We start from the raw sequence: 144,179 nt of genomic DNA on the forward strand, positions 1-144,179 counted from the left end.
GGCCATCATACACAAATGTTTTTGTCGCCAATAATGTTTAAAAAAAAGAAGAAGATGAAACTCGTTAAAAGCATGTAGGTCCATGATAGGTGGGATGTCTAGAATCATGCCTCTGAGGTGTGTTCATTTACAGTTGATTCCCCTTCCAACTGTGCACGATAAATCACCCTTTTAACTGCCTTTCGAAAACGTTTATTGAACGCACCAAAGATCACTGCGTTCATCCAGCTGTTCGACATCAGCAAAAGACTGGATATAAACCTTGCCATAGGTGTTGCTATGGATGCCTTCTGACTGAACTGCGACGCAGAGACAATGCTCCAGGGAAAGATAGCCAGAAAGAATGTGATTGTGGCTACTATAAGAACGCGGAGACCTTTGAGGCTCCCTCTACGTGCTTGGGTAGAGTCTCTCTGGACAGTATCACTCTCGTTGGTGATATCGCTAGGAGCCACGTTTGCAGAACGTTTTGACTGACCGGAAGCGACCAACATAACCTTGATGTTTGAGATAGACGTCAAGAGCAGAGTGATGGAGAAGATCAAGAGACTTGTCACGAGGCTTGGTCGGAAGGCGAGTCGCTCGGACGAGAAATCGGAAAGGCACAGGTTACTCTTGGCAACAGTCCTGCCTCGAAGTAAACTCAAGGCTCCATTAGAGGCGGCCATTATGCAGACGATCAAGAGGGCGATTCTGGCGCGTTTCATCGTGACCAAACTGAAGTAACGGAGAGGAAAGATGACGGCGACAAAACGATCAAAACAAGCGCAGGAAATTAGTAGAGCCGAGAGGTTGGTTAACCCAGTACAGGCTGCTCCTCGAATCGCGCACATGGCTGATGAGAACGTTTGACCTGGGCCAATGATGATTGAAAGCATCGAAAGACCGCAACAGAAAATACCCGTGAGGAAGTCCGTCACTGCTAGAGCCTGGAATACAAACTGTTGCATTTCTTCAAAACAGTTCTTGACTTTGTACAGAATTGTGAGGATGAAGGTGTTGCTAATCACTGTCAACAATAAACAAATCGCAAGAAGAGTAGCTTGTGTAATACTGAGAGCAGAAACATTGATCCCACCTCCTCCCCCTCCACCTCCACCGTCCGATATAGTCACATTAATGTAGCTCTCAGTAGTAGCCATAAGGACACACACTAACAATAAGTTCCTGAAGAATACCTGCTTGGTCCTCGGGTATTTAGTCGATAGGTCTGTAAATGCTGTTCCAGAAGATTTACCTTCTTCAGTTCTTTGTTTTCAGGTATTTCAGTTTTTCAGGTCAGTAAGTGTTGTTCTAGAAGATTTTCCTTCCTGGTTTCCAAGTGCAAGAATTGAGTCTACAGTTTAGTGATCGCTATTCTGAGAGAATTTCCTTTATCTCGATTTCTCAGGTACTTAGCCGATGGGTTGGTGAATATTGTTCCAGGAGCTTTGCCTTCCCGGTCCTCAGATATATGTTTTTTTTCGACAAGTCGATGAGTGTTGTTCCAGAAGAATTTCTATCCCAGTTTGCTGGTATTTCTTTGTTGGTCGGCTGTTCAGTTGTTTCGGAATGGTTGCCTTTCTGGTCTTTAAGGATAGTCAGTAGGTTTTGGGTGTTGTACCAGAGAACCTTTCTTCTTAGTTTTTCAGGTATTTAGTAGACAGGTTGTTTAACTTTTTCCAGAAGAGTTCCTTTCTGAACTTCGGGTATTTTGGTTGGTAGGATGGAGAGTATTGTTTTATCAAGAGGGATTAATAGCTCCAATCGCTAAATTTTGTCTTTTTTGTGAAACCAATCTGTTAATTTTCCATTCACCCTATAGTTCGGGAAATAAAATCTCAGACACTCAAGAATGCTAGATTATTGTTAATCTGATATCCAAAAGACTCAAACAAACAATGACCAAAGAGCTTCCAAAGTGCACTCAAGGTAAAATGACGAGCATTGATGGTGACAAAAAAGTGAAAATAATGGCTCCCGCTAAAAAGAGTATAGCAATTTCAGTCCGTATATAATATTTCTGAGCTAAACCTTGAAGACAAAGTTTGTAACTACATTCTATTTCAAGAAAGAAAAAATATTCGAAGAAGAGAGATGATACACGAATCACTTTTTCAAACTTTATTCATTGATGAGCAACTGTTGGATTAAACTTTAACCTCCACTTGAAAATGCTGAGAAAGTGAAATTTTCTATTTAGCCCCTTCCGTGACTCCCTCGACTTATGATGAAATCAGATGAAGATATGAACTTATCAATGCCAGTGGTGATAAAAGGCACACAAGCGAGTGCGATGATTCCACGCCTACTATACTTTAAATCACGAAAGTGATAATGCACTGCTATTTCATTGACAGCACAAAATTGATCGCTCTCTGCAAGATAACTGGTGGTATATTTACGGATTTCCTTTGTTGTTATTGTTGTTCACGTCTTCCCGCCCTTTAGAAAAAAAGCAAGTCCCTGGATTACGCTACAGAAGCTTCTGTCATAGATTTTCTGCAAAATATCAATAATCTAAATACCATGACTCCAGTCGTTTTTATAACATTTATCGCAATGAAACGATCATAACAAATATCATGACAGAAGTGCTATCCCCGACCCCCCCCCCCCACAATAAAGAGGAAATAAAATGAAAAATTATTTATGTTCATGATGGACACAGGGGCCGCAGAACGGTTTTGAATTCGGACAGAATCAGTCGGAATTTATTGTGGAGAAATCGGTTTTAGTGTAGCTTAAAAGAGGATACATCCTGCGTATTGTTTGTTAACGAAACGGGGTCCATTAGTGCACAGCATGGGAGTTATTGGCTCCTGTTCATGATAAAGGAACAACCGGAAGTTTGTTACCTTTTATTCGGCCCGGTTTCTTTATTCTTAAAAGAATCTGTATCTAATTACTGTCTCTTTTTGCAGCATATTGGTAATGGATGTCCTGTGTGTGCTCAATAAAGAAAGGATAAAATATAATGCAGCGAAAAATATTGTCTGTATTTGATTCACATCAAATAATGAACAATACAGTTGATATTTCAACATTTCTTTCATCTGTTTGCCTTTTTTTGTTTCATTTCTGACATTGAAGCTCCCTTGGGAGTCAAATAATGGAGAAAACAAAATTACGAAAGAAAGTGGAGCGGGATTTTTAAAATATGTAACGTCAGCATGGCTAACTACATGCAGTCTGTAACAGGTATTCCATCAATTCATTTCTGCTCGCGCTTCGCGTTTGAAGTAATTAGTTAGTTACATACACATCTTTTTTCAGGAAAACAATCATTGCAGGGAATGTTCAAATTTAAGGAAAAAATACACAAGATTTCCCAGAAAAAATTTGCTCGTGCTTCGCGCTCGCATTATATAAATAAGGATTAAAATATTATATTTATGTTGATTTATAAGAATAAAGCTCAGAAGTAACTATTTGGACTACCCTTCACAGAAACCAAAAATCATCTTCGAGCAGCCGATCGGGTAAAATATGGCTGGAAAAAAACCCGCCCCCACCCCTATTGGCGAAGGGTGGATCCGCCCTTGTATATATATATATATATATATATACAGTGGCGTAACTACGGGGGGGCACGTGCCCCCCCCCCCCCCATCGGCTGGCCCAAAAAAAGAAAAAAAGGGGGAAAAGGAGAAAAAAGAGGGAGAAAGGAAGAGAAACGTAGTGGGGAAAGAAGAAATTATTGTTCATTATAATATGTTATATTACATTATGTTATGTTATATCACAAAAAAAAGCATTTTTCATCACTTTATGAAACATTATTTGCTCAGGGCCTATGTCTTCACTGTTCGTGGTGCTCGCATAGACTGTTTAACGAGATCTATAACCCTGTTGTACTAAAACTTCCCGTTTTCATATCAATATACTGTATGCCAAATATAAATCCTCGCTATTCGAGTTATTGTTTTATGTAGTGACATTTGCTTCTTTTCATGACCACTTAAAGTGATTGCCCTATTTTAAGGTCTTAATATAAAACATGTCCTGTCCTTGCTAATGTTCACATTGATTGGTGAGATGTCTGCTCTTCATAAATTCCTAAAGTCAGTCCTAAAAATGTCAAATTTTCTGATCTCAATATTAAAAATTTTCAGCTCGCGCTTCGCGCTCGCATCATTTGGTAAGTGAAATACGTACGGTCTTAGTGAATCCCTGCAAACAATCCTTTTCAGGTCTAAATTTCCTAAATTTTCAGCTCGCGCTTCGCGCTCGCAGTATTTTATTAGTGAGATGCGTATGACTATGACAACAAAATGTGCTTTATGTGTTTAAATGTAATTCTAACAAAATCAGCAAAGGATGGCATTATAGCATTAGATGACTTTGAAATAAAGTCCTTAAAATGTCCCTGTTTGGGGTCAATATATACAAAAATTTCAGCTCGCGCTCGCATTGTTTGTTTAGCGAGAGGTACGTATCATGATTACAAAAAATTGCTTATAATGTCCCTTTTTAGGTCTGAATATCAAAAATTTTCAGCTCGCGCTTCGCGCTCGCATTATTTAATCAGTGAGATACATGTCCGTTTAATGGCACTGCATGTCCTTAAAATGTCTCTATTAGGTCAGTATACCTGGCAACTGAGCGCGCTTCGCGCGCTCCCTAAGTGACTCAAAATTTTTGCTGGTGCCCCCCAATGCCGGGACCCACGGTACGCCACTGTATATATATATATATATACATATATATATATATATATATATATATATATATATATATATATATATATACATATATATGTATATATATATATATACATATATATATATATATATATATATATGTATATATATATTTAAATAAAAAGGAGTTGCCAAAAACTGTTGTACATGTATAACTTTACACATTCGTATTTCTTCTCCCATACATGTACTGTATCGAAGCAATAGCTTTGATCCAGCTGAGGCATGGCGGCTTGTCATTGTTCTAAACCCACCTTCACCCGACAAAGGAAATTATAATTGGTATAGTGTCGAAAATCTGTCTATCTGACGGTCAATCGGATTGGGTTCGCCCTAGCCATTAACCCGTCTCTGTGGTCTAGTGGTTAAGGCACCGGCGTTCAAAGCTGGGGGCCCGGGTTCGATTCCCGGCAGAGACATTTTTTCGGCATCACCAATTTTTCCAAAGGGTAGATAGCTCTGGGGAACCTTGATTTAAGCTACGCCTACCATTTTTCTCTTCATCCATTTCTTTACAATATTTAAATAAAAAGGAGTTGCCAAAAGCTGTTGTACATGTATAACTTTACACTATTTTGTTTTTGTTTTGAATAATGTTTTTATTCTGATTTCATGAACATAACATTTCAATATAACATTTCAAATCATATATAATACTTTATACTTCATATTTTCACTTTTTTTTCCACTAACTTCACAAAATCATGAGTCATATATATCTTTAAAAAAACAACAATGAAATCAGTTATTATAAAAATGCTTAAAGACCAAACTTCCCCCTCCCCCCCACAAACACACCCAAACGCACACACACACACACCCAACACACCACTGCCCAGAAGATCTGCTCACACTCATTATAAATAAATCATGTTTAAAAGTACAAAACAATTCGATGAAAAATTTTGAATATAACAAGCTCACGGGAGAAGCATTACATATATTGAAAGTAAATAAAGACTTACAACTTAACCTTGTCACAATTTTACTGTTTCCCATTTTTGCAAGTGCCGCCCTAATTTCCCCATTTTAATAGCTATTTTCTTTTCTTGATCCTTATATTCTAAAATAAGTTTATGTATATCGTCAATGGTTGGTAAAACCCCCTCCTTTCTAAATATAAATAATATATATTTTACCATAAAGATAATAGTATTACAACTTTTTATTCTATTTGTATTGCCTGACAAACCAACAAATATATCCCGCCAATTCAAGTCCTTTATTTCATCTAATTCAAATCGCTGTATCAAAGTTTCCCATATCAGTTTGACCTTTAAGCAAGACAAAAATATATGTGAATATGTTTCCGTTTCCAGTTTACAGTACGAACAGAGATTATCTTCAACAAATCCAAATCTAAACAAATTAACTTTAGTGTAAATTGCCCCATGCAGAAGCTTAAATTGAAATTCCCTCTGTCTTCCATGTTATTCTTGGTCTAAAAAAACATTCACTAATTTCTTTCTCTGTATAATTATAATTATTTTTTTTATTTATTTATTTATTTATTAAAACATCTTTATACAGGATAACATGTTCAGATAAAATACACTGTTTTTCAACACGGTCCTGTTACATAAAAATATCAAACAACAATAAAAATGCATACAAACTTAATTGAGTTAAAATACTGGGTATACTTAATTTACAATAAAAGTTGCACCAAAAAAAAAAAATAGAGCAGGAAAATAGAGAGAGGTAAGACAGAGATAGTGTGGTTAAGTAAATGGCAGAAGTAGAGAGAGAGAGAGAAAGCGAGAGTGAGGGGGAAAGAAAGGAGTGCAACAACATAATACAGAATTAACTATACAATCAACTATACAATAAAATATCGATAAAAAATCAGTCTACTGTCAGTTTAAAAATACTTGTTTTTGTACGATCTCTTGAAATGTAGGAGGTTAGAAATATTCTGGAGTTCATTTGGCAAGGAGTTCCATGTCTTTATTGCACTAAATTTAAAGGATTGCTTGAAACTTTCAATATTTGGCTTAGGTAATACAGCATTCAGTGAATCAGCGTTACGTGTATACATTCCATGTCTATCAATAAATAGTTCAATATCATTACATAGTCTAATAGGGGCAAGTCCATATATACATTGGTAAGCTAAAATACATAAAAAATAATCCCTCCTTGTATCAAAAGATTGCCATTTTAGTTTCTTCATTAAATCTGTACAACTAATAGAAAAATCATATTCTTTCATTACAATACGTGCCGCTCGCCTTTGCAGTCTTATAATAAGTTCCCTATTTTTCAATGAACAATTTCCCCAAACAGAACAAGCATAATCTATACATGGCTGAATAGTTGTTTTATATAACGTATTCAGTAAATCTGGTTTAAGAGTTGAACTTAAATGTCTTAAAGCATGTAACTTAAATGATATTGATCTACAAAGATGTTTGACATGAACATTCCATATGAGATTACTATCAACTTCAACACCTAAATATCTTACAGAATTAACTTGTTTAAGTTGCTCACCATTTAGCTTTATATCCAATTTTCCTTTGTTTTTTGAATAACGAGTTGAAATAAGCATAATATTTGTTTTAGTAATATTGATCTTTAAGCAATTGTCATTATACCACTTATCAATTTCATGTAAACATACCTGTAAATCACGTTGAATATTACTTAATTTAGAATCGGAAATATACACAATAACATCATCAGCAAAAATATTACAAACAGCAGTCGAAATGCATTGTACAATATCATTTATAAATATCAACAAGTGGAATGCCTCTGGCCGTCTCACCTGCATCACGCGGTTCAATATAGCAGCAGTGCTGACTTTGAATACTACTCTAAGTTAGTCTAACTCACACAAGATGTTCAGTGATACATGGTTACTCTTATGTCAACTTTTTATGAACGAGACCAATAAACTTACAGAGATATGATGGTTATTCAACAAAAAACCCCAACATAGCCAAAGTTCATTGACCTTACATGACCTTTGACCTTGATCATGTGACCTGAAACTCGCACAGGATGTTCAGTGATACTTGATTACTCTTATGTACAAGTTTCATGAATCAGATCCATAAACTTTCAAAGTTATGATGGTAATGCAACAGATACACCCAATTCGGCCAAAGTTCATTGACCTTTGACCTTGGTCATGTGACCTGAAACACGCACAGGATGTTCAGTGATATTTGATTACTCATATGTCCAAGTTTAATGAACTAGACTAATAAACATTCAAAGTTATGATGGTAATTCAACAGATACCCCCGATTCGGCCAAAGTTCATTGACCCTAAATGACCTTTGACCTTAATCATGAGACCTGAAACTTGCACAAAATATTCAGTGATACTTGATTACTATTATGTCCAAGTTTTATGAATCAGATCCATAAACTTTCAAAGTTATGATGGGAATTCAACAGATATCCCCAATTCGGCCAAAGTTCATTGACCCTAAATGACCTTTGACCTTGATCATGTGACGTGAAACTCATGCAGGATGTTCAGTGATACTTGATTAACCTTATGTCCAAGTTTCATGAAATAGGTCTATATATTTTCTAAGTTATGATGACATTTCAAAAACTTAACCTGAGGTTAAGATTTCGATGTTGATTCCTCCAACATGGTCTAAGTTCATTGACCCTAAATGACCTTTGACCTTGGTCATGTGACATGAAACTCTAATAGGATGTTCAGTAATACTTGATTAACCTTATGGCCAAGTTTCATGAACTAGGTCCATATACTTTCTAAGTTATGATGTCATTTCAAAAACTTAACCTCAGGTTAAGATTTGATGTTGACGCCGCCGCCGCCGCCGCCGTCGCCGCCGCCGTCGGAAAAGCGGCGCCTATAGTCTCACTTGCTTCGCAGGTGAGACAAAAATGAATCCGGGCCTAATACTCCCCCCTGTGGAATTCCAACTGTTAAATCAATAGGGTTTGACTGTTTACCATGACATCTTACTGATTGCTTCCGGTTTGTTAAGTAACTTTTGAACCACATAAGTTCTGTACCTGATACTCCATACTTTTCTAATTTAAATAACAACATTTCATGATTAATTGTGTCAAAACATTTAGATATATCTAAAAAACAAGCGCCTACCATTTCGTGATTATTAAGTGAATCATACCAGTCATCTATAACACGATGGAGACAAGTTACTGTAGAGTGGTGTTTTAAAAAAGCAGACTGATCAGAAGTTATCAAATCATTGTCAATTAAATAAGAATGAAGACATTTCTGAACTAATTTCTCCATGATTTTGGCAAGATGGCATACAACTGAAATCGGTCTGTAATTTGAACATGAATCCTTTGACCCCTTTCCTTTATAAATAGGTGTTACTCTTGAATACTTCCAGTCATCAAATACGATTCCATTTTTTAAAGAGTAATTGAAAATACAAGTCAACGACGAAAGTATGAGAGATGATGATATATTAAGAAGTTTACTATCAAAATCTAAAACGTCTAAGTTGCTATTGCAACTGAGATTAGATAAAAGCCTCAAAACCTCACTCTCTGATATAATTTTCATATCAAAAGTATGAATACACTTTGGGTTTTTCCAATTCGGTAGTTTGCAATTATTAAAAGAATTAGTAATATTTCGCCCAACATTAGCAAAGTGTTCGTTCAGGTTTTCAGGACTAAGGTCATTATGAACAGAGTTTGAATATTTCATATTACCAGTAGCCATATTAAGTTCTTTCCAAAGCTTTTTAGAGTCATTTTTAAACTTAGATGAAATTTCAGTAAAGTATTTCTTTTTTGCTTCACGAATAGACGAGAGAACTTAATTTCTTACTTTACGATATTCATCTTTAAAGTCATCATTATCGTCTGACTTGTCTTTAAGGTAATCACGTTGATATATAAGTTCGAGAATATCATTAGTCATCCAAGGATTATATCTATTCTTTACCCGTACTTCTTTAATAGGAGCATGTTGATTACATATAGATAAAAATGCATCCTTCCATCTGAACCATATCTGATCATTAATAATTGAACTGTCATAATCATTACCATTAAAATTACATAAAACATCACATTTACTAATATCATTAAGAAAAGAAGATTCATCAAATTGTTTAAAATCTCTAAACCTGACTGTTTTATGTTGCAATTCATGAACATCAAAATTAATGCAAGTAAAGATTAAATAATGGTCGCTCAACCCAATTTTAGCAACATCACATAAAACATGTAGGTCAGGTATTGTTGTAAAAATTAGATCAATACATTTAGAAGACCGAGATGTAGTACGTGTTGGTTTGGTTACTATTTGTGTAAGAGAATATAAACATTCAATAGTATATAATGGATTGTCAAAAAGTGCATCACCAAATTGATAATCAATATTGAAATCCCCTAAAATTATCATTTCTTTGTCTTCCATAGTCATATTTGAAAGAAAGTCTGAAAAGTGAGTGTAAAAATTAACATCAGCGTCGGGAGGGCGGTATATACAGCATATAAATGACTTATGTTTCTTTATAGTTAATTCAAGTAAAACAGTTTCTAGTTCAGCATTAGTAACGATATCTTTTCTTTCAATAACATGTACAGAGTCTTTAACAAAAATACATACGCCACCCCCACGTCTAGCTTCTCGATCACACCTAAAAACTGTATACCCTTGAATAAGGATTTCATTATCTGCAATGTTTGTGTTTAACCAAGATTCAGATATACAAAGAACATCCAAGTTTAATTTTGATACTAGGAATCGTATTTCTTCAATTTTAGGAAATAGACTCCTGCATTTTGTCCATCTCTTATCTGTAAATCATATGACTTTTGCAATTCTTTAATAAAATATTCATATATTTTTCTTGATAATACCTCCTTAAAGCTAATTTCCCTCCCCAACAGAAGCAAGTTTATATTATAATTAATTAAGTCTATCTCACAAAATTGTATCGAACCTAAATCATTTCTCCAATCACTTGGAATTGCATGATATATTTCACCTATTATAAACAAAAGATCACTTCCCATACCAAGGTTAAAAAAATATGCGACTGGTTTAACATGTCCATTGTCAATGATATGTTCAACCTTAATTAACCCTCGTTCTAATAAATCTTTATCAAATATCATTTTATTTTCTATACAAATATTCTTATTATTGAAAATGATTGGATTTTTAGAACCATTGAAATGTCTTAAATTATCAATCTTTTGCCAAGCATCTAGCATTTCCAAATAACACACACACACCCACCCTCACACACACACATATATATATATATATATATATATATATATATATATATATATATATGATGGTGCACAACATTTGTAAAGCGCCATTATATCTGTCAAAGACATTCAAAGGCGCATTGGAGGAGCCAGGCTATCTGGGTCGCCTACAAGGGCGCGCACACAGAACTGCAGGTCTCTCCACCCGATAACTGGTTGGGGGAATGCAGGTGGACCACGACACCGGTCATCGGGGTTTCCCCTACTCTTATTCGAATAGTGCAGTGGGTCCTTAAAGGTCAAGTCCACCTCAGAAAAATGTTGATTTGAATCAATAAAGAAAAATCAGACAAGCACAATGCTGAAGATTTCATCAAAATCGGATGTAAAATAAAAAAGTTATGACATTTCAAAGTTTCGCTTATTTTTAACAAAATAGTTATATGAACGAGCCAGTTACATCCAAATGAGAGAGTCGATGATGTCACTCACTCATTATTTCTTTTGTTTATTTATTGTTTGAAGTATACAATATTTCAATTTTTACGAATTTGATGATTAGGACCTCCTTGCCTGAAGCACAAAATGTTAAAATAATGGAATTCCACGTGTTCAGGGAGGAATGAAACTTCATTTCACATGACAATGACGAGAAAATCAAAATATTTCATATTTCAAACAATAAAAAACAAAAGAAATAGTGAGTGACACCATCAACTCTCTCATTTGGATGTAACTGGCTCGTTCATATAACTGATTTTGTGAAATGAAGCGAAACTTGACCTGCTTTAAAATGTCATAACTTCTTATTTTACATCTGATTTTGAAGAAATTTTCAGTGTTATGATTGTTGAATTTTTCTCTTTTTATTCAAATCAAGTTTTTGTTGGGGTGGACTTGTCCTTTAACTTGCAAAGGTGGTGATTCTCCTCTACACGGGGCCTCCATTGACGTCCTATCCGAGGGATCGAGTGCTTATCTGTTAAAAAATAAACTTGAGGTGATCATTTCAACATAACACGACGATCACGACCAATGCTTAATCTGAGGGGCGCCCATCATGGGCGGGGGAGGGGCAGAGCGACTACCCACTGTAATTCTTCAAGTAAAAAAGAAGGAATAAAAGGAGACATGAGGAAGGAAGGGGGGGGAGAAGAAAGGAGAACAAAAAAGAGAGTACATGTCTTTCCAATCTATATCATTTAGCTCTAATACAAAATAATGCTCTTGACAATGAGGGGTTCTAAATCTGCTTCTTGTTTAATTTCAGATGCAAAGTGGGCTAGAATGTAAGTGTATACCGTCCTTGGTAGAGTAGGAATGACGATCTTGACCCCATTTTTGTCAAAAGAATGACGCAAGTCCATCAATATACTAGTACCAGAGCGGGTTATAGTTGAAAGAGCAATGCAGATTACATAATGTTCGATCTTAAAACGTCGTTGAATATGTCGAAGAGCCTTATAGCAATTGTCTACAGCATCTCATAGAAACCATTAACGACACACCATCAGAGCAATTTCAAATAAAGAGATAATAGGAGATAATCTCTTATATTCGAGTATTTTTTCCGAAAATAGGCATACTCATTGTACTTCCAAATAATAGGAGATAAGCTCTAATTCTAGTATTTTCTTCCGAAAATAGGCACACTCATTGTACTTTCAAGAGTAATAAAAAATCTGTGACTAAAAAGTTACAGTGCAATGAGAGGTTTACCTGCATCAATTTTAATATAAGTCTGTTCGCACGGATCACAATGTTAAGCTCGTGAAGTTTTTCAGAAGATAAAATATGCAACAATTCCGCAAGTTTATGTTGGCTAAAAGAGGACACAAATTACCACCACTAAGCTTTCTTGCCTCTTTACTTCTCTTTTATCTGGTTTCTTATTTTTCCTCAAAAAGTTATCTATTTCGACACAAATATACAAAAAAAGTACAAGCAGTTCTGAATATTCGATTAACGTGTTTTATGAGAGCATTTTATTTTTCATTTTACTTCTATTATTCTTTGAAACAAACCAAACAATATGAACGACACACGTTCGTTTACACGAAATCTAATAAATCTTACTTTTCACACATAAATATTTGATAACTTAAACGAGGCTTTGTATGTTTTCCCAAGTGTATGCTAATCGATGCAAATCAGAGCCACGTATTACTTTAATGTTTCCATTCATTTAATTCAATTTAAACAATACATTTATAATATTCAATGAGTTGAATCTTCCACGATTGTTTTTTTTTCAAGAAATCTGCTCCTGCAAATTGTGAATGTTATAATACATCGTTTTGTTTTGAATTATATTTTTAGTACACTATCTCTCATGCCAAAAACATGATAATGTTAGTTATACAACGAAAAGTGTTAAACGAATGATATGAATGCAGAAGAAAACAATAAATCAAACTGTATTAAATATTTTTTTGTCTTCTTTAATATTCCGTGCTTTAAATAAAAATGACATTATATCAGCTCGGCCTTTCCTTGTTTCTCGATGGTTATAGGTGATTTGATGGTGATCGTCGCATCGACGGACGAACACCTATAATGTTATCCAACAGAAAACCTCGTATGAATAGGACAACAAAGGATTATGCAATGTTCATCGACTTGGAACCCTCCACAACAAAAAGCTCAAATTAGTTCCCACAAGACTTGTTAAAAAGTACGGTCAAGTGGATTTTTTCCCTTGACTTATCCCTCACTCTTCGCGCGACCGTCAGCAACAAAATACAATTCAAAACCATAATGCACGCCACTATCAACCAGAAAACCATGAAGTCAGTCCTCTTTCAAAAGTTGGATATCTTGATGGAAATCATCATTTAGTCTTACTTTCGAATTTACATATACCTTCACTTTATTATTCATAAAAGGTGAGGTTGATACTATATATATTCGATCGTTTCGGAGCATTAAATCATATGTGAGCAGATCAGTGAGGAACGTTTAGTTTTACTCTGATTTTCTTTTTTTCACTGGGAGGTGACTTAGAAAGTTAAGTGCATCTCCTCCTTGTATGCAGCAAAATAAAGATTATTCAACGAATTTGGCTCGCAAAATGTTGAATCGTTCAATCTAGCTGAATTGGTGGATTGATTTTGACTTGAACATTGGAATAGTTTGGAACTGATTATTTAAGTCTGGACTTAAACATTTCAGGGATTGTGTTCATTGTGCAATATGGGACATGCTACACAAGCAGCACGAGAAGTATTCAGACAAAAATAATTAACTACACTGTGACTTGATTTTGTATTCATTTTATCGCTCATCGACCCAGCTTATCAATCTCGAATACTCTACGAGATCTGAGATTATCAACAGATACTAATGCGATCGCTGCCCTTTAGGAGAGCCTCCAGAAACTACATTTGCAGAGTCGACAGTGTTGAGATGGTTGATGGTATGACCCAAAACGAAAGCTCCTCAAATGAAGCTTTGGAATGGCCCCTGGTCCAAGACGATGACAGCGTGTTCTTGTCAACCTTAGATATATTTGAGGTTACAATCCTTGGGGTCTGCTTGCTGTTAATTGTCACCACTAGCACGTTCATTATAATCATTCTTCACAAGGTTAAGGACTGCTTTGAAAATGTGCAACAGTTGATGTTCAAGTCACTGGCCTTCACTGACCTACTCACAGGTCTCTTCTGTTGCGGGTTGACAATGACGGGGATGATCTTCAGGATGGAGAGGACGTTGTCGCATGTGATGTGCGCCGTGGGATGGGCTGCCTGTACGGGATTGACCGGACTTTCCGCTCTCCTCATCACATGCGCGTGCATTGACCGGTTCATCGCTGTCGTCTATCCTCTGCGATACTGTTCTTTGGTCACCATGAAGCGCATCAGGATCACACTCGCTATTACAAGCCTCATCGTCATTGCGAACGCTGCACTGAGCACCCTCCGCGGTGGTTTTGCTGGCACCAATCTCTGCCTCTCAGACTTTTCCTCAGAAAAACTCGCCTTTAGACCCTGCCTTGTCCCTAGTCTTCTCATAACCAGTACGTCTCTCATCGTGGCCACCGTTACCAATATCAAGGTTATGTGTGTTTCTTCGGGTCAAGCCAGCCGTATGACTGTCACCACTCCCAGTTGTACCAAAAACGACGTGGAAAATAAAATCAATGTTATCAGACAACGCCAAGACCACAGGAAAGGTCTCCTTGTACTTGTTGCAACCACCGTTACGTTTTTCATCTCATTGTCACCGTGTTTCATTATCTCTGCCTCACATTTCAACAGGAGAACGGCCGTTACGAAGCCTCTGGCAAGGTACGTGTCGACCATCTTGATGTTCTCCAATAGCTGGATGAACGCCTTTATTTTCAGCATATTTAACAAGAGGTTTCGTGATGCAGCGAAGAAGGTGGTGTGTCGTCGCCTTTTGAAACGGTACTCATGGAGATACCAGTCCCGTATCACCTTCGTACCTCCACAATAACGCATTCTTCTTGTTGGCCTACGTTCAATTTTGCCATGACAAACGAGAGAGGCACCCTAAACCTTAGGTTTATTTTTGCATTTTGATTGAACGATATAAAATGTATAGGGCCTATGTGAAATGTGATTTTTAAATAACTGTGCAATAAATATAAGAAATAATTGAGTTCCTGTCCGCTGTTTGTATAAAGAGCTTCACAACGCATACATCGATACTCGTTTTTATAAAGTTCTGTAGGCATTATTTTCTGCTATTCTTATCATGAAATTTAATGTTCTTTTTCTTCATGTTTTCAACTTAATTTTTAAGTCATATCCTCCATTTGATAAGATTGTGCACAACAGTCTGTCATGTATATTGTTGTTGAACTCCTGGCGAACAGATCGTGGCGGGGGGGTAGGTGACCCCAAACATGCAGAGGCGTCGATCTTGGGGGGGGGGGGGGGCGGGGGCGATCGCCCCACCAAAGAAAATATTGGGGCAAACATATCGTTTTGCCCCCCCCCCAAAAAAAAAAAAAAAATTCCGCTGATGTGTAAAAAAAAATAAGATTGTAATGTTACACAGAAATCAGCAAGCGCGATTGAGATACGAACTCGTTCTTTATTTAAAATTGTGCTCAAAATGTCCGCTTTTTAGATTGGAATATATAAATTTTCAGCTCGCGCTACGCGCTCGCATCATTTATGTAGCAAAAACCCTTAGTTTTCATGATTAAATAAGTGAATAGAATGTCCCGTTTACAGTTCTAAAACCTCAACAGAACTCCCTCTTCGATTTGCAATAATCTTTTTTTGGATATATATATCTTGTTCTTTATAAAAAAAAGTCCATTAAAAACTGTCTTTTTTTTAGATTGAAAAATCAAAATTTTCAGCTCACTCTTCGCGCTCGCATCTATTGTTCTTTTAGATTTTTATTTATTTATTTATTTTCCACTCGTGGGCTGGATGACCCTCTTCAGCCACAGGCTGTTCTTCTGAGGGATCCAGTGTATACGTTTAAAAAATACAAACATACAATATACAAACAAATACATATATAAAAGAAAACATAAATCAATCCTATACAAAATAACTTACGACTACAAATTACAACTTATACAATTTAAAAAGAAAAAGGAGAAGAAAAAAAAATGGGACGGGGATGGTGGGGGGGGGGGGGTAGCATGCAGTATTAAAGGGGGAATTATAATAAGTGTTGAGCTAATTTGGTCCGAAGCTTTTTCTTAAATGTAGTAAGAGAAGTTTCAGGAGGGATGTACGATATTAATTAACTTGTTCCATAGCTTTCCACCTTGAAACAAGAAACGTCTTATGCCATATTCAGTTTTGGGGCAGTTTAAGGCCAGTTGGTCATTTCCAGACCGTGTTTTGTACGTAGATTTACGGGAAATAAATATATCGCTAAGATATGGTGGGCCAAGACAATGTACGGATTTAAACATGACAACAGGCAAGTGTTTGGCCCAACGAATTTTTAGATTATCCATATAAAGCGAAGAACAAAGGAGTTTCGATGGATATAGATGGTCAACCTGTAATACAATTTTCAATGCTCTATTTTGTAATGTTTGCCATTTCTTATAATTGGTTTGGGAAGTTTTTCCTTATACAGTGGAACAGTAATCAAATTGTGACTGCATAACAGATTTGTAGAAAATCATAGCAGTTGATTGACTAATAATTGGTCTTATTCTTTTTAGTAAATAGAGACTTTTGACAACTCTTGATTTAACATGGTCTGTTTGTTTGTTCCAATTAAGGTTTTCATCAATGTAAATCCCGAGATATTTACAAACGTTTACTCTGTTGATGACAACTCCATCAATTGTCATATTTAATTTTTTAGTAATATCAGTCCACTTCTTCAGCCTTTGTTTACTACCAATTACCATTGCTTCTGACATTCTTATGTTAAGAGCTAGTTTGTTCTGCTTCAACCATTCAGAAATAATGGCCAAATCTTCATTCAGCTTATCATAGATATTCAGTGGGTTTGTGTCTATATAAAAAAGGCAGGTGTCATCAGCGTAAAGTGCCAAATGACTATTTTTTTATTGGGTAGGTCATTTGAATATATTGAAAACAGAGTAGGGCCTAACAATGAGCCTTGCGGTATTCCGCAAAGGACATTCCTAATACCAGAGGTTATACCATTTACTTGAGTATACTGTTGTCTATCAACACATAGATAATTCTCAAACCACTTAATTGCTTTCTCATCAAAACCGTATAAATCTAGTTTCTTCAGTAATATAGAATGATCTACACTATCGAAAGCTTTTTTGAGGTCAATCATTACAACACCAACTAGGTTGCCCTGATTAATTGCTGACATCCATTTGTCAGTTACATTAAGTAGTGCTCCTTGAGTAGAGTATTTTGGTCTAAAACCTGAGTGACAGGATGAAAGTAAGTTGTATTGCTCCAAATATTTGTATACCTAGTCATGTACCATTTTTTCCATTATCTTAGCCAATACAGAAAGAACCGAAATCGGTCTATAGTTGTTCAAATTATTTTTGTCCCCACCTTTAAAAATGGGTGTTACCCTGACAAGCTTCTACTGGCGTGGAATTTTACCCGTATTCAGTGAAATGTTCAAAATATATGTTAAAGGGGCTGCAATATCTTGAGCAATACATGAAATACATTTTACTGGTATTGTGTCAGGGCCAGTCGCCTTATCACCTGATACCCATCTTAATCATTGGTACCAAAATAGCTTAGAATGTCAAGCTTTTTAGGTCAGAATATAAAGAAATTTCAGCTCGCTCTCGGCACACGCATTATCTGTGTAGTGAGATACATGTATCTATCCTCTTCATTAGTTACTACAAACAGTACATTTTTCCTGTTTTCATGTCAGTATACTAAAAAAATGTCAGCTCGCGCTTCGCGCTCGCATTAACTTGTTGGTGAGATATGTGTCTTTCTCATTAGTCATATATATATACATATATATACCTATGTGTGTGCATGTGCGGGTGAGTTTAACCGTTTGACCGTTTTATGTGATCGAGTGCCTTTGGAACGTTGATTCATGATTTTGCCCCCCCCCCATCTGAAAAATGGATCGACGCCCCTGCAAACATGTCAAAGTTTCACTACCAGGAAAACAAATAAAGAAAGAAAGAATATGAAAAATTGTAAAATATGATACATTGAAAAATGTCCCAATTTTCGTTCGCTCGTTGTTACTTAGAATTTTTTTTGCTCCAAACAATTTCATGCCTGGCTTCTCAACTGGTTTGCCTCATCACGTCACTGTATGCACCCATAATGCAATATATATGTATATGCATTCAACAATTTTCTATATTTTAAGTTTAACATTAATTTGCATTAAAAAAAATCTATCTAATTTGTGTATTCGAACGGATACGTGGAAGATTCTGAAAATAACTTGTGACTTTTGGAAGGTGACAATTTTAATCACATCATAATTTGTGTTCAATCATTCATGCATGACTTAACGCATTTTAGGTAATAAATGTGGAAACACTAGTATGAAATTATTTTGAGAGTTTTTTTCGATGAAATGTTACGTCGTTACGTTACGTTATGGGTGAATGTATACTCAACGTATCTAATGTAAATGTCTTGGAGTTAGAGGGAAAAACGCAGATCGGATGATGTTTGTCAGTATGCAGCTGAACCCTGGATTTATCATTAAACCTTTAAAATAATTTGAAATGAAATAATTTGAGATTAAAAAAATATCTTGATGATCATCGCCAGTAACCACATTCGTTCTATGTTTATTTCAAGTTAACCGATTGAGCCTCGACAGCTCTTCATTGGCATTTACACCTTTTTCATATTTAGCCATCATAGGCTTAATATAAGCTGTAATTGGAGAAGATGGAAAAGAGAGAAGAAAAATGAGGAGGCAATAGTAGAAAGAAAAAAGAAATTACGTTCATCAAACCTTGGCATGTAAACAGTACATCCTGTCATCATTTAAATACCATGAGATTTTAAAACAGAAAAAAAAATATCCGGCCACCTTTACCCTTAGTCTTTTATCTTTTGATATGAATAAAACAATATATTCTTCACTCTAAAAAATATTGGGTAAATTGCTCCATGTGGGTTAACTATGTGTCTAAGCAGCATTGGGCATTTCTTTGGGCATTTTTATTAATCCAGTGTGATGAAAAATTTTGCCCATTCTAAAGTTATTGCTGCCTATTTTTTTTCTGTTAACCTTACACCCAATATGCTTCCTGCATTGGTTAAAATACTGCCCCGAATTGGTTTGACACATGATGACCCTCGTGGTGGTAAAATTTTTACCCAATATTTTTTTTTTACAGTGTCGATCATTTTACTGTTCTACCATAACCGAAATATACTTTTTCAAAAGATAGATATGCCTTCTTGAATAATGTAAAAGGGTTTTTAGGGGTCAACACTAAAGATAGTGACATTTCTTTCAAGTGGTTTCTTAATTCCGACCAGTGAACTGCCCTATGCGAGGTCCACGCCACAGAACTAAAAAGTATTTAAAAAAAAAGGAACCCCCAAATTAATTTTTTTTATCTTATACCTGGGCCCCATCTAGATTCAATATTTAAAGAAAGGAACCCCCCAAAATGAAACATTTTGTTTTGCTGTTTTTCCCTATACTTGGGCCCCGTCTAAATTCAATATAAAAAAGAACCCTCAAAACGAAGCTTTTTGTTGTTTCTTATTATACCTGGGTCCCGGCTAAATTCAATATTGAAAAAAAGAACCCCCAAAATGAAACATTTTGTTGTTTTTTCTTATACCTGGGCCCCACCTGAATAAAAAAAGAACCCCCAAATTGAACATTTTTGTTGTTTTTTCTTATACCTGGGCCCTGTCTAAATTCAATTTTAAAAAAAAAAGGAACCCCCAAATTCAAGCTTTTTGTTGTTTTTTCTTATACCTGGGCCTCGTCTAAATTCAATATATAAAAAAGCCCCCCCCCCCCAAAAAAAATGAAGCTTTTTGTTGGTTTTTATTAGACCTGGGCCCCGTCTAAATTCAATATTAAACAAGGAAAACCCCAAATGAAGCTTTTTGTTATTCCATCTTATACCTGGGCCCCGTCTTACAAAGAGCTTCGATTGATCTTATCAATTGTAATCCATCGGTGTCATATTTTTTCTGTCGTTTGTAAACAAAGGCGAACACACCAATTTGTCAAGAAAACAATGAATTTATGTAATATACAATCATATCTATAGAAAACATTTTGAAAAAAAAGTATTCTATATGTGGGCGTTGCTGGCTTCAGGGGCGGATCCAGCTTTCGCCAGTAGGGGGGGGGGGGGATATTTTAATCATCATTTTTTTCGATTGGCCGCTATAATATGATTTTTTGGTTGGTTTTTCAGGGGGTAGTCCTAACTAAAGTCTGAAGTTTTAAGTATATGTTAGTTATTATTATAAACAAGATAAGGTATCTCATGTGGTCTAAATATATAATACCAGTGCGAAGCGCAAGCTCAAATTCTTTGATATTTCATGTCCTTAGACCTGAAGGTTCTGAGGAGATTTCATAAGCATGAAAAAAGATAAATATCCAACTAAACAATGCGAGCGCGAAGCGCGAGCCGAAATTTAATTATAGTAACGTGAAAAGGGACTCAATTAGGACTGTTTTTTTAGTGATTAATGAAGAGGATAGGATACAAGTATCACCAATTAAATAATGAGAGTGCGAAGCGCGAACTCAAAATTTTTGGTATTCCGACCTGAAAACTGGACAGTCTAAGCGCGTTTTTATTTGAATAAAGAACAAGCTGCGCGAAGCACGAGCTTAATGTTTTGATATACTGACATGATAAAGGAGCATTTTGACAAATTTTGGTAAGAATTTCCAAAGAGGATAGGTAACTCACAAATCAAACAATATGAGCGCGCAGCGCGAGTTGAAAATTTTGATATACATGTATATAAACAATTTGTGTTTTGTAAATCAAACAGAATAATGAAAGCTTAAGGTGCGAGCTAAAATATTGTGTGCAAATTGATTTCAGAACTGGATACATAAGTGCCTTTTAATCCTCTTGAATGGGATTTATTACACAGGCAATGGGAGCGCGAAGCGTGAGCGAAAATTTTCATATAAAGTCTATTTTCCAATTCTTCCCCTCACCTTTTTCTTGTTTCCTTCCGTGGTCGGGCCGGTAGTTACGAGGCTGTAAATTACACATCATGTGAATGATACCTCTTTCTTACTTTTCTTTCTGTTTTTAAGTTTCTATCAAGTTAAAGAGTACACTTTTTTTCTGCAGATTGTCAAAAAATAGGGGGGGGGGGCGGGGCCGGCTCGGCCCCCTCCTGGATCCGCGCCTGGGCTTTCCATATAGTTTAGATTGATCAGGATCAATCGCACCCAATCGCAGCTCTTTATTTCCGCGCTCAAATCTATGGAGATATAAATCTCAATCATACTATAAGTACATGACTGCAATTTCACTGTTCTCATGTCAATGATGATGCCAGTTGAGGGCGCTATAATAAAATTAAGGATAATAATGATTAATTCTCACAAACTGCAATGGATGGAGAACTGAGTTCCATTTACAAATCTTGTAGGTTGTAATGAGCTAGCATCGAGGGCCAGTCCACATTTGGAGCAACTGTCACCGGAGCAAAGTAAAAGGGAATCCAACCCAAATTGACAGTGTTTTTTTAGAGAGAAGAGAAAAATCAGTCAAGAATATGTTACGTGAAAGCGAAGTGAAAGTTTGAACAATTTCGGGCAAACATTAAGAAAGTATTCATTATATACCCATGGAGACTTGAAATTATCCGCATGTGATTTAAGGCTCCAATCCCGGGGGGGGGGGGCACTTACATTGACGAGTGGATACCATGCGCGACCAAAAAAAAAACACGTAAAAAGGATGTCTTTTTCACGATAAGGCACGTTTACGTACGTAACGTGATAAGGGTGTCAAAAACACAAAAATAATGAAAAAAGGGTATCCATTCGCTAGGAAAATTACGTGTTTAGGGTCCCATTTGCGGGGATGAAAAAACAGAATTAAAATGTTTTACAAAGGATGTCCTTTTTGCCCCAACACTTAGTGTTTAGAGTCTGATTTGCGCGAGGTGTTGAAGGTGGGGTCGTACTAAGCCAAATAAGGTAAAGCCGACGACCGAAGGACCCGTAACAATAAAACATTCCTGTACTTGTTAGGGTTCATTTCAGGGAATATTTGCCAAGAGTATCGTTTTGTTTCCAGTACTTGTCAAGGGTAGGGTTTCACACGCCAATACTTGTTAAAGGGTGCATTTTCAGAATATGGAAATTACGTGTTTAGGGTGCTTTTCGAGATCCCATGGTCGCGCATATCCACTCGTCAATGGAAGTGCCCCCCGGGGCTCCAATACATAAAATGGATAAAATACCCTTTTTTCTTCAAAAGTTTTATTTCAAATTATCTTTCTTTCGTGAGGACATGCTGCTTTTATTTTGATCAATGGCAGGGATACCACGAATCATGATAATTAAGTTGTCTTTATTTGTCATGATTTACTTTGCCAAGTTGAAATAGATAGTCTTAATCAGTGATCTTAATTTTAAAACGGCTATAACTTTCTTACTACTTGCATGTCCGACTTCTCGCAAACTTTCGCCATTTTTTTCTCTCACACAATATGAATTTATGACCAAGGTGGAACCAGAAATTAGTTTATAAGATCTGGGGATGAAAGGAGTTGATTTATCCGACAAGTTCTGTTTTATCCGACAGTTATCAAAGGAGCAGTACTTCTCAGTCAACCAATATCAAGGAAAAATATCAGATTTGACAACTTATCGGACGAAATTTTTGATGAAACGCTCCCCGAGTGAAGGCTGTTCACATGGGCGGAAATCCCAGGGGAGTGGACGTGTCCCTCTAAAATAGTAGGGGGACACAATATTCAATGTCCCCCTATATTTGTGGTGTTTTATGATGGTAAGAAATACATCATTCAAAATCGAAATAAAACATGTATTTTAGGACGAGATGACCTTACTTTTGGGATGATAACCTTTTTTTTTGCTTGTCAAATTTCCCAGCCCCTTGCCCCCCCCGACCTATTGGGCGAGATTTTCGCTCCTGGCTGTTCATAATATTTAACACGACTTATATAAAGTCAATCTCCTTGATATAATCATATAGCACAAGCAGTCGTGAGTGAAGCCATTCATAACTTACAAACAGCATTATATAGGAAACAAAAAATGTGAGATTGTGATTTTCAGTTGATTGTTTATTATAGCGATCTTGATAATATAGTGGTCAGTAGGGGAAGGCGGGGTAAGTTGAGCATAGGGGCAAGTCGAGCCACCACCCCCAGGCCAATAATGAATGAGTCAGACATTGTGGTGGTGTCATGTATTGATTACCTATTACATAACCCTTAACCCCACCACATTTTTGTAAACTTTGAAACAAAAAGTAATTTTTTAGAGGGAAAAATACAAATTTCAGCAAAAAGGTAGAAAAGGGTGTGAAATAGATAAGTGCTTTTTAGCCACACATGTCTTTGAATATAATAAAGAAATAAAAAACAATATTGTTAATAGTCCAGGTATGGATTCTCATTCTTGTCATAATTATAGTCTTTTAGATGATGGATGCATGAGAAATGTGTGGATGTGAAAATATCGCATTAAGTTCGGACTGGGGTACTTTGAGCCAGCCAACATGGGGCAAGATGAGCCATAGTAATAGTAATGACATGATGGCTCTTCCTGCATACATTTTCTATATAGTTTTTGTGGCTGAACATACCCCAGAAGGTGGCACGATAATTATTTACACCATAGATGGGGCAAGTTGAGCCATTTGATATCGTTTTTTCAAAGGTCACAATGACTTTCAGTGTGGGGGTAGAAAGTTATATATAGGTGAAAAATATTTCCCAAGAATCAAATCTAAACGTTATAGGTACTTATTTCTACAATATTATTAGTCATATCAATTCTAACATACAAAATGCAAAAAGTGTCACAACTTACCCCGCCTTCCCCTACAGTGAACGGATTTACTTGACAATTCCGGGGACAGTTTATTTTGGTTAGGGTCAATCACGGGGACGGGATGCCAACTACAAATTAAATCAATTATTATTTTCTTTTGGTATGAAACAGTTTCTTATGAGCATGTTTAACATGATACTATTTCCATTGATAAAAATGTAAAACGATGCTTGACAGGAAGCAGCCAGAAAGCGAAAAGACCCTTATAAACGGCCGACCTTATACCATGTTATGGTGATAAAACAAAAGAAATGAGAAGAATACGAAAATTGAAAAAGTGGAAGAAGATCTTTGAGATTTCTACAGGTATACTGGCTTGCATACATTATGCGAATGTATGTCAATCTATTTTATAGGCTTCTGAAATGACTCACCCGCATATAGGCTTATGTGCACATTGTTGAAAAGTATTACTATATATCCACAGTTATTAAACAGTGAGAATTAAGGGAAGCCAAAAAATAGAAAAGGGGGAAGAAGAGATCGATGCACATACCTGAAATATAGAATGAGCTTCGCTGGAAAGTTTAGCCAAACGTTATTACTAATGAAAATCGGACTATAAGAAATAGACAAAGTAAGCTAAGCCTTGGGAAAATATTAAAAAGGCTATAGGCCTAACATTGGGCCATTTTTGAAGATTTCAAACTCATTTGATAATAATAAAAAATATGATGTGCGATTTAACGTTATAGGGCAAAATAAGAAAAAGATGAAAATCCGCGGGAAAATCCCAAATGAAAGTTGGAAGAACCTATTTCTACGGCCCCCATCCACCAGTCCATAGTTTTTCGGGCTTTTGTTCCCTAACACAATAGCCAGTTTGCACTAATTTCAGAGCTATTGCCGAGGAATATATACGAGCATGGGTCCATGATACGAGGAAGTTTTGCAAGAAATCATTGCAAGGAAGTGCAGTCAGTTCCCCTGTACTTCATGCAAAACCCGGAAGTTCGCGAAGTTTATTTCACCAATGATGTGCACAAACTTTTTCAGCGCTCAGCAGTGTATAGCAGTGCGCTAGCAGACAAGTTATGCCTCCGGATTTTAAATGGAAATACACTCAAAATGTTGCTCTCTCGGTAATGTGTTGTGTGATCAACAATAATTCTTCATATCGGTAAGGAGAGATAAACAGTGACTATCATTTCTTCAGGTGTTTTCTTCAGTTCATGTCTATTCTGCCTGTTGAAGTTTATAGTTGCCAGTACCAGTGGATCGAGCTGGAGGAGCGCAGTGCGGTGTCGTGCCTGTTGAATGGTGTACGGTACGTATGAGCGAGACATGATCGCCGGTAGCCCTGCGGTGAAATGTGCAACTCTTGTCCTTGCTACTGTACTTCTAACAGGGGGTAGTGGTGGTGGTAGTGGTGGTGGGGGGGGGGGGGGGTGAGTGGGTGGGAGGATGATATTTATGCACATGATCATGAATTATAAATGATGATCTTCATTAATTAGTATTGGCCTTGATTATAGTACAATGATTATGGTGATGATTGACGTTTATTGTCATTTCTTCTTTATCATCATCATCATCATAACCATTATACAATATCATTGTGATGAATTCCCTTTTTATCATCATCATCGTCATCATCAACACCATTATCATCATCATCATCATCATCAATATATCTATCTTTATCATCATCATATTCATAATCATCACCATTATCATCATTATCATAAGTTAACCATCAACATTAGCATCATCATTATCATGATCATGATGATCATCATCAACACCATTTTCATCATCATCATCATCAACATCATCATTACAAACGATCATCATCATAACCATGATAATAATCATAATATTGGTCATTATCATGGTCATTGTTATCATAACGATATAACCATTATTTTATCAAAATTATCATTATCATCAGCATCATCATCATCATCAGCAGCAGCAGCATCATCATCATCACCATGCCCATCACTGTCATTATCAATCATCATCTTCATTTCCACCACCACCATCATTTACATGATCATCATGTTAATTATGATCCTCATCATCATCAACATCTTGATAATCATGATCATCAACATTATCGTGATGATCATCATGTTTATCATGATCATTGCGATCATCAACATTATCGTGACAATCATGATCATCAACATTATCATGATGATCATCATGTTTATCATGATCATTGCGATCATCAACATTATCGTGATAATCATGATCATCAACATTATCATGATGATCACCATGTTTATCATGATCATCGTCATTATCAACAATAAAAGGCTGGTCCGGGCTGAAAGTATTCATAGCTTAATAAATAGAGTTGAATTCACTGAGCAAAACGCTGAATATTTCATCACAATCAAATGACAAATAACAAAGGTATTGAATTTTAAAGTTTAGCAATATTTTGTGAAAACAGTTGTCATGAATATTCATTAGGTGGGCTGATGATGTCACATCCCCACTTGTTCTTTTGTATTTTATTATATGAAATTAGGTTTATTCAAATTTTTTGCTCAAGAACTTTAAAAATTGGATTGACAACTGATTTAGTGCATTGGATATTTATTGCTGCAACTGATGTCATTATGAGGGAGACATGTTATTTACACAAGTATGAAATAATGAAAAAAAATATGATTTTTATGTAATAACCTAAGAAAATGGAAAGTGGGGATGTGACATCATCAGCCCACCTAATGAATGTTCATGACGTCTGTTTTCAGCATTTTGCTCAGTGAATTCTACTCTATGTATTAAGATACAAATATTTTCAGCCTGGATCATCCCATTAACGTGATCATCATGATCATCACCATCATCATCAATATTTATTGAGACCCCTGGGCCGTGTACAGGGCAGAAATTCATCTTAGTATCAACATGGACCTAATAGGTCCATTGGCTCAATAAATGGTATGGTAGGCAAGTCTATTCAATACGATTTAATTTCAATGGTGTAATGCTAATTCATCCAATTACCAACTCATCCACTATCATAAATTGGTCTACCATTAGTTTGTTCACTATCCTCAGGGTCTAATTGCGATTTTTTTTCACTCACTTTTTGGTTCAATAAGTCCCTATAAAATTCCATTTGGTCTAATTGGATTATTAGTGTTGATTGGACGAAATGAATGAAAAGAAAATGGGCATTTGGCCAACAGGTTAAGAGACGAAATGGTCAGAGACGAACTGGCTGTACAAAGTGATTAGCCTACATGTATCTGGCCGATTGGTTCTAGACAAAATGTTGATGGATGGAATGGCATCAGAAAAATGAAGGAAGACCATGTGATGAGTGGACGATTTGGCAATAGACGAAATGGTAATTTGCCTTCAGTACTCCAGTGATTACTAATTTCTGAGTAAATGAGCAATGAATTGAAAAGTACATGTGTAGTAGTGGTCATAAGGCAGAAAATAATTTGTCTCAGTCTCAATAAATGATACATAATACTGTATGCATTGGGCAAGTATTATTTATTAATTTATTTATTTATTTATTCATTCATTTATGTTTTTATGTATTTATGTATTTACTTTAATTTATTTTCATTATATTCATTTATTTGTTTTCATTATTTTATACTGCAGGGTAGGCCAAATGGCCAATTCAGTTATGCAAAACTATTTTCCAAAAGCACCCCGCAGTTTAACCGATACACCAACATCATACGGATAAACAGAATATATTATATACATAAAGAGTGAATCAACAATTATCATGGAATTATTACATCTACATCAACATATTCAGTGTAATTACATGTTGTATGACAGAATTTTAATGATTTACAGTGATTACAGATTTCTCCTTTATGAGCAAGGAATTTGAGGAGAAACTCTGAAACTTACGTTCAGAAATGAGGACCCTTAATCTGATCTGGGGGTTGACTTGGGATGGTGATCTCGAGATTAATCCAGCGAACTAGCGCAATAATTGCGTCTCCATTACAAATAATCTTGAGATTGTGAAGATCGGGATAATTTGCCGGATTAGAAATAGTGCGCTAATTTGAAAACTCGGGCTGGTGCAGACAGCTCTTCTGTTTCCAGCTCAATACACAGATTGCCTCTTCATGTTTTGGCAAAGATACATACATGTATGTGACACTTATTTTAATACAATAAGAAGAGGAAACCAGGAGAGGGTCAGTGATGTATATCTAAATGCATGACCCATTTTGTCAAAAGTAGAAAAAGCATTCCACTTTGTTTCGACCTCAACAGTATGTAAAAACAAACTATTTTCAAGATTGCTTGCTCACTTTATTGATTTGAAGTAGTTATTGTTCTGAATTGTACATGGTTCCAACTTATGAGCTCTTATCAGATCACAAGACTTTCTTGATTCCTTGCTGGTGCTGCAGTCATACCAACAGAACCAAATCCTAATGTATATCATATATTTTGTCGGCTTAGATTTGATTTGCCAGTATGATTGTGCCATCACTTTTGTACAGAAGGGTGAGGGGGGGGGCATGGACCCACCCCAATTTTTGATTTGCCAGTATGATTGTATGATGAAAAAAAAGAGATGTAATGGAAAGAGAAAAATTTGAAATATGACAAATGTTATTTTCTGAATATTATGTCAAAATCTGTAACATCTGTGGAGTTTTGTAGTAAAAATGTTAAATTTTTTGCTTGCTCGCTTGCAACGTTTGACAAATTTTGCCCATTACACCATATCGACTTTCCCCCTCATAATTTTTGGTACATTATGCCACTGTGTACAATTTTTGAATAGCCAAATTAGGGAAACTTGTATCAAAGGCAGCCATTGGTGTACCAGGTTGTGTCTCTTAATTGTACACTGTATGTAGTTCATTTCCCCTTTTAATAATAGTGTAATCTTACGGATCTTCGAGTAGAAAGAGGCAGATATACTAGGAAATTTAGTTACAGCTGTGCAGAATTATTATTTGATACACTAAAAGTGTGCTTTTTAGGTTGTTTTATTAGTAGTTTTTCTTTGATTCGCAGCACAATAACAAATGTCATGCACTCTAATGCACCTGTGCTTATTGGTAATTTTGTCACTTTGAGAATTTTTTAACTTTCAATTTCTGTCTTTATCTCAGGAATCAACTCTTGCCTTCAGATGAGTGCTACAGTATCATGAAACATGGTAATAGACCCCAAATGCCGCTTTCACTTACTCATGATTTGTTGGTTCGCACCAGGCCTGCACTAAAATATTCTGCACCACACAACGAAAATTGTGTTCATTAAGCCATGGACCAATTACGAATCAGAGCCGCGCTTCTTTTATGATCAGTGATCACCCAAAAATTCTGGCACATATTAAGGGATTACTGTCATGATATCTGAACACGCCATAATTTTTATACAGAGCGGAAGTGCTCCGTATTGTAATTTTGGCCGGGGCCTGGTGCTGCTACATGTATCATTCATAAACTCTTTGGTTGGCACCTGGTGCAGGCCTGGTGCTGTCCAGTGAGTTACTGAAAGGGGTAAACGTTTCCCAGACCATTCTGAATTTGGATAAAGGAATCTGATTTTTGACCATTCAAACTTTATACTCATTTTCATTGATATTTTACCACATCTATGACTATTTAGACTCGTGCATCCTAGTTTTTTAGCTAAATTATTTTCGAAGAAAAGATTTAGAAGATTGTACATAAACTAAAAGACAAGTTTGTAATTAAATGACCTAATTTACACCAAGGAGCAAGTGTTATAACTGATCATATCCACAGTTCTTCATGCCAATTATTCCTTGATGGTGTCACATTATTTGCTACATTTTGAATAATAACATACCTTCGAGGTTTATTTCGAGCACATTTCTTTGGTTAAATGTCATAAGACAATATAATATCATATTGTCATGCATTTTGTCTGAAGATGATAGATCAGTTCTAACTCTCAAGGTAACATGATGTGGCTACCTTTCAGCAAGGATTACAGATTGGTGTATTAAAATTAATACTTTCTGCAAATTTGAGCTTGTGTATACAGTATTCAGTGTAGCTGAAAAATGTTTCTTATTATTGTCACTTTCTTTATGTCTCCCTTTCAGTCTGAAAATTCTGTGAAGGATATTCTCGCAAAGTTCAGCCAAGGAAATGGTCCACAATTTGGTGGGCCGCCCCTGGCCCAGAAGCCCTCGGTCCAGAGCAAACCGCCCAAGGTCATCAAACCTAATAACTTGCCCGTCAGTAGTCAGTCGTCAAATGGAGTTAAGTCATCCCCTAATGGTGTAAAGTCACCCGTGTCAAGGGTTGGGTTCCCACCAGGAGGAGGTGTGAACATTGAGGACATCACTAAGGTGAAGCTAAAGAAGCCACCCTTGCCCAAACCTCCTCCAGAAGCCAGACAGACCGAGAACCAAGTCCCAAGTTTTAAATTGCAACCCAAACCCAAGCCCAAGCCAGCGGCACCTCCAAGGCAAGAACCGTCCTCACCGTTCGGCGCCGCCAATCTTCAACCCAAGTCTCTACCTTCCGAGAGCAGTAGCCCTTTTCGGAACGAGTCCTCCCTTCATGCCAACTCCAAACCTGCAGCTCTTGCTAAGAAACCAAAGCCTCCGGCACCGGCCAGGAAAGACAGTTTAACAAATATATGTAGTGTACCCCGTAAACCGAGCCCACCATCAGTTTCCCCTGAAGAGGAAGACAAAGAGAATACATGTAATTGGAAGAATGGGATCGGGGCGGATGAACCTGCTCCACCAATTTCAGACTCAGAAAATTCCTCAGCATCTTCGATAACGGAGACTCCTTTGAGGAGAACGTCATTCCTTCACACTGTCAGCAAGAACTTGAAACAGGGAAACCGAAAGCCAGTTCTTGAACCCCTCCCACCCCTCTCAGTCATCGGGAATGCCCCTCGGAAGCCAGCCAAACCACCCAATGTGTCTTTAGCAAAATATTTATCTTCTTCGTCAGGTAAGGACTGCTGTATTTTTAATCAATTGTTATTTCAGGAAGTCTTCATGGAGGGAATTACTTTACTTGTGCCATTTCGACATTTACTCCACAATTTTTAAATTATGCCACACAAAAATTCTTTTAAGGATCAAATGTTTTTACCAAGGACATTACAGAACATTGTTGAGAGTTTTTCTATCATGTACAAAACTGAAACTGTTAATCAAATTTATATAAATGTAGCTATGTCTAGTTAAACATATTTCCTCTGAAGAATCAATCTGCCTTCTGTAAAACTACAAGTTGCTTCTCATTATGGCTTGCTACCACTCCTGCCTGTTTGGCTGATTAGGATTTTGTGGTCAATATAAAGATTAATCTCATGCTTTAGTTGTGTTCGTTATACATAGGATATCTATGACAAATTATTAATAAAGACAATAAGACAGGAACATATAAAGTGAAGTATATGGTTCCCTAGTTATTCCTAAATCCGTTAAGACATGGGGGGCTCGGGCTTTTGCGCATGCTGGCCCTGTTCTATGGAATGGTCTTCCCCTGACAATCCGTGAATGCACGTCCATTGATACTTTTAAACGTTGCCTTAAGACTCGTCTATTCAATGCCTCTTACTCTTACATGTAATTGTTCCTGGATCTATTACTATTATATTTGTACCTGTTCTCTTTCGTTCTTTCTTTCTTCTCTCACTGCGCCTTGGGCATTCTGCCGAGTGGATTTGGCGCATTACAAATCACATATATTATTATTATTATATCAAAATTTAAAATAAATTCACTAGTAATGTGTTATTATGATCAGAAGTGAAATTATTCCGTTTATTCTACTGTTGATGCTGTTTAACTTGTCATTCTTTATCTAGACTCCCCTCCCCCTCCCGTCAGACCACCGAAGCCTGGATCTACCCCGTCCACCCCTCCCTCTCTACCTGCCAGGCCCGGAGGTGGGCTATCGAAGACCAGGCCCCCACCCCCACAGCCAGTACCAGAGGAACAGATACCAGAAGATGCTGGGGATATCTATGACGATGTTGAGGGTGAACCCTCTTCTGGTGTTCCACGCAACAATAGGCCGTTCTCTCTCATGTAAGTACATTTTAACCTCTGTTTCTCTTCTATTAAAGAGGGATTATTTTCAGATTATGGTTTTTACCTATTATCTATCACCACATTTTTCAAAAAAGTCCCTACTTGAGGTGTCAAGTCATGGACACAGCATGTATTTAAAAATTTATGTGGGATTGTTTATGTCACGTGGTGCCAATACAGGAAGGCAGCTCGGTCAACTGCTCTATATTGCATTGTTTAGTTTTTAGGGAGTTTCCCTGATATAGTTCTTATCCTTGTAGGCATTGTCCCTCTGCTTGGGCAGTGACAAAGAAAAGGGAAGAGAATTTCCCTGAACTGATTTTGACCCATTCATGAGAAGAAAGACTGTAAGATTAGTCGTCTGAATCAAATACATGTACATGAGAGTGAAGGAATTGTAGTTTGTTTTTAAATGCACACAATGATGATGTTTTGCTCACATATCAAGCCAAGGACTGTGCTTCAAGAACATGATTTGTGATGTGACTTGCCAAGTTGTTAATCTATGATTGACACCACACTGCAAAAACTCTGGTGTTGATTTAACACCAGCCCAGAGTCTATATTTGTCCACACCAGAGAAGTGTTAAACAAAACCAGTTTCGTTTTGGTCTAACACCAGAAAGGTGTTTATGTAACACCAATTAGTATTGAAACAGCTTCAGTTTGATTCCAAACTGGTGTTGTTCAATACTTCTCTAGTGTGGACATACAATATAGATAGATTCAGGGATAATGTTAATTCAACACCGGCGTTTTTTCAGTGCAATATCAAATGCGTTTTTCATTCTGTGTGACACAAAATATAAATCATTACTAATGACATTAGATTGCGATAAACTTAAACTGCATGAGCTTCAAAGCAAATGCTTAGCAATTGTCATTTTTGTGCTTTTTAAAGTGATGTATCCAATACAACTTAGATCAATTCATTAATTTTATGTACCCCTCCAGATATACATGTATGTAGCTCATATGTTGGATACATGGCTGTTCATTCATAAAGCGAAAGCAATAGTCCATGCCTGATGTTTTTGGCTATGTCTTTGATGTCATAATAGAATGCAGATGTAGGCCTCCTTGTGTGATTAATAGAAAGTTTCCATGGCTTTTCAATCCTTTCCATACAGCATACTCACAGTGCCGACTGTTATATAAAACAAATAATGCACATGATTCTGCGTTTTGTGACATTTGGGTATTGGTAATGTTAAGCAAATACTTACAATCGGTAATTATATACATACATACATACATGTACATGTACTGGTGCTCAAAAGTTTGTGAACCCCACCGCAAAATGCATTCCTTCAACTTTGTGTTGATTGTAGACAACACTACAATGTTTGGCAAGCCCAGAGAAAAAAAAAAACTGTATTGAATGTAATATTAATATCACCTGACTTCACAATTAAAACATGGCAGAAATTGAACTATGCTCATTTCCTAGTGGAGTTCACTAAAACTCATAAGCACCACTGTAAATACAAACCAAAGTGGGATCTAGAAGTAATACTGGTCGATGTTTAGCACGTTTGCGTACTGTATGAATGGACAACGCGTTGACAAGTCCTAAAAGCAACTTATCACCTTGGCAACGGTGAGATTGAACACACCTATTGTCAGTCGGTCCATAATCTAATGTCTTTGACAACCAGAGTGGGGAAGCAACAAATTAGTCTTGATATTAGTCAGCAGTCAGACATATGGGCATCTGTCATTACAGAGCTAACCATATGTGTCTCTACATGCCAGGCTATTCACTGCCGACAGTGCAGAGTTCACACAGGATCATAGAGTTTCACTAGATATCTTTTTAATCATGGATGAGAAACTAATATCAAGCCAATGAGGTAGTGTTTACTTTAAACCTCCTTTAAACATCATTTTCAAGTTTTATCATAATTTGTAGTCTTTTACTTCCAAATGTGATTTTGTGTACAGACTGTGAGTTTGATACTGTTTTTCTTTTGTTATTTTAGCCTTTTTTGTTTTATTTTCTCAAAAAGCATCATATTCCTGCGTGGTAGATATATAAACAATTAAGTTTTAAACAAACTTATCTGAATCAATTTTACTGTTGGATTTTAGTTTGAATTTGGCTCAGTAAAAAACAAACAAACTTTATTTCAAAATTTCTTAATCTTGTGAACTTCTCGTGTGAACATTGCTCGCAGCTTTGCATAGCAACTTGTGTAGTATGACTGATCCTATGCGTACAGACGTGATGAAATCAAATTAAGACTTGATCCAACATTGGCCCATTGGATTGTGGTTCAGTTATTGTTGCATAATTTAAGTTCCGTGGCAAAGTAATAGAGTTTAATTTCTTTCCGGAAGTCTTTTCTCTGCTTACGTGTGTATAGATTTGTATACGTGTATGTGAATTGAATGTATTTCAACGGGCATGCTTGTTATTAATTTTTTTCTTCTTTAGAATGTTAGTTTATTGTTGGAAATTTTAAAAATTCTCTTATTCCAGAAAAGGGGAAAACTGTGCATTTAATCGAAACCACAGATCAATAAAATGTGTACATTTATTTACATACAGTACATATACTGAAATGGATAAATGAATATGAATAAGTAAATAAATAAGTAAAATTATAATGATAATTACACAGACTTCTCTATATAGCGCTCATTATCTGAAAAAAAGGAAAGATGAAACATCACCCAGTAATTTACTTCCCCTTTAAATTAAAAAAATACTTATTCAGTACTTCAAATCTAATTACATTAATTACAGTAAGTACTACGGGAAGGAAAGAACTTCTTTCGTACTTTATTCAGTATTCGAAGAGTTGCAAAAGGGATTAGTTCCACTTTTTACCATTTCCAGAAAAAACATTTTTTAACTCTCACCTACTGCAATATTCTTATGAGAAACTAAATTGTCATGGTGTACTATCCTATCATGTGAACCAAAAGTTGGGTATAAAAGAAATCTGACCTGTCTTCATTTTTTTTTATATATGCTTTTAAAAATTATAATTGTGGACCTAACCCCTTTTGCAAGTAAACTGAAATGAATCCAGTCTATTTTGATTAAAAAGTTATTTTTCTTTGCCACTTTTATTTACGTTTTCATGTGAATTTCAAATTGTCTTTGTTTTCATCAGAATGACTGAACATTTAGAGGTTTAGAGACAGAAAACAATAAATCTATGTATATGTACAATGGACCTAACCCCTTTTGACAAATGAGCTCTTCAGAATAGTTTGTTTGCAAAAAGGGTTAGGTCCATTCCAAGAAAATCATTTTTTTATTTTCCCATATGATATTGCAATATTGTTATGCGAAAATAAGTTTTCATGATACCCTACTATGAGAACATAAAAATTGGGTATAAAAGAAATCTACCTGTCTTATTTTTAAAAAATATTCTTTTCCAAAACAAATCTGTGTGGACCTAACCCCTTTTGCAACAAAACTAAAATGGACCTAACCCCTTTTGAAAAAAGTGTTTTTTTTCTTTGCCATTTCAGATCACTTTTTAATGGGAGTATCAACTTTTCTTTGATATCATCTAAAAGAGCTACTAAAAATCTATACAAAAAAATTCAAATTTGATGAAAAATTGACCTAATCCCTTTTCAAGTGAGCTCTTCATATACATTTTGATGACAGTCCACATTCACAAAATTGCACAAAAAATCGACCTTAGTGTCATGTATCTCTCTTTCTTGAGATTACACATATATGCTTTTCACATTGCATTTCCTTAACCCCATACTGTCCTTAACCCCAGACTATCCTTAACCCCATACTATCTTTTTTTTTATTCACACTGTCTTTCTTATACCCCATACTATCTGCTCAACCGTGGTTAATGCCTTAAACCCGGACTATCCCTCAGCTCATGAATATTGATGGTTTCACCAAACAGAGCGTGATGAACATGCAATTCGACTTCTGTGATTGGCTAATTCTTAGCCCCACTTTCCTTAGCCCTGTTTCGTTTTCACACTGCAGTAGCACCGCAATTGTGGTAGCACTAGCACCACAATAAGCCGGCTAACCCTGCTTTTTTGCAGGGCCAGATAGTACCGTACTATTTACCGTGCTAGCCCACTTTGCTAAAACGTAGTGTGAAAACGAAGTGGGCTAAGCTTAACCCCGGGAAATTGGTGGGGCTAAGACCCCCCCTTAGCCCACCAATTTAGGACAAAAAGTGCAGTGTGAAAAGAATAATAGTTTCATAGTGTAACACTATATCCTGGGTTATTGTCAGGCAGATTATAACTTCAGATATTTTTCACAAATATCCTGCTATTCTATTCATTGTCAATCATTAGGAGCCTATGCTTGAATTTTGGCTCATATTCATTGTCGTACACCTCAATTGCAATTTTACATGCAATTATCTGAACAAATTTGTAAGCCTTGAATTGATTAAATAGTGGTTCCACTTCCTTTGTATAATTTCAGTTTTGTTATATTAATACAATTTACCATACAACTGAATACACTACAGTAAACTTACGATTTTCAATGATCTTTTATTTGCTTATTGGCCAGGCTCCAATATTTAATTTTGATGGCTTTTTAATTGCAAGAACTACATTGAGGTGAATATCTAAAGTGAATGATGCTCATATGGATCACCAAAAAATCTATGGAAATAATGTGTTGTGAAAGAAGGAAATAGGCTTGTTTAGAAATGGAAAAAAAAGTATGATAACGTTAAACCTATTGTCTGTTTAGGCTTATATGAAGGCCCACATATAGGTTAGATCATTATACAATGTATGTATTCCAGAAAAAATGGAAACCAGGATTTCCATGTCACATTTCGAAGGCAAATCAAATGTGATATTTCATTTGCATCATCATACAGTTCAATTATTCTATATTTGATACCAATTTGAGACAATCTCTTCACACATTAATGAGCAAAAAGAGTTTAAAATTTTAACGTGAAAATCTGGTTGCGCAGAAATTTTGGACAAGATTGGTTTTGGATACGATGACTGCTTATTCCATGATTGCCTCATTAGCATTTCCTAGTCACCGATCCCTGAAATGGGAGTGGATTCAGATTCACACGTTGGTTTCTGCGTAAATCGTTTCTGATATGCCCCAATATTTATATTGTTTGTAATCTGCCATGCATGAACAATTTGGTAATAAAGCTTTCAGTCTCAAATTATGAACGAGATTCTACTCTTACCATGAATTTCAAATTTATAGGAAAAACATGATTTGTAATTGTGAAATCTGTCTCCGAAATTAGGTTTCCTTTTTGTGGGATGCACTGTATAAACAGTATGACAGGAGGGAATTCCACAAAAACTTGTGACTTTCAAACATGTTCAAGGTTATATAGGCAATCAAATCACACATCTGTTTTTAGGGAATATGTTATCGCTAAACTGCTACAAAGGGGAAATTATGTTCAGAAAATTAAATTTTCCTGGTTAAAGAGCCAGTAACAACATTTAGTTTGGCAAGGAGCAAGCAGTAATGAGGGACCTGTCTGAAACGAGGCTATTAAAGATCAAAGGCAGCTCAGATATCCTTTTTGAAAATTAAATACAGCTCTGTGATCCTACCTTGATTACAAATTTCAACATAAACCAGCATTGTTAACTATTTTACCCACAGAAAGCCCAAATTGTACAAATTATTTATCTGAAAGAAAACGTTGTAAACCAACCGGGCTGAATGAGACTGAAAATTGAACCCTATTGCATTGTGAAATTACAACAATGATAAAAATGCATAGGAAATACTGTTTCTAATATGGATGTTAGTGCATGTCTCGAAGAAGAGAAAGAAAACGGAGGAGGAGAAGGAGAAGGAGAGGAAGGAAAAGGAGATGGAGAAGGGGAAGGAGGAGAAGTAGTTAGAGGAAAAGAAGAAGGAGAAGGAGAAGGAGGAGGAGGAGGAAAAGGAGATGGAGAAGGAAAAGGAGATGGAGAAGGGGAAGGAGGAGGAGAAGCTTTAGAAGAGAAGAAGGAAAAGAAGGAGGAGGAGGAGGAGGAGGAAAAGGAAACGAAGAAAGAATAATGGGGAGGAGAAGGTTTGGAGAGAAAATTAGACAAAATTGTTGAAAGATAAAGAGGGGGTGGAGAAGAAGAAAAGAGTAAGATAAAACTATTATGAAAAAAGCACAGAAGATTGTTGAATGACATATAAAGTCAAGGGTCATCTCTAATTTCTTGAAGTTCAACTCAAACCCTCTTCCCATACATCAACAAATCAGAGGAGGGGGGGGGGGGAGGGGAAGAGTAGATACAAAATACGTTTTGGAAGTGCAGAAAGATGATTGTTGATAACGATGATATAGTACATGTACAATCATCACTAATTTCAAGAAGTTCAAGTGTAGGAAATGCCCATCTCCTGATCAACAAGTTGAAGTGCCCTTGAAGAGATCCCATTATAATCACTGTAATCCTATGCCATACCTGTATAACCCTCCATTCACACAAAGTGATGAATGTTACGTATAGCGATACAGCGAATACTTACAAACAGCAGTTCACACATAATTGATGTAAATGTAATCTTTAATATGCATACGTGCAAGTCTATAACACCCTGTTCAGACAAATCAAAGAATATAATGTATACAGTCAAAACTAAGAAACAGCAGTTCACACATAATTCGTAACCATATTTCATACCTGTTAATGTGGAATGCCCTGTTCAGACAAAGTAAAAAAAAATTGATTGTCTAACAATTCAGCACGTACATTTAACTGCCGTTCACACATAATCATCCAAAACTTAATACTCCATACCATGACAACTCAACCAAACTATTGAATCATATTTATGTAAATATGAAAAAAATTTCTAAGAAACATGTTTCGGCTATCCTAACTACCTTGTTATGCCCCATTCGCAGCAAAATTGTGCGTATGAGACTGATATTTTGGGGTACAAGTGATGATATGAAGATGATAAAAGTCTGAAATGCCTTCACTTTGACCCAATTCTAAAGTGTGCCAATTTTATCCTTTTGATTCCTCATGCCCGGGGGGGGGGCCACTTCCATTCACGAGTGGATACCATGCGCGACCACGGGGTCTCGAAAAGCACCCTAAACACGTAATTTCCATATTCTGAAAATGCATCCCTAAACAAGTATTGGCGTGTGAAACCCTACCCTTAGCAAGTATTGGAAACAAAACGATACTCTTGACAAAATGACAAATGAACCCCTAAACAAGTAGGAATGTTTTATTGTTACGGGTCCTTCGGTCGTCGGCTTTACCTTATTTGGTTAAGTACGACCCCACCTTCTACACCTCGCGCAAATCGGACTCTAAACACGAAGTGTTGGGGCAAAAAGGACATCCTTAATAAATCATTTTAAATTTTGTTTTAACATCCCCGCAAATTCGACCCTGAACACGTAATTTTCCTAGCGAAATAGATACCCTTTTTTCATTATTTTTGTGTTTTTGACACCCTTATCACGTTACGTACGTAACGTGCCCTATCGTGAAAAGGACATCCTTTTTACGTGTTTTTTGGTCGCGCATGGTATCCACTCGTCAATGTAAGTGGCCCCCCCCGGTCCTCATGAGGACTTTCTGAGAAGATATTGAAGCTCTGCTGCTGTTTTCACATTATTGGGCCTATCCAATGATTCATTAGTTTTCTACAAATTAAATTTGATTTTACTATACACTGTACATGTAGTAGTGCAATTTAGAGATTTCTGTACAAAAATAAGCCTTCATGAGATTTTTTTTACAGGATCTTTCACAGTTTGATGATGAACCTGTGAATTATCTTGAGCCTCTGCCTTTTCTTTAACAATATTTTAGCATTTCTGTTGTTTCATACCACTTTGTCATGAATATTAGAAACTAGAGATCTTTGTACGAACTAGCTTAGGCCTTCCTTCATATTTCTCTCTGCAGTCAGAGCGATTTCAAGGTTTGTGGAGTAGCTCATAAGTCAAATGGCTTTCTTATTTTTTATGAACAGAACAGGATTTCCTGACTGCATTGAAAGGTCAAAGTGTGAAATTTGGGGATTTTCCAGGGATTTCGCTGCAGATGTGTGCACTGGGCAAAAGTTCCTGTTGATGAATATAAAACTGTTTTTGTTTCCTTTTCGTGTTCCTCTCGCCTTTCATAGTTTCAACTTTCATATTTCTTAGAGCAAATGCTGACATTTGTCCCATGTTCTCTCTGCATCCTACACCATAGAATATATGTTCATAATATGGATTTGAAATAGCTCCTGATGGACAGTGAATAGATACAGTCAAATTTTAAATTCAAACTGAATCTTTATCTCAAAGGATTTGAATTCATAAAACCTTAAAGCTTTAAAATAAAATCTTTACAGATTCAATCTAAATACAGTGTTCGGCTGGTCACTATTCAAAGCCGATCGGGATTGTTTTAAAATCCATGAAATATTGGAGTATTTTTTTCTCCTTTTTTGTTGTGTACTTACCTTCCTCTACCCTACTCTAGTTAGTTGTTCTTTTTTATGTTATTACTGTATATATATGTATATATACTTTTTTTTTCTTGCTTCTTATCTGCTTTTTTTTTCAATGCAGACGTTTAATTATATTGTATCATACGTATTTTGTTGTTGCATCAAAGGTGATCTGTGCTTAACAAGCGTTGCTTCTATACAGACCACCTCTTTCCCATATTTTCGATATCTTTTTAGCTCATTGTCCATAAGCTTTTATTCCTGTTGTGTTGTTTCTTTTAACCTTATTGATATCGTACATGTATGCATTGTATTTTGGTTGTGGAAAGAAATAAATGAACTTGAACTTGAACATTTTGCTCTTCTCAAACATGTAAATTTCCAACTCTCACACAGCATAAAGGAACACTCGTACACACAGGCCCCATTGCATGGCAAAGTTACCATGATGGTAACTTGCATGGAATCCTTGATTCTGATTGGCTGTTCATCATCGTTACCTGCATGGTAGTTACCATTGGATGGCAAAGTTACTGTAACTTTTATGCAAAGGGCACTGTAGGATTTAGCTATGGTATGCCACATAGTATGGCAAGCCAATAATTAAAGAATGCCTGATGTGTATTTTCTATTTTTTTTCAAAGATGATCAGATGATCATACAGTCTGATATGGTCACTGATTGTGTGAAGTAAGCCTAAATCAACATGGATTTTGGGTAGACTTAGGGTGGACTTGACTATTAATTCCCCCATAAATTTAGAAGAATATTTATTCTTACATGTATGTTGTTTACTGCACATCCTCACTCCTCAGAATGATCATATTCCGTTACAGTATCAATTTTCTGCAAGATATAATTACAATAAGTCCCCCCAAGATCTATTTCACTCGTTTTCCCTAAGTTGGAAAGGTATCGCTTACAGTCACAAAGCAACCTCAACTTTTGTTGAAGAGATGGATACAAATATCAGTACATTTGAAATATAGTTTCCCCAGTCATTGTTTCTTATCTATTGAGAAACAACTAGAACAATGATAAAGTGGTTGTTTCTCAATGATCCCATAATATTTTAGGACCACCAAGACCTGCACCCCAACGGGGCCAACCCCCCTGAAACTTACAGTGCTTCCTGACCGAGTAGCAAAACTGTTTTTTTGTTTTTCTTCAATCCAGGATGTGTTTAACAATGGTATTTAGGTGATTGTAGAGTTTGAACTACCTTCCTGCAATCATAGATAAGGATGAAATATGTACATCAAACCATAGTAGGTCCTTGATCAAACAAACATACCTTTAGTAGGCAGTTTGCACTTTATTCAGACAGAGAAATTCATGGGGGGGGGGGCAGTTAAAGGTAAATGCTAGTTTTGGTGACGATATCAAAATGAGTTCGTACAGAATCCAATGAAATGACCACTAAAGTGTCTGTTTGTATAAATAAAACGCATGTGCCAAAGGATTCTGGAAGAAATTGTGTAATTGCTGAGAAATCAGCAAATAAGCACGGGATTCGGGTAGGGCGTCGGGCCCGACGCCCTGAGCAATAATTATACATTGTCCCACGTGCGCTTATCTGTGTTGGGGATTTTCGGTGTGAACATTTTTCAGCGTAGATTTCAAGATTTCACAAAGTCCAGTTAATGTAACTGTACCAGATCTAGATCCTCGATGATATACTTGCAATTAAGCCTTGTTTTACAGACTTTCTCATGAAATCAGTGTTAACTGCAACTACTGGAATTTCTCTTTAAATGTATTGCTGTACACACGTGTGGCCAAATTATTTTCAAACACCTCCTAAACAAGTTTTTCGCGGGCTTTATTTACGCATTTTGGCCCCTAAACAATTTGTCGCCAGAATATGACCCCAGGGGAAAAAAAACATACCCTAAACACGTAAAAAATACCCTAAAAACATTTGAACCTGCGATTGACCCTTGACTAGTCTTTCAAAACTACCCCTTTTTGTTTTAAATTGGCGTTAAACACCACTTAAATGCATTTTTTGGGGGTCATACATGTGTACAGCAATATATTTGACTCCCCACCCCCCCCCCCCCCCCGAGACAGTCCGGGAGAAAATCTCTTAATGGGCCAACCCCACTAGATTTTCAAACAATCACACAATTGCAGTTTGGCTTCCATTCAGACAAGAGGAAATTTGTCTAATCATTTCTATTAGAATGTAATTGTTTTAGTAGTCACCTCATACCCCTTTCCTAATTGAATGCGACCTAAATGTAATTTTACAGCATTCTGTTTGCAGTTTTCGTATACAAGAATGGGTCAATTTATTTTTGTTTTATTTTTACAAGATAAAATCACTTTTTAAAAAGAAGTCATTTGAGGTCTAGTCATGTATCATTGCATGTTGATGATTCAACCAAGATATTTTTTTCACAGAATATACAGGTCTGATATTTATCACATGACACTCAACTCAGCCTGAATTTTGCTTTTGGATGATTGATGTTTGAAAATCAGGAAAGAAAGAATGACTTTGATTTATTAAGACTGAGGCCCATCATGTTTTATGGGTTTTTTTTTTGGTTGTTCAGTGAAAAGTAAAATTTAGTACATGTAGTTTAAATGAGAATAGATGATGTGTTTTTGTATCGAAGGTTTTTTTTTGCAAGGAGAGTGTTACAAGGGCAAGTCTACTCCAGTAAAAAAGTTGATTTGAATAAAAAAAATCTTCAGAATTGGATGTTTAAAAAAAAAAAAAACACAACAACTTATATTGCCATTTAAGTGTTGTTCCATTTCACAAAACATATGCACTCTTGCTTTGTATGCAGATGAGACAACCAATGTCTCATTTTTTCCCTCATAATGTGAATTATTTCAAATCTGCAAATTTAACATACTTTCTATGTTTTTGAGAATAAAATGCAAAGAAAAAGTGAGTTTATACTAGTATACGTCATTGACTCTCTCATATGTATATCACTGTGTTGTGCATACTTCGTGACCAAAAGTATGTGAAATGCTATAATATGAATATCATATTTTCACTTTCTATTTTTATTCAAATCCACTTTTTATTTTGTTGTTTGAAGGGCCTACTTATAATTTTTGCTATTTAAGTTGAAATAAACACAGGTCCCCCGTCCAAGTCAGATTCACAAATATTGAGCCTATTTTGCTCATGAATGCATGCACATTATGTAAATTGCACATCACAAGGGGAGGTTTTAAGTCACTTGTATTATCTCAAACTTCACAAAGTTTTGGACCTAAAGTTCATGACTATTAGCGAAATCCCATGGGGGTTTACGAGGAAGGTAGTATTTTCAAAGTTGGAAAGGATAATTGGTCTTCTTGATCATGTGCTTCTGCAACACATCCTCCTTAGGTGGTAATATACACACCAATTGGAAAATATTTTTGATGGCATATCCAGAAATTGTAAGGGGGGATGGGGCTTGCATGATATCTGATATTTTTGCAGTTTGTAAATTGAATTGTAGTAGGTCCGATGGTGTAGAGCTCTACTGTATCTCACATACAAGATGGTGTACATAATGAGTGTAGCATGTCATGGCAAAGGTATTTAAAATAGTCAGGCTTTCCCCTTTTTTGAGGGGGGTCTAGTGAACCAATAAATGTGCAAAGTGTTCTGTAGGGGGCTGGGGGTTCTTACAGGAAATTGGTATAACATTTGTAGGAAAAAAACACTTGTACAAAATAGTAATCAAATGACCACAATTTGAATAATGAAGGAAGTTGCATGAAAAATAGTAGACTTTCTTGTCATTAATAGCATGGGAAAGGTGACAATGCAGAAAGCACCAGCACTCCCCCACACTCTTCCAAAAGAGAAAAAACAGGTTGATCAGGATATGCCAAGAGAACCTAGATACACATCCTAGATTAAGATTTTGAAAATATTTTTATTAAAAGGAGTTCATTCAATTGTATTGTTCTGTTTTCTATTCTTATTTGTTTGCTTTTTATTTATTCATTTATTTCTTTCGTTAATTAATTAATTAATTTGTATATTTTATTCATTAATTTATTAATTTATTTATCTATATCTTTCTATTAATTTATTGTTGTTATCATTATTGTTATTTTTTTGTGGGGGCTAACCCTATTTCTTACTATTATGATGTGTATCTCTCCCAGCCTTGCATATCTATTGACTGAGTGTATCTGTATCGGTATCTTTACAGCAGCGAGAAATGTTGAAATAAAAGATTATTTGATAAGCAAGAAAGATGGCATTTTGTCTGCAAGTAGTTTTAAGTTACTGTGGTCAGTTTTGCTTCAAATCCAATTAATCCAATATTTAAATAAATTCCCACACCCATTCCTCTTTTAAGCCTATTCATAGATGATGTCACACAGATTTGTGTCAATATGTCCAACAACTAATATGTTTTTTTAATTCTTATTCCTCAATTTGAAGCAAATTTCTCATTCAAATTCATAAAGTTAGCTCTACAATTGTTCTGAACTGTGATGGTGTATGGAGATTTCATGCATAAAATATGTTTGATTTATGATGAATGATGGTGCTGAAATAACTGAATGCTAACCATATTCTTGCTATTGATTGAAGAATTTTTTTTTTCAAATGGGCAGTCCATGTTGTCTCTAACCATAGCAGCATGTTTGAACTTAATGTCCGGTTGGAACGAGATCCCACATTATTGAACCTTTTTTCTGCACATTGATAATAAATTCATTGATCAATAGACAAAATGACATTCGCCCTTCAGTGGATTTTAGTTGTAATTGGATTAAATGAAATGAGACCAATAGGAGAATTAACTTAGACCTATAGAATAAAGTGCATACCACTATTGAAATTCATGTGTTTGCCCTAAAACAGTTATCATGTGAAGGATATATGATGTAATTGTAAAATGTCTTTTAACTGGACAAATTTACAAATTTTACATCAAACTTTATTTTGATCAGGTGTACATTATAGTCTTCTTTATATAAAACCGCTTCTCAAACATGGAATAGGCTGAAAATTTCAGGATATAAATCTCTGCCAGTAGCTTTCTAAAATTCAATGATTAAATATCTAAAATAAGTGCTTAAATTGCTATTTTTAAGTACAAATAAAAACACTGCTGGCAGTTGGCATTAGATGCAAATTTTGAATTCTAATGGATGAAAAGTCACGATTTTTTTTAAATGGCTAAAAAAACTATAATGACAACTACACTTTTGTACTATTTTATTGCAAGATGGCACTCAAGTAAAATTCACATTACTGACCCTTTGCCATATTTAGACATGATTTAATCCAGAGATGAAAATGGGATTACTCAGGTGGGAATTAGACCAACTGGTATTAGACCAATTGGCAATAACTGTGCTCCTTGCTCTGAAATAGGTCAGCTGATTTGGTTGAAATTGGGCAATTCAGTGCTTCTAAAAATACCGGTTGCACCCCAATTCTATTAATAAAGTGATTCTCTCTTGAGTGAGTTGTATTGTTGTTGATCATAGCCATCTTGGGCCTGGCATGTCCATTCAGCTAATAGTGATTTAGCCTGTAGTTTATTTTCTATGATTGATAATTGATCATTGTGTACATGTGTAATCAAATATAAGATAAAAAATGAGCGGAATGATTATTGTTAACAGGGCCTACATGTAAATGTAGAAGAAGACCTGCAGATAGAGCTACATGTACCACAATGAAATCATATCCATGTAAAGTGTCCCAACTTACAATCACTGATAGTGCACAGCAAAAACTGTGGTGTTAACCGATGTACATAGAGGACCTCACCAGTTATTTTACACCGGTGTTAAATTGGTGGTGTTAGTTTTACACCTATAGGTGTTATTATAACACCTTTTGTTGTTACATTTACACTCTTTGGTGTTATGTTTAATCTCTAGGGTGTAATTTTAACACCTCAGGGTGTGGTCCTCTAACACCAATTGGTGTCAGTTTTAACACCGCAGTTTTTACAGTGTGGTGTTAAAACTACATGTACACGGGTAAGTATTGTGAGAGGACTGGCACCAAGCAATGTACACCATTGGTCAGATCAATCGAAGAGGACTTGCACTACTGCGTATTGATCAATAAGATTGCGTGTATCATATTGTGTACGTGTCAGCTTTTAAGTGCGACTTTAGTCATATTTAAATCTTTGTGAAACACCCCCCTGGTATTTTTAACACCTGTGGTCTTTAAAGGGGAAGTTCATCCTGACAAAAAGTTTATTGTTAAAGAAAAAATATATATTGCCGAAGGTTTGAGGAAAATCCATTAAAGAAAAGAAAAGTTGTTAGAATAATCATTTGATTCGTGAAGTCATATTCGAGCAGTTTTCCTACATATCGAATGGCAAAATATCAATGAAATTTCATTTTCTCAGAAAATTGAAAATGGTATTTAGTGTACCTTCATTATATCAATAGACAAACTATTACAAACCAGTTCCTAAAGAATAAAATAAAGTCGTTGCAAACCATTAAAAAATTGAAATTTATGCATTTTATATTACATAACATATGGGACATCTGCTTGTTTATGACGTCACAAATCCAAAACTTAAAATTCTAATGATTTTCCTGATCTTTAATTTATTTCACTCAAACTATCACCAATATTTTTTTTTTATCTGCTATTTTTACACAAAAATTTTCCTCAGGGTGAACTTCCCCTTTGACATTGTAAAACCCATGTACTGCTGAAGTCAAATAGAACTTTGCATTTTTTACTGGTATTGCGGGGAATTCTAAATCTTCTTTGAGTTCTTTTAATGTACCAAGATTTGTGTGACCTCATACTATGAACTTTCAGTATGAGATTTAGCAACACTAGAGCTTGGCAAGTTGATCTTGTAAGGAATTCTAAACCTACTTCATTTGAGTTCTTCAAAGTAAGGATTTCATTTTTGAGACATCATCTAATTGTTTTGGGAATTGCAAAATTCATGGTGTTAGACTACACCACTGGTGTTCACAACATACACTTTACACCGATATTAGATTTTACTCCTGACATTTTGACTTCTTCATATTACCATACACCATTCTAATCACACCAGTTTTACAGTGGATCTGCATGCATATAATAATGATAATAATAGTAGATGCTTATATAGCGCATAATATTCTACAGAATCTCTGTGCGCTTTACAAAGGAGGTAATTAAGTCTAATACAATATACTTAGAATAAAATACATAAATACTAAATGAAAGATTAACAAAACATTGCAACATACCTTTCCTAAACCAAATAATCTAACATGAGAACAAGTACGTTTTTAATATAATTGGAGATGCGTCCCAATTGGGACTCTGTTTTGAATAGGGCTGTACCTTTTACCTTATTGCTATCATTCTTTATATATTTTTTTATTTTCAAAATTGTATTTAATCATTAATTCAAAAATTTATTATTTTTTTTTCTATCTCCTGTGGTACATATATTCAATCTAGCACAAAGTGAAAACATTTTAATGCTAATCACGTAGACAGAATTGCTAAAAATAGCTGAATCTTTTGCTCTGAGATTGGAATCAGTCATGTCATAAAGTTGAAGGCAGAGAGGAAAACTATGACTCAAGATCGTGACTTTGCGTGCGTTCTCACTTATAAAGTTATGTTTATAAAGCGAACACAGTTTCTCTGAGATTGTGGTCTTCAAATATTATAAACTTCAGTACATTAACTTTCTTCTCTTGAAAAAATGTCTGACAATAATTGCCTGATAATGGTCATAGATACTTGTGTGATTTTGAACTTGAAGATCAATAAATTTTTATCCAGTGATGATCCATCTCTTAAAATGCACTCTAGTTTCAAAGATTTGAAATAAATACAGATTGGCTGTGAATGACCGGCCTAATGTCAGATTTATTTTTCATCCTAGGGATTAACTTTTAAGTCCCAAAGATTTAAATTCAACTCTTATAGCTTAATATTTGAATCCAGAAGATTGAGTCTAAATCTACTATACAGCTGTTCACTATACATAGTTGATCTGGATTTACTTTTGATCAAAACCTTAGAATAGTAGTGTGAAATTCATTTATTTTTCTTAATTGAAGTTGCTTGATTCCATTTGCCAATCCACCAAATAGGCATTTAAATAACATGGATTTGATATCAATCCAGATGGGCTGTGGGTATTGACCAGCAAAATTCTGGATTTAATTTAGATCCAAAAGATTCATTTTTGAATCATGGACTGTAAGACTAGCACATACAAAATTTGCTGTTTGTACACAAGGCATTATAGGCTGCACATTCAGACTCTTAACTCTGTATTTTGCATATTTACCGTCAGAATCCTTACACTTGGGCGATGATGGTGGCAATTTTTATCACCCGATTGCTAAGAAAGCATGGATGCTTGTAAGCAAGCAACCAGAGGACTGACAGCTGAAGGTCCGCTCCAAGGGACCTGGAATGAGGATTAATGCCTTGTCAAAGGTCACTAGCGTACCAAGTGGGAATTGAACCCGGGTCACCGTAATCCAAAACCCTGCTCTACCACCACTGGTACTAGAAATGATAATAATTAGAGATCTTGATAATGATGACTTGTGCAGAATATAATGAAAAAGAAAAGAATTAAAGAAAGAAAGAAGAACAATGTACATGTATTTGTAGAAGAATAAAAATTTAGCGAAGGGGGGGGGTAAAAAGGAAAAATGAATATACAAGGTTGTTTCAATCATTGAGCATCACTCAATCGTGCCCTCTTGGACTCTTCAAATATCAATATATGTTTCACAGGTACATGTATGCATGACCATTTATGTCGATGCAATCAATATGCAATTAATTATATTAATTATATACATGTATTACAATACAAAGCTACCATGGAATTAATGTGGCTAACCATGGAAGGACATGGCCTTTATATTGACTTTTGTTGTGCAGTAAAACTTGGCAACGCATAGGGACATGACCAGTCAATAATTTGGAGTAATCCATTGTATGGCATATTAAGAAAATCCTGTATTAAATTAAACAATGTAAATATATGTATTTCCATACATGTACATTCCATTGTTTGTCATTATTCTTTCCATGCACAAATTCTGCATAATTTGATGATTTTTTTAACAATTATTTTAGAAACATAGAAAGATATAACTTTTTCATAAAAAAACAAAACTTTATTTTTGTTTTTGATACTAACACTGATTTAAAGGTCAAGTCCACCTCAGAAAAATGTTGATTGGAATCAATGGAGAAAAATCAGACAAGCACAATGCTGAAAATTTCATCAAAATCGGATGTAAAATAAGAAAGTTATGACATTTCAAATTTCTCTTATTTTTAACAAAATAATTATATGAACGAGCAAGTTACATCCAAGTGAGAGAGTCGATGATGTCACTCACTATTTCTTTTGTTTCTTATTGTTTGAATAATACAATATTTCAATTTTTACGAATTTGACGAATAGGACCTCCTTGCCTGAAGCACTAAATGTTAAAATACTGGAATTCCACGTGTTCAGGGAGGAATGAAACTTCATTTCACATAACAATGACGAGAAAATAAAAGTATTTCATATTTCAAATAATAAAATTCAAGAGAAATAGTGAGTGGGTGATGTCATCAGCTCCTCATTTGCATACTGACCGAGATGTGCATATAACTGTTTTGTGAAATGAAGCAAAACTTTAAAATGCCATAACTTTCTTTTTTTACATCCGATTTCGATGAAATTTTCAGTGTTATGCTTGTTGAATTTTTCTCTTTTTATTCAAAGCAAGTTTTTGTTGGGGTGGACTTGTCCTTTAAGTAAAATAAATATATCTGACTTCTTTCACAATCAAATAGAATACAAGTTTCCATATCAGTTCTTTTCCTCTATTATCTATTTGGTACCCTTTGTTTATTTCTTTCTAATACAGCTAGTAGATCTGATCCATGGCCATAATCATACTAATGAATGCCATTCACATACCCGGCAAACTGCATCAGGCCCTATTTTTTTTTCTGGGGGTGGGGAAATGATATTGCACGTTTCATTCTTACCTTTCCCCAGCTAATTAATTTAGGGTTAATTTACACCTCGTTATAGGGTGCAGCCACCTGTTGTGCTAGTGGATTATAGTTTATACTGTGAAAATGCATGTATGTTCATAATAGGAAATAATATTAACTTTAAAATGTGCATGTATGTGCCACTATCCCGGGTGCTACCCCCTCCCCACCCCCCCCCCCATGTCTGTGGATCATGTCAATGCATTTTTTATTTCAAATTGAACAAAACATATCTATTCAATTCACAAGCAATAATTTATGTGCCATTATAATTATCTACACAAAATGTAAACAGACTCTTCCTGTGCTTCCTGTGAAACTAGGTTATTCACAAACAATATATAGAACCACAAAACCATATAAACATATGACATTGAAAAAACTATTTCATATTGTAAATATTGTTAGTTTCACATTTCCTCCTTATAATTTCTGCATTATAATGAGTTTAAATTGTCCTGGGCCCACATTTCATAGAGCTTTATCATATAAGGGAAGAATTTGTGTAATTGATAATTGATTGTATTGATTATTTATTATGATCAATCAGTGAAACTCACCCCCACAATGACTCACGATGATTATTGCCACCTGCATCTGTGCCATAGGAAGATGAAAATGATATTTGGTGAAAAGGTTTATTTATTCTGTTTTATTTACCCAGGGTAGTCTCTTCAGTATAAAATTGCTTAACAAGAGAGCTCTGCACAAATAAAATATGATCATATTACAATACAATAGAATACAATATAGAAGAGGAGAATAAAATATAATACATGTATGAAGTAGAGCATGTAGAAAAAATACAATCAATTATAAAACCAGGAATTAGAAAAAAAAGAAAAATCTGGTACAGTAAAAAGAAATACTAGAAAATAAGTTTGACTTTTGATATACTGACTAGTATGGACTGCATGCATTGTGTTTCATGGAGCTTTTTTTTTCCAAAGGAAGTTGTCCTTGATATTCATTTTGTTTAACATTCATTATTGCGTGTAATTGTTCAGTAATAAGTGGCAAAGTCCAAATGAAACAATAGATTTTCTATGCTTAATGATGAATCAAATGCATTGCAACTTGTGCAAGAATGTAAGTAGAAATTAATCAATGGATACAATTTTAACATTCTATTTAGGTTATTCCAATGTATATAAATTTACAGTATTGTATCGTATGTAGGTTGTTTTGGAAAAGCTGGTGTATAATTGATGTTGCTAGTTGGTTCTCTGTGAAAATCTATAGATAGATAGATAGATAGATAGGTAGGTAGGTAGGTAGGTAGATAGGTAGATAGATAGATAGATAGATAGATAGAGATAGATAGATATATATAGATAGATAGATAGATATAGATAGATAGGTAGCTAGATAGATAGATAGATAGGTAGATAGATAGATAGGTAGATAGATAGGTAGGTAGGTAGATAGATAGATATAGATAGATAGATAGGTAGATAGATAGATATATATAGATAGATAGGTAGATAGATAGATAGATAGGTAGATAGATAGATAGATAGGTAGATAGATAGAAAGATAGATAGGTAGGTAGGTAGATAGATAGATACTTAGATAGGTAGATAGACAGATACTTAGATAGACAGATACTTAGATAGATAGGTAGATGGATGGATCTTAGAGATACATGCACTTTACATATTTTTGGGAATGACTGAATAATATATTTTTCATGTGTGATTATGAGAAAAATACATAAATTCACCCAATGTGGCAAAAAAGAGAAATGGTAAAACAAACAGCAAAACAATAACTGCAAAATAACAAGGGACCATCAAAGCACTGTTATTTAATAGTATACAAATAGCGAATAGGCATGAGTGCCATGGTGCGAGATTTTGCATGAGGTGAAAAAAAGATGCTCTATTCAACGAGGCGTTAGCCGAGTTAAATAGAGCGTTTCTTTCTTTCACCGAATGCGATATCTCGCACCATTGCACGGATAAGAATATTCGCTATTTGTGTTGTACAACGCCTCGGAATCTAGCAAAAATATGAAAAAGAAGAGTTTTTCCCTCCAGTAATCTATGAAAAAGGAGCAAAAATATTGAAAGCGAAAAGCAAAATCCCACAAGCCGGACCCACAAGCGCACATGATCTTGGACAGCATTGCGCATTTAGCCAGCGGGTTGTACGCGCATTGTCATCTTATTCAATGAAATCGCATTGTGATGTCACCTCCTAAAGCCGTGCAATGGTACATTTTGGACGGTACATTTTGGATGGTACGTCTTGTGTGCAACGGTACGAATGTGTGACATTCAGCCTCCCATTTGATCGCGTACAACAAATTATGGAGGCGTTGTACAATATGGTAATGATATGATCAAATTTTTAAACTTTTCTTGACACTTGTGACTCTATTCATTTCATGTACTGTAAAGACTTTTTTTAGGCACAGTATAGTACATTTCAATAGTGATATCATCTATCATTGACAATGTTGGGTAACATCACTCCAATAGTTGGTTTTCAAGGAGGCCATTTTTTTACAAAAATCTAAGTGGACAGTGTCTGCAGTTAGAGCACAACATGGAGAATCCTCCATACGAACAATGAAAAGAAATTGTCCAACGGGTGAGTGGAAAATCAGTAGGCCTGTCATGGAAATGAACAAAATGTGGCTCATGTATGTATGGTAAAATGCTCGTGCAAATTCATTCTGCCAGACACTCAACTCAAGTAACTTCTTCGTGGAAGTCTTAAACCCTTCTCCTCGGACTGAAAGTAAGATTTGATGCAAGCCAGACGTTGGGGGTGCCCCAAGAGCTTGAGATTGAACTTGATCTCCTACGAGCAGACGTCTTAGAACATGAGTCACTAATCAGTTAATTAAGCCTGGGATGTCTTGATAGGATACATATGTATTCCATCAGGGACTTCAACAAGCTCCATCGGCACAGTCAGCATTTTACAGAATATTTTAAAAGTTTATTTTTTAAAGGGTGTATTTAATTTGTGTTGTATATCACAACTTGTATCAGTTATTTTCAACGTTTGTTCATATTAATTTTATTTCATTTACTTCCCCATTATGTATTCATTCAATGATTTGATTATTTTGTATTTGTTTATTACGGTCTGTCTTGCCTGCATAGCAGAGAGAGCGCAGATTTTCCGATGGCGGCGACGACGGTGGCATGGTCAACATCAAATCTTAACCTAAAGTTGAGTTTTTGAAATGTCATCATAACCTCGAAAGTATATGGGCCTACTAAATGAAACTTAAATGTAAGGGTTGTCAAGTATTATTGATCATGCTGCCAGAGGTTGAGGTCACATGACCAAGGTCAAAGGTTCTTTAGGGTCAATGAACTTTGACCATGTTGGGGGACATCAACATCAAAATCTTAACTAAACGAAATGAAATGTGATCATAACTTTGAAAGTATATGGACTTACGTGTAGTTCATAAAACTTGGACATATCAAGTATTACTGAACATCCTGCATGAGTTTCAGGTCACATGAGTCACATGACCAAGGTCAAAGGTCATTTAGGGTCAATGAACTACATGTATAGCCATGTTGGGGTTTTTGTTGATTTCCAATTTTCCATCATAACTTTGAAATTTTATGGATTTGGTTCATGAAACTTGGACATAAGAGTAATCAAGTATCACTGAACATCCTTTGTAATTTTCAGGTCACATGACCGAGGTCAAAGGTCATCTAGGGGTTACGAACTTAGATTATGGTGGGGAATCAAAACTAAATCTTAACCAAGGTTAAGCTTTTGAAATGTCATAACTTAAAAAGTATATGGATCTGGTTAATGATATTTGGAAATAATAGTAATCAGGCATCAGTGAACGTCCTGCGTGAGTTTCAGGTCATATGACCAAGGTCAATGAACCTTAGCTGTGTTGGGGTATTTGTCGAATTGCCATCATAACTTTGAAAGTTTATGGATCTAGTTCATAAAATGTGGAAAGTATCAGTGATCATTTCCCACAAGTCTTTGGTCACATGATCAAGGTCAAATGTCATTTAGGGCCAATGAACATATGATTTTATTACTATATGAATGCTGTTATTTGTGATTAATTTTGTAGTCATTTTCAAAGTCAGCACTGTCACTATATTGAATCCCGTAATGCAGGTGAGACTGCCAGAGGCGCTCCACTTGTTTCAATGGATTGTTTATTTACTATGTATTCTTTTGATTTCATTATCTTATTTCATTTCATTTCATCTATAATCATATGTTAATTTTGAAAATTAGTTTCACTCTTATTCTTGTTACCTTTATAGTATTCCCATCAAACTTCAAAACCTTTAAGAATCAGTTTAATAATTAGCATGTGAACCACAAAATCGACCATTCTTGTAAAGTTTTTTTTTGATAGCCCCTTCTTGCTCTGATAAAGGTGATTAATGTCTCATTTATTGAGATAATGGGGACCAGCATGTCCTAGATAGCACCTTAACTGGCGATCAAAAGTAGCATTTTTAAAAAATATTCTCAAACACACAAACAAATAAATAAAGCAAAAAATAAGTAAAATGAATAAGTTAATAAATAAATAAATAAAGCAAGAAAGACCAAAAGAAAGAAAGAGGAGAAGGAAAGAACAAGAGAAATAACAAAAGATGAAAGAAAGAATGAAAGTAAGAATGAAGGAGAAAAAGCAATTGCAAGAACGATAAAATAAAGAACAACTGAAAGATGAAACGAATGAGAGAAAGAACAGAATAGAAAGCAAGAAAGAACGTTGGAGAGAGAGAAAGAAAGATCAAAAGAATAAAAGAAAGAAATAACGAAAGAATGGATGAAAGAACGAATGAAAGAAAGATCAAAAGAAATATATAAATAATGATTAAATAGATAAACAAATATCAACAACCAAATAAAAAACAGATAAATAATATTTATAGAATAAATGAATAATTAAATAAATGAATGAATGAATGAATAAAGGATTGAATGAATGAATAAATGAATGTAAGAAAGAATACATAAACAAACTCGTCAAATTGAATGAATCAAATGTTTTATCTGATTCTGAACAGCCAGTGAAGCCACAGGCAACTCAATATTGAAGTCAGAAGGAAGCACTTACCTATGGTATTCTTTTCCAAATTTTTGTCACTGGCGATTTTTTAAAAGTATCCAATATGTTGCATATTAATTTTCTGCATAGTAAATAATGAGTTCATATTTACCTGACTAGCATAACATGGTGAAAATACAGAATTGCAATGGAAGTATCATTTAGCAGTTTTTATGAGCCAATTATGACTAACTCCACTTCAATTATATTTAATCTTGTGTCAGTCTTCCTAACATTAAAGCTAAATGATAGTAGTTGCAGTACACTAATTTTGTGAGAAAGTATGTAAAACCAAGGTTAAGTATGACTTTATCATCATGGATCTAAATCTGGTACAGTTACATGAACTGAACTTTGTGAAATCATAAAATCTCAGCTGAAATACGATCACACTGAAGATCGCCAACACAGATAGGCACACATGGGACAGTGTATTATTATTGCTGGAATAAAGACCTGACAGAAGTGACCGAATCCGCGCTTACCGCGCTTATTTTGCTTATTCCTCAGCAATTACACACTTTCTTCCAGAATCCTTTGGCACATATTTTTTATTCATACAAACAGACACTTGTGTGGTCATATATTAGATTCTGTAAAAAGTCATTTTGAGATCGTTACCAGAACTGGAATTAATCTTTAAGACATAATGCTTAAATCATTTCCAAGCCTCTCCTTATACAGAAATAAAGTGGTTTTCAAGTTTGGTGTTGGTATTTGGGTATGGGACTAGAACTAAGATTTCATGAGCACATATAATTACAAAGGAATATGAAGATTTTGAATTTTTGAGACCAAATTCCACTCAGTTCAATTGTCATTGAAATTCCGCTTTACATCACTCTAATTTCACCCCTACAAGAGTGACTATCTGTCTTGTTTTAGAAAGTGGACTTTGTGTATCTTTTGTATTTTGAAATTGTAGGAGTGAAGATAATGATGGATTTTCCAATGGCTTAATGAGGGCGGGGATTAAAAAAGGGGAAATTGTATTTGATTTATTTTATAATGCACATTATGATTCCATTTAATTTCCTTTAAAGGCATTATTTAACTTTGTGAGCAGCCGATTTAAAAAATTCTCAAACCAAGATGAAACATGTGTACAAGTGCATGTATTAGAACTAATAAACCCTGAAAACAACCATTATTGAGAACGAAAAGCTAAAACTAAGGGGCAAACCCCGATTTTTTTAAATAGGCGTCTTATAGACACCTAAATAGTACACATAAGTGTATGGGATGAAATTAAGATGGTGTTTCCGGTCACTTTTTATTTCAATTTTTGAAGCACTAAATAATCATTTTCGAACGCAATTTTTTCTGGGCTTCATTTTTGGAACATATCACAGACACAGGTGACAAGTGTGACCTTCTAGCTCAGATTTTTTAAAAGTCAAACCAATGTTAACCAATCACTTTAATATCTGACCGATTTGAAAAAAAAAACAAACAATTGAACCCCAAATTTTTATAAAAAATGATTACTGATTAAAAAATAATTTCATTGCTCTCTTTTTTTTCTTTCGAGGAGGTCTTCCAAAATAATACATTTTAATAGGATTTTCTTTGAAGGGGAAGGGGGTTCAAAGTTTTGCTCTATTGTGCCACTGATGAACAAAAAAATAATTAAAAAATAAAAGTAACACATTCAAATTCAAGGAGGTCTAGCCTTCTATCCTGTTTTGTAAATGAAAGGGCAACATTTATTTGTTTGTGTATCCTGTCTGAAGCAGGGCAGTTTTTGCCTGCTTAGTCTGCCTGAGCTTGGGGGAGGGTCTCCCAGGTGATCAGCCCTCATCAGAAAATTCATCCAAATTTTTATTACCCCCTTGTCTCAGCCGTAGGATACGCAGGAATAACATCCTATAAACATTTGATTGAAACTAATTTTCATCCATTATCCGCCAAATTGTTGTGTTTCCGCCTTGGTGTCCTGTGGGGGTTGGTCTTTGTAAAGTCATGTGACCCCATCTGGCTCGCCTGGAGCTCAGACCTATACATAGAATAGCAGTGGGATTCTACATTTTTGCAAATGTCATGCAGTTTCATTTATTTTTCTTGATCTCTTTTGCTGTTTATTGGAGCAGTAGCACTGTCTTCAAATATGTTTTTATATGCTCCTTACACATAATCTCAGAATGAAAATATAGATTTCATGAGTTTGGTGCAAACATTTTACGCAAAACTTTCATTGTGTTTGAAATCCCCCCCCCCATGTTTCATGGTGACTTTTTGTTATAACTATATTAAATGCACAGTTTCTATATTCCTCTATGCAGCCAATTAGATTACAAGATTTCATTAGTTTTCAACTGTTATTTCAATTATTTATTGTAACAAGTTTTATGAAACAGGGCTCCTGAACTCAAGAGAGGGAAAGTGAAAGTCTTGCGCTGTAAGGTCAATGGTATTGTTGACAAACTAGGCATGCAAGCAAACAAGCGATTCAGCTTCGTTTTCACAAGTCATTCTTAGTGCTTTCACACTTCCATAGTAAGGAATAAATATTTTATTTTCAGATAGGGAAGTCTACACTGATTAACTAAGTATATTGCTAGAGTGAAAGCAAAATATGTACAATATCCCCCCCCCCCCGCTTCCCTCTCAAAATACACTGCAAATCAATGCATACTTTTGAAATCACAAATATTTGTAGACCTTTTCCCAAGTCTGGTTGGGTATACAATGTGAACTCAAGAAATGTACTATTTTTCATCTGTGAGTTGTGAAGGGTAAATGCCCTTTTCTGGACATAGGATAATAACTGTGAAACTTTATGGTTCATGTAGGTGTGAACACAATTCAAAACTCAAAATAAATCACCAGGTATTTTGAAGCATGAATAAGTTTTGACTATTCAGGGTTTTTTTCCTGATCGGGTTGGTGTGTATGTACCTTCTGAAGTTCTGATGATGTTTATCTCTTCATATATGAGTCTTACAGTGTTGAGGAGGCACTACTATATTTTTAGATGACATCTTTGAGTCCCATATTTCATATTCTTACAATATTTGAAGAGGTTGTCACACCAGCATATGCTGAATTACATATGACAAACTGTTTCCTTATTTTATGCCATTTTCTTTAATTATATCAAACATTCCATTTTTGATGATCAAGAATTATGACACAAAATATCAAGAAATCAAATTAATCATATCAAAAAGTATTTTGTGTTGTTTAAGAAATAAAATTCTTGGTGTCAAGAAATTGGATTAAATGGGCAAACAGCTTGCCATACAATATTCTATTGATTTTTAACTTGATATATCTGTAGTGTTCAATTTTTCATTCCATGTCCACTCTTTCAGAAACTGCACTTCAATGTTTCTATTCTATTGTTCTCAATTACCTTTTAAAACTAAACATATAAAGCTTTTTGTTACATAGTTTTCATTGGCTGGCGAAAGATTAATGATGATTATTTATACATTTATAGCTTTATAAGTGATTTCACATTCATGTACAGAATGACATTTTACAGACATTGGGTTTTCGTTTTTAAGTTAGTAATTATTCAAAAATTAAATAGCATACGTGTGTATTAATTTTGCAATTTATTGACTTTATTGATTTGAATTTTATTTCCTTTGTATTTCAGTTTCACTTGTTTGCTATTCCTCGTCGCTTCTCTTCTCTTGCTCTCTCTCGGTGATTTGTCTTTGTGTCTATGAGGCTGTTCTCACTACGTTCCTAAAACTAGTTTAGTGGAAACTAGTTTAACACGTAGTGAGAACGGTGGAAGCGGTCTTGGAAGTGAAACCAGTTTGGAAAACCACCTCGCGATGGAGTTTTCAAGATCGCTTTGCCTCGTTAAACTGGTTTTAACATAAGTGAGGACACAACCGTTCTTCGGGAAGCGATCTTCGCACATTTTGAGCGCGCTACTCCACACGACAGGTGGAGAATGCCTATGCTGCAGTTTCGGATTTCGTGCGAAACGTGTCATCCTACTGAGAGCGTTTCCATAGCAACAAGAGCGCTTTGCGTGAAGTGATTTAGAAAACCACTTTCGTGTTATCAAGTGGGAACGCTAGCAAAGCGATCTTCCCAACTGGTTTCCTGAATCGGCTTCCCGTAAACTAGTTTTTGAAAGTGTAATGAGAACGGCCTCTATGACTGTCTGTCTATTTCTTTGAGAGCTCTCTTTCTGTTTCTGTCTGCCTCTCTGTGCATCTTTCCATTAAATTATCCTTTTTCTCTTTGTTTGTTATTCCACTTTTCTCTCCATTTTTTCTTTCCGTTGTTTCCCTTCTCATTCCTTGGTTAGGAACCTTTGTACCCCTCTCTACCTGGAGTGAAGAAAAACATCACCAGGTGTAGTGCTCACCCGCCATTTATTCACGACCAAGAAAAAAAAAGAGAGGAAAGGAAAGAAAAGGAAAGGGATAAGGATGAAATATGATATTATTTTCTTAATGTTATGTCAAAATCTATCACAAACTTGGGATTTTTGTAATAAGAATTTCGAATATTTTGCTTGCTCGCTCACTTCCCTCGCTTGCAACTCAATGTTTTTTACACAATCTGTCAGATTGAGCCCCCTCAAAATTTTTGGGTCATAACACCACTGCCTTTCCTTTTAATCCTTCCTTCTGTCCATCCCGTAATCCTTTCTTTTTTCCTCCCTGGTCTAACAATCTTTCCTTTCCCTTTCTTTCCATGTATATATCTCCTTTTTTGTTTCTATCGCAACTTCCTCCACTCTCTCCTATCTACTTTAGCTTTTCTTTCTCCACCATTCTTTCAAACTCCCATTTTCACTCCCTCTTTCCCTTTCCCTCCTTCCCTTTATCTTCTCCCTGGCAGAAGGGCTTTAGATTGCATGTGTGCGATGATTTTCAATTCCTATGTAGCTAACATACACTGTAAAAACTGTGGTGTTAAAACTGACACCAATTGGTGTTAATGGAGGACCACACCCTGAGGTGTTAAAATAACACCCTAGAGATTGAACATAACACCAAAGAGTGTAAATGTAACAACCATAGGTGTTGTAATAACACCTATAGGTGTAAAACTAACACCACCAATTTAACACCGGTGTAAAATAACTGGTTTGGTCCTCTATGTACTCCAGTTAACGCCACAGTTTTTGCTGTGTAAGGGCACTAGCCAAAGCAAAATATACAGTGTGTGTGAGAGTTAACGCTTTCATGTCGCACAGGAATTGGAAATGGCGTATATGTTACTAGTATATGTTAATTTGAATGCCCATATGCCAGCCAGGCATCAACTTATACTAGTTAATAACAAAATTTTCATTTATATTTGAAATTGTGGTCATGCTATATTTCTAGGGCTGGACGGAAGACCAACATGCTCTCTGATGGCTTTGCCAACCGATGTGTCGGCTCAGTTTGTAGAGCGTCCGTCTCACAACTGGGAGGTCGGGGGTTCAAACCCCGGCCGCGTCAGACCAAAACACGTCAAAAGATGGGAGCTGCTGCTACCCTGTTTGGCGTTCAACAATTAAAGGGATAGAGCCTCGTCGATCTGGGGCTGCACACTGGCTGCCGGGCCCACGATCAATTGGGCAAAGCAAATTTTCGGAGTATTTCATTTCATGTCTATTTCGAACAATAAATTATGGATTCATCACTTTCGTAAAAAATAAATTAATCTGATCTTTTTCTTTCCAGTGAGACCATGGATTCTGATGAAAGCAAATTTTCGGAGTATTTCGTGTCTATTTAAATTATGGATTCATCACTTTCGTAATAAAATAAATTAATCTGATCTTTTTCTTTCCAGTGAGACCATGGATTCTGATGAAGAAGAAAACATACCCGCAGATGCTGATGACATATACGATGATGCTGAATCAGGAACAGGTAAAAAAAAAGAGATAAAGAGATATGTGGAACGTTGTGGCCCAGTGTATTAGTCTTCGGACTTTGAAACAGAGGGTCGTGGGTTCGAATCCCAGCCATGGCGTAATTTCCTTCAGCCAGAAATTGATCCACAATGTGCTGCACTCAACCCAGGTGAAGTAAATGGGTACCGGTAGGAAGTAATTCCTTAAAAAGTTGTGTGCGCTATGAACGCCTAGCTTAGCCGGGTAATATAGGAGCACCTTGAGCACCTAACAAGGTGGATATGTAAATATAATATAAATACCCTATATTATTATTATAAAAGACATTTAAATTAGCCATGGGTTTCTTAACTCTTCATGCGTTCACCTGTAAACCCCTTGTGTGTTGCATTATTTTAGGGTCTCATTCACATTCGTGCCATGAGTCACAGACTCCTAACAATAAACCTGGCCATGGTATTGTTTGTGAGGAGGGTTTTATTGATTTTATCCTCTTTTTTTCAATGAACTTCCTGGCTGTAATCAGGATGTATTGATTTTTTGGGAAAACTCAACGATTCTGTAATTTGTAAACTGCGATAATCCGTTGAACGCTAAACTAATGTCGCACGCGCGATCGATCGATCGGCACACCTTTGCGGTATACAAACACGCCAGGTTATACATTGTAGCTAGGCACGCTCCAAGGCATGCAATTGTTCGAAAAACAATGGGACAGGGGACGTCTATGGGAAATGTGTGGTTGTGCAAAAATGCGAACGAAACACGCCTACGGATGTGCAATAATGCGAACGTAACGCATGAAGAGTTAAAATGTATTGGTTACTATAATACACATTTTATGACAACTATTCTATTAGCCAATCAAATTTAAGGATATCAGTGGTGTATTCAAATTCAGATTTATAATTCAAATCATTTCCAACAGAAAGAAGTTGACTCAAAATCATTCTTGTAGAAACTACTTTTTTAGTTACACCCAGTAAGCTTTCTTAGCAAGCCTTTACTTTCCAAAATCATTATCATTCAGCTGGTATTTCAATTGCTTGTACATTATCATAGTTATCATTGATATCCAAGTCCTTTGGAAGCGCATAGCGACGTTATTTATAATGTGTTATGTGCTCTACAAGAACTGTCTATTATTATTTTCATTGATGACAAACTTTATGAAACTGGGTCTATCTTGACTTATTTCAATATTTGGGCCCGTACTCCTAAGACTGAAATAAGTAAGGTTAGTTATTACCTAATTTTATAGGCCATATAGTACAAATATCTGGTGATATTTAGGCCCTGATCTTTTGTAGAAAAAAAATGAAAATTTGATAAACAGGAAAAATGTTTTTCAGATATCCTTGTTTTGTGACGGAAACTGGAAAGTTCTGGTTCAAGGAAATAAACATCTAACTATTTGGGGGAAATCATTGTTATAGCTAGATATTAATAGATTGTACGCATCTTGCAAGAATCAATAACATTCTTTAGTTCCTTATGCATTACTAAAATAGTTAATTGTTTGTTTTTCTATATGAGGAAGTTCATTTAATATAGATTAGAGGTAACTGGGTAACTGCATGTGTCACATTTATTTTGTTGTTTCACTTCATGAACTTAAATTCCTAATCTAGTAAAAGGAGTTTTTAATTTTTATTTTTTTGAATTCTCTCAATAGCTCCGCTAACAATACCACCACCACCATCACATCCTGCCCCTATATTGACTGTGACAGGGGCGGGGTCTAATAGTGCACCACCCCTCCCCTCCATCCACAGCATTCCTGCCCTCCATGGCAGTGGCGGATCCAATGTCTCATTCCCTCCAAGGTCAGCGGAGCATAGTGGCTCCGGGTTAGAGGAGCCAGATATCTACGATGACGTAGAGGCGGTGAGTATGTTCGTCTCAAGGATTTCCTCAGTTTTGTTATTGTCTTTGAACCTTGGTTGATATTCTGACAGTTATTAAATAAGAAAAATCTTATTCTGACTGTCTTGACGATCAGAAATTACAGAAATTTTTGGCATACATGCCGACTGTTCCTTTAAGTTATGGATATTCCTATTTTTAGGGAAAATGTTAGTTTAACCCATGTATTACCATTTGTATGAACAATTTTCTGTAATTTTATATAGGAAAATAGATTTTGATATTACAGTGGGTGAATAATTATTGATAAAAGTGTTAGGAATTACTAACTGAACCTTCTCAACCTTATTTTTGTACATATGTGCATATCTCAATTTTTCACCACACAGGATGTTTGCAATAGCAAAGCTTTACTGTTGGGTATATTCGTGGTTTGTTAACTTTGTGGCCACTCAGCAATTCGTGAAATCCGTGATAATACAATAATCGCGAAAATAACAGCTTATACAGTATTTCTATTGTCTCATACCCCTTTCATAAACCCAATTACTATGAATTAGGCGGCTAATAGCAGCATAATTTGGTCGTAAAATTGGAGGAGGACAAGAGTTATCCGCATTACTCTGATGCTGCTATTATCCGCATAATAGCGGCATCGGGATAAGATTTTGAGTTTATGAACGCATTTCCAAATAATGCGGATAATTGCCATGGTGCGGTCACAAGGTCACCTTTTTCCAACACAACTGCATCGGAGGGGGCGTGTCCAGTTGTCATGGCGATTATCCGCCTTTTCAGGACGGGCGCTCATAAAAATAATGCGGCTTATTTTCGGAGTTTATGAACGCAATTTTTATTGAATTATCCGCATTACTCTTACTTAGGCGGCTAATTGGAGGATAGTTTATGGTTTATGAAAAGGGTATCAATTTATTTTTTCCCCTTGTCATTCATCTTTACTATACTTGTTCTTTATTTCATTGATGCCAGGATGGAGAGCAGGATGAATTATATGAAGCATTGGATGTAGATGAAGAAAGGTATTTATTTATGCATTCATTTATTTATTAATGTTCACAATGTCATAAATTTAAATGCAGTGTAAATAATAATAATAACCAATTTTTATAAAGCGCTTTTCCCAGAATGGCCCAAAGCGCGTTACAGCATATTATTACCCCGGTCATTGGATTCATTTCAATCCCGCACGAAAAGTGCACAATTTCCACTTCCTGGGGAGCATTCCTTGCATTCATCGCAGCCTAATTATGGCGCTGGCAAAATCAAACACACAATATCTTTCGCATCCTACCGGGTACCCGTTTAGCACCTGGGTCGAGAGTGGCAAAGTGTGGATTAACGCCTTGCCAAAGGGCGCTAGACCGCGGTGGGATTCGAACACACGACCCTCTGTTTACAAGGCGAGAGTCAGAACCACTACACCACGGCTCTGTAAATAAGTACATAATACAAAGATGCTGCTGCTACACAAGATGAAAGCTTGGTTTGTTGAAACACAATACAGTGTTGTATCACTGAGATTCATACAACAACATTGAGATCTTAAACAAGGTTAAGAAGTTTTAAAATGGTATTATAACTCAAAAGTAAATCAATCTATTGCATGGAACTTTGGCATAGATGAGTAGATAATAGCTATTTATATCTGAAACAGGTTATCCCTAAAATATTTTGTATGACATTCATTGTTATGTTTTGATATTGCTATATACTGTATGATCATTTGATCACACAATATTTTGTTTATATTTTATGTATCTTTAATCATGAATAAAACCAATCCAAGGGTAATCAAGTATCACAGACCATTTTGCACAAGTGTCAGGTCACATGATCAAGGTAAAATGTAATTTAGGGTCAATGAACTTATATGAACAGTGGATAATTATTCATCTTAATTGTAGCTGTGGATGTGACCTTTATTCTTTTATAGGAGAGAAGAGGCAGATCTTGCCCAACAGAAGGAAGAACAAAGAAAACAAGAAGAGAAGAGGAGAAAGGAGGAGGAAAGACTGAGAAAAGAACAAGAGAAACAACAGAAGAAGGAGGAAGAGAAGAGGAAAAAGAAGGAAAAGGAAGAAAAAAAGAAGAAGGAGAAAGAGGAGAGAGATTTGAGGAAAAGATTCAATGTAAGTATGAACTATTTTGTACAGATCTGAAAGGATTATGATGATTTTTTTTTTTGGGGGGGGGAGTTTTTGGTCAATAATTGATTATGATTAAATATCAGATCCAGGAATATAGTAGGACACTAATTGAATTATCAGGACAACTGATATGATATTGTGAAATGATAAATTGAGCTCTTCCTTTAATAGTAAATTGCTATTTGTGGGGCTAGTTTTTACAATTGATCATGCACAATATAATCAATGCAATCAATTGTAAGTACCAGCTTCATGATCAATGTTTAAAGGGGTGGTCCAGGCTGAAATTATGTATAGCTTATAGCTTGTGTATAGTTTTGGTAAATCCACCAAAATGCACCTATCACTATTCCAATTCATTGCTAGCTAATATGAATGGATATGCCCTATAACAGTTATGATGTGGAGGATATGAAATGAAAATGTGTTTTACAGGATAAATTTTGCGATTTTACATGGAAATTTAACTTGATCGGGTCACCCGATCAAATTAAAATATCTGTGTGTTTTTGTCTTTCAATTAAATCCTATTCCAAATCATGGAATGGGCTGAAACTTTCAAGATATGTTCTTTGTCTGTAACTTTTGGATATCTAATCACTAAATTTATAAGATAAGTGCTTGAATGCCCATTTTTTTAATTTAAAACAAGCATCGCCGAGAGAGGGCGCTATATATCCAAGATTTGAATATTTGAAATTTTCTCAGAGAAGTGCAGTTGGAAAAATATCTTAACGGTTTCTACGCTTCAGTAAGACTGTCATATTAGATGATATTCGATTATCAATCACATTATTGACCCTTTACCAAAGCTATACACAGGCTTTAATAAATAGAGTACAATTCACTGAGAAAAATGCAGAAAAATTTTGTCAAAATCGGACAACAAATAACAAAGTTATTGAATTTTAAAGTTTAGTAATATTTTGTAAAAACAGTCGTCATGAATATTCCTTAGGTGGGCTGATGATGTCACATCTCCACTTGTTCTTTTGTATTTTATTATATGAAATTAGGTTTATTCAAATTTTTTCCTCCAAGAACTAGAAAAATTGGATTGACAACTGATTTAGTGCATTAGATATTTATTGCTGCAACTTATTTCATTATAAGGGAGACACATTATTCATATATAATATAAAATAATGAAAAAATATGATTTTATGTTATAACATAAGAAAACGGAAAGTGGAGATGTGACATCATCAGCTCGCCTAATGAATATTCATGACGACTGTTTTCACAAAATATTGCTAAACTTTAAACTTCAATAACTTTATTATTTGTTATCCGATTTTGATGAAATTTTTGGCGTTTTGCTCAGTGAATTCTACTCTGTGTATTAAGATATAAATATTTTCAGCCTGGACCATCCCTTTAATGTCATGGAGCTCTGCTTTATATTTCTGTCAGAATGTTATTTAAAGGGATGCAACAAACAGATCTGCCTCATTTCTTGAAAGACAGTAGAGGACCGGGCCATTTCTCATGGAAAATAACCAAGCTTGTTTGCATATGAGGAAGTGTTTATGAAAATCAAATGACAAATCAAACTTTGCTTTGGGAAAATTCATTTTTTACTTTCTGTCGCAAGGAGCAAATAAGCCTGAAATCAGTTTCACATTCGTAATTAATTGGTATATTTTTTTTTAATACAAGCTTAGAAATGACATTTAAAGGTCAAGTACACCTTAGAAAAATGTTGATTTGAATCAATAGAGAAAAATCAGACAAGCACAATGCTGAAAATTTCATCAAAATCGGATGTAAAATAAGAAAGTTATGACATTTCAAAGTTTCGCTTATTTTTAACAAAATAGTTATATGAACGAGCCAGTTCCATCCAAATGAGAGAGTCGATGATGTCACTAACTCACTATTTCTTTTGTTTTTTATTGTTTGAATTATACAATATTTCAATTTTTACGAATTTGACAATTAGGACCTCCTTGCCTGAAGCACAAAATGTTAAAATAATGGAATTCCACGTGTTTAGGGAGGAATGAAACTTCATTTTACATGACAATGACGAGAAAATCAAAATATTTCATATTTCATATAATAAAATACAAAAGAAATAGTGAGTGGGTGATGTCATCAACTCTCTCATTTGGATGTAACTGGCTCGTTCATATAACTATTTTGTTGAAAATAAGCGAAACTTTAAAATGCCATAACTTTCTTATTTTACATCCGATTTTGATGAAATTTTCAGTGTTGTGCTTGTTGAATTTTTCTCTTTTTATTCAAATCAAGTTTTTGTTGGGGTGGACTTGTCCTTTAAAAGTGATATGAAATGAACACCCACAGGTATGTAGATATCTTCGATAAATTGAAATAAGAAACTTCTAATGCTTGTGATCCTCTTCAAGAGTACTTGATAATCAAAACAACTCGTGTTACAGAGGGAAGTTTACAAAGTGATATGTATCCGATAATCTGAAGCAATCTAGGAAGATTGGAATTTATTTCAGATGAGAGATATGGAAGCATGAAAGAGGAACAGTCCTAAAGAGAAAATATATATCATTGAGAATGTTTAGATGATATTTTATGCATTATATTATATGCCATTTGTGATAACAATCCAGAAATTAGAAATGAAAGAGGAACATTAAGAACAAATATATATTATTGGGAATGTTTAGATGATATTTTATGCATTATTGTACTTGCCAGTTATGATGACAATCTAGAAATTAATTTGAACCAAATTAAATAAAAGGACCACTGACGTATTTGTTAGTTTAAAAATGTGTATCAAATGAACCTGGTAGATACTGTGTAATTGCTGAGAAATTAGCAAATTAAGCTTGGCATTCTGTCCATTTCTTGTGGTGCAGCATATTGCAAATTTTTCAAGTAATGTGACTTTGGCAATCAACACCCTATCTATTCCTATCTCTTTCTCTCTCTTTTGTCTGTCTCTACCTCGCTCTGTCTCTCCTCTTTCTGTTTCTCTCTGTCTTTCTCTGTCTCTCTGTCTCTCCCTGTCTTTCTCTGTATCTCTTCTATCTCTGTCTCTCCCTGTCTTGCCCTGTCTCTCGTCTATCTCTGTTTCTCTCCGTCTATCTCTCTCCATCCTAGATCAAGGGTGACATCAACATCATCGATGAGGGCATCGTCCTGGAGGCCATGGATGCTGAGTATGAGAAGTATGGGCTGCAATGTCAGATCGGAGAGAAGATTGAAATCCTCAGGAAAGAGGGAAATCCCCCTGGGAAGTGGCTGGCTAGGAACCCAGGCGGACATTGTAAGTTATACAGTGCATCCCAGAAAAAAAAACGAAACCGAGACTTAGCGATGATTTATCATAACTTGATCATAAATAAAATAGACAAATGACCTACCAATGTAAAGCTTAGGATCTCCTCTTTCATCTGGTATTACTTAGATTATTCCTCATTCACGCATGAGTAAGCAAAAACAATTCGAAGAAAGGATGACAAAAACTCATTTGGCGGGGGTATCTGAATTTAAAAAAGAAAATCACATGACTAAAAAGTTCAATATCTGCTCTTTTATTTGATACCTTAATCACAGAAAATGATCAAGAAGTAAAAAAGTTATGATCCCTCGAAACAATGCTTGTATTTCCATAATTTCATTAAAGGTAAATGCTAGTTTTGGTAACGATATCAAAATGAGTTCGTACAGAATCCAATGAAATGACCACTAAAGTGTCTGTTTGTATAAATAAAACGCATGTGCCAAAGGATTCTGGAAGAAATTGTGTAATTGCTGAGAAATCAGCAAATAAGCACGGGATTCGGGTAGGGCGTCGGGCCCGACGCCCTAAGCAATAATTATACATTGTCCCATGTGCGCTTATCTGTGTAGGGTATTTTCGGTGTGAACATTTTTCAGCGTAGATTTCAAGATTTCACAAAGTCCAGTTAATGTAACTGTACCAGATCTAGATCCTCGATGATATACTGGCAATTAAGCCTTGTTCTACAGACTTTCTCATGAAATCAGTGTTAACTGCAACTACTGGAATTTCTCTTTAAATAAATGTGTTTTCACCGGTTTCCCACAGAAGCTATCGCACGGTAACAAAAGACTTAATGCATGGCTGATCGTCAACAAAACGGAGTGTCGAGTGAGTTTGAACGCTAGCCTGTAAAACCTCTTAATTTTATGAAATTCAAGCCTTATTTCAAATAAACAGAACTTTGTTATTTCTTGACCATTTTCTGTAATTGAGGTATCAAATTCAAGAGCAGATATTGAATTTTTTGAAAATGTGGTTTACTTTTTAAAACCCAGATACGGCCCGCCAAGTGACTTTTTGGTATCCCCTTTTCAAATTTTTTTTGCTCACTCATGCATGAATGGGAAATAATCTAAGTAGTTTCAGATGAAAGAGGAGATTCTAACCTTTAAAATGATAGGTCATTTGTCTATTGTATTTGTGATTAAGTTATGATAAATCATCAATAAATCTCGGTTTCGTTTTTTGTGGGACGCACTGTATATTTCTAAGAACCTTTGATTTTCTGGTGTAGTGAAACCTCATATAAAGGCCACCTAAGGGAGACCTGGGGCCCTGTCTTACAAAGAGTTGCGATTGATCCAACCAATCTCAATTATGGAAAGCCAGCAACATCAACATTATGCATGTTTTTTTCCAAATTTATTTCTAGATATGATGTACTGTATATTCATACATTCATTGTTTTCTTGAAAATGTGGTGTGTTCGCCTTTGTTTACATAGGACATTGTGCAAATTTCCTGTAGAAAAAATTATTACACTGATAGATTTCCATAGAGTTGCGATTGATTGGATCAATCGTAACTCTTTGTAAGATAGGGCCCAGAAGGTGGTTTATATATGCTGGTGGTCTATGTAGAAAGGTTCCTGTACCACATGTTTCAGTGGGGAAATTTTCCCGGGGGGGGGGGGTCCTCATGAAATAAAGCACACAGGATGTGCCACTGGAATGGGTCGCTTCTTTTGAAGAAATCCCTAAACATGTGGGTATGGTTTTATGCTGGAAAATCCCTAAGCATGGCCCTAATTTTTAGATACTGGCCTTAAACCGTTAGATACTGGCCCCATATTCTCCAAGTTTGGGTGATAACCAAACCAAATCTAAGTACCCCCAGGGAATTTTATTATAGGGAAATCACATTTGGGTTCTTTTATACAGGCGACTAGAGGGCATATACATCTATAGGCTTGACTCTACTGTAAAAAAGATTGAATTTATAGTTGATTTTATCAGAAAAACAATTTGGAGATACAGAATGATAATTTACTCTTCCACAGGTTGGTGACTGTGGATGTGAGGCAATTTGTCTCACTATTATAAGGCAATGAGGCTTAAAGTACATCTCAACTTGAGTAATCCTGTTAATCTAAAACTCCTCTGTCATTGTTTATGATTTTTATGAATTTTTTTATGTAGATGGTTACGTGGATCATCAGTTTGTGAGACTAGAAGGTTTTGATGCCGGAGAGGTCTATGATGATGTCATGGCTGGTGAGTACGAACGGGGTTGGTCCTCACTAGGGAACTGTGCTGGTGTATTAGTCTTGATGTACATACCCTTTAATGAAACAATTCAGCAATGCCATTAATTGATAATCTTTTTGGACTTTTGACACCATTCTTACTTAACTTTATGAAATGCTCAAGTCACAATAATTCAAGATCATTGCATGAGAGCATTTCTGGCAGCTGGTATGAACTTGCAATAGAGACAATACATTTCGAGAAGGTCCCATGTGGGGGTTGGATGTACATACTTTATGGAATTGCCCAATCATGAATTGGATTGAATAACAATTTTACTTTGGTCTTTATATTAAAATAAAGGAATGTTAGGAATCACCAGAAACATCAAAGCTGACTCTAAACTGATCAAAGCTATTAGAATATTCTAGATGTCCGTCTCGGTTGGCTTCGTTGGTTCGACCATGACATTATGTTGTCTCTGTAATTGAAGTAACTGAATTTCATTCACCTGCTATGTAGATACTTGCAGGAAAATTAATTTTCAATTCTACTTTTTATAAGATTCTAAGCAAATGATATAATTGCCAATTTGTCCACTTACCATTTTGTCTAATAACCAGTTGGTCCAATAGCCATTTAGTCCATATACCATTTGGTTTAATTTGATAAAGCGATAACTGTGCAAAATGATTGAAAATGAAATGGATATTAGACAAAGTGGTTATGAGACGAAGTGGTCATAGACCAAATGGTGATTAGACAAAGTGATGATTGGACCAAATGGTTGTTAGACGAAATGTTGATGGACGGAATGGCATTAGACCAAATAATAGTAGACCATCTGGTGAGTGGACATGTTTGCAGTAGACAAATTGGCAATTTACCATAATTACATGATTTATTTCCACATTGAGTCATTTATTATAATCTTAAATTTGTCTTCTCGCCCATCAGAGAATGGGGACTATATGATGGGTATCATGAAGTTTCTTACATATCTGTTTGTTTTTGGTAAAATCATATTCTCAAATTCCAGAAGAAAAAAAATCAGAAACGCCGGAAATTGTTGAACCAATTGAAACATTGGAAAGTGAGTATTTAGCTGAGTTGAAATAATCATTTCCACAGCTTTATCCTGAATTTCATTGTATTTCTGTATCATATGCAAATATCAGTCTTTTCCTGGGAAATCTATGTATCCTCACTTGATTAGCTGGTCAGACTTTTCTCCTTATATGAATAAAGTATTCCCTTTCCCTATGAATGATGTACTCTCTTGCTCTATGGTATTTCCTTCTGTTAAGGCCACCGAACACCTTACGACTTGACTGGTCTGCGACTGGCTTGTGACTGAGTGAGATGAAATGAATCGCAAGGCAGTCACAAGCCTCGACACCGCACACCTTGCGATTCGATCTGCGACTCACGCATGTGCTTTTTGCATTTTGCCATAGCAACTGAGGAAGTGCGCTTACTTCTGCGTGTGCGTGTTGTTTATCATATACGCGTCATGCAACTCTGCTGTCTGATTGGCTGGAAGTTGGAATGAGCTTGCGATCCAGTCATAAGAATTTGACATGTCAAATCCTTACGATTTTCCTTGTGAATTGTCTCTGACCGGTCTGCGACTCTGAAGCTGACAAGAGCTATGACGTCACATCTCCCCTCACTCAGTCACAAGCCAGTCACAGACCAGTCGGGCCGTAAGGTGTGCGGTGGCCTTTATATACCAATATTTAAAATATTATGTGGCACTGTATTGCACACTACAGCATACAAAGTATTATTGACTTTTTTCTTGGGTCTAATGAATTATTTTCTTTCTTTGCTTTCTATTCTTCTCCTCATTCTTCTTTCTTGACTCTTAAATGATTGGCTTGATGTTGTGAATCTCTTTTAAAAAAAAGTCATTTTGTGGTTTACTAAATAATTCTATGTGTTATGGTGTGTTTCTGAACTAAAATGTATCTTTTCAGTCTTCATTGTATATCAGCAGAAATATTGAAAAAGACATTCATGATGACCTCATCAAATATTTGCTACAAAAATGTGCTTTATCTTGTCATTTCTAGAATGCTTGCTGTTGAGTCTTCTTCTGTTCTTCGATGTCTGCAATTTTTCTCTTTTATATTTAACCTTTGTTTACCCTTTTTCTGAGCTCAAATATATTGGGGCTTACACACTGTAAATTGTGAAGGTGGATTTGGTGATGGTTATTATCCTTATGTGTATGGTTGTTATTTTTATTTTGTTATCATGAAGAATAATCAAATTGATGAAATACGTCTTTATTATCAATTTCTCTGTATTGTTATTCACGTACTGAGCTTTTCTCAGAATGTCCCAAAGTGCTTAAAACAAGGACAAGATAGTTTCGCAAAGGAATGAAATTGTAAAATCCCTAAAATCTGAATTGAGAAGTATGAATGTTTTACAGAGCTGCCAAGTAGTACTGTATTTCAGTATTTAGTACTGAAAAGTGAGAAAAATACTGAGAGTTTAATGTAAAATACTGATTTCTAAAGTTACAGCTTTATGTGTTGTCCTATGGTATTTTTTAAAAATACTGATTTCCTCATCAAAATACTGATTTTCAACTTTAGAAATACTGAAATGTTCTTTTTCAGGTTGGCAGCTCTGGTTTTAAGACCTTTTTTTCATTATGGCTTCCCTGATTCCTCTTTAAAGACTTGTCTGATTTACTTTCAGTATTTGTTTTATTGCTGACAGTATTAACCTTCTCTATTCATTTCTTTATGTATTTGGGAAATTGACCCCCCCATCTAAAAAAAATAAGAATGTCCATTGATTTTATGCAATAAGCTGTTCAAGCTTCCTCTGGACGTTTGTACAAGAATTTGTAAAAATGAATTGTCAGAAAACAAATTCAAGTAATCTGTGCTCCTAATGCCTCTAAGAAAGATAATCTCCTTAATGTCTCATACATAGCCCGGGTCATACACATTGTAATGAAGCCGGGGAGGGGGGGCACTTCCATTGAGGAGTGGATACCATGCGTGACCATGCATGGGGTCTTGAAATGCACCCTAAACACGTATTTCCCATGTTCTGAAAATGCACTCCTTAAGTTGGCGTGTGAAACTGCCATTGGTCACGCATGGTATCTACTCGTCAATGTAAGTGCCCCCCACCCCCCCCCCCCCCCCCCCCGGTAGTGGAGGCAGATTTATGATGACAAGAAAAGCCACTAGGTCTTCTTCATAACCATCTTGCTTTGCATATATTCCTAAGCATTCCTCAAGTAGTCTGCAGGCTCTTACCCTTGGTTTCTTCATGATCCAATGTAAGAGACAAGATTATACCATGACTGCTTCTACCAATTTGATTAAGACAGAAGAGTTTAGAGTCCATGTTCACCCTATAATCTGTTCAAGCGTCAAATTTGAGTCTGTGCTTGGAGACTATAATAATAATACCAACATGCTTACATAGCGCATATCACTGCCAAATATGTCCCTATGCGCTTAATTGGATATTATTAATTGGACTATTTGACTATTCCTCAAGTGGGCTAGGGTCCATTTTAAAACACATTTATTTATGGGGTTTTCCATCCTTTTGAAAAAAAAATCATGGCTTCTGTGTTTAGCATTCATGATAAAAGCAATGCAAACATTCATGAACTCATATTGAAACATACTTGTCATGTTACATTGTAAATAGCTTTCACCATAGGCAGAAGGCTTTCACACCTTTCCAATTAAAGAGAGTCTTCAGGTATTTTTGGCTCATTTCAGGCGATGTCAGCTTCCCTTATCAGGCTATTTCAAGCTTAATGTTGTACAATACATATGTGGTTTTTAACTTGTTCTAGCTTCTTTTCAAGCCCTGTAATTAAAAGTGACTGGCATCTCTTTACAGGGTATGTTACACCCAGACATATTTTATCCTGGAGAGAAAGCGTGTGAGAAAAATTGAAAATGAGAAAGAAAGTGAGGAAAAGCGGAGGGGGGGGGGTGGTATTCAAGGATATACATAGCAATGTTCTGAGATACAGAAAGTTCCTGAAAGGGGGATTGCAGCAATGGGAAAACTTTTGAACTTTCGGTTGGCTATCGTTCAAGTCATATCAGTTCACATAATGAAGGCGACTGGGAGTTCCGTCCTCACTGGGCTCAGTGATTCATCTGTTTACCAGCTTATGACAGTAAACGGAGCATGTAATACCATTTGTGGGATTTTATTACACCTTGGGTTATTTTTAGGACTTCCTTTTTCTAGATTCATTTCATAATGACGTGGAGTGCACCTCATCTGTTCTTTCTCATTTTCGTTTTAGCATATTATGTGTTTTGTACGTCTCAGTGCAGATTTTAGCACAAGTTCCAAATTCATGGAGATTGTCTGAAATCCAGAAGATTGAATCTTCTCATTTCTCTCAATACTTTACTCAAGCTGATTTAGTGGATGACGTTTTGTTTTTTGAATGGTCTCAGCCCCCTCCCCTCTTTTGATAAAGTAATGAATGAAAGAGTTCAGTCAGACATGAAATTAATCAATTCAAAGAGACCACTCAGAAAATAACAATAAAAATGATTCATAAGCTTTATAGACTTTTCATATTAATTGAATGCTCAAAGCACTTCAGAATAAATTGAAGACAAAACTCATAATCGGTTCAAAGTACAACAAAGAATGAATAAATGGATGTATGTATGTAAAAAGAGCACTCTTATACAGGTATGTCCTTAGGTAATTCGTAATGGTGGTCACTGACATCTCTGTTTTCAAACTTTGTGGAAGGGAATTCCACAGGGTCGGCCCTGAATGAGCGAAGGCCTATTCCCCCATGACGAGAAGTTTAGAGGTTGATGATCTCAAGGTTCATGAGGGTTGGAAGTTGTGTATCCAAGACTTTAATTGCAAGTAGAAATTCCAGTATCATGTTAAGACCCTCCTTAAATATGATCAGCCCTTTGATGTTGACAAACAATAATTAATATACATTTTTGTTCAAGTTCCCTCCATGTCATTCATGGTGGCATTCAGCATTTTATTTTTACTGGTGAAATGTGTGTTGGCTCATTTGGTTGAGCATCCGTCTCCAACCGAAGGTCAAGAGTTCAAGCCCTGGCCGCGTCAGGCCAAAAAGACTTTAAAAGTTGGGAGTTGCTCTAAGATGCTGCTTGGGGTTCAACAATTTAAGTGATAGAGCAACATCAATCTGCACATTGGTTCCTGGGCCCAAGTATTTCTTTTTCAGAGTTCTATTTTAAATGATAAAAGTATGGATTTTCATCATCATTTTTCCCCATCTATTTAGAAATTGTTTCCTTCCTTCTCCCTATATTCATATATCATTTGAAACTCTATATCAGTTATGAATCATGTATTATAATATGTGGACGGGGTCTGACAAGCACAAACATGATGTGCAAGTTATATTTTGCTGGATCTGTTTTGAATGATTTTTTTTTAATCCATGGTACAAAGGATTTGACAATTGGCAGATTTCAAAAGCTACTAATCAAAAGGTGAGAGTTATATGCTGTGTATTGGAATTAGTTCTTGTTCTGCTTTTTTTTTATTGGGGGGGGGGTTCTTTCATAAATTCTGGAATCATTTCATTATTCCCTGTAACTTTGAATGAAATTGTGAATTAGCCATTTTATCACTTACAAAAGAGGAAGTTTATAACAAAAAAGGCAATTCTATACAGGTCATGATACTTGAACTTTAACAACATATCTGTACTTGCCATTCAATCTCTGTGGTTGTTTACACAGGGGAAACTCATAGCATCAAGGACTTTGGAGCTTTCTAAATTGCTTTGTTATCTCACGCTTATTATTATATCAGGTTTAAAGAGAAAAGTCAGTTTTGGTAAAAAGAGAGAAAAGTAATTATCATAGCTATATTTTTAATTGGAGGAATTTGTCATATAATTTATAATGTCCCTCTTATGAATATTGATAAGTATTTCAGAAAATTGATTGGGTCAGTTTGTGATCAAGTCAGGTGCAGGATTTTAGCAGCTTATAACACTTGCCCGAGAAAATGACTTGTTATTTTTGTCATGAAATGCTCTCCTGTTCACCATGTGCTAATCATCATCTTGTAATGAGCACATCTGTAATAGGTAATTCACCTTTACCGTGTCCTGACCTGTATTCTAAGGTACAGGCATTAGTCTTTAATCAGATTGCTGGACCCCTTGGCAGAACAGTTGTGCTGTAATGGCTCAGCTGAGTACGTTGATCCATCCAACATTATTTTTTTATCAAGGTTCAAGGTTTATTCATATAAACATTTCACAGTTTCAACAAAATCAACAACTCAATACAAAGCAATTATCATAGCTATAACTAATATTATACAATACAAATTATCACAGATAAGCATAAATAAATATCATAAAATATGAAATGTATACCTAATATAACAATAGAAAAAAGTACAATAATGTATTCTTGTAATTGGTTCTAAAATAATGATAATTAAAGAAAGAAAGAAAATGAAAGATGTGGATATGAGGAGCCAAAAGTAAAAGCAGAGCTTGTTGGTTAAAGGATCCATTTCTCATCAATATCTTAATATTTTTCATTTTGGTGATTAAAGTCAGGTATTTTCTCCTTAATTGCCACGATCAGAGACATCGTTGAGACCAGAGTTTATGTTAGATATAGTATCATTAATCACACACATTTCATGCTTAAATTCAGATATTTCAGCAATAACTGAATCGAACCGATCGATAATTTGTTTGTTTATAGCAGAAAACAATCCTTTCATTTCAGTCGTGAAGCTCATAAACTCGGCTGATGTAGTAGGGTGGTTCGAGCTGTGCCTTGGGCGCCTAGTGTCTGGTGGGTTGGAGTCGGGGTCCGCATCAGTCACATTAGTGCTCGGTGCAGCAGCCATTCCCAAATTTTCAAGGTTCTCGTTTTGGGAATTACGTCGGGTATTTCTTCAAAAGTGGTATTCTGCTTTGCGCGGTATACCATGGAACGTCATTTTTTTAAGTTGACACCATTGTCTGATGAGTAGAAAGTATGAATTTATGCTTGATTAGTGGATTTACGACTGGCAGTAAAAAAAAACACCGCAGCTAGTAACAAGACGCCATATCAACTATTATGTTATATTCATATGTATTGTTTTCAAATTGGTTAATAAAATAAAGTAAAATAAAATCAGAAGTAAATAGACACAAGAGGCATCACAGCTTAGTCGGTAGAGCGATGCTTTTGAAATCTAGTGACCTGGGTTCGATTCCTATTATATTCAGGCAGTAATTGCCCTTTGGGAAGGCATTATTTATCTTCACTACCAGGTCCCTCAGAGAGGACCTTAAAAGTCATTGGTCCTTTGGTTGCTTTTTTACAAGTATTTACACATTCTTTGTGTCCAGATAAGAACATGTACCATGTGCAATTAATACATCTGCAATTTAATACTCTGTTGTTGTTTTCTTTAAAGAAAAATTACTATAACAAATGGTCTATAGCTCAGATTGTCTAAGAAGGGCAAACCAATCTCAAATATTGTATGAAAAAGGAACAAAGCTATTGCATTCTAAATTTTCTCTTATTCAATGATAGCTCTATTTACTACTTCAGGCTCAATTATAGAACCTTGCTTACAGTAACAAAGGCATTTCTTATTATGTTACGACCCCCCCCCCCCCCCGATCTCTGTTTTCCCTTACTGTTAGTCACTAATCGATTAGGAAAACACTCGTCACCCATCAAAGTAAACCGGACATCTATTTTTAATCTCAAAATTAATTAATCTCTTCCTTTTACTAATGAAGAAGGAAGGTAGGGAAGTTGGTCCGTAATTGGGGGGGGGGGGGTGGCACTACTTTGACAAGGGGATTATAAGAGCTCAATTATTAAACCTTGTATTTATAAATCAATAGAAGGGTATTTGTATATAGGCTACATCATAATGGGAAGTATTAAATGAGCTTAATTGGCAAACTTGTAATTTTAGTAAGAGTAGAGGAAAGGGGGAGATGTGTGCCCCTCCCCCAGTTTAACCAGTCATCACAGCTGGATAACAGAGAAAAATAAATCTCCTCTTCACCAAACATGAAAAGTGTTATTTGTAATGTGTGTGCCTTTGATAGATTTCATTTGTGTTTAGATTTCATAATGCATCAAATCCACTTTGCAGAGTACTCAAGTTACAATGTAAAATCGAAAAATAAGAATACAGTAAGGAAAAATACCAATAGTAAATTAAGAAATTACGCATTGAAATATTAATGTAGCTTTTCTATAGGATGTTTTTCTTTCCATGAAAATTGGAGACTAATGTTCACTCATCATCAGCCTCTAGAACCTTTAAATTGTTCATAATTATGAAGCTTGCAGAAAATGAAAGCATTGTTGTTTTGGGACTGTGAGGGCAGCATTCATCTTTGAGAGCATGTTACCTTCAATATCACATTGCATTGAAAGGGGGAAACACACTCATAATCTATTGATTACAAATACTGACTGAGAGAAAATTACAAAATCAATAATAGTAATAGAATCTGACATGTTTTCAAAATATTAATACAACATTTATATATCATATCCAAATACAAATATAATTTTGTTTGTCTTATAACTTAAAGAAAGGGGAACGTGGGCATATCCCTATCTATCCCCATGAAAAAAATTGTTTTCCAAAATGTTGCCTATGTTAGGGGGATTTCCACATTTTATACAAATCATGCAAAGGTCCCACATTTTCTGATGCCCCTGCCCAGAAATATGTATATTCCCTTAATAGAAAAATAAACTGTTCTCCCAGCGGGCCCTGCTATTATTATTACCCTGGCTTTAGCTGGGCTGCCCAGCTAAGTGCTCAAGCATTCGAGGAATTTCTTCCTACAGGGTACCCATTCACCTCACCTGGGTTGAGTGCAGCACAATGTTGATAAATTTCTTGCTGAAGAAATTTATGCCATGGCTGGGATTCGAGCCCACAACCCTCTTTTTCAAAGTCAGAAGACTAATCCACTGGGACACAACACCCTACTACAGTGACAAAACGTTTGGTCCTGCTCCGGGCATTATTGGGGTTTCAATAGTGTTTTATGCTAGGGTAGGGTAGAGTGTTCAATCCAGGGTTAAAGTTGGTCATTAAATAGTAGTGTGTGGCATTTATAGTGGAGCAATTGTCATCAGAGCAAATTTTATGGAACCATGCAGACAGGTGCCTTTTGTGCGATGTGCAGGTAGTGAAATTTTCTCCACAATATTGCTAGCTTTATCATTTCACTTGATTCTATTTAGATTAAAGTCCAAGTTTTCTTCTTTTATTCTGAAATTATTGTTGTATTTCTCTTCCTATCTCTTGAATTGAAAATCCTACAGTTGATCCCTTTTCTTATAAAAAAAACCAGCAAAGATTCATGTATGAATCCTAGGGGTGTCGTACTTTTCATTTCATTACATATTTTTAGGGCAAATCACTTACAGCCTCCACATATTTTTTTCCACATGAAATGCACCCTTTCAATGTGTGGATGTACGACACTTTCAGTTTCTGATAAAAAGGTAGTTGCAAATGTACAATAGTAACAAATGAAGACTTTTCAGTTTAAAAAATGAATTATCCAAGGGGCACACTCTTGTATCAAATTTTCAGTGAACAGTGGCATCTTCCTATATGTATAATTGCTAATTTTCAAAATTACAACCCCTATTTAAAATTCGTAACATATTCATATTTGCTGATGTGGTTTACGGTACACCATGTGGAGTGTTATAGAAACAGTGGATAGAAGAAGAGAAGAAATGGATAGGCGAGAAAGTGGAGATTTGAGAGTAGAGTATTCTTTCTTGAAAATAGTCCTGAAAAGGACTGTAAACCAGAAGGAATGTTGAGTGAGAACAGCTTGAGTAGTAGAGCTGATGAGGAGATGCTGGCTTGAGTCGGCGAGTAGAAATGATGAGTAGTAGAGAGACTCGACGTTTCGAACAGGGTGACTGTCCGACTTCAGGAGTAATATTCATATTTGTCCAGCTTTATTTGCTGCAGCCATTTGCAATGATATTTGCATACTTTAAGCATTTAAACTGTACGTCTCTTTCAGCCCATCATGCTGGTACTCTGCTTGAAACACCTTTATATTTGTCTGTCTCTTAACCCCCCCCCCCCCCCGATAGAAGTCAGTCAGTGCCATAGATCCATAGACACATAATTTCAGGTAGCACAGTTCTACCTCAGATTCACCCCAAACTGACGATTTCCTTTTTAATTGTTATGACTTTTTTCTTTCCTCTTGTTTTTCCCTACTGCAGGTGAAGATGAGGAAGAAGAAAACATCTATGATGCTGTTAATTGAGGGACCATCCAACTTCATCAAGTGAACTATCAATTGAACAAACTTTCCATGATCTGTACTTCAAAGAACAAATCGACACCCCAGTGTTTGTCTCAGCCATGATCTTTTGATGAGGAGATATTGAACTTCTTTGGTGTGTTAAGTTGATATATACATTATAAAAGCAGCTATGAAGGAATGTTTTACTTCAAGGTCCAGGAGAAATTCTTTATTTTAAGAGAATAGCGCCCTCACTGCTTTTCAGACATTCCTTTGAGATGATGAGGTAGAGAACATCTTCGGTTCCACTAATTTGCAAAAGCCAACTCTGCTGAATTGATGCAATGTACTTCCTCGCTTTGATTAGATGAGAAAATTGCAGGGAAGATATCTTTACTTAATTACATGTAGCATAGCACCCTCATGTCCTTCTTAGACGTTCCAAGGTGATGGTCTTGAGAAAGAGACCATCTTCATTTCTACCGTTCAATTTTTTAGTAAAGGCAAATCTACTTAGTTGATACAATATACTGCAAGCTTCAGGCGCAAACTGTCAATTAACATAGACTGAAAAGAAATTTTGAAATTTATTAAACAGAGGTACATGTATGATGGATCATTTCACTGAAAAAAAAGAGAAATATATAATTGTTATATGTGTATACAATCTATATAAAGTACGCAGAGACAGTTGTTCCTAAATTGGAAATGATTTGAAAGAATTTTACACTGCATTGTAAAACGTAGTTTGTGTGCAGTGTGCTATGGAATGCCAGCTTGACTAATAAAAAAGGCATCTCTGCTTTTTTATCATGAATTTTGTTTTGCTTTTTGTAAATCCTGGTCAGTAATTTTCATTGAAAGATATCACGGAAATTTGACTATAGTGTGATTTTTACTGTTGTACTATGATTAGAGAATTATACCATACATTATAGAGATTGGACAGACTTTAATAGTGCATACTCCAACTTGTAAACAAATTTTACTATAACCAGCATAGATAGGTTAAAATACAGTGCTGTGAGTAAAGTGAGCTAAGTCGCTTTTTTCTGTAATCTAGATTTTTGTCGGCAATTTTGCAACCGCTGCTTGAAAATGGGGACGGGAAAGGGGAGAAGGAGCATGATGACAGGAAGAGGAAATGAAAAGAAATAAAGAAGGTTGAAAATAAAGGAAAAGCAAGAAAAAAGAAAATGAAAAGAAAGAAAGAGACAAAATTCTTACAAAATTTTCTTTTTCAATTGACCTACATACATTTTTTCTTAGCGTTTTTCTTTTTTCGCAGACGGCGTTTGCAAATTTATGGACAAACTATAGAGAAGAAACATGAAAGTTTTTTCTCTTTGTTCTTTTATTTCTCTTTCATTTTCTGTCTTTTGATTCTATCTCCTCTTTCCTCCTTTATTTTTATTTCTCCCTTTTTTCTTAGATGTGGATTCTTTAACTTTACCTTGGAGCTCTTTTATACACACCCTATTTTACTTAGATTTGATTGACATAGTCCACTTCTTCCCTTCCCTATTTTTTTTTTTGGGGGGGGGTTGTAAATGACCTTCCAGTTTCTGCCAATTTCCAGTAATAAACAACTCATGATTGTCATTTAGATCAAAAGTAGCAAAATTTAGGCACATAAAGAAGTATATCTGACTTTACATAGAAGACTATATATATATATGTATTTATTCAAACATTTGACTCTAAAGTGCACTATTTTTGTAGTACAGCTCGATAAAGTAGTTTTTTCCATAAACTTTATTTGTTTGTACATCTCATGTATACAAAACCACATACGTCAAGTGTGTAATGTTGAATGTACTCACTCCGTATTTAGATATATAGCGTATTGGGTTTGTATGTAGTAGTATTTTATTTCATTGTGAGATCTATCAGAGACAAAAATTTGAATATATGTATGAACAGTACCAAACTTGTAATTATATCTTGTATAGCATATACCTTGGAGTATATATATATATTACAAAATGTCAGTTTATGAGTCATTTTATGTACAATATGAGTTATGTAATATTTCTTTAGAGTGACGTCTTTGTTTTTCAAATATGCTATCGTGTTGAATTTCATATGATCGCATTGGCAATTTAATCAGCTGCAATTCTTAGATTTCAAAGATTGGTTTTGCTTGTATGCAAATCTTATGATTTACTAACTTTTTATGCTTTCAAGTTATTCCATTCCAAAATACTATTATGTATCATTATGCAAAATGTGAACTATATATGATATCATTTTTTTACGAGTGCCTTAATTGTACTGTTAAATGATTATTAATTAAAATGGTTTAGTTTATGGGACATCTATGATATTGTGCCATTGATACCATAATGCTTTAGGCAGTGCCTTTTTTTTACTCATTCTTGATAAGCAGGATTTTTAGATTAATAATGAATAAAAAAAATATAAAAATGGTGCATTTTTATCAAGTGCTCATGTCCACTCTATATAGAATATACTCAAGATGCAAATATTAATTATCTAAAAAAATGTGTAATAAATTGAAAAATAACTCATTTTATACTCTTCAACTATTTGACAATGGAATCTAATATGATTCTGCCTCTACGTAAATTTTGCCCCAACAAGTTGCATCATTTTAATTTGGTTGATAGGGGTAAACCTTTATGTTCGTTATACAAACAAGATATGATTTGCTTTTATTTTGTAACTAATTTGTATTGGCTTCACTCTTGGTCACGATTGTTTTTTAATAGAAGTAGCCATAAGGCATCAATATTTCTTTAAAAATATGTAAATAGCATTTATTTTGTGAAGAATTAGTTGAGTGATATATTTTTGTACTGCTGATCAACTTCTTTTCAAGTTTGTGTAAGTTTCAAATGAGACAATGTGAATGTATATTTCAAACTTAGTATTTTGTATACGAATAAATGATCAATTATACTATGCTATAAAAGAGAGACTTTTGTGATATTTCTAATCATTCTCCCAACATCTTTACTCCTTTGTTCATGTCATATCTGGGGGGTGTTTCACAAAGATTTCGGTATGACTTAAATCGCACTGCCAACGTGTATCTGAAATGCAATGCGCAATCTAATTGATTACTACGCAGTATAGTGCGCGTCCTCTTGGCATGATCTGACCAATGTCGTAATGCGTTTTATACCGTACGCAACTAGGCATTTTAGTGTGATTCTAATGGGACGTTGCAAGAAACTTTCAATCAATTGCAAGTCTATTTTCAGTCTCTAAATCAATCATATGTCGTGCAATTAATTGCAAATTTGCAATTGATTGCAAATCTGCGCCATGAAACACGGAGTAAAATCTGATTTGCTTTAGTTAGAAGTGATCAATCAATTGTAAAATTGCAACAGAATATTTGCGATTGATTGCAAATATATTCTTGCAACACCCCCTAAGTCATTAAATCTTTGTGAAACACTCCCTGATCTCTATTTTCTCTTAACTCACTTGCTCTCCTCTCTTGTTTGTTATTCTTTTTTGACTTTCCTCTCCCCTTCTGTCTCTGCCCCTTTCTCTTTAGTTCTCTTCCTCTCTCCTCCTCTCTCCTTCAGTTAAAATTCTTTGGAGTCTAAATCATACACTTGGCCATTTTTCAAATATGTTCAAAAAGCAAATTTTTACGAATGGCCTTTCCCTTATATCAATTGGATAGATACTCAAGTATATATATTCATTTATAAAGAAACCCCTGTTTATAACCCGCAAGTGACTTGTAGGCTCTGTTAATTTAAAGTTTGAAAAAAACCCATTCATTGCACTCATGCCTTAAAGCTTTCTCACACCTGAACATCTTGATAGCAAAAGATAAGATGACGAGATCCCAGATCTCATCATGTCAACATCTTCTGGAAGAGATGATGAGATGACAAGATCCCGGATTTCATCATGTTGACATCTTTTAGAAGAGATGTTGAGATGTCAAGATCCCGGATCTCATCATGTCAACATCTTTTAGAAGAGATGTTGAGATGACAAGATCCCGAATCTCATCATGTCAACATCTTTTAGAAGAGATGATGAGATGACAAGATCCCGGATCTCGTCATGTCGTCATCTTTTAGAAGAGATGATGAGATGACAAGATCCAGGATCTCATCATGTCAACATCGTGTAGAAGAGATGATGAGATGACAAGATCCCGGATCTCGTCATGTCGTCATTTTTTAGAAGAGATGGTCAGATGACAAGATCTTCGATCCATGATCATGTCATCTAATCATCTCTTCTTAAAGATGTAGACATGACGAGATCCTAGATCTTGTCATCTCATCATCTCTTCTACAAGATGTCAACATGATGAGATCCGGGATCTTGTCATCTCATCATCTCTTCTACAAGATGTCAACATGATGAGATCCAGGATCTTGTCATCTCATCGTCTCTTCTAAAAGATGTTGACACGATGAGATCCGGGATCTTGTCATCTCATCATCTCTTCTAAAAGATGTTGACATGATGAGATCCGGGATCTTGTCATCTCATCATCTCTTCTACAATATGTCAACATGATGAGATCCGGGATTTTTTCATTTCATCATCTCTTCTACAAGATGTCAACATGATGAGATTCGGGATCTTGTCATCTCATCATCTCTTCTACAAGATGTCAACATGATGAGATCCGGGATCTTGTCATCTCATCATCTCTTCTACAAGATGTCAACATGATGAGATCCGGGATCTTGTCATCTCATCATCTCTTCTACAAGATGTCAACATGATGAGATCCGGGATCTTGTCATCTCATCATCTCTTCTACAAGATGTCAACATGATGAGATCCGGGATCTTGTCATCTCATCGTCTCTTCTAAAAGATGTCGACATGATGAGATCTGGGATCTCGTCATCTTATCTTTTGCTATCAAGATGTCGACTTCCAGAGATAATTATCTCAACATCTCGGTGGCACTTTTAAGCTTCCATAGTTTGTCACAGTATCTTCGTTTCATAAAAAAAAGCAACAACAATGCGTCCACGAACGACTGGTATTTCACGGTTGGCCCAGTACATTGTGCAACATGCTATGATATACATTCAAAGCAGGAATGTAAGGTTCGCTATTCTAGTCTATTCAATTTCTTCATCATGCTATGTAAGGCAAGCTTGCGTAATATCTTGCTTTGAAATCTGCCTTATGACCACAATGAAAGGAATGAAAGGTCATTTGACAAAAATTGTCCATGAAGTAACTTCGAATGGGTTTATTGGGATTTAATTATCAATGCCTGAAGGAAATTATGATTTTCCGTATATGGGCATTTTCACGGTAACTGACCTTACACAGCACAATTTCACGCACCTTTCATTGTGTGTATCTCTGACACAACAAATGATGGGAATTTGCTTTTGCTAGAGTTCATAAAGTGAACCTTGCTCTATACTCTGATACTAAGTTTTTCAATGTAACCACATTTGCCCGGGGGGGGGGCACTTCCATTCACGAGTGGATACCATGCGCGACCATGGGGTCTCGAAAAGAGCCCTAAACACGTAATTTCCATATTCTGAAAATGCACCCCTTAAGAAGTATTGTTTTGAAACCCTACCCTTAACAAGTATTTGAAACAAAATGATACTCTTGGCAAATATTCCCTGAAATGAACCCCTAAACAAGTACAGGAATGTTTTATTGTTACGGGTTCTTCGGTCGTCGGCTGTACCTTATTTGGTTTAGTACGACCCCACCTTCTACACCTCGCGCAAATAGGACTCTAAACACGAAGTGTTGGGGCAAAAAGGACATCCTTTATAAAACATTTTAATTTTGTTTTATCATCCCCGCAAATTCGACCCTAAACACGTAATTTTCCTAGCGAAATAGATACCCTTTTTTCATTATTTTTGTGTTTTTGACATCCTCCCCTATCGTGAAAAGGACATCCTTTTTACGTGTTTTTTTGGTCGCGCATGGTATCCACTCGTCAATGTAAGTGGCCCCCCCGGGCACATAGTTACGCATCAGCAGGCGAAAGTGTGTCGGTAACTGACATTACGCAAAAAGGACATGCAATTTCAGGGTATTCAGTAAAATTGAAATATTTCATGTCCCTGAGTAGCTAATAATTTGAATTTCATATCCCTTCATTACCTGACTAGGTTATAGATGTGTCAAAATATCAAATAATTTGTTTTTGTCTTTTGGGGGCTATGATAACTTTTCCACCACAATGCTGGTAACTGACATTACACTAAATTTGCCATAGAGATAGCACATGGAAGTCAAATGTGTGGAATCATTTCTGTGCAGGGCTTCACATGAAAGTGAGCTTGATGTGGAAGAATACCTGAGTTTCTGGGAACATTTCAATGAAAAAACTTTTTCTTTTTCTTAATTCCTTTTTTTTAAACATTTTATTATTACTTGTCAGTAACTGATATTACACATTAACATTTATCAGTGCCATATGATTTCCAGAGGCATAATTTTCTTGGAACTTATATGTAAGGCTTTTTAAAATCATAAAATTTTCATAATATTTCACATTTTAAATCATTGAAAGATGAGAAGTGTATGTTTTGCTTACTCGGGGGGGGGGGTCATAGTTATAGCAGTTATATGTATGCCTATATTCCTATAGTAATTTAATATAATTGCATTGACTGCAGGCCTACACTTGGATTTTTCTGACTATACTTACATATATTAGTTTTATGTTGACTTTTTAAACCTTTTCCTTCTCCAACCTCCTCCTCCCCTCAAAAGAGGCAAAATGAATAAGGGCCTCCTCCCCTAGGCTATACCCCTCCCCGAATCTCATATAGCCGTGCAGTTTTATTGATTTATATTCTGGTCAGTGCAAGTAATTCTTGTTCATATCTGTTGGATTCAAATTTTCTTAATAATTTGTTTAATCATTCTCTTTGCTAATTTCTTCTTAAGCTGTCAACAAAAAATAAATTCCAGCTTCTAAACTGAAACTGAACTATTTGTGAATTAGAAAAAAACCCCACAGTTTTAGTAGATCCATGCAACATTGATCAGAACTGTCCAATTTCACCATTCATCTATACTTGTAAACCAAAGAAAAATTGTATTACACATTTACACTACTAACAGGTATAAAAAAAACAGGAATTTACTTTTAGCTCGGAAATCATCTCAAAAGAATCCTAGAAACTAAAAAAGGGGCCCTGGAAACCCTCATTCATCACATAAGCTTACCAAATATTTCAGATTTAGAAAATAGGTTGGAAAAAGTACCTCCTCCTCAGAATATATATATATATTTGTCTGATACAAAATGTTGTACTTGATAAGTACATGTACATATGCAATTTCACTTATTTTTTTTGCACGATGGGAATGCAAGTTCCTTCATAATTTTACATAGTATTCCTTGTGAACTATACCTTTTAAAAATCAATAGCAAGCTCCTTCTAGTGTGATTTAACTAAGTGAAAGACTTGAATAACAAGTATACAATATTTCTTCACCATGAAATTGACCATATTTGCATTTCACTATTGGTAACAAACGTTTTATCATGGTAACTGACATTACATCTCGGTAACTGATATTACATTTTCCACTTGGTAACTGACATTACTCATATTCAATGGTACCCTATGGCCTGATTGTTAATTGATTATTTCTAATTTTGGTGTAGAAGGGAGGGATGTAAACTAAGGAGGAAATCTACCATGTTTCACATAATATATCCTCTTTTCTGGGAAATGAGAAAAAAGTTCATGTTTTTGATAACTGACTTCATCAATACTTCATCAATATTTTTTATCAGATAAATGAACTACTGGCGTTTCTTTCTATGGGATTTTATGAAGTGCTATTGCAGCAAGCTAAATCACAGGGCAAAGCATCATGATCAAACCTGTTCTTTAAAATCTTTAAAAAAATATATGTATCAATATACAATTTTCAACTCTAATTTGTATCCATATTTTGGTGGCCATTGAAATAGAAAATGGCTGTCAGAGTCAGAAAAAAAATTGTCCCAGAAACTTCAGTTCTTCTATTATTAAAAAAACATAAAGAATTTGACATGAACATTAATTTGATTTTTTGCCTCTGTGTCCATCTGTGGTCAAAATGCCCTTATCGTATATAACAATCAAAATAAATGAAGGAAAATAGTCATTTTAAAATCCTGGTTTAACAAAAGTCAATAAATGTCTGATAGTATGATATTAATTTTAATTTAGTTATTGGATTAGGATGAACTTTATGATTCGTTTACTGTTTTAAAAAAAGGTTTATTGGGTTTGTTTTTGAGGGTTTTGGTTATTTTCAAACTAATTGATTTCTATTGTTTAGATTTTAATGTATATTTTTGTGTTTGTTAGTCTTTTTAATTCTTTTGGGTTCCATATTCAATTATATCAAATTGTATTTTGTAACTTGGCAGTTGTGGAAAGCAGTTTTGAAACTGACAACCCCCCCCCTGTATAAATAAAACTACAAATAAATAATCCCCTAGCTTGAATTTTGTAATTCACTTTTTTCAAACATTTTCATTTTCTCCCCCCAAAAATGCCATTGGAGATACCGTACGTACACGCGAGCGAAAGTGATCACGAAGATTGCATGGTGCTGGAGCTGGAGCTGGAAATTTGAGACACTAATCGAAAATGATTAACACCGGGTAAGTGACTTTTAGAATATAGATTTGTGGAAATTGTTAAATAAGATATGTCTGAAATATACGATGCATGTTAGTGGTACGTTGGAGATCGACTAGATGGTGGGAAAGAACGTTATTTCAGTCTGAACAGTAAGGTCAATCGAGCCAAATCGAGGCCAGCCGCTATCATCAGCGGTGAGTGACGAATGCCATCGCATCGGAGGTTGGTTCCTCGGCACGGCTGTGCGGTTAGACCGAGGGCTAGGACCTAGTCCAAGAAACCAAAAGCTTCGGTCTCTGTTATGTTGGTCGTTCAGCTGAACTCCATAGGCTTCACTCACGAAAAACAGAGACCGAAGTTCTAGGGCGATCTGGGCGTCTGTACAGGGGACTCAATGGCCATATGTTTATGTATAAGTTTGGATAAAACTGAAGTGAAGTTGCGCGACAGCCGAGGTACATCATTCATGTACTAGGGCCAGGCCTACCGGTACATCACTGTTTTTGTTCCTTTTTTTAACTTGATATTTTCCCTGTTTTTTGGCGATTAATGCCAAGAGGGAATATTAATTTGCATTTCGTTAATTTTCAAAAGTTTGATTCATTAAAGACAAAAATTGAAGAGCCCCGGCGGGGGATTTTGCATTTTATAAGTTAAAAGGCCTAATCATGGTGGCTGCATGGTGGCCGTCGGCCGTCTGTGTACGGTACATGGTGTACGAGGAGAAATTTTAAAAAATGTAAAAAATAAAAAAACTTGAAACAGATGGCTGCCAGCTGTCTAGGTTAGACCCACTCACACAACATGCGAGGTTAGTAATACTAACCTCGCACAACGCATGTGGTTTCATAGTGGACTTTGACGTTTTCATTCATCACACGAATGTGAGGGAATGAAAAACGCCAAACGTTTCAGTATTTCTCCACTAATGATTTCTTTTTTAATGGTTTAAAACTGTTTTAAAAATGAATTGGAAATTATTTATAAAACTGTTTTTATCGCTTACCTCCAAGTCTCAACCAGGATACTCCGTTCGATCCGTCCTTAATACTGCGGTGGAAAGTACGCAAACAACAATCGAAAAGCAATTTTTCGTATCGAACATTCTCAATTCAAGTCGTCAGCGCGTAATAGGAAATTGTACCAAAAATCAACAGGTTGCATCTCATGTATATACTTATTGGTAAAGTACGCCATCTTTTGACAAGATGATGATGAAAGTGGATTGAACGAGCAAGAAAATAATGCTGATCGCCTAGAATGCAGCTAGCTTGCAACACCGTAAACAAAGGTACCATAGGTACAAAGGTACGGTAGGCACTTAAGAACCAAGTTTGAAAGGACACTCGTAAAATTATGTCACTCTCGCGATGAATATTCATTAGATCGTGGTCGTGCGTGTTCAATACAAACTCTCTGCATGCATGCACTCGGTGTGTATTGAACACGCACGATCTAATGAATATTCATCGGCGAGAGTGACATAATTTTACGAGTATCCTTTCAAACTTGGTTCTTAAGTGCCTACCGGCTTGGTGAATAATATCGCGCGCCCTCTTTAGGCAAAAGTTGATATCAACGCTGATCAAGAGGCATCTACGTGAAGATCACGAAAAATGCTCTTATTTTATTAAAAAAAACAGCAAAGAGAATTCAACAAACGATCCATATGGTTCGGTAATACCCCCATCTCACTAGATGGCGATTCCGCTGCGATCGTCAACAATCGACAAAGCGTGGTATATCGTAGCTTGAACGTGGCTTGATCTGTTCAATCTTCTCCGTCGTACCTTGATCTTTTCTGAAGCGGCAAGGATCGCCACCATCTTCCTGGTCGCCACAAAATTTTGAACATGTTCAAAACTTACGTAGTGAGATCGCGGAGGTGCTAAAGCGCATCATAATCGAGTCAAGAGCGTATTACAAACGACATATTCGTAGCTGTAACGAAGCTCCAACGCACAAAGCGTAGTAGAAGCGCATTAAAAGCGGCACCGATCGCCCGTGTTTTTCAGGCCCGTTCCCAAGACAATTCTGCTACGCTGCTTCCGTTTACGAGGCGACTGCCTTGCGCTCGACACGCTTCACACCGTTTCCACCACGACGCTTTCCCTTTGGGTGGCATGTGGCACACGTTCTCAGCCCGCTGCAGGCATTCGCGTTGCGCTTTTGCTGCGCCGCTGATGACTGGCCAGCGATTGAGCAGCGACCGTCTGCGCTGCTATGAAACAACGTGCCGATGGTAGCGGATTATCACATTTTCAACAGATTACGAGGCGACACCACGACGTTTTCAAATATACTTCCCAGAAAAAGGACCAAAATGGGAAGCTGCCCAATTTGTTATGCCGGCGGTCCAAGAGGAAGCGAACAAGAGGTTATGGTGGTGGTAGAGGAGGAGGAAGAGGAGGTATAGTAGGAGGATGAAAATCTAACTGCTGAGCCAGCTTGAAAGAGAGAAAAAAAGACGCTCGCATGTCTTGATGACGAAATGGGTTACCTCCGCAAAAATATATAAATTGAATATGTTTTAAAAATAGAATGAATTTTAACTACAGTGACAGTAAACAATATTAAAATTTTAATGATTCGATCACTGATGTATTGATTGGGAAAGCACACTTTATGGGGATTCTGGCATTGTGCCCCCCCCCACTTATGAGTGCCCTCACATCAGTAGACTACTTCTTGAAAGCAAATTTGAAAGGAATTTACCTAACAAATTTGAGTGACAAACTTTTGTGGAAAAAAATAAACAAAATATAAAACATTTTTATGCTCTTTTATGAATTTCTGGATGCATCCCTCATATTAACTATTAGGCTCATCGACATCTTTTGAGTGAAATTTTAATATATATTGTATATTATGACTTAAGTGACAGCCAGGATCGGACCCAGTATCTTTTTGGCCTCCTCCTTCTACTGTCCTCGTATCAGGTCCTCGTATTCAACTTCTAATTGAAGTTGTTGTATAATGTTAAGATGTATAAGTCCAACCAAATTTTGGACATCCATCTTGGTCGGAGGTTGGCAATCGACTGAAAAATGTATCATGTGCCGCGATCAATATGCCGATTGCTTGAAATCGTTTCAAGAGCCCATCATGAACGTAACACAATCGTTCCATTCGTAGCACCACCGTACCGAGGTCCTAATTAGCGTATGGGCCTCGTGGTACGGTCGCTTTGATCGCAGAAGCAGCGCATCACATCTGCCTCAAATCGTGGCAAGAGAGTGGCAGCGTCGTACTACCAGCGTATTACCATCGCCTTCAGCGCAGGTCCGTCGCAGTGAAGTTGTAGTGCAATCGCCTCGCAGGCTAAAAATAGAATTCGAGGACGATTCTGCTACGCTTTGCGGGATTTAGACAGATCGCCATGATCGCCATCCTAGTGAGATGGGGGCCTAAGTGTTATAGAAAAAGTAGAAATCATAGCTATGATGTAAAGTCATAGTTATTTTAGTAAAAATGGTGTGAAAGATTCGCGTGCACCAGGTGCATATGAATCCTTCACACACGAGACGATTTGAAACCATGAGTGGGTTAGACCAAAAGCTTCAGTTCAGTCCACTTGTTCACTGCTACCACCCTGCCTGTGGGGAATCTACAGGTAGGACTATGATATGCCAATGTTGTACAGAGCACACACTTTAAAAAATCATTAAAATATCACTTTTGTGACCAAAATTACTAATTTCCATACAGTTGCAATTTATTTTTCATTAGTAACTTGGGAATAATTTTTGTATTCACCAGAGCGCTCAAAAACTTGAATTTTGGGCATATTTTTTGTACGCCCTCTATTGGTGGAAAGTAATATGGCAAGAAAATTTTCATTTTTTGATCTCTATTTTTAATTAAGAAAAAATAATTTAAAGAATCAAATTTAAATAAGAGTCAAGTTGTATGAATAATAGGTGTAATGGAAACTGTCAGTGTAAAAAATCAAGCATTTGCCCCAAAGAAAAAGAGAAAATAAGCCAAACATTGCCACCCTTATTTTGCCACACATGAAGATATAAGTGAGAACAAGGTTATATCATAACCTTGTTCATTGAATGAGTGGTTCAGTCTCTGTATTTTGGTTGTTCCGTTGAACTGTGTTTGCTCCACTCAATACCGGTACATACATGTAGACTGAAGAGTTGTACGTACAGCCAATGTATTAGCAGTAAAGTTAGATCTAACTTCGGCGGGAACCTGATTTTCGGATCGTTTTTTTTTTGTACATAAAATGTCACATTATTAAAAAAGTAGGATGAATGGTTCGGGTGTCTGGACACTTCATCTTTTTGAAGCCTTTTTTTTGTTTTTGGATTACACTAAAAATATGAATTCAATATTTGTAATCATCTATTTTGTTCTTTATAATATTTCCTAACATTTTGTACTAAAAATTTATGAAAATTTGCTTGTAATTTTTTCCAAATGACTTTCTAAAATTGATCGTCCGGACACACAACCTGTCCGGACACACAACAACTGGATATACATGTACATTTTTTTTTTGTCTTGAGATTTTGTTGAGAAAAACATTATCTTTCTTATTTCAAGAAATTATCACATTTTCTTTGTGAATTTGAAGAGAAATGACCTTCAGACTGTCAGAAAAGTAACATTTTTGAAAAAAATCAAATTATTGGCTGCAATAAATCGAATCAACAATCAGATCGAAATCTGATCGGCAGTTAAGCTTCTAAAATCGAAATCGAATCGGCAGTGTTTAAAAACAAAGGAATAAATCAAAATTTTGTTTGCGGTCGCGTGCATCTTCCTGACAAAGTCACAAAGACGAATGCATTGGAATGGAAGTCGCCAACATGCGCGATCATTTGAAACATGATTTAAAAGTGTTTTGAGGTGTTATAGCTTTACAATAAAATTAGTGATTTTTATTAGAAAGATAAACGAATGACGCATACTTCCGAGCAAACGTTAATAAAATGAAAATAATTCTCATAGATCACATGTCAATAAACGATCAGCGGGACATCTTTTATAAGTATTTTTATGTGAGGTGCTAGCTATTTAGAAATATCGGAATGATCTCTTGATCTCGTAAGATGGAAGAGAGTTGCGCAGTGATGTCCGTCAATAATACGACTTTTTAAGTTCACGGCAGGGTCCGCTATCACCTCGAGGTTGAAGAGATGTCTTTCATCATAAACGATGTAAGATAGTAATGCAACGAGCTCCGTCAATAATTAAGTTCACCGCGGCGTCCGCTATCACCACAAGGTTGAAGAGAAGATGTATATCATCATAAACGGTGTAAGAGAGTAACGCAACGAACTCCGTCAATAATACAACTTTTTAACTTCATGGCGGGGTCCGCTATCACCACGAGGTTGAAAAGAAGATGTATATCATCATAAACGATGTAAGATAGTTACGCAACGACCTCCGTCAATAATACGACTTGATAAAGTTTACGGCGGGGTCCGCTATCACCACGAGGTTGAAGAGAAGATGTCTTTCATCATAAACGATGTAAGAGAGTAGCGCAGTGATCTCCGTCAATAATACAACAGTTAAAAAACCAGATCACAATGAAAAATTGCAATAAAGTGAAAAAAATTGTGCACAACAGAAATGTCATTTTCCAATAGAAAACCAATGAACCAATCAGCGGTTTCCGAATCACTGCCATGATCTCTGCGGAGCATGGCAGTTTGTGCTACACAGTCAGTGGGCAGCATTTTGATGTAGGGTAGTGGGGGGGGGGTAGAGGTACACACAAAGTCTATGGGAAGGACACATTTTAGATTTTGAACATGAATAACTGGTATACAGGGGACTAAAGACTTAATTTTGGTCTCGTTTTAAAGCTTGTACTGGGTAGTATGTTAATACAACACTCTTTTACAATGTATTCAAATGAAGTAATTTTAATGAGCATTAATTAGTTTTTGTCTCACCTGCGTAGCAGTAGTTTTCAAAGTCAGCACTGCTGCAATATTGAATCACGTGATGCAGGTAAGACTGAGAATCCACATCAAATCAATTGCTACCCATCACCCGACCCCTTTGATTTTCATTTAATGCACACAGTCTATTTACATGCCTGGCGGAAAATCCTGCCATTTTTTTGCCCATCCATTGCTAAGATACATTTCCCATCAAATTCACTGACAGACTGAAGTTAACATTGCTTTCTTGAACCGGGTATTCTTTGTACAAAACCTGTGAGAATGACAGAATTCGTTAGTCAACGACTGAACTTGGCCTATTTTTTCTACATCCAGGAAATTAGCAGGGCGCACGCTGTTCATCACTGGTGCAAGCAGAGGCATTGGGAAGGCCATTGCATTGAAAGCTGCTAGAGATGGAGCCAATGTCGTCATCGCTGCCAAGACTGCTGAACCTCATCCAAAGCTTCCAGGAACCATCTACACAGCAGCAGAAGAAGGTACGTGTAGTTTGGTTTGCAGAAAAATTGGAAAGAGTTCCTTCTGCGACAGCCACCCTTACGTTAACCCTAATGTCAAGCCTACATGTATAACCCTGATATGTGCGCCTATATTTTTTCAGTTTGGATGGCTGTCGCAAAAGAAACTCTTCCCAAAAACTTTGTTGATACACTATACTGTATACAATACAGTGTGTCCTCCAAAATATATATTGGTAATTAATGATAAACTGGTACTAACTACAGTACTCTATAACCTTTGCATAGAGATTTCTAATACTATGCTCCAACAAAAATAAATATTTCCTTAGATTTCATTTCTATTGATGTGGAAGCCTGTAGATGTGCTGGCAGTGTGTCTGAAACAAAAGAAGAGAAACCGCGTATGAATAGTTCATGATTATGTGTACCGGTAATTAAGTTCTTACAGACTTGTATTATCGTAAAAAAGCCTTATAATCGGACACACTGAAGCTTTTCGACATGCACTCATCGGAGTAAAATTACTTGAAAGACTAGAGTGCTCGAGCGAAACAACGTTAGTACTGCGACGGATGGGGTTATTCGGCCATTGCTAACCACTTGCTTAGCAACCAAGCATGCTTGGAACAATATTGTTCATTTTGGTTTAAGGTGCTCAGCCGAGCAAAGAGTTTCATACACTTCGCATGCACGAGGCAGCATATATTCAGCTAACTGAGCCCATTTCTGTGCCGCCAGAAGGAGGTCATGAGAACCCTTGTGTTCTTTTAGTTGCTTACTTCAAATTTCTGCTGGTACAAAGCCTAAATATTTTACCCTCACAGCCACTTACAGATCGCCATTTAGCATTCATTGTCTCTTTCAATTTCCAGAGCTCTAGTCATTTATGAAATTTTACTTCAATGAGTGCATGTCGAAAAGTTTCAGTATATTTCCATTTTTGTCTCACCTACATAGCAGAGTGAGACTACAGGCGCCGCTTTTCCGACGTCGGCGGTGGCATCGTCAACATCAAATCTTAACTGAAGGTTAAGTTTTTGAAATGACAGCATAACTTAGAAAGTATATGGACCTAGTTCATGAAACTTGGACATAAAGTTAATCAAGTATTACTGTACATCCTGCCTGAGTTTCATGTCACATGACCAAGGTCAAAGGTCATTTAGGGTCAATGAACTTAGACCATGTTGGGGGAATCAACATCAAAACTTAACCTAATGTTAAGTTTTTGAAATGTCATCATAACTTAGAAAATATATGGACCTAGTTCATGAAACTTGGACGTAAGGTTAATCAAGTATCACTAAACATCCTTCATGAGTTTCATGTCACATGACCAAGGCCAAAGGTCATTTAGGGTCAATGAACTTTGGCCGAATGAGGGGGTATCTGTTGAATTACCATCATTACTTTGAAAGTTTATGGATCTGATTTATGAAACTTGGACATAATAGTAATCAAGTATCACTAAACATCCTGTGCAAGTTGCAAATCACATGATTAAGGTCAAACGTCATATATTGTCAATGAATTTTGGCCATGTTGGGGGTAATTACCATCATTCATGTATTTCTAACTAAGTGTATTGGTCTAGTTCATAAAACGTGGAAATGAGAGTAACCAAGTGTCACTGAACATCTTGTGCGAGTTACAGTAGTTGTCAGAGTCAGCACTGCTGCTATATTGAATCGCATGATGCAGGTGAGACCGCCAGAAGCATTCCACTTGTTAAAGCTACATGTATTTTAAGATTTTGCAGTTCCAAACACTTATTCATTGGCTTGTCTTGATATATGTTTGAGACAGATTTTTACCGCCACCATCCGAAAGAAAAAAAAATGAATTGGTTATACTTGTCCTACTATTAACCAAATGTAATGGGGCCTACCCATTTTGTATTTTTATTTCATCCACAACTGAAACATTGTTATTGAAAGCTGTAGCCTTCAAAATGCAACAAAATGCAGCTGTTGAAACCTAATAGCAGTAATATAGGTCTCTTCAAATACCGTAAGTAACGGTGTATTAACCGCACCCCCAACTTTGGACTAAAAAAAAGAAAAAAAAAAAACTTCCCACATTTACATGCATATTTGAGGTACGAAGAAACAAAATCTAAGTTTTTAAGATTTCAAAGTATCCAAAGAGATTACCGGTATGCGGAAATCTGCTGTTCTTGATCAATTCATCTACAAATGTTAGAAAGAAAAAACGGTCCCGACAATATTGGCAACTTACACACTCACCTCACAGTCACAGTGTACACACACACAGCACTGCCATTACATTGCAAACTACGATACAGTACCAGTCATGCCAGTACATCTTATCAAATTATGATCTGTGTCTTTCCCAGCGTAGGAGGAAGAAACATTCACATTTCTTGCATCACAACCTCACAATCACTTTCAGAAATTTGATGTCTTAGCATGAATTTTGGATACGGGATTACAGGAAGGTTCAAGAAACAAAGAAATTGACATTTTTTCCAGTTGTTTTTTACGGCTTCGTGCCGTCTCTCTTGTGCGTGGTTTACATGGTATCTTATGAAAAGCAAACAGGAAGGAAAAAAAACAAGCTGGCGCGAAACGGGACTTTGAATAGCGCCAGCTTAAGTCGCACTATAACCACATTACAACGCAATCTCTAAGCTCACTCAACTCTCGCTCAGCAGTGACAAAATATTACCGAGTATGCTTGGCGTCTCTTTTAAATTAGCCAGGGAACTTCACTACTTTGAATCGAGAATAAAGTCAAAATTAGTGTCATGAAGGTGGGTGCGTTTGTTATGGACAACATTTAATTAAGATCGTAATAATCGCTTCCCATTACCCGCGGCTCATACCCTTACCATTGCCTGGGCGGCTACGCCCGGCCACTCGATGTGTTGTGAACTGGCAGACATCGTACATGTACGGGAGGGGTTACGGCGGGCTGGCTCAGACCCGTCACCGTGTATAAACCGCACCCCCGACTTTTGCTTCTATCCCGCCGAGAAAAAGGTGCGGTTAATACACCGTTACTTACGGTATTTATAATTTTATTTATTTATTTTTTTTTTCCGTGTAGGTATGTAACAGTATATATGCTGACCAACTGCCTGATCCTATTTTGAAAAACGTGCATTCATCATACAATCAAACATTTTTTGCCTTATTTCCCCTCTATCTATGTTGCCTTTAGTGGAGAAAGCTGGTGGGAAATGCCTGCCATGCATAGTTGACATCAGGGAAGAGTCGCAGGTAGCTTCAGCTGTCGAGGAAGCCGTCAAGAAATTTGGAGGCATTGATATTCTAGTCAACAATGCAAGTGCTATTAGTTTAACAGGTGAGTGTGTTCTGAAAGGCCCAGCCCTGCTACAGAATACTAATAAAAATAACAATAATTAACATTTATATAGCGCTTAATACAACAGTTTCTAAGGGCACTGGAAAGAGAAAAAAGAAGTAGCAAAATACAGTGAGAGAGAACAAGAAATGGAATTAAGAGGACTGCTTACTGAGGTAAGATTTGAGGAGTGTTTTGAAAGATTCGACAGTGGATGCATTACGGATGGAGATTTTTTAATTCCTTATATTTAGTCAGATAATGTATGCAATTTGGAGTATTTCATAATTTCATGTTCCAATGCCTGATAAATTCAGTACGATTAATAATTCCCTCTCAAACCTTTGATGCATAAAAGTTATTTGTACCAAGTTATACCTTTCTATCGATGACATCAGGGGCCTGTTTTATAAGAATTGTTGCTATATCGAATCGCATAATGCAGGTGAGACTGCGAGAGGCATTCCACTTGTTTTTTATGTGAAAAGATTTCTAGTAATTTGTCTTTGAGTAAATGATACATAAATATACCATTGTTTTAACCCTAAAAAGACTGGGGGGCTGATTCAGCCCCCCCTCGACATTTTTTGCGATAAATCCGCCGCACAAAATTTTTTTAACACGTCGCTCACGGACTTTTTACTTTCAAGTCTCGCGCAACATTTGAGACCAAAATTGTGACCCCCGGGTATGCAGTTCCGAAATTACGCAACATTTCGTAAGTGCATGCAGACCCAAAATTACTCAAAAACATGAATTTGTGTACAAATCCAATGCAAATAGTGTTTTTAGCCAAAATTCATTTATGTATCCTTTTTTTCCTTTAACTGCTTAAAATCAATTAATTATATCTTTTTTATGGTCAAAATAAAGTCCCGGACAATTTCCATTGAAAAAACAATAAAAAACAAGTCGAAAAACAAAGAAATACATGAGAAATTTAGAAAACAATAGAATACATAAGAAAATAAATGTCATGTTAAAATTTTTTAAAAATAAATTTGATCAGATGCCTATCTAGAGTATGTGAAACAACAATTAGCATTTCAGGGGCATTATTTTATTAATTAGAGCAAACTTATGATTTTACACATAAATTAGCATATGTATGAGATTTTTTGCAGAATTTGATGTTATAGTTTTGTAGATAATGCCATGGGTAATGCGTGTGCCAATTTTCGTCGCGATCGCGTTATCGACGGCCGAGATCATAAGGGGGGGGGGCTGATTCAGCCCCCCCTTATGATCTTCTTAGGCGTCGAAATAGCCCAGTCTATTTAGGGTTAAAAAACAAATCAACTACCTCCAGTATTTTGTTTATGAAAAAAGTGATTGGTGTGACACAAGTACCCAGCATGGTTAATGTTTTTATTACACGCTGTTGTATTTGGAAAAAAATGTCTAGCAAAGTTTAAGAACAATTCCCTCTGGCAAGAATGCCATAATTAAGGTAAGAGGTTATTAATATTGGGTATACAGAGAGTAAAGTTTTGTTTGGGAACATATATTTAAGTTTATTTAAAATTGTTTATTTAAAATTTAAGTGTTTCTATAGAGGACCTTGCTTTATAAGTAATGTGGGATTTCCAAGAAAGGTCACTATCACTATAAATTCCTAAAAGTTTAGTACTGCAGACTTGAGTAATTATACCATTGTTAAAGGTGAGATGTTTTGAAGTGTTGTTAACGTATTGCTGAAGATCATGAAATTTGTTTTTTCAAGATTAAAGGACAACTTATTAGCGTGAATCCATGAATGAACGAGTTAAAGTTCATTATTTACTGTATCTACTAGACAATTAGGGTCACAGTTGGTATAGAATAAACAGGTACATCTTTGACGTTATATGAAAAAGTTTTTTGTTACATTTTTTTATAATTTCTTTTAAATGAGCATTCCATTTTAGGTCTGCTTGTTGGACTATGAGGCCAAGTATCTTGACTACGTACCTTAACAGAAGGTAATGGGATGCCATTGGTATTAAAACCTTTGGTTGTAAAGGTTGCTTAGAGAAAGAAAATGACATTGAACGGCATTTCAGTCAGTTCAATTTCATACTACATGTATTTGCCAAGGTCCATGAAAGAAGATATTGTACATGTAACTGAACTTGCAACTGTGGTGTTTATGATCTTAATCTACTACCAGCATCAGATCGTCTACATATTTGAAATATGACATACTAGAATCTCTACAGGCATCGTTAATCATAAATAGAAACAGAATGGGGCCTAATATAGTCCCTTGTTGCACACCTACACCATTATGTTTCAGATCAGATAATTGGTCTTTATACTTCACAACCTGCAGACGATTATCAAGGAAATCAATTACCACAGAGATTACACATTGTCAAACATGTTAGGTTTTGTAATTTATTAACAAGCAAATTATGATTAATTCTGTCAAAAGCTCTTGAGAAATTAGTCAAAAGTATTGTACATGTGGATACAAAGAAAGACTTTTCAGTGCAGTCAGACCGCAGGTCTGTATGCTAATGAGCAAAAAGGCCAGATTCATCCAAATCTTCTTGTGGCTGAATCCTCCTCCTTGTAAAATCTTGTGATTCGTGAGATTTTCCTTCTCTAAGAATTTACCTGTTTTAACCTCAAGTTAAATGAAAGATTATTGCACCATCAGATAGAGTAAATGTTACTCTTTCATATTGGTCATTTATTCTGCATACAATATTTTGTTAAATAAGTAAATTTCTGGCCTAAAAATGGCCTCAAAAATGACTTTTCTTCCTCTGTTTTCTTTGGCAAATTGTGCAAATCTTTTTATTTTGAGCCTCAAAGATATCTACATGTATATCACCATAAAGCTGAACTTCTGTACTTTCTCACAATGCCACTCTTGATATGAGGCACCTTTTAATCAGGTCTAGATCACACTTTTCCCACCAAGGTACAAGTCGAGATTTCTGAAATTTTGTACTTGTTTGAAATCCAGAGTTCTGATTGGCTGGATAAGGTTCACAGACAACAGGCGCAGGGTATTTGAGGAGATTACCACATGGGAAGTGTGACCTTCCCATGAACCCAGGCACTGGAACCGTTGGAATTTGCCACTGTGTGGTCTCTTTGACCAATCAGAGTGCAGTATTCTTGTTTTCAAGCTGCTTTATGTACTTGGCAAATGAAAAGTGTGATCTTGACCCGATTAAACCAATTCTTATTTTAAACCTATATCATTGAGCTCAAACAAAAATAAAGTGTGAAAATAGCAGCTTTTGTCATGTGAAAAAATTATTTTGTAGCATATTTTAGATCAAAATTTTAACCTATATTACAAAATCTTTGAATAAATTCAAACACATGACCTGAAAGAATGATTCTTCTTCTTTACAATGATACCAAATTCATGAAATTCGATGCACAATTAGAGCAGCAATGACCGAATGAAAAGAGGTGTTTTGGTCCGCATCAAGCTCATTAAATATGCAAAACATCTCAAGTCATGAATATCACTTGGATGAAAGAAGCCACTTTTTTGGGACCGGCTGTCTAACTGGTGTTACTGTATAAAGCATGTAGTAATTTGATAAGATAATGACATGTAGACAAATTTCTTCTATTACCAAATTAATTTTGATCGATTTTGTCAGCAATATCCTCCCATAACCATTTGGCCTGTTTTGTTTACATGTACACGCATGGTCAAGTCAGTGCTTGTATACTGAATTTCATGTCCGTGTACACAGTCAGAAATTTGATGATGGCTTACATTGAATCAATGGAAGCAGCAAATTTTGATAAGAAGATTCAGCATAGAGTTGACTCAGAAAATAAATTGAAAACGCTTACCGAAAAGATTTTGTCAGCTTATAGAAGACAGAAAAAAAAAAATATTCACAATATAGGTTCCATTGGGACGTACCTTTTTTTTATTTCACTGCAGCTGAACTTTGGTGCCATCTACGGATATTTTTGCCGATACTTTCCTCTCTTTTCTTAGATTGAAAGCAGTCTTGGCAAGTGCACCTCTCTGCACTTTCAGGGTTGGGGGAAGGTTGGTGTGGACAGTGATATGGGAATGGGACAGGGTGGGGATACCAATGGTGTTGATTTTGCTGGTGATGGCAGTCTTCGAAGGCGGCGAGTACCCTGTCGCGGTCGTGCATATACACAAGTTTGGCGATGATTGCTCGAGGAGGAGGGGGACCAAAAGATTGAACTGAAGCATTTCCACGTCGAGGAAGGTGATGATTGTATGCAACGGCGATCAGTGCAGCATTAGCAGCATCAATACCGAGTGAGATGAATGTATTCCGTAAGGTGGTAGTAATTACCTCGTTTTCTTGCTCCTGGACTCTATAGAAGAGGAGATTTGATTTACGGCCATATATTTCCAAAAGCATCAGCTTTTCCTTGAGCTTGGAAGTTGTATCTTCCATCTTTTTCTCGATCTCTTGGAGTTTCTCCTTGTCAATCTTGGCTCTTTCATTCACATTCATTGCTCCAAATCGTTAATCTTGCTAGAAATCATCTTAAAACTTCTGAGAGAGCATCCTTTTTTTAGTTAAGCAATTGGGAGAAATTAGTCTGCATTTTTGAATATCTAGTAGCAAGGGCTGGCTCGGCTCTTTCGATGTACTTGTGACAGCGTTGGGTTGACTGCCCGACATAGCAGCGTGTGACTGCTGGCTGGTTTGCTTTGTTGTCTGTTGCATTGTGTGATTTGCCATGTTGGTTAGACACAGTTTGGTATGATGGTTTTAAATCAGGTTACGTTCTCAGTAAAACTTGCAAAATCAATATTTTCAGCATACAATATACCTGGAGATTATCAGCGATGAAAAAAAACAATTAAGTCAACAAATCGATAAACAATCCATGAAATCTCAGTTTTATATTTTCGGGCTGTGGCTGGGAAAGCAAGAGAACTAACTCAGTGCGTCCGTCTCCATCAAAGTCACTTGTGAACATTGATTTTGAAGTCAACAAGAAACATAATTGTCAGTTCATTATCATGTGCACATTGTATCATGTGTGTGATAAAAGCACTTGAAACCATTGCTATTAAATAAACTCATTAGGGCCATGTATTTTTAACTTACCCCATTTGTGTTAACCAAATAAATCGTGTGATACAGATAGTGCACCTTTTGTTATCAAACTTATGATAACTTGAAACATATTCTACTCAATCCATATAAAAGTTTACCTTTTTCTGAAAGGAAATACCTTGAGGATTAACAAAAAATAAGTTATAAATTTATGAATAGTTATAAATCTAAAAAGTTGAATTATAAAATTCATAATGTAGGGTCAAGTGTTTACATCCTACGAATTAAAATATTTCACTTTTTATGACTCAAAACATTTATTTTGAACAGCTATGTCCTTTTTTTTCTCAGCCCATGCCATGAACTACCATAAACATCAGGGTATTTGTGAACTTCATTTAAAATAAACAAAATTCTTAGATGCAAACTTTTATGAATGTTGAAAATGCAAAGCTAAAAATCACATCTTTCTTTGATACTTTCCAATTGCTGTTGGTGAAGAAATAAAAAGATGGTTTAAACATGGAAAATAAAGATTTAGTTTGTTCCATAAGATTGAGATATAAAGGGCGTTTTATATGCAAGACGGAATTTGAGTTAATTCTTGTAAAAAGAATAAGTTTACATGCATGATTTTTTGCTGCATACATAATTATGCGTTCAATTTTAGGGAGTTTTCAGTTACTACATTTATTTTTGTTTTCTTTGTAGATTGAATTTTCCATTCATTTATAAGAGTTATTTTTTCCTTCAAAATAAATGTAAGGACTCAACCTTATTTTAAATGCATCCCTTAACATAATATATGAGCCCTAATATGCATTCAGCCCTTGTAGACACAAAAGTTGTTTTTCATACATGTACATGTATTGTCTTAATCTAGATACGGAACACACACCTATGAAGAAATACGATCTCATGAATTCCATCAATGCAAGAGGAACGTATCTTTGGTAAGAAAACTCTGATCATTTGCATTTCTTTGAAGGTAATAGTGATTGAATGTGTTTGAAGCATTCCATGAACCACCCTCTCAGTTTCCATCACTGACAGAAGTTGTAGGTACCTGTGTAAAATACGAAATATAGCACAGAATTATGTAGTTGCTGGCACTGGCAGGATTTAAAGTGCTGGTCATATTTGTGGTTTATCATTCTTAGCTATATTTTTATCCTCTAATGAATTTGGTAATCTCAAGGGTATTCATTTTCGAATTCTAATTTTTTGTCAGATGAAATGAATTATTCTCATTCAGCTCACCATGGATGTACTGTTTCATGTAGCTCTTACAAGTTACAATTTACTTTGCAATATCAAGATAATTTATTCTTTTTGGTTTCAAAGTTCATTTATCTCTACCTACATGGTTATACAAACACTTATTAGTAATATGTGATTGATTATGTGCTTACTACTTGATAATCTTTTTGTGTTTTTCATTGTAAATAAAGCTCCAGAGTTTGCCTTCCACATCTCAGAAAAGGGACCAATCCTCATATCTTAAATCTCAGTCCACCTTTGAACTTTGAACCCAAATGGTTCAGAGGTCATGTAGGTAAGTGTTCAGAGTATCAAAGCCCTCTTCATAAGTAAACACCATGAATTATTGATATTAAGTTTAACTCTATGTACTTTGCCAAAGACTTAGCTTTCAATTTTACAGTTTTACAATTGGCCATTTGATTGTTCAAAGTATATTGTATATTACAGGGCCCAGGGGGCAAGAGATGCAATTTATATTTATCATAAATCATTGCAACTTTTTGTACATGGATGAAGTATTTATTAATTTTTTTTATTTCATATATTTTATTATTATTATCTTGTTTTTATTACTGTATTTATTTGATTGTAATTAATTAATTATTATTATTATTATCTTTTTTTTTTTTTTTGGGGGGGGGTGGGATGAGAGACAGTCTAAATGTTAATGTTAAACACCAATAAAAATGATAGGGGTATTAGTGTAAATGTATAGGGTTATACAGCCTTATTTTAAAAATTATTTTTGTATTCTTATATTTCTTCCTTTTTTGTCTTTCTTTCATAATCTTTATATTGTGGTAAAATCTTGGGGAGAATGGGTGACCCCCCCCTCCCCCATGTGGCACCTCCCCAATATTCTAATATTGAGTATATATATATTTTCTAATTACATATGTATGCATGGTATCGTGTTTGTTTTTGGTAATAAACTCATTCATTCAATGATAGAAGTTTAAGAAGATATATCTCAGACCCTCACTAATATTTTGTTTTGTGAACAATATTTTTTTATATTTTTATTTCAGCCTATTCAATAGCCAAGTATGGAATGTCTTTATGTGTACTGGGAATGGCAGATGAATTCAAACCTTACGGTATTGCAGTCAACGCACTCTGGCCAAGAACAGGTACCCAGTATTGTTCCTTTCAAATCCTTCTCTCATTTTGGAAAAAAAACTTATTTCCCCCCCCCCCCCTCTCTTATGTTGTCGAAAACTTGGTAGAGAAATCCTGCTGAAAGCATTCTCATATTCATTTCATCCCTTTGACCAACTTTGGAATTAGTTTTTGTTTGCAAGAAGCGCAAGATAAGGGCCAGAGCCGCCAGACTCGACAAAAGGCTGGGATTGCCTACACATCTACAAGCTCTGCATTGAAACATGCAGCACTTCTGTTGTGTATGGTTGATTCAAGGTGACAAATCAACACCAAACTTTAATCCACCCCCTGAGAATCTGCAGAACAAAAAGTGTTGCAAATGATGATTTTAAATTCAGATTCTCTGGGAAGAGTCAGCTGAAATGCAAAATTAAGCTTGTCTTCTGGATTCTTTTGTTATTTCACAGAGAACACTTTCACATCTAATCCAGCTCGTATGAGCTGAAAAAAGCATTCAGAATCAGACATGAAACTGTTCCCTGACAAGTACAGTTTATTCTTCATTTTTTAAAAGCTAAAACACAAAAAAAGTTGTAGCAAGCGATAATTTAATGAAAAAGAATTGAAATCAAGGTGTATATCATCATAGATCTAGATCTAGTGTGTGTAAACTAATAAATATTGTGAAGTAATGAAATCATTGACAAAAAGCCAGGCAAACTAAAGATCACAAACACAGAGAAGCACATGTGGGTCTGGTATTATTGTTGGTGGGAAAGCTACCCATCATCATCCTGCTGGAATGCTCTATCTACTGAAAGTGAAAATCCATATTTTATTGTTTAAAGCAGAAATCAGAAATAAAATTCCTTAAAAAATTCATTTTGCCAAATTGATGTGACCCAGATTTCTTGGTCTTAAATTAATCCAATGTCACCAAGTCCTTGGCTGTGGATGTTGCTGACTTGCCCTAACGTCCCTCAATATTGGCCTTGGAAGTTTTTTGGTGCCTTCTAATTTTTTTCCATATTTGTGCTGTACTACAGAACTGTGCCCTATAGGAAATTATCCTTGATCTAATATATTGAAATTTAAGGCCTGAAACGTTCTGTTCATTCTATGTAGCCATCTGGACTGCTGCCATGGAGATGATCGGAGGCGAGGCGGAATCCACGATGAGGAGCTGCAGAACAGCGGATATCATCAGCGATGCTGCATACGCTATCTTTCTCAAAGACAGTTCAGCCTTCACAGGGAACTACTGCATCGATGACGAGATTATGAGGTCCGAAGGCGTCACCGACTTGGGACAGTACTCGTGCGTGAAGGGTGAGTGAAAAGGAAAATTATGAAAATTGTCAGAAAATTGATCAATAATATCAATCTTATAGCCAAGTTGTAAGCACCAAATGTCAAATTCCAAACTGCAAATATCCTGTACGTGGGTTGTATATGCATGTAGCCATTTGCATATCACACTAGAACTGAAAAGGCAAGATTGATGCGGGGAGTTCATGTGTCAGGCTTTTGTCATCTTACCTGCAATTTAACTTTTATAAGGGATTCATGATTTCTGCACTTTATTTTTTTCATGTCAGTAGGGTGCCCGGTCTCCATAAATTAATGAAGGTTGACAGTTATTGAAGTAGTGTGAATTTGTGTATGTGCAGTCAGCTGTAAAAAGGCAATTGCATGAAAGCCTACCTGGAAAAGGCATCAAATAATCTGTGATGAATCTGGGTAATCTATCCTGATGTCACTATTTGTGATCGCTCGAATTCGCATTATTTGTATTCATGTCCCAAGTTATTTTTTGAAATTTCGTATTCATTTATAGCAGGTTATGATGCTTTATCTTCTTCCTTTTCTCACAGGATCTCCTCTCCTCCTTGACTTCTTTGTGGACCCCGATCCCAAAGCCAAACCAGGGGAATTCGTTGAATCTTACCCAGATGAAATATCTGGAGGAGGAGGATCAGGTGGAGCTGAAGCAGGAGCCGGTGGAGCTGCAGGTGGAGCTGTAGCAGCCATGTTTGATAAGATGGGAGGGATGCTGAGTGATAGTCATGTCCAGAAGATTGGTGCTGTTTTCCAGTTTGAGCTCTCTGGTATGAAGGAAGTAGGGTGTTGCAGTCCCATTTCATAAAGACTTGTTTTGATATCAAATGCACAAATCTTCTATAACAACTTCACTATCAGCCAGTCTTATTGTAACAAGCTTTGTGAAACAGGGCCCCTGGGCTGGTATTCAATTTGATACTAAAGCCAGAATTTGAAGTATTTTACTCAGTAATTTGCTAAAGTGAAATCAATCTTTGGTATTCAATTGTAAGCTTTGTTAAATGGGCCCTGGGCTGGTATTAAATTTGATAATAAAGCCAGAATTTGAAGTATTTTACTGAGTAATTTGCTAGAATAAAGTACTTATCCATCTTTGGGATTAAATTGTATTTTCCGGGTAAGTGTTTTGCTCAAATCTAAGTCAGCCGCCTACCAGTCTTAAGTCTGACTTGTGTGCAGCTTGTAAACAAGATGTCTGTAATCATGCATTCTGTGCACAGATGGAAACATATATTGCGATTTATTAGGCGCAAAATTTAGGACTTAACAATGGTTATTAGTATTTTGCTTATTAGGCTAGATATTATGTAAAATACTTAGATGTGATCTGAACACATGTCTCAGCAATTTGCTTATCCATGTTAAATGCTAAGTGATATACTAAAAAATGATATCAATACTTCCAATTGAATACTGGCCCTGGTCATGGTCTAAGAGAAATTTTAATAGGTGCTATATTATATATATATTTAGCTTTTGGTCTACACTACCCCATGGGAGCGTTTCATCAACATTTTTGTCAGGCAAATTGTCAGTTTTTCATTAGAAAGATAGAGGGACTTTTTAAACAGCAACTGATAAATATATTTGTATTTTCTTTTCTTCAATACTAACTGCCATCTAGGCAAAGAACCTGGAACATGGTACCTTGATCTCAAGAATGGCTCAGGGTCAGCAGGCTCCGGAGCACCTTCTAGTGACGCTGATGCTACCTTGTCATTAAACAGCGATGACTTCATCAAGATGTTTGAAGGCAAGATGAAAGCTACTGTGGCCTTCATGGGTGGTAAACTCAAGATCAAAGGAGACATGATGAAAGCTATGAAGCTGGAAAAACTCATGGAGGAGTTTAACAAGCTTGCACCGGCGGAGGCGCCCAAGGCTGAGCCTGCAGCAGCGTCAGGAAGCAGCGGAGGGCAGATCGAAGGGATGTTCACAAGGATACGAGAGCTTCTGAGCGAAGAGATGGTCGGGAAGATCGGAGCTGTCTACCAATTTGATGTTTCAGGTGAGGAAATCTGAGAGGCGCGTCTTCTGACATTTGAGTTTCATTGAAACTCTGGACTTAAGATGTGATTTAATGATTGAAAGCCAATTGTTACACAAGTTTCTTATACCCTTTTTACACAGGCTAAAATTTCCTTAACCCCGTACTATAGGTGGGGCTAAATTGCCATTTAGCCCCACCTATAGTACAGGGTTAAGGAAATTTTAGCGTGTGTAAAAAGGTACGAGTGAAGTACTTGTACTACGAATGATCAACAAAAACCACTAGTCCGGGGTTAGCGAGTTTCGTGTGTGAAAAGCAAGCATTCCTTATTCGGGGTTAGCGATAACAATTTGACATGTGTGAAAAGGAAAAAAAAATATTAGTCCGGGGCTAAGAAAATCCTATGTAAAAAGGGTATAATAGTATAGGTTCAATGTATCAGCTCATTTGACTTTCAAACCAGTCATCATTGTGTAAATGATTAATAAAACAATTTTCTTCACCGTAATAGTACAGGAAAAGAATGCAGTGATCATGAGAAACAAAGACTATGAACAAAATTTGATGTTTCTGCCTTCCCATAATTCATGCATAGAGTTACATTTAATCGTGTAGACCATGGTTCATTTTAAAATGGACTGTAGAAAATGGGCACAGTAACCTAGAATATACATGTAGACTGATTACATATTGAAATTTTTCTGTTGGAAAAGCTGTTATTTTCACATCACCTGCCATCAGTTTTTTATTGCCAATAATAGATCTTGGAAATATCTGTGTGTACATGCTAAATTGACACTACTAGGAAATAATATTTGATTTTTAATACACACCATGTAGTGTTACTTTTTATTTGTTGTGTGCTTTAAAAATTAAAACTGCAAACTGCTGTTAAAAAGATTGGTTTATAATGCCTTTTTGAAATACTGATGAAGACTATCATAGTGGCATCATTACGGTGCATCATGAAAAAAAAGGTGAATGGAAAATAAATGCCTATTGGGTTTCAGTGGCAAATTGGATTTGAAATCACTTAGACATCAGGAAGAAACTTTAGTTATTTTTTTGTCAATTTAAGTTTTAACCTATTGAGAACTCATATTTTGTGAGTACTTATATTGTAAGGGTGCAGAACAAATTTATAGGCAACCACTGAATATTGAAACAATAAATGACAATATAAACAAGGCAAAAACGATTTTGTGTCTCGCCCACTTATGAAAATAACCAGAAATATTGTGACTTGCGAGGGCACGCTACAGAATTGTTTTGAAACTTCATTGTGAAATGACTGGGATGGAATAACACTCGTCATAAGAGCCTTGCACATAAAATTTAATGTTGACCTGAAAATGACCTTTGACCTTATCATGTGACCTCCGACTGCAGCATAACATGCAGGTCGCCTAAGAACATCTACCATCCAAGTTTTGTTGAAAGGTGGCTGATGGTTGCAGAGTTAGGTGTCATAAGAGAGTCTTGCATTTAAATTGTAGCAGCCTGAAAATGACCTTTGACCTTACCATGTGAACTCCAACTGCAGCATACCATGCAGGTCCCCCAAGTCCATCGACCATTCAAGTTTGGTTGAAAAGTGACTTACAACTTACAGCTTAACTGAACATGAAATACAATGAAATATGAACTTGGCATATTAATTTGAATACTGTGTGTTGCAAATAACAGTATTCATTATGTAAGTTTACATTGTAGCTGTCACTAAATAATTGTTTGGCACCGCAAAATAGCCTTAAAAATGGACATATTGAAGCTTTTCGACATGCATTCATTGGAAATTGAAAGAGACAATGAATGCTAAATAGCGAGCCATGATTGGCTATCAAGTCAAACAGCTAGGCTTAGTACCAGCTGTAAATTGAAGTGAAGCAACTAAAATAACGCAAACGTTCTTACGAACTCCTGGCAGCACAGAATTGGGTCTGTTAGCTGGATATATACTGTCTGGTTTCTGTTCTATTATATATTGTTTTGCTCTAGCATTTTGGTCATTCATGCGATTTTTCTCCAATGAGTGCATGTCGAAAAGCTTCAGTATGTCAATTTTTAAGGCTATATTGTAGCTGTTGGTGTGTTAATTGGGAGTTTGTACATGTAAGTTGCACAGGAAATACTTGATTGAAATTTACACAAAACAGGTGTGCTAGAGAGTAGAGAAGCAGGCAGTGCATTGTGTACATTACAGGAGGAAATTAACATGAAAAATGATCTACTGAAAAATTTCTTGGTCTGATTTGTAAACAAAGAGGAATGTGTAATCTACAAGAAGGTCACCAGGGCCCTGTCTTACAATCGATCGTTACTCTATGGATATCCCTCAGTGTCATAACTTTTTCTACAGGACATTTATAAATTTCGATAGTAAACAAGAGAATCACACTGCATCTTCAAGAGAAGGATGATGTATGAATATGCATCATGTCTAAAAAATATTTTGAACAAATTTGCATTTTAAATGTTGACGTTTCTGGCCGTTCGTGGTTGTGATTTATCTGATAAATCGCAACTTTTTGCAAAAACTGGGCCCAGGAGTTCATTTTAAATGAATAAAGCCATGAAATTGTACTGACAAAAATGCCTTTATTCTATTTTATTATCTCTGTCATTTTCCTTGTTAAGCATTTGTTTATCTATTTTCCTGCATATTGAGAAAGATTGGCTTACTCTTTATTCTTACTATCTGATTTTGTTATTTTAAATTGCACTAAATTTCATTTAATTTCAATTTTGCAAGCCTGTCACATACTATGCAACCTGATTTTTTTTTACACATTGCTGTTTGCAGTTCATTCTGAAAATACTGTACAAGGTATTATTCCTTTGCCCTTGCTGATGAGTGGTACTTCTATACTAAACCATATCCTTGTAAATTTCCCCCATTTATTGTCCTTCCCCCTTGAACAGGTGACGAGGCAGGGACATGGACACTAGATCTCAAGAACGGTTCAGGATCCGCCCAGGCTGGTGCCGCCGAGAACCCAGACGTGACCATGATCATGGACACTGCCCTCTTTGTCAAAATGTTCCAGGGTAAGATGAACCCGACCATGGCCTTCATGGGCGGCAAGCTGAAGATCAAGGGAGACCTTGGGAAAGCTATGAAGCTGGAGGGTATCATGAAGAAGATGCAATCAAAGCTGTAGAAGTAATTTGAATGTATTCATATGGACTTATTTTATTGTGAGGTTTTATAAACCCACAATTATAATGCCAAGGGATGAGATGCCTAACCAGGGCAAAGTGTCATCCAAAATACAATTGAATTTACAATTTAGTGTTATAGTAATTCTATGAAAACCTTATACAGCAAGGTGATTACAATTGGTTGGAAATAAGCCTTACCAGGCCTCTGCATCATAAAAAGTACATGCAGGTGTATTATTACCTTTTTTGTGTTTGTTTTTGTTATGTGAAAACAGTGTAATAAAATATATTCCATTTTAAATTTTGTTACAGGGCTAAAATACTTCAGAAATTCTAATGCGCATTCAATCCGCTTGGCCACAATCCTCCCATGTTATTTCTTTTAGCAAAGCTATCAACATGATATTGAAATTAAAATACAGGTGAATTTGAATAGTCATGATAATAGGATTTAATTCAACCACAGATATTGTTTTGACTAAGCCAAATCAGAGTTAGGAGATGCACATAGCATTACCTTGACATTTATTTTTCGAATTTGTTCACAAATTTTCGGCATTACTCCTATTTGTTTAAGATTGCCATGTTCGATCTGTAATGAAATTTATAAGTAAGAAAAAATTGAAACCATTGGGATTCGAACCTGCCATCTACTGCTTTCCGAACAGCGACTGAATTTCCATGCCATCCTGGTTCTCAGCCTAGCCATGATAAATTGGAATTCAAATACCCTTGATCCCCTTCTTTCTGACTAGTTAGTATGCAAATGCCGTCCGCAATAGACAGTAAAAATTTGTTAACAAGTTATAATTTCCTCCTATCAAAGCCTCTTTATTAACTATTTCTTTTTCTTATTGAAGGTCGACTCTTGCAGACTTTGTTTTTATTTGAAAACTGCTACAATTCTCCATTTTTTTTCTCAATAGAAGTGTCTCGATTATGAAATAGATCAATACCATCTAGCTGCCAAATGTTTATCTGTATTATCCTGTGTCAAATTATCTTTAATTTCAGAGTTAAATCTCAGTTTTTATTGTTATATGATTTTGTAATAAAAAAATAGGGAAGTCCTGTATATTATTCTCAAGTTTTGATGTGAAATTCTCTACATTCTAAAACCCCTTTAGGGATTTTCATTACAGGGTAGATTTGAAGAGATAAAACTGACTTAAAACAATACTTCTACTTGTAATGATTGAATGTAGCATTTGTACATAGTACATGTATAAGTTACCAACATTTGAAATAAAATCAGGGGGAGCATTCCTGAACTGTCTGGTCAGTGGTTTGCACTATTGAATAAAGTCTCAACCATTTAAATCCAACCTCATCATCTTTCTGAAACTGGTTTTTCCCTTGAACCAGTTCAGGAAACTAGTTTAGAAGTTGGCTTCCTTCTAGAACTCACATCATGACAGACCTGAAGTGGTAGAGAAAAAACACTTCAGGTGAAGTTGTCTTATTGCTGTAGGCACACTCTCGGTGGAAAAGCTTGAATCCCAAAAAATTAAAACCATTACAAGCTTCTTGCATGCTCAGCATACTAAAGCATGGAAATAAGCTTACACTGAGGTATGTCCTGGCGAAGATTGCTTATGTAGACCTGTTTAACGAGGCCAAGTTGCCTTGAAATCCTCATGGTCGGTTTCTGAACACAGAAGATTTCTGACCACCGGCCACCACTAATTGGCGATAACATTGCCCACTACCCCTGAGTATATTTGTTTCAAACAAGTTTTATTGTTTGAGGAAAATATACATAGATCATTTTTCTTGTGTCTTTGTAGTAATATTCGAAGGTATATGTTTTCTAATGCTGGAAGGGCAGTATTTGTAGATCACTTTGCACATTCCTAATGTATTATACTTATGCAGGAAACCCTGTACAAGTAAAGTGTTTGATAACAAAGTCACAGTATCCAGTGAAAATTGCAGGATCTATCTTGGAGTTGGAAACATCTTTCACCTGTTGCATAAAACATTTCAATGGTAACTTGCCATCCAGTTAAACTTGAAATCCTTGATCCCAATACACCATTTCTACGGTACATACCAATTAATGGAGAAGTTTACTGTGAAAGTAACTTTTCTACAACATGGCTCTCATCTTCACCATTGCATAGTCAGGATGACGATTTCTTTGGAAAAAAAAGTAACTGCCGATCACCTTGAATTAGGTGTCGGTTGCAACTTGCAATTAATATTACAGAAGTGGCCCAGTGCAGTTATAGTTGCAATCAAACTCAACCCCTAAAGTCAATCTTGAATTGATTTCCAACCAGTCAGAAGGACATATTTTGGATTGCGATTGATTTGTTCATTTGCGTTTAAATGCGATTCATTCTGCAACTAGTCCGAAGGTACTCACCTCACATGGTCTAAGCTTTAAAGTAACCGTTTTCCATGAGTTTGTCCAACCAATAAATATTTTTGGGTCTATATCTTAAATTACATGAAGATTGATATAAAATGTTATGCCCCTCCCCTTTAACTTGCCCACCACATTTGTATTTCATTTTGATGAAAAAGGGGATAATATTGAGCACCCTACTAGGTAATGGTTGTATATGACTAATTTCATGACTGAATATATTATTTGTGTTATTATGAAAATACTATGTACATTAGGTTTAAACCATAAATGGATTCAATTATAGAATTTATTTGCAATCAAATTGTTTAGAATAGTGATTAAGAATAAAGGAACTCTATGTGTGAGATTATATTGGTTGGTTGAAATTTATGGATGATTGGTTAATTTCATGCTTGCAAGGCACAAATTTGAACTTTATTGATGTAAATGCAATAAAATGACTGATTGAAATTAATAATCTTATATTGTCTTTGCTTTTACTGTGCACTGTGCCTGCAAGCAAGTTTGTGTGTAGTCTGGGTACGAGCCCCTTTAGCACACAAAAAATGCTGAAAAACCCTTGTTAAAACCGATGTCGCAGTGAAGCATAATGTGCGTCGACGTGACATTATGTGTTGGATGATTTGGGCATGTCACAGTCAACGCATGTCGTAGCTTAAATTACTAAAGTATAATGTTGCAAGTCTGAACGCATGTCGCATTGGTATTTTATTCAGGAATCGAGTTGCAGATAAGATTAAGATATGTTTTCACTCAGTAATTTGTTCAAGCTCTGTCATCTCAACGTTTTTGTCTCACCTGCATAGCAGAGAGAGACTATAGGCGCCGCTTTTCCGACGGCCGCGGCGTCAACATCAAATCTTAACCTAGGGTTAAGTTTTTGAAATGACATCATAACTTAGAAAGTATATGGACCTAATTCATGAAACTTGGCCATAAGGCAATCAAGTATTACTAAATATCCTGCACGTGTTTCACGTCACATGACCAAGGTCAAAGGTCATTTAGGGTCAATGAACTTTGGCCGAATTGGGAGTATCTGTTGAATTGGCATCATAACTTTAAAAAGTTTGTGAATCTGATTCATGAAACTTGGACATAATAGTAATCAAGTATCACTGAACATCCTGTGCAAGTTTCAGGTCACATGATCAAGGTCAAAGCTCATGTAGGGTCAATGAACTTTGGTCAAATGGGGGTATTTGTTGAATTACCATATCTCTGTAAAGTGTATTGGTCTAGTTCATGAAACATGGAAATAAGAGTAACCAAGTATCACTAAACATCTTGTGCGAATTCTTAGTTTTCAACTTGAAAGTCAGCACTGCTGCCATATTGAATTGGGTGATGCAGGTGAGACCACCAGAGGAATTCCACTTGTTTATTATATCGCCATTCGTGACATTTTAAGAAAGAAATTATATTTTGTATTGTCACTAGGAATGTACTGTATGAAAAATAATTTTAAAGCGATAGGTCATATAGCGATTTTCCCTGCGGGAGAGGGGAGCACGTGATAAATTTATAACATGTGGGTACGTAGCCGGAGGGGGCAGAATTAATGCCCCCCCCCCCCCGAAAAAAGTGAAAACCTTCCTTTTTTGCTGAAGAGTTTCACAAATTCACTAAAATGTGCACGAAATAATCAAATATCAAAGATTGTTTGTCACATCCCCTCCTCACAGAAAAAAATATGTAAAAAAAAAAAAAATACTCTTTCTTAAAAAAAAAATAAAATAATCGGGCATTACAATGTTTTACGTGCATTGACAACCTATTTTTGTTTCTCTTCTAAATAACGAGAGCCCCTAGCAGTGGTGCTATTTTTGGAAGTGATGGATGGCAAAGCAAAAGAGGGGAGAGGGATAAAATATATTTTGAATGTTTCACAAAATGGAGTTAAGCGCAAGCTTTGTGACTAGGGCGCTGGATCCAACTTTTGTTGGAGACCTCGGGCAGAGCATGCACACATAATGTGTTTCTACTACTACAGTATATAAAGCAGAATTTCGCCAAAAGGACGTGGGGCTCAGAATGTTTTCATTCATGTTTCCCCGATCGGCCGCTAAAACCCCATTTTTGTTGTTGGTTTATAGAGGGAGCAGTCCCAACTAAGGACTAAGGTTTCAAGTACATTTATAGGCTTTATTCTTACAAACAAGATAGGCCATCTCATATTGTCTAAATAAGGAGAGCGCGAAGCGCGGGCTCAACTTTTTGGTTATTTGATGCATTTAGGCCAAAGCAATGAACTTTCTGAGCAGTTGTCGGCAGTATAAGATATGCGAGCGCGAATCGCGCGGTAATTTTTAAATGTATTGATGGCACATTCATAGTAACAATATGAAATATAATTTCTTTTTTTTTAAATGTCATGAACCACAATGAAATGTAAAGAATTTTGTATTCACTTTTCAGCGAGATGACCTTATACTCTCTCGCAAAATAAGTTAAATTGCATGTATAGCGATATGCAGTGATGAATGATGGTATGCGTATACTTGCGTTTCACTAGTCCACACATTAAAATATTTCAAAGTCCACCCCCTTCTCCCCCGGGGGGGGGGGGGGCACTTACATTGACGAGTGGATACCATGCGCGACCAAAATAAACACGTAAAAAGGATGTCTTTTTCACGATAGAGCACGTTACGTATGTAACGTGATAAGGGTGTCAAAAACACAAAAATAATGAAAAAAGGGTCTATTTCGCTAGAAAGATTACGTGTTTAGGGTCGAATTTTCTTCGATGATAAAACAAAATTAACTTTTTTTATAAAGGATGTCCTTTTTGCCCCAACACTTCGTGTTTAGAGTCCGATTTGCGCGAGGTGTAGGACGTGGGGTCGTACTAAACCAAATAAGGTAAAGCCGACGACCGAAGGACCCGGCCGTAACAATAAAACATTCCTGTACTTGTTTAGGGGTTCATTTCAGGTAATATTTGCCAAGAGTATCGTTTTGTTTCCAATACTTGTTAAGGGTAGGGTTTCACACGCCAGTACTTGTTAAGGGGTGCATTTTCAGAATATGGAAATTACGTGTTTAGGGTGCTTTTCGAGACCCCATGGTCGCGCATGGTATCCACTCGTGAATGGAAGTGCCCCCCCGGGCCCTTCTCCTGACAATGAATTCGATACGGAACCCCCCCCTTCCCCACCAGACATATTGGTTCATCTCGTTCATAGGACAGAGCTTGCACAAATTAATCAGTGAAAACATATTTCATGTCTTATATTTAACTCTAGTCCTGAAGCAAATACCGCTGCGACATTATGCGTCAAGACTTGCGAAGTTATGCGTCAGTAGAAAAGCTACGACATTATGCGTTAGACGCTCTTGGCGTATTGTCGCAATCTGCGACATTAAGCGTTGGTGTGACATGCGTTGGTGCGACATTATCGGTTGTAACAACCCCTTTCCATATTTATAGCGTTTGAAGGATATTGGATGAACTACCAAATGATAAAGGTTTGGATGGTGTCACTATTAAGACTTATTTTTGGCGATTTTTTTTATTTCAAATATCATTTTTAACGCAGCTATGCTTTGAGAAATAGTGGTGTGTGCCCTGAACAGGTAATATGCAGTAAACTGGGCTAGTTAGATGTTTTGCTGCTGGAAGGGAAACTGATTAAAAAGGAGGGGTGCAAACACTCTGAATGAATGCCTGTCATGTTTTTCTATCTTGTAAACCCAATTGGCAACTAACTCGGCACTTTATTCTTCAAAATACTCTAACAAGTATAAAAATGCCAGTTATGCCATTGACTTTATTTTGGCACTTGCCTGTATTGGGATCTTTTAAAGTGTAAGAGAAGCATGCGCTTAATAATCAGAAATACGTGTAGTTCGTAGACCCAAACATAAACAGGCAAGCATCTTTATTGTTAGTAATTCTCTTTCAACATCTTCCGAAGATAGGATTTGAGTCTGTTAAAAATGTGCTGAACGACTCATCGTACGTCGAGCTGGTTTCCTGAGCTGAGTAGCAGCAGCTCTAGCACGGCGAACAGTAGCAATCTGCCTTTCCCCTACTCCTCCTTGTGAGAAGAATGGGGAGTATTCATGTTGAATGGAATCCAGTCGACCTTGTTTCCTTGAAGATACTCTTTAATTCTCCTTATTAAGTTCCTGGACTGCCTGACGAAGCTCATTTCTTGCTCCTACGAAGGCTGTACCACGATGTACCATGTACCATGACGCACCGGGCCTCGTCGACTGAGACATCTCAAGCAATAATGAAGGAACTGCTTGATAGGCTGTTAGCTGATTCTAGGTTGATTGCCCGGGATGCCATGCAGGTGAATAATACACCATACCTCTTTACTTCACTACACCTCTCCTAGATGGTGAACGGTCCAAAATAGTCCACTGCGCAGTAGGTGACGGGTGCTGCAGGCGTCAATCTATCCTCTGGAAGCTCAGCTCTTGCTGCTGGAGACTCCCTCTCATCTTCTTGCAGAATATACACTTGGAGATGTAACGAGATACAGCAGACGATCCTCCAATTACCCAATAGCCAGACTGTCTCTGATGATTGTGTGACATGCCACGACCCATGTCATTTATTTGCTCCTGATGATGAGGTCCAGTAAGGGTCAGTGCCTCTAATAAGAGCATTGGCGAGTGTCCTTCCTATTTTATCCAATGATCGACAGGAGTATTGCCCAAGCGTAAATAGAATCTCCAGATCTATTTGTCTGCTGATTTTTATTAACTCCACGAGCAAGTACACAACTTCATTTGAGGAGCTTTTAGATAAACTATGGACCCGTTTAGACAGGAGATTATGTCCATGATCTACGACTTAACATATAGCAAATGAGGCGATGAACTTGCACTCCACTCCATATAGCATTCTAGGAATACAAAACGCTTTCCACAGATGGGAGCAGATATGTGGAAGAAGACGTTGAGAACCCTGTTTGGTTCCTGTCACTGAGAAGAAGGTGCAGTAGCCTTCAGATATCATGTCATTGGTGAGGTCAAATCGAGAGTTACATTTCATGATTCCAAGGTGAGGATGTTTTGAGCATTCCTTGATTTGAGAGTCCCCAACTTTCACTGTATAATCTCATCTTCTTCCTTCTGAATGATGACTACAATAGCACTTTTGTCTGGATTGATCTTGTAGCTCCAGGCGCAAATTCTTGATCAGGCCGTCATTGAAAACTGTATAAAGAGTTGGAGATAAGACGCTCCCTTCATGAAGTATATTGAATGGGAAGCTTTTGCATCCATTCAGCAGTACACTATTGCTGCTGTCCTTGTAAAACTCCCTTATAACAGACATTTGTGATTCATGAAGCCCTAAGTTCTTAAGATTTTTAAGAGAACGTCATGCCAGACGACGTCAAATGCCTCTGAGCATCTAACAAAGCATGGTAAGTAGTTGTGTTTCTCCACCGTGTTCATCTCAATAAGTAACTTCAAAGTTGTAGCAGTAAGCAGGCAGGATTTTCCTTTCTAGAAACCAAATTGCAGCTGGTCAGGAACATCGCTCAAATTCAGAGGACCTTGTAGCTGTGGCTTCAAAAGCATTTCCAGTACTTTCCCAATGGTCGATGATATGGTTATGCCCCTGTAATTGGCGGGGTTAGAGACATATTTTTTTCTTTCCCTTATCGATAGGAACCACCGGGCCTTGTTTCAATGCTTCTGGAATGTGAGATATGCAGACACACTGCTTGTATATTGCTAGAAGAAGTCTCCTTGCCACTGAACCGAAATAAGATAGATGCTCAGGGGAGATATGGTCTGGACCAGCTGCTTCGCTTCTTAATCTGTTTTAAAGTTTAATCGAGCTCCTTGATGGTGAAAGGTCTGACTGGCTGGTACCCTGAATCTAGGCAAAAGTTATCGAAGGAATTGTCTGGTAGTTCAGAGGGTGAGTTCTGAGTAGACAAATCTCTGAAATACGCACCCCATCCGTCAAGCAATGCTGACCCTTCGAATGTAATTCCTTTTTATGTTAGAGACTTTGGTGATTGAGTGATTTTATCTCATTTCATTAGTTTGTAGAATAGTTTGTCTTTACACCCTTTATTCTGTTCAATCTCTGAGAGGAGACGACTCCGATACTTTGCCTGTCTTACGCTATTCATGTAGAGTTGCTCAGTATATTTGTATTTTAGCCTTGCAAGATGGCTGCCACAAGGTTTGCCTCTTTCTTTTCATAACCTCCAGAAGAATAAATCTTGTTTATAGATGTCATTTACCTCTTTGCTCCACTCCTCTTTCTTTTTCTTCTTATTAGATCCCTTATAGTGCGGAAGGGAGAGTGAAATGGAGAGTAAAGCATTTATAAAAGCTTGCAACAAATAGTCAATTTCCTTTGGACTCATATTAGGAGTTTAATAGCTTTAGAATAGATCTTGGCAGACTTCATCCAGTGGAGCGGTATACAAAATTTTATTATGAAGCTGATCTGGATTGCATTTAGTCCAGTGGATCTTTGGTCGAAGGATTGGTTGACTCAAACCTTCGGTTTTAGGTTGAAGGTTCCCATTCTGAATTTTTGCGATTTAGTAACTCTCTGGGAGTTGTAGACTTTGAGAGGTTGTATGAATTAGAATTTGGCGGTGTTGGGTCATAATTACCTGGCGTGTTATACAGGGTCTTATGGTGACAGAGGAAGGGAAAGGAGATTGAACACTTTCTTCATGGCTTGGAGTATCTCCTTCATCAGGGATTTGTAATCTCTATTTGAGGCCCTTCCATGCCGAAAATCCCGTCTCTTGTTAGGCTTTGTAGGATTCTTAACCTCGGAAGAACGAGGATCTACTTTCACTGAGTGATGTCCCTCACGCATCTGGTCATTGTGTGAGGGTACAAAATCTGAATACTTAGGAGAAGTATGAGCTTTGGAATAACATCACGATTGGTTGTGTAGGGAGAAGAGATCTTCTGGCTATCCCCATGTAGGAGGGTGAGGAGCTTTGAGACATGTTGAGGTGATTTGTAGTACGAACAGAAGAATATTTTGAACGATTGAAGTTAGGTTGCTTTCGAACTGTAGGTTGAATCTAATCATCATTGTTGGTTTGGCCTTTCTTATGTGTTTTGTTTTTTTGTTAACATATGGTCCTGTCTTTTAATTGGTAGACTTCAAACTGTGTTGCCAACCTTCACTTGAGTTGCTCACAGACCTCGATTGCCAGTAGATGGCAACTTGTCCTCCTTCGCCTGCCATTCATCCACTAGAGGGGAGAATGTATTGCTGGTATGAATTCCATTCATGCTGTATACTTATCGAATCTGGTTGTCTTGTAGAGAATGGATCTGATCCCGACCAACCCGACGGCTACTCGCTCCGTTATCTGAGTGGTGTGGTTGTTCTAATGGATCTGCTTCACAGTTGAAATCGACTCCATTCTGCAGACATTGTGCATACGTGAAATCCAGTTAATCTGAAGATTGTAGAGCCCCCGTGACTCTCTTATATACATCTTTCCAATTCCGGATAAATTGGTCTTTCCCTCTTAGCATATTCTGATCCTTGAGACGAAGAACATGGAGGAGCTTTTTTTCACTTTCCGACACATCTCATTTTATGAAATAGTCATGCTAGCTAGCTTCTCTTCTCTTTCTCTTTTTGATCTTCAAGCGTTCTGACCCATTCTTGTCTATGCTCTCATCCACTGGGGTCTTGTGTTGACCTTCTTCCCTGCTAGGATGAATTGATGTTGTGTGGAAGTTATTTGTGTAGGATGGCCAATTTTATCAATGATTAGTACACAGAGGCATATTGACCTCCGGCTTTGCCTACATGCAGAATGCGGCATGATGATCATATCAGTGAGTCGCCATCTTTTGGAATTGGCTTCTCTGGAAGGCATTCGTGATGCAGCAACAGCAGTTTTGGCATTCAATAGAGTTTGCCATGGCAACGGTATCACAAGTAGGGGAAGTGATATCCGTATTTGTTTGAATCTTGGATTCCTCTAAAACTTTTCATTAACTGAACCTATTTACATTCAATAGATGGAAAATAATTTTCTGTACTATCAACAAGGGAGTCAATTAGTTTATCCCGAGATAAGGTTGTACACTCAAGATAAAGCAACTTCTTGCACGAGGTACGAAGGATAGCTTTCGAACAAGCATGGCATTCACAAACTTGGCACATTGCCAAAATAAATTATAATGCCCTTAATTTACATTTACAAACAGAACGTTATGATTGAGGCGCTTTTGGAAATCTTATCAAGGTTAGATTTGATTTCAGACAAAGTAGTTTTAACATCTAACCGTACGTGCGACATCGCGAAGATTGCATATGGAGCTAGAAATTTGAAAGACTAATTGAAAATGATTAACACCGGGTAAGTTACTTTAAGAATATAGATTTGCGGAAATTTTTGAATGAGATAATTATGTCTGAAATATACGGTGCATGTAAGAGGCACGTTGGAGATCGACAGAAGATGGAGGTAAAGAACGGTATTTGAGTCTGAACACAATTAAGCTAGTAATGATGAGCGATGCATGCCATCGGGGTTGGTTCCTCGGCCCGACTTCGCTGTGCTGCGGTGCGTCCATGCTGTGAAGGTGGCTGGCTGCTACATTATTTGCTGTATGTGATCGAGGGCCCTGTGTATGTATTGCGAATGTGATTTATATTGTCTGATTGTTAGTAATTTCTCTGCAGTGATGTTCGTCTATGTCTTATGAGATGAAAATATATAAGAAAATTTTTAAAAGGGGGAAGTCACTTTGATCGGCTTTGCCAAGCACCTTGCCCTAGGCTAAAAAGTGCCCCAAAAATGTGGCAATGTTAAGTTAAGTGAGGGAACCAGAGTACTCTATTTATGAATGTCTTTTTTCGCTCCTCAGGGAATTTGAACAGGAATTACAGTCCTGTATGTATACATTGTCAGATCTAAAATGTGCCCATGCGTTTTGAATTGGGGCGGTAAATGGATGGAAATGCGACTCGTAAATACGTTTGTAAGGATGATGACGTCATTCAAAAATTGCAATTACGATGAACCAATGAAAGGATCGAGGATGACTCTGTTTTGATCATCATTTGAAAGGAATTCGCTGTAACTGCGGCCTGTAAGGTACGAAGTTTCTTAACTGAATATGTTCTCTTGTCAATTTGGATGTAATTTCCTTTTAAAGAACCTGACTTAAAAAAAAAACCGATCCGAATCCAGGCTCTTGTATCTGAGTGGAGCCAAAGCCGTTCGGCGGAACAACCAAATAAGATTTTGGTCTAGTCAGAGATAGTTTGACACAGACTAAATTCTAACATAAATCATTTTATCACTGCTTCTGAAAGTAACCTTCAGGAGATACATGTGTTCAAATTGATAACGTGTTCAACGTATTGATCCACTTGAGACAATTAAACTTAGACACTAATGCCTTTTTAATGTTTTTGTGTGTCAAAGTCATGTTTCCAGGTCTAGATCTACGTCAAGTTTTATGGGTCACTCTTTTTAGATTTTGATTAGCTTTTCCCCACTCACGTTGTCATAATCTGTTCAAGTATTTATAATCCATTGACCATATCCCTATTAAAGTATTTGGTATGTTCTTTCTATATTTATCTTGCAGATTGTTTTTTAGGGAAATGTGGAAATGAACTTTAGAATCATTATCTGAGTCTATCCACATCAAATCAATCTCTGCCCATCACCCGACCCATCATTTGATTTTCATTGAATTCACACGGTCTATTAAGTTGTCTGACATTTATTTTGCCCATCCATTGCTAAGATACATTTCCCATCAAATTCCCTGAGGACTGCTCAAAAATAACATATTGCTTTAAACCGTTTTTCTTAGTGCAAAACCCATGGCAATGACGGAATTTGGTAGTCAACAAGTTAACTTTGCCTATTTTTTTCTACATCCAGGAAATTAGCAGGGCGCACGCTGTTCATCACTGGTGCAAGCAGAGGCATTGGGAAGGCCATTGCATTGAAAGCTGCTAGAGATGGAGCCAATGTCGTCATCGCTGCTAAGACTGCTGAACCTCATCCAAAGCTTCCAGGAACCATCTATACAGCAGCAGAACAAGGTACGTATAGTTTGGCTTGCAGAAAAATTGGAAAGAATTCCTTCTGAGACAGCCATTCTAACCTAATGGTCCGGGAGGAAAATCTCATATTTATATTAGGAGTTCGTACAACCCACACCACATAAAATGTTTAACACCATAGGGGTAGTATGGACCCTCTAGATTACTGCTATAGGTAGGTAGTAGAGGATCCATACTAATTACCTATGGTATCAAACCTTTATGTGGTGTGGATAATACCACGGTAATACGAACTCATTTTGCTCCCGGACTAGAATGCTAATGCTAGAATTGCGATGTGGTAGTTTGGCCATTGCTTACCACTTGCTGACCCGATTCTTTGCCGCCAGTATAGAGTTCATTAAAACCCTTGTGTTATTTTAGTTGCTTACTTCAATCTACGGCTGTTACTAAGCCTAAATTGTTTAACTTGACAGCCACTCACAACTTGTCGTTTAGTGTTCATTGTCTCTTTCGATTTCTATTATTGTTTCGCTCTAGAGTTCTAGTCATTAATGAGATTTCACTCCAATGAGTGCATGTCGAAAAACTTCAGTATGTCCATTTTTAAAGCTTTTTTAAGATTTTGCGGGTCATAGGCTTGTACTATAAGTTTGAGACAGACGTTTACCGCCACAAGCCGAAAGAAAAAATATATACTCAACCGACTAACCCAATCTAATGGGGCCTACCGTTTTTTTTTTCATTCACAACCAAAACATTCCAAAACAATAATTGTGTTTAAAAACTGTAGCCTACAAAAAATACTAAAAATACAGATGTTGAAGCCTTAGCAAAACTTAGAATATAGCTCTCTTCAAATACTTATAATTGTGTGTGTGTGTGTGTGTGGGTATGTAACCAAACATGTATATATCCTGCCCAATCGCCGGTTCCTATTTGGGAAATTTTGCATTCATCATACAATCAAACATTTTTTGCCTTATTTCCCCTCTATCTATGTTGCCTTTAGTGGAGAAAGCTGGTGGAAAATGCCTGCCATGCATAGTTGACATCAGGGAAGAGTCGCAGGTAGCATCAGCTGTCGAGGAAGCCGTCAAGAAGTTTGGAGGCATTGATATTCTAGTCAACAATGCGAGTGCTATTAGTTTAACAGGTTAGTGTGTTCTGAAAGGCCCATGCAGCCCAGCTAGAGTAAAAGAAGAAAAAATAAATAAAAAAAAACACAATAGTGGTAATTCCTTATATTTAGACAGATAATGTATTTGGAGTACTAGTACTGTATAATTTTATGTTCCAATGCCTGATAAATTCAATAATATTAAAACTCAAAATCAAAAGCTTGATACATGAAAGTTTTGTTATCAAATTAGACCTTTCTATCGATGGCACAAGGGGCCTATTTCAAAAAACATTTTATTTTAAATTTGCCATTTACAGTTAAAAGCTACTGAAATCATTCGATTTTACTGACTGATAGTGAACTAGTGAATTTGTTATGATTTATGAAATGGGACCTAGTACTTCTCAACCATTGATCCATGGTGCATTGGTGGATCTATAATAGCTTTTCTAGATGGGTAGCGAGGATGGGGAGCAGCCAACAATATTTGTCATGCAAAGAATTTTTGCCTCGCCTGCATACCAGAGCGAGACTATAGGCGCTGTTTTTCTGACGGCAGCGGCGTCGTCAACATTGACATCTTAAGCAGGGTTAAGTTTTTGAAATGTCATCATAACTCAGAAAATATATAGACATAGTTCATGAAACGTGGACATAAAGGTAATCTATAGTATTACCAAGAAGATTCTCTGACTGGAGTTCCAACATGCAACAGATTTATTCAAGCAGCTGTTCATTTCTAAAGAAGCACAAAAGAGAGAACGGCAATAAGGACCTTTTGATGTCCTCCTTCGAAGCCGCCAGTTTCAGTGAAGAAATCCGAGGGGTGAAATTTTACGAATATCCATTTGTATCAATTTTCCATCTTTCATATTAATAATCAAACTGAAATTTGAATGCATGACAAAACATCAATAACGAAGCACTATTACGACGATGTATTTGCCCATATTATATCAATTAACCTTTAATTAGTGAAAAAAGAAAGAATTTGACCTTTTTTTAAAAAAGGAAATACCTTGAGGATTTAAAAATGTTATAAATCAAAAATTAAATTACCGGTGTAAAATTCATAATGTAGGGTCAAGTGTTAATATCTTACAAATAAAAATATTTCACATTTTATGACTGTCAAAACATTTATTTTGAACTGCTATTTCTTTGTTTTTCTTTGCTTCATTCAACAAAATTTTTAAATGCTAACTGTTATGAATGTTGAAAATGTAAAAATGAAGTTTTTTTTTATAATATGCATGTTATTTGTTGCATACATATGCATACAATCTTAGGGAGTTTCATTTACTTGTACTTTTGTTTTAATTTTTTTTATTCATTTATAACGATTTTTTTTCTTCGAAATAACTGTAAGGACTCGACCTTAGTTTAAATGCATTGCTTAACATGATATTTAAATGAATCCTAATATGCATTTAGACCCTGTAGACACAAACGTTGTTTTTCATACATTGTCTTAATTTAGATACGGAACACACACCTATGAAGAAGTATGATCTCATAAATTCCATCAATTCAAGAGGAACATATCTTTGGTAAGAAAACTCTGATCATTTGCATTTCTTTAAAGGGAATAGTGATTGAATGTGTTCGCAGCATTCCATATACCACCCTATATCAGTGTCCATCACTGACAGTATAGTTGTAGGTACCTGTGTAAAATAGAAATCATAGCACAGAATAAGTTGTTGGCACAGGTAGGATTTGAAGTGCTGGTCATGTTTGTGGTTTATCATTCTTAGCAAAATTTATATCCTCTAATGAATTTGGATAATCTCAAGGGTATTCATTTTCAAATTCTGAGTTTTTTGTCAGATGGAATGAATTATCCTCATCCAGATCACTATGGGTGTTTCATAAATCTCTTTGTAAGTTACAAATTACTTTATAAGCAACCGGTGACCCTTTTTGAGAGAGCTAAATCAACATCAATAAAAATATTGGATACCAATTACAAAAATAAAAGATCACCAGTTGCTCGTTAAGTCATTCGTAATTTTACAGACAGCTTGGTGAAAGTCCAGTCAGGGACGGCAGCAAGTAATAAAGAACCCTTCAGACAAGTTAAATTTCCAAGAATTTGTCAGAGGTAGTAGCAAAGAACTTTACAAAGTTTGTTTACATCAAATTTGAATCAAGTCTGAGGTGAATTACATAAAAAGCACTTCATGCAAAATTGGTGTCAATGTTTTACATTAACAAAAAAATGATTGTCTATTTTACCCTGTTACAGAGAATATCATTTGTAGAGTTTCAGAGTAATAGCTTAATCGGATATTTTGAAATATTTTGAAGAATTTGAAGTTATTTCTATAGTACACTTCCATTTTTTTCAATTCAGTTCAATTCATTCATTTAATTCCAATAAACATACACATATCATACAATTACCTGAAAACTTGAGCAATGAAAGATTGAAAATATAATATTAAAATATGATATACAATATAAAAATATAATACAATATATCTATATCTATCAACAGTCCATAAATGATATCTATTTTTGTTTCTTGTGTTATAATCATGCACAGATGAATTTACAATAAGCATTGATGATAATGATTTAAGAAGTAAATTATGTTTATGTTTTAAAAGTAATATTTCACAGTGATAAGAATTCAGTTGAAATACAGTAAGATTATTGAATTAGTATGAATCTTCTCCCAGTTTGAATATTCGGGTATGGTAAGCTTATCATGCATTGTTTAGTATTTCACCATTTAATTTGCAATATCAAGATAATTAATTCTTTCAGGTTTCAAAGTACATTATGCAGAAATGTTCGTTATACAAACATACTTATTAGTAATACGTGATTGATATAATTATGTGCTTACTACTTGATAATCTTTCTGTGTTATCTTTTTGTTTTTAATTGTAAATAAAGCTCCAGAGTTTGCCTTCCACACCTCAGAAAAGGAACCAATCCTCATATCTTAAATCTCAGTCCCCCTTTGAACTTTGAACCCAAATGGTTCAGAGGTCATGTAGGTAAGTGTTAAGGGTATCAAATCCGTATAACACCATTAATTATTTACATTGATTATAACTTTATATATTTTTACCAAGGACTTACATTTCAGTTTTACAGTGTGATTGTGCAAAGTATATTGTATATGGCATGGCCAAGGGGGCAGGAGATTCAGTTTATATTTATCATTAATCAATTGCAACTTTTTGTACAGGGATGAAGTATTTGTAGTCAGGTCAACATTTGAATAAGTGGAACGTCTCTGGCAGTCTCGCCTGCATTACGCAATTCGATTTTCGATGGCTGCTATTGTTTCAAGCAGTTACTTATAGCTGGCCCTGCATTATTACCTACTTTACTATTTCACTTGCTTCATTCATGTAGTCTTCAGTCTTATACATTATTTATCTTGTCAATTGTCACGCAAAATGTACTCATTTATGTCATTGTTAGTGTTTTTTTTTTCATTTGTTATTGATTCATGAATAAAATGCAGAAAGTCCTCCTGCCAAAAAAAGATATAGTGTTATATATGAGTAAAATTGTAAGAGCAATTACATTAATTTATTTAGTTATTTTCACTTTAAGAATATTCCAGAATATCTACACCTATTTAAAGGCACATGAATTTTGTTATTTCTAAATAGAGTAAGGCACATAGATTAGATAGATTCCTTTAGTGGTGGAATGTAGACAATAGAGCCTGTCTGCAGTGGAAAATGGATAATATAGGATTAGCTATTTTGTTGACATTGTTAATTTCACTGAGGTCATTCATGAATGTTTCAGAATTTGATAGCTCCAGAAAGGAGAATGTCCTTTTTGTAGACAATACTAGAAGCTTCCAGAATAGTGAATATTTTGTATATAAGCTGACAGTTTCATCAGATCACATCATATCAGATCAGAATTAAGAGTTTCACGCTAGACTTTATGTCAAAGCTTATCTTATTTCCAACTGGAATATAACATGTATCCTCTGAGGAATTATTTGCACGCCATCAATGAACTGTTTGCAGTTACTTTGAGAGAGGAATTCTTGGTTCTCATCGAGATCATCAAGCTGTTTTATTGAACGCTTTTTAATCCATGGATTGCTGAAATTTACTGTTAATTGTCAACATCGTCTTCACGGACATTTCAACTCGTTACAGTGACTCTTGTTATTCATCGTGCTTCAACATCAGTTTCATCATCGGCATCATTGTGAACTTTAGTTTAAGGAATCATCGCAAGTCAATCAGGATACTATTATTTGGAATAATTATCAGAACTGATACTTCAGGAGATGTACATCTAAGACCAATATTTATTTTAGTTTATGATTGTTATATTTCCTGTAATAAAAAAAAGGAATCAAATTTAAAACTTAATTTTCACTGTTATTTGTTGCAGTATCGTAACAAATAAATGTGGGGGCTTGTCCGGGAAACGAAAGCCAATTTAGACAAAAAGCCAATTTGAAACTAAAACCAGTTTTCCGGGAAACGATAGCCAATTTGCACAGGAAGCCAATTCGAAACGAAAGTTATTTTTTAAATGTGAATTGAAAACATTTTGGATTTTTTGGGAAAGTTCTAGAATATACTATACTGTGTTATTACTTGATGTATTTTTGTATATTCCACCATGGCTACATTTGATGTTGAAGAATTTCTTGCAATTGTCATATGATCAGTTGAGTCACTGAAAAGGATGATTTGATAATTTATTCTTAAAAAAATCATTTTTTCTAAGCTAATTATCGGTTATCAAAAAACGTGAAATGTGCACTTTATTTCACTGTTCATTAAATTGAACTTTTATCTATATAACAAGACCAATCTGGTAAGGAATAAACAATTCTAAGAGCAAAAAACGCTGATTGGAAAGATCGTCTTCAACGGGCTGCTGTCAGCTCAGCTGCTCACTGCTCATTGTGTGATGAGGTCACTCAGCTGGAGCTCGATCGCAAGAGGACCGGTGGAAGGCAGAAATATGGCATGAAAATAAATCATTTTTGAGAGCTGATTTCTGCAAACTCTAATCACTATTTTGAAAAGTGAAGTTATATATCTTATTAGTAATACTTTCCCTTTACAATGATGACCACAAGAAGTCATTATAAAATACTTTTGATTCTTCGGGTGTGTACTTTTACGACATGCATTTTATACTCCATTTTTTGCCAACCGTCTTGGATTTTGGGGGCATGGAGGACCACATATTGTCTTTGTTACTTGTCCCAACGTATTTCCTGACCCATTTAATCATGGGTTAGACATAAACATCATATCCCCAAGGCAGATGTTAAACAAACTATGTCTGGTCTTAGGGTTTTTAGAACAACAGCTATTATAGACTCCAATCTTAAAGCCACCTTGGATATTTTGACATTATGGTCCACTGACTGCCCTTGCAACTTGTCCCAGTTTACTACTTGATCCTTGAAATCACCAATGAATAAAACCCAAGTAAAATACACTGAAACAGGTAATAGATCTGAATTGTGATTTTTTAAGGCCATGCCCGAGGGAGCCATGTGTACGCAATCTTGGATTTCCAGCCAGGGATTTTCAGGTACCCTGAAGTGCTTAGGCTATGTTCATTCCTTTTACCCATTATACAATTGAATACAAGCATGTATGCACCGAAAACATGTCTAGATCTAGAGTAGGTTAGGAGACGGTTATGTTAATTATTAGTTAACTATGGCGGCCATCTTGAAACTTACCGGATGGGGATTAGACTTTTAATATGTTATTTCAGAGATCAAATAAGACAAACAACAGCTGACAAAAGAAACTTTCGTTACAAGTTAGGGGTTCAAAATAGAGCCAAAAAGGTGAAATTGGCGGCCATATTGTTTTTGCCAATTTCGGGATTTTAGTGTTTTAAGGATTTTAACATTAAAATCAAGGTTGGCAAACAGCATATTTGGACTCAGCTCCCTCAAATAATGCTTAAACACTTCTCAATTCAGCATTTACAGGATTTGCCTAAGACAGTCTACTTTTTTCAAATCTGGACCTCACTATTATCTATTTATTTTCTTATGATAATCTTTATCATTATTACTATTTTCATTTGATTTCATTGATTGATTGATTTTTTTTTAAATTTATTTATTTTTAATATATATATATTTTTTTTCTTGGGGGGGGGGGCGATGAAAGACAGCCTAAAGGTTTATGTTATCCCACCAATCGAAATGATAGGGATATTAGTGTACTTGTATAGGGTTATACAACCTTTTGTTTTTTAAATATTATTTTTTAAATTCTTTTCTTTTTTTTTCTTTCATAATTTACATTGTGGTAAAATCTTAGGAGGGGGGGGGGATACCCCCTCCATCCTAAGATTTTAGCACTTCCCCTATATTATTATATTGACTATATATGTATTTTCAAATTACATTTATGGTATCTTGTTTTATTTCTGGTAATAAACCCATTTATTCATTCAATGATAGAAGATGTCTCTCAGACTCTCATTAATATTGTGTTTTTTTACAAATATCTTTTTTTCCCCAGCCTATTCAATAGCCAAGTATGGAATGTCTTTATGTGTATTGGGAATGGCAGATGAATTCAAACCTTATGGTATTGCAGTCAACGCACTCTGGCCAAGAACAGGTACCTAATATTGTTCCTCCCCAAATCCTTCTCTCTTTTTGGAAAAAACCTATTTCCCTCCCCCTCTCTTATGTTGTTGGAAAATTGGTATAGAAATACTGAAGATCACAAACACAGATTAGTACATGTGGGACTGGTATTATTGTTGGTGGCAAAAGTACTCATCATCTTCCTGTTGGATTGTGCTTTATATAATGAAAATCCATATTTTATTGTTTGAAACAGAAATCAGAAATAGAATTCCTAAAAAAATTCATTTTGCCAAATTGATGTGACCAAGATTCCGGTCTTAAATTCGTCCAATGTCACCAAGTCCATGGCTGTGGATGATTTGCTAAATTGCCCCTAAAGTCTCTCAATATTGGCCTTGGAAGTTTTTTGTGCCTTTTGTTTTTTTCCAAACTTGTGCTGTACGACAGAACTATGCCCTGTAGGAAATTATCCTTGACCTAATAATATGTTGAAATTTAAGGCCTGAAATGTTCTGTTCATTCTATGTAGGCATCTGGACTGTTGCCATGGATATGATCGGAGGCGAGTCGGAATCCACGATGAGGAGCTGTAGAACAGTGGATATCGTCAGCGATGCTGCATACGCTATTTTCCTCAAAGACAGTTCAACCTTCACAGGAAACTACTGCATAGATGATGAGATTATGAGGTCCGAAGGCATCACCGACTTGGAACGGTACTCCTGCGTGAAGGGTTAGTGATTAGTGAAAAGGAAAATTATGAAATGAAATTAAAAGTTATGAAAGTTTCATGCATCAAATGCCAAATCCCCGGCCGAACTGCATAATTTCCTGTGCATGTATCAGGCATGCATGTAGCAATGTTCATATTATGCTTGAAGTGAAGAGGCAAAATCAATACGGGGTTCATCTGTCTGGCTTTCCTCATCTTACCTATTTTGCTTTTTATAAGGGATTCATAATTCTGCACTTTTTTCATGTCACTATAGGGTGCGTCATCTCCACAAAGTCATGAAGGTTGACAGTTATTGAAGTGTGTGAATTTGTGTACGTGCAGTCAGCCGTGAAAAGGCAGTTGCATGATAGCCTACCCGTAAAAGGTACCAAATAATTGTGATGAATCCAGGTAATCTATCCTGATGTCGCTCTTGTATTCATGTTCAAGTTATCTGAGAATGTTTCTATTGATTAGCTGGCCAAGATGTTTTATCTTCTACTTTCTCTGACAGGGTCTCCTCTCCTCCCTGGCTTCTTTGTGGGCCCGATCCAAAGCCAAACCAGGGGAATTCATTGGATCTTTCCCAGATGAATTGACTGGAGGAGGAGCAGTAGCCGGTGGGGGTGATGCAGGAGCTGGTGGAGCCGTAGCAACCATGTTTGATAAGATGGGAGGCATGCTGAGTGATAGTCATGTCCAGAAGATTGGTTCAGTCTTCCAGTTTGAGCTCTCAGGAAACCGTTATGAAAGAAGTAGAGCGTTGCGGTGTATAATCGCTTGGAGCCATAGTTGCCAGAGTTGGCATAATTATGCTTTTTGGCATAATTTGGACCGCTTCAGCATCTGGCATTATGCTTGGCATAATTTGACAAAATTTAGCATAATTTTAGCATAATTTGGACTTCTTTGGTGAAACCAGGTGGGGACATGTGGGGGCACGTGCCCCCCCCCAATCGGCTGGCCAAAAAAAAACGGGGAAAAGGAGAAAAAGAGGGAAAAAGGAAGAGAAACGTAGTGGGGGAAAGAAGAAATTGTTTATCATAGTATTATATTATGTTATGTAACATAAGAAGCATTTTTTCACAACTTTACGTTTTTGCTTAATTGTGTCTTCATTGTTCCTGGCGCTCACATAGACTTTTTAACGAGATATATAAAACTGCTGTACTAAAGCCTCCCGTTTTAAAATCAATGTACAACAAAATAATACATTTCCTCTCAATTAGAGTTATTATTGTTGTAAGTAGTAATATATTCTTTTTTTATGACTACTGAAAGTTATTGCCCTATTTTAAGGTCTTAATATAAAACATTTCCTGTCCGTGCTAACGTTCGCATTAGTGGATTGGTGAGATTTCTGCTCTTCATGAACTCCTAAAATCAGTCCTTAAAATGTAGATTTTTCTGATCTGAATATCAAAAAATTTTAGCTCGCGCTTCGCCCTCGCAGTATTTCATTAGTGAGATGCGTATGATAATCATGATTACAATGACTTCAAAAAGTGCTCCATGTGTTTAGATATAATTCTAACAAAATCAGCAAGCGCTTGGCACTTGCATTAGATTACTATGGTGCGATATGTATACTCTGACTAAATGGATTCGTAACTATAGTCCTTAAAATATCCATGTTTGGGGTCAATATATACAAAAATTTCAGCTCGCGCTTCGCGCTCGCATCATTTGGTTAGTCAAATACGTAGGGTCTTAGAGAATTCCTACAAACAACCCTTAGAATGCCCCTCTTCAGGTCTATATTTCCTAAATTTTCAGCTCGCACTTTCGCGCTTGCAGTATTTGATTAGTAAGATACGTATGATAATCATGATTACATGACTACAAAAGGTGCTTCATGACTGTGTTTAGATGTAATTCTAACAATTTAAATCAGCAAAGGATGGCACTATAGCATTAGATGACTATGGTGAGATATTTATACTCTTAATGGATTCTAACATATAATCCTTAAAATTTCCTTGTTTAGGGTCAGTATATACAAAAATTTTAGCTCGCGCTTCGCGCTCGCATTGTTTGTTTAACGAGACAGTTAAGTATCATGATTACAAAACAATTCGCTTATAATGTCAATTTTTAGCCCTCAATATCAAAATTTTTCAGCTCACGCTCGCATTATTTAATCAGAGAGATACATATTCGTTTGATGGCACTGCATGTCCTTAAAATATCTCTATTAGGTCAGTATACCTGACAACTGAGCGCGCTTCGCGCGCTCCGGCCTAAGTGACCCGAGATTTTTGCTGGTGTCCCCCCAATGCCGTGACCCACGGTACGCCACTGGCAAGTCTAATTATCTGTTTTTAGAATTGATGTTCGAAATTTGTTTAAACTTTTTTTTTCCAGATGTCTTGTTAAACCTTAAACTTGAATGTTGTAGGTGTTTTCAGATGCCTTGATATACCTTATAAACTTGAATGGTTTAGGTACATGTGTCATCAGATGCCTTGGACCTTTGACTTGACTTATGTGTTTTCACTTTCCACATGCTATTTTATACATTAAACTTGAAACTCGTGTGTTCAGATACCTTGATATACCGGGTACATACATGAAACTTGCTGCTGTCTTTCCACTTGTCTTTTTTATACATTACACTTGAATTTTACTATGAGATGCCTTGCCATACCTCAAACTTGATGACTTGTTATACCTCAAACTTTACTTTTGTAGTTATTTTCATATGCTTTGCAAACTTTGACAACTAACAAATATACATGCCTTGTTATACCTTATTAAGTAACTGCATAGCCTTACAACCAATTCTATTCAAAACCAAAAAGGGGTACTCCCTCCCGTTAGTGTGCGAATTGCAGAATCTAGCTTATATGTCGGTCAATTCCCATGTAAAATGTATGCAGTTGGCAAGTACATGTGTACTCCTGTTTTCATGAAGTAAGACTGTTATCTGCTTCTGAATTTTGGTAGCTATGTAATTGTTATACATGTTGGTAGATGCATTGTTATGCTTGTATATAGATTTGATATTAAGTCATGAGTTTAAAGGTCAGAAGTCTGAGGTATTTCATTTTGTGCATGCACACATTATAGATTATATCAAAATACTTATGTTGACTCAGGGTCTCTGTGAAAATACCTCACAAATAAGCTGCAGATGCCAATAATTATACCAGACATCTATATGCGTCATTTTGTGTTGTTCTTTCTCTGGTTGTAATTCAGTTGTGCATAGCGCATGACAGATGTTGTTTCATGATGTAATAATCGCAGTTAAAGAACAAATGGGTTGAGAAAAAAATATACCATTTTTAAATTTTATTTTAAGCAGTCACAAAATTTGAGACAGAAATATTCAATAATGTTGTTAATCGTCTTTTATAGATTTGAAGCAATTCCTGCAGCATCATACAGAAAAAAAAGATATAACATGAATTTTACATGCTTACGACAAGAAAGTTTCCCCCTCGGTTACTATGTCAACCAAGTATTCCCATGCAGGATCTAAAAAACTTATTTTGAATATAGAACTATACCCCTTTTCAGCAAGCTTGACTATTTTGTTTATTAAAGATTAGAATAAAGACAGGCAGGGTGTGAGTGGCGATGCAAGGCAGGATGCATTTTGTTTGTGGGGGGGGGGGAGCTCAGGCCAATATTTTGTTTATGTTTTTTTTAAGTCTTCACAATCTGGACAAGATACATACAGGTTTTCATACCCCCGCCCCTTCTTTCAGGCTTCTCCCAGTGCATGAGAACCGTGCAAGTCATTGCATTTTTGCATCTACTGAGCAAATTGATTATTGTAAATAAATTGTCAATTTTTTTTATTATTTTTTTATATTTGATTTTATAATTTTCAAAAAAAAATCAAATTTTATTTTTCAATTTTTTGTTTTTTTAATAGTTTTTATTTTATTTATATAGACATATTTATTTATTTCATTTGATTTCAAAAAATTGTTAAGTTATCTCACCCATTTTTGCAAAAATTTTAGCGTAATTTAGTATTTTTTGCTGCTCCATGTTGTTATTTCATTTGGCATAATTTTAGCATAATTTTGCGGTCCTCCCTAGCATAATTTTATTTTGAGCGCTGGCCACACTGCTTGGACCCCGTTTTATAAAGGCTTGTTTTGATATCAAATGCACAAAACTTCTTTAAGGACAGAATAAATAATAGGAATAACAACATACAAAATTATAAAGCGCTTTATACGACACTTTCAAATCGCTAAGAAAGAAGGGGAAAAGAATATATAAGTTCATGATATCTCAGTAGAAGTGCAACAAAGAAACAGAAAGTGAAAACACCATTACGAAACATCAATTATTCATAGGCCTATAAATAAATAGACTATCAGCCAATGAATGATTTCAGTACCTGAAAATTGCACATTTGTTAATGAAACTGGCCCCTGTAAGTCAATATGCAATTTGATATTCATGCCTGAATTTTAAGTATTTTACTCAGTATTTTGCTTACGAAAAATACTTAACCATCTTTGGTATTTAATTGCATTTTTGTGGCTAAGTGTTTTGCTTATACAGCATCTAATTCAGCTGCCTACCAGACTTAACATGCCTAAGTCTGGCTTGCGCGCAGTTTATAAACATGATGTGCGCAATATTATACAAAATTTGAACAAACGAAAACAAAATGAACTATACTAAAAAAAAATTCTCTGAGTGAGGGGCGGGGCTAAGAGTTGTCACAAAATCTGAGAACAGTAGACGTCCTAGATCTATACTGTAAAGGGTTTAAACTTAGATGAAATTTCAATGAAGTATTGCTTTTTTGCTTCACGAACAGACGAGAGAACTTTATTTCTGACTTTACGATATTCATCTTTGAATTCATCATTATCATCAGATTTGTCTTTAGGGTAGTCACGTATACAAGTTCGAGAATATCATTAGTCATCCAAGGATTATATCTATTCTTTACCCGTACTTCTTTTGTAGGAGCATGTTGATTAAAGGGCTAAAGAACAACTAGACATAATGGGTAGTAGACAAACTGGCTGTGGACGAATTAGACATGTCGGATCAGACCAAACAAAATGTAGACAATGCATGATTGATAGTAGATCTCATTGAATCATGGGGGTTCTCATTAACACCACATGCCTCTGAAAATGTGTTGCTTTCTTATCTCTCTTGATCAGTCTTATATATGTTGCTTACTTAAAACACATTTTCTTTTTATCTATCATAGTCTTGTATAGGATCTTAGCTGCACTAGAACAGGAGACATCCCAACCATGTGGTATATGCTTGAATAAATGTACTGTTTGATCATTCCAAGCTCTGTGTTTGCTTATGATTTTTCGTGCTAACTTTACCACACATTCCTATGTGAAATGCCGTTCCTTTCCTATTTTTCTTTGGGCACAATTATCCCAGTTTTCAATTAGAAAAATGAAGGACTTTGTCAGACAGCCATTGAGATATATATGCGTTATTCTCTCCAATACTATTTACCATCTAGGCAAAGAACCTGGAACGTGGTACCTTGATCTCAAGAATGGCTTAGGGTCAGCAGGCTCCGGGGCGCCCTCTAGTGACGCTGATGCTACCTTGTCATTAGACAGCGATGACTTCATCAAGATGTTTGAAGGCAAGATGAAAGCTTCTGTGGCCTTCATGGGTGGTAAACTCAAGATCAAAGGAGACATGATAAAAGCTATGAAGCTGGAAAAACTCATGGAGGAATTCTACAAGCTTGCATCGGCGGAGGCGCCCAAGGCTGAACCTGCAGCAGCAGCATCGGGAAGCAACAGGGGACAGATGGAAGGGATGATCACAACGATACGAGAGCTTCTAAGCGAAGAGATGGTCGGGAAGATCGGAGCCGTCTACCAATTTGATGTTTCAGGTGAGGAAATCGAGAGACGTGTATTCTAACATTTTATATGAAATTGTTGTGATAAGTTGTGATTTAATTATTTAAAGCCAATTATTACTCAATTCTCTAGGTCCAATGTATCAGCTCTTTTAACACTCAAATCATCCTACTGTGTAAATGATATGTAAAATAGTTTTCTTCACCATTAAACATGTTAAAGCATGAGGAAAAAACACGGAGATATAGGAAACATACATTGTAACCCAATTTGGATGTTTCCGCGTTCCAGTCATTTTAGCGCAGAGTTAGACCTACATTTTGTCATATAGACCATGGTTCAAGTTAAAACATTAAAGGAGAGTAGGAGACATCCCAACCATGGGCTATGTGTTGGAATGAATTTACTGTTTATTCATTCCAAGCTCTGTGTTTGCTTATGATTTTTCTTGATAACTTCACCACACATTCCTATGTGAAATGCTGTTCCTTTTTTCTTTGGGAACAATTTTCTCTGTTTTCAATCAGAAAGATGAAGGACTTTGTTAAACAGCCATTGAAAAATGTATATGCATTATTCTTTCCATTGCTATTTACCATCTAGGCAAAGAACCTGGAACGTGGTACCTTGATCTCAAGAATGGCTCAGGGTCAGCAGGTTCCGGGGCGCCCTCTAGTGACGCTGATGCTACCTTATCATTAGAGAGCGATGACTTCATCAAGATGTTTGAAGGCAAGATGAAAGCTACTGTGGCCTTTATGGGTGGTAAACTCAAGATCAAAGGAGACATGATGAAAGCTATGAAGCTGGAAAAGCTCATGGAGGAATTCAAGAAGCTTGCATCGGCGAAGACGCCCAAGGCTGAGCCTGCAGTAGCATCGGGAAGCAGCGGAGGGCAGATAGAAGGGATGTTCACTAGGATACGAGAGCTTCTGAGCGAAGAGATGGTCGGGAAGATCGGAACCGTCTACCAATTTGATGTTTCAGGTGAGAAAATCGAGAGGCCTGTATTCTGACACATAAGTTTTTTTGAAACTCTGGTCTTAAGATGTGATTTAATGATTGAAAGCCACAAGTTTTTAATAGTACAGGTTCAACTCTTTGCAAGACTGGCCCCAAGAGTTCATTTCAAATGAATAAGGCCATGAAATTGTACTGACAAATATGTCTCTATTCTATTTTATTAACTGTCATTTTCCTTGTTAAGCATTTGTGTTTCTATTTTCCTGCATATTGTGAAAAATTGGCAGTCTCGATACTCCCCGATTTTGCTATTTTAGATTTCCCTAATTTCAATAAGTTTTATTTAATTTCGATTTTGCAAGCCTGTCACATACTATGCAATCAGATTTCAACCTCTTTTTTTTGCACATTACTATTTCAAATTAATTCTGAAAATACTCTATAATGTAATTCATTTTGATACTGCCGATGAGTGGTACGTCAATACTAAACCATCTCCCTGTAAACCCCCATTAATTACCCCCCCCCCTTTGGACAGGTGACGAGGCAGGGTCATGGACCCTGGATCTCAAGAACGGTTCTGGATCCGCCAAGGCCGGTGCCGCCGAGAACCCGGACGTGACCATGATCATGGACGCCGCCCTCTTTGTCAAAATGTTCCAGGGTAAGATGAACCCGACCATGGCCTATATGGGCGGCAAGCTGAAGATCAAGGGAGACCTTGGTAAAGCCATGAAGCTGGAGGGTATCATGAAGAAGATGCAATCAAAGCTGTAGAAGTAGTTTGAATGTATTCAAATGGACTTATTTTATTGTGAGGTTTTATAAACCCACAATTATAATGCCAAGGGACAAGATTTTTAAACAGGGCAAAGTGTCATAAAAAATACAATTTACAATTTATTGTCATAGTAATTCTATGAAAACCTTATACAGCAAGGTGATTACAATTTGTTGGAAATAATCCTTACCAGGCCTGTGCATCACAAAAAGTACATGCAGGTGTATTATTACTTTTTTGTGTTTGTTTTTGTTATGTGAAAAAGTTTAATAAAATATTATAATCAGCTATGTTAAATTTTGTTACAGGGTTTAAATACTTGAGAAATTCTAATGCGCAGTCAACCCGCTAGGCCACAATCCTGTTATTTCTTTTATCAACATGATATTGAATTTAAAATACAGGTGAAATTGAGTAGTAGGATTTCATGAGACCACAGATATTGTTATGATTAAGCCAAATCAGAGTTAGAATATGTACATAGCATTGCCTTTTCTTATAGAAGGTCGACTCTTGCAGACTTAAAACTGCAACAATTCTCCATTTATTACTATACAAGTGTCTCTATTATGAAATAGATTGATACCAAATGTTTATCTGTATTATCATGTGTCAAATTATCATTATTTCACAGTTAATCTCATTTTTTTTCATTTTATGATTTTTAATTGAATAAAATATCATATTTGAAGTCATGTATATCGCTCTGAACTATTGCTTTAACTTTCTCTACATTCCAAAACCCCTATAAGTAGGATTATCATTGCAGGGTACAGGGTAGATTTGAAAAGATAAAACTGACTTACTGATTAACCTAGACGTTAAGTGTTTCCTATGTAAATGGCTATAAACCAGCTTGGCGTTTACCAGCAAAACGCTGTCCTGTCGAGTTCCTACGGGAGTTACCATAAACAAAAACATCTTTGGCCCTTTGCATACCCTGATCCCGGTACACCATCCATGGTACTAACCGATTGATGGACAAGTTTACGGTGAAAGTAACTTTTCTACAACATGCCGGCTCTCCTCACCATTGCATAGTCAGGATGACGATTTCTTTGGAAAAAAAATGTGAACTACCAATTCACCTTGAATTAGGGGTCGGTTGCAATTAATATTACAGAAGTGGCCCATTGCATAATTAGTTAAAATCAAATTGTACTCCTAAAATTGATCCTAAATGGATTTCCAATCCAGCAGATTTGTTTATTTGTGTTCAAATTTGATTCATTCTGCAACTGGTCCGTATAGGTAATCTCCTCGCACGGTCTAAGCTTTAAAGTAACAGTTTTCCATGATTTTGTCCCGCATACATTCGTAATTATGAAGCTTCGTTATTCCGAAGGTTCGTTTGTCTGAAAACGAAATGAGGTTCGTAATTCCGAAGGTTAATTAATCCGAAAACGAAATGAGGTTCGTTAGTCCGAAAACCAAAAGATTAACGAACCTTATTTCATTTTCGGACTAACGAACCTTCGGATCAACCAACCTTATTTCGTTTTCGGATTAACGAACCTTCGGAACAACGAACCTTATTTCGTTTTCGGATTAACGAACCTTTTGAATAACGAACCTTCGGAATAACGCCACAAATGTTCGGATTAACGAACCCTTACGTTTTCGGATTAACGAACATCGAGGTATAGGCAATTTACGTGTATCGCAATTACGAACCTTCGGAATAAAGGACCTTCGGAATTACGAAGTGTTTCCATGAGTTTGTCCAATTAACCAATAAATATTTTGGGGTCTATATCTTAGAATTACATGTAGATTGATAGAAAATGTTATGTTCATCCCCCTTTACTTGCCATGAAGGGATGATATTGAGCACCCTAATAGGCGGTGGTTGTATGACTATCTACACAGCAAAAACTGTAGTGTTAACCGGTGTACATAGAGGACCACACCAGTTATTGGCGGTGTTAAATTGGTGGTGCTAGTTTTACACCTATTGGTGTTATGACAACACCTTTGGTTGTACATTTACACCCTTTGGTGATATGTTCAATCTCTAGGGTGTAATTTTAACACCTCAGGGTGTGGTCCTCTATTAACACCAATTGGTGTCAGTTTTAACACCACAGTTTTTACAGTGTTATTTTATGACTAAATATACTATTTGTATGATTATGAAAATACTATGTATATTGGGTTTAAAACATAAATGGATTCAATTATAGAATTATTTGCAATCAAATTGTTTAGAATAATGATTAAGAA

The 144,179-nt window shown here is 36.0% G+C and overlaps 5 protein-coding genes and 1 pseudogene across 6 annotated transcripts; 5 read left to right on the forward strand and 1 right to left on the reverse strand.

The window, feature by feature from the left end:
• Positions 1-104: 104 nt before the first annotated feature.
• Positions 105-1,142, reverse strand: LOC121424186 (histamine H2 receptor-like). Its single transcript, XM_041619794.1, has one exon. It carries the CDS (start codon positions 1,140-1,142, stop codon positions 105-107), a length of 1,038 nt encoding a protein of 345 aa, XP_041475728.1.
• A 12,836-nt stretch (positions 1,143-13,978) lies between these two features.
• Positions 13,979-15,656, forward strand: LOC121423916 (olfactory receptor 50-like). The gene has a single exon (XM_041619465.1). It carries the CDS (start codon positions 14,226-14,228, stop codon positions 15,339-15,341), a length of 1,116 nt encoding a protein of 371 aa, XP_041475399.1. The 5' UTR covers positions 13,979-14,225; the 3' UTR covers positions 15,342-15,656.
• Positions 15,657-25,225: 9,569 nt separating this feature from the next.
• LOC121424187 (pollen-specific leucine-rich repeat extensin-like protein 1) lies at positions 25,226-65,598 on the forward strand (the record flags this gene model as incomplete). Its single annotated transcript, XM_041619796.1, has 8 exons — positions 25,226-25,623; positions 29,426-29,472; positions 30,391-31,258; positions 32,124-32,346; positions 61,588-61,667; positions 63,327-63,538; positions 64,508-64,557; positions 65,472-65,598. Coding segments are annotated over exons 2-8 (1,563 nt in total), but the record flags the coding sequence as incomplete, so codon positions are not given.
• Positions 65,599-65,612: 14 nt separating this feature from the next.
• Positions 65,613-81,764, forward strand: LOC121423588 (FYN-binding protein 1-like). Of its 2 annotated transcripts, XM_041618958.1 has the most exons (5): positions 65,613-65,667; positions 68,773-68,938; positions 71,098-71,172; positions 72,185-72,238; positions 81,411-81,764. In XM_041618958.1, exons 2-5 carry the CDS (start codon positions 68,821-68,823, stop codon positions 81,452-81,454), a joined length of 291 nt encoding a protein of 96 aa, XP_041474892.1. In that variant the 5' UTR covers positions 65,613-65,667; positions 68,773-68,820; the 3' UTR covers positions 81,455-81,764. The 2 variants fall into 2 exon arrangements, with proteins under 2 accessions (XP_041474892.1, XP_041474893.1); XM_041618959.1 differs by lacking the exon at positions 72,185-72,238.
• Positions 81,765-89,957: 8,193 nt separating this feature from the next.
• On the forward strand, positions 89,958-116,435 carry LOC121423788 (hydroxysteroid dehydrogenase-like protein 2). The gene is made up of 10 exons (XM_041619275.1): positions 89,958-90,043; positions 96,272-96,435; positions 99,601-99,744; positions 105,637-105,706; positions 106,205-106,308; positions 107,045-107,146; positions 108,243-108,446; positions 108,992-109,225; positions 110,083-110,466; positions 113,371-116,435. Exons 1-10 carry the CDS (start codon positions 90,030-90,032, stop codon positions 113,607-113,609), a joined length of 1,659 nt encoding a protein of 552 aa, XP_041475209.1. The 5' UTR covers positions 89,958-90,029; the 3' UTR covers positions 113,610-116,435.
• Positions 116,436-124,237: 7,802 nt separating this feature from the next.
• LOC121424443 lies at positions 124,238-142,683 on the forward strand (annotated as a pseudogene).
• The last annotated feature ends 1,496 nt before the right edge of the window (positions 142,684-144,179 follow it).

This window comes from Lytechinus variegatus, chromosome 11 (assembly GCF_018143015.1).
Source record: "Lytechinus variegatus isolate NC3 chromosome 11, Lvar_3.0, whole genome shotgun sequence".
NCBI lineage: Eukaryota > Metazoa > Echinodermata > Echinoidea > Temnopleuroida > Toxopneustidae > Lytechinus > Lytechinus variegatus.

Bases quoted from the DNA above. Each gene is read 5' to 3' on its own strand.
- LOC121424186 (XM_041619794.1), bottom strand. From the start codon at position 1,142: ATGGCTACTACTGAGAGCTACATTAATGTGACTATATCGGACGGTGGA.
- LOC121423916 (XM_041619465.1), top strand. From the start codon at position 14,226: ATGCGATCGCTGCCCTTTAGGAGAGCCTCCAGAAACTACATTTGCAGA.
- LOC121423588 (XM_041618958.1), top strand. From the start codon at position 68,821: ATGGATGCTGAGTATGAGAAGTATGGGCTGCAATGTCAGATCGGAGAG. The intron at 71,173-72,184 runs GTGAGTACGAAC...CTCAAATTCCAG, and splicing joins CTATGATGATGTCATGGCTG to AAGAAAAAAAATCAGAAACG. The intron at 72,239-81,410 runs GTGAGTATTTAG...TCCCTACTGCAG, and splicing joins ACCAATTGAAACATTGGAAA to GTGAAGATGAGGAAGAAGAA.
- LOC121423788 (XM_041619275.1), top strand. The intron at 99,745-105,636 runs GTGAGTGTGTTC...GTCTTAATCTAG, and splicing joins AAGTGCTATTAGTTTAACAG to ATACGGAACACACACCTATG. The intron at 107,147-108,242 runs GTACCCAGTATT...CATTCTATGTAG, and splicing joins CGCACTCTGGCCAAGAACAG to CCATCTGGACTGCTGCCATG.